The 144,179-nt window shown below is 32.3% G+C and overlaps 12 protein-coding genes across 17 annotated transcripts in view; 5 read left to right on the top strand and 7 right to left on the bottom strand.

Moving 5' to 3' along the window:
- The window catches only part of LOC140059784 (cleavage and polyadenylation specificity factor subunit 2-like), a 14,354-nt gene extending 10,559 nt beyond the window's left edge, over positions 1–3,795 (bottom strand). Inside the window, exons 1-3 of the mRNA XM_072105684.1 lie at positions 3,711–3,795; positions 2,888–3,072; positions 2,304–2,463 (exon numbers count right to left, since the gene is read on the bottom strand). Of these exons, the coding sequence (XP_071961785.1) occupies positions 2,304–2,463; positions 2,888–3,036 (309 nt within the window). The 5' untranslated portion in view covers positions 3,037–3,072; positions 3,711–3,795. The remainder of the gene's footprint in view (positions 1–2,303; positions 2,464–2,887; positions 3,073–3,710) is intronic.
- An 85-nt stretch (positions 3,796–3,880) lies between these two features.
- LOC140060493 (uncharacterized) lies at positions 3,881–24,227 on the top strand. Its single transcript, XM_072106732.1, has 10 exons — positions 3,881–4,160; positions 4,428–4,546; positions 4,711–5,186; positions 5,352–5,457; positions 5,632–5,813; positions 6,121–6,291; positions 9,347–9,433; positions 20,178–20,272; positions 20,614–20,844; positions 22,467–24,227. Exons 1-10 carry the CDS (start codon positions 4,015–4,017, stop codon positions 22,531–22,533), a joined length of 1,680 nt encoding a protein of 559 aa, XP_071962833.1. The 5' UTR covers positions 3,881–4,014; the 3' UTR covers positions 22,534–24,227.
- A 16,898-nt stretch (positions 24,228–41,125) lies between these two features.
- LOC140060779 (forkhead box protein A2-like) lies at positions 41,126–42,867 on the bottom strand. The gene has a single exon (XM_072107126.1). It carries the CDS (start codon positions 42,632–42,634, stop codon positions 41,429–41,431), a length of 1,206 nt encoding a protein of 401 aa, XP_071963227.1. The 5' UTR covers positions 42,635–42,867; the 3' UTR covers positions 41,126–41,428.
- A 13,479-nt stretch (positions 42,868–56,346) lies between these two features.
- LOC140060639 (organic solute transporter subunit alpha-like) lies at positions 56,347–61,325 on the top strand. Its single transcript, XM_072106935.1, has 7 exons — positions 56,347–56,864; positions 57,493–57,653; positions 57,979–58,052; positions 58,191–58,349; positions 58,588–58,696; positions 58,869–59,121; positions 59,406–61,325. Exons 1-7 carry the CDS (start codon positions 56,810–56,812, stop codon positions 59,729–59,731), a joined length of 1,137 nt encoding a protein of 378 aa, XP_071963036.1. The 5' UTR covers positions 56,347–56,809; the 3' UTR covers positions 59,732–61,325.
- A 142-nt stretch (positions 61,326–61,467) lies between these two features.
- On the bottom strand, positions 61,468–65,894 carry LOC140060640 (transmembrane protein 179B-like). Its single transcript, XM_072106936.1, has 5 exons — positions 65,482–65,894; positions 64,867–65,045; positions 63,759–63,896; positions 62,670–62,751; positions 61,468–62,337 (listed from the first exon to the last, which is right to left on the bottom strand). Exons 1-5 carry the CDS (start codon positions 65,587–65,589, stop codon positions 62,206–62,208), a joined length of 639 nt encoding a protein of 212 aa, XP_071963037.1. The 5' UTR covers positions 65,590–65,894; the 3' UTR covers positions 61,468–62,205.
- Positions 65,895–66,657: 763 nt separating this feature from the next.
- On the bottom strand, positions 66,658–70,608 carry LOC140060387 (uncharacterized). The gene is made up of 4 exons (XM_072106573.1): positions 70,525–70,608; positions 69,638–70,124; positions 67,383–67,472; positions 66,658–67,283 (listed from the first exon to the last, which is right to left on the bottom strand). Exons 2-4 carry the CDS (start codon positions 70,114–70,116, stop codon positions 67,169–67,171), a joined length of 684 nt encoding a protein of 227 aa, XP_071962674.1. The 5' UTR covers positions 70,117–70,124; positions 70,525–70,608; the 3' UTR covers positions 66,658–67,168.
- A 184-nt stretch (positions 70,609–70,792) lies between these two features.
- LOC140060130 (cysteine-rich PDZ-binding protein-like) lies at positions 70,793–73,041 on the top strand. Its single transcript, XM_072106207.1, has 5 exons — positions 70,793–70,881; positions 71,373–71,456; positions 71,577–71,631; positions 71,720–71,820; positions 72,200–73,041. The coding sequence occupies exons 1-5, from the start codon at positions 70,866–70,868 to the stop codon at positions 72,262–72,264; spliced, it is 321 nt and encodes a 106-aa protein (XP_071962308.1). The 5' UTR covers positions 70,793–70,865; the 3' UTR covers positions 72,265–73,041.
- Positions 73,042–73,744: 703 nt separating this feature from the next.
- Positions 73,745–86,449, bottom strand: LOC140060128 (transmembrane protein 179B-like). Of its 2 annotated transcripts, XM_072106206.1 has the most exons (6): positions 86,306–86,449; positions 80,040–80,227; positions 79,451–79,582; positions 79,192–79,303; positions 77,091–77,229; positions 75,150–75,264 (listed from the first exon to the last, which is right to left on the bottom strand). In XM_072106206.1, the coding sequence occupies exons 1-5, from the start codon at positions 86,396–86,398 to the stop codon at positions 77,098–77,100; spliced, it is 657 nt and encodes a 218-aa protein (XP_071962307.1). In that variant the 5' UTR covers positions 86,399–86,449; the 3' UTR covers positions 75,150–75,264; positions 77,091–77,097. The 2 variants fall into 2 exon arrangements, with proteins under 2 accessions (XP_071962306.1, XP_071962307.1); XM_072106205.1 differs by lacking the exon at positions 77,091–77,229 and having other exon boundaries at positions 73,745–75,264.
- Positions 86,450–88,575: 2,126 nt separating this feature from the next.
- LOC140060003 (retinol dehydrogenase 11-like) lies at positions 88,576–92,756 on the top strand. Its single transcript, XM_072106025.1, has 6 exons — positions 88,576–88,691; positions 89,221–89,358; positions 89,571–89,762; positions 90,079–90,363; positions 91,291–91,504; positions 91,947–92,756. The coding sequence occupies exons 1-6, from the start codon at positions 88,652–88,654 to the stop codon at positions 92,047–92,049; spliced, it is 972 nt and encodes a 323-aa protein (XP_071962126.1). The 5' UTR covers positions 88,576–88,651; the 3' UTR covers positions 92,050–92,756.
- A 139-nt stretch (positions 92,757–92,895) lies between these two features.
- Positions 92,896–132,515, bottom strand: LOC140061364 (HEAT repeat-containing protein 5B-like). Of its 4 annotated transcripts, none has more exons than XM_072107879.1 (34): positions 132,421–132,515; positions 130,616–130,672; positions 109,533–109,732; positions 108,921–109,132; positions 108,054–108,162; positions 107,298–107,447; positions 106,730–106,898; positions 106,189–106,343; positions 105,675–105,924; positions 105,235–105,387; positions 104,845–105,095; positions 104,414–104,678; positions 104,125–104,224; positions 103,666–103,775; positions 103,334–103,572; positions 103,014–103,220; positions 102,639–102,707; positions 102,420–102,541; positions 102,145–102,304; positions 101,683–101,872; positions 101,097–101,266; positions 100,794–100,956; positions 100,330–100,494; positions 99,472–99,591; positions 99,181–99,309; positions 98,846–99,027; positions 98,255–98,500; positions 97,692–98,154; positions 97,177–97,455; positions 96,716–96,982; positions 96,163–96,387; positions 95,802–95,944; positions 95,500–95,713; positions 92,896–94,438 (listed from the first exon to the last, which is right to left on the bottom strand). In XM_072107879.1, exons 3-34 carry the CDS (start codon positions 109,656–109,658, stop codon positions 94,110–94,112), a joined length of 6,132 nt encoding a protein of 2,043 aa, XP_071963980.1. In that variant the 5' UTR covers positions 109,659–109,732; positions 130,616–130,672; positions 132,421–132,515; the 3' UTR covers positions 92,896–94,109. The 4 variants fall into 4 exon arrangements, with proteins under 4 accessions (XP_071963980.1, XP_071963983.1, XP_071963981.1 ...); XM_072107882.1 differs by having other exon boundaries at positions 100,794–100,953; XM_072107880.1 differs by lacking the exon at positions 130,616–130,672.
- A 364-nt stretch (positions 132,516–132,879) lies between these two features.
- Positions 132,880–137,074, top strand: LOC140060289 (zinc finger protein-like 1 homolog). The gene is made up of 6 exons (XM_072106436.1): positions 132,880–133,116; positions 133,378–133,489; positions 134,872–135,065; positions 135,179–135,395; positions 135,591–135,714; positions 135,991–137,074. The coding sequence occupies exons 1-6, from the start codon at positions 133,015–133,017 to the stop codon at positions 136,202–136,204; spliced, it is 963 nt and encodes a 320-aa protein (XP_071962537.1). The 5' UTR covers positions 132,880–133,014; the 3' UTR covers positions 136,205–137,074.
- A 2,540-nt stretch (positions 137,075–139,614) lies between these two features.
- On the bottom strand, positions 139,615–142,478 carry LOC140060134 (uncharacterized). Of its 2 annotated transcripts, none has more exons than XM_072106212.1 (3): positions 142,349–142,478; positions 141,178–141,907; positions 139,615–140,757 (listed from the first exon to the last, which is right to left on the bottom strand). In XM_072106212.1, the coding sequence occupies exons 2-3, from the start codon at positions 141,718–141,720 to the stop codon at positions 140,608–140,610; spliced, it is 693 nt and encodes a 230-aa protein (XP_071962313.1). In that variant the 5' UTR covers positions 141,721–141,907; positions 142,349–142,478; the 3' UTR covers positions 139,615–140,607. The 2 variants fall into 2 exon arrangements, with proteins under 2 accessions (XP_071962313.1, XP_071962314.1); XM_072106213.1 differs by having other exon boundaries at positions 142,246–142,360.
- Positions 142,479–144,179: the final 1,701 nt, after the last annotated feature.

The following is a 144,179-nucleotide window of genomic DNA, read 5'->3' as shown; positions in this document are numbered from 1 at the left end:
TAGCAGAATTCAACAGATAAGTACAGAGGATAGCATAGACGCTAGAGTACAATCTATGGAATGCTATCGTTGTTCATGGAGAGTATTGATAATATTTGTGGTACTTGTACTACTGTCTATATTTATGATAAGCATGACAGAGTTTTATACTCTACACCAACACGATAGCATTAGTATCATTCTAATATTCAGTCTAATCATTTACAAATCTACAATGATCATTGCTATAATACTTGATAAAAAGTACCTAGATAAAAACCGACTGAAATGGTACAAGTCGCTAAACAGAAGCGAAATACTTCTTCTGATTTGCTTAATAGGTGTATTTGTGTTGAGCTGCTGTGACGGTATATCGGCAACCTGCAATTTAATCGCAGATTTCCATAACCTTACAGAGACAGTTGATGTCGATACACCGAAAATTAACTATAGCATAGTGATGCAGACCGGTCTAATTGTATTGACTGTTATAAACTTGGTACAATCAACTCTGCAAACAATGCTCATCCTAAAATCTCGGAGATCTAGGGGTGTAGATGATGGAGGTAACACGATCATTCGTCGTTGTTTGATTTATTTGACGATTGCCAACGCCACTCAATGGTTGATACTTTTACTCGTTTCTCCAGATAATGAAAAGTATTCTACTGCTACAAATGACTTAACGTTCGGAAACACTATTGTAATCATCAATATTATATTCCTCCCCCTTTCTGCATATTATCGATTCACTTCCATTGATTTGATGTACCAAGCCAGCAAACCGCTATGAGCATGTGTATGATTGTCGAGAAGTTATTTATGTCTTGTGCCGTTCCATGTATTCAAAATACAAATTTGGGCACTCTCTCTAAATATTTCCCAAGTCTTAAAGCTGCTTTTTGTTTAACCTAGTATTTAAAAATATTGTTTCTGTCATATAATGCCTGTAAATGTATGTATATAGGCTTATATTTAGTAAATTAGTAATCGACGTAAAATTAGCATAACTTTTTGTTTTGTAAATAATTATTCTGATTTTTTGGTTTATGGAGAATGCTTATTATTACGCTAAATGTTATGCGTAATTAAAAACAAAACTACTTTTATGAAATAAACGCTTGTAATCATTTGTTTTCAATAAACACACAATAATCTTATGCTAATGTAAGTGTAATTACTTGGATTTGACAAACATTTAATGAGACACTTATGTACAGTAATGTAATGTGAAATACACAACTTTAACATTGTTGTTGTACATTGTTTTTCTATGTTTTGTATACACAGTAGTATGTAGTAAATATATGAATAATTGTAAAGCATATTGTGTTGAGTGTTTTATTTACTTATATTACATAGCCTATGTAAATACGCGAACGTGATTGGTTAAAACTGCATCACATGACTACCGCTACGAGGATCGTAAATCGTATATATCCTCGAGAACGATGATATTGACTGAGTAATTTTCGCGTTATTCTTCTGTTATTATTTAAACGACCTAGGCTAGTGAATATGTTATTGTCAAGGAATCATTAATTAGTAATTATCTGTATATTATTCTTCGAAGGGTAAGGTGTCTGGGCAGCTTGTTTACATACAATACAAAAAGGAGGCCTACCTAGCCTAGCTACCCGACCCAGCAGATATTCTACTTGTTGTTGGCTATGTAATATAACAGATATCGCCTTTTATATCGGTAATATATAAGATTAGACATCCCCTCGGGAATGATATTAAGTTCTTGGGAATTACATATTTCCCTCAGCTGGCGCTTCGGGAAATATATATTCCCTCGAACATAATATCATTCCCTCGGGGATGTCTAATCTTATATTTAACCTCTAAGCAGTCAATATCTGTATAATTATACTGCATGATTTGGAATATAAAGTACGGAAATTTGATGAACTGTAACATTTGATGAACCCTGAAATCAAAGATTTAATAAATAAGGAAACATTTTATAAATAGATTATTACTCAAATAATTATTCAAATCGCGTATGTACTCGTTTCAAACAACAGGAAAAATTAACAAGCTGGTAATATAGACAAGGCCATATACATGGCTGCAGTCGTGTGCTCAAATTTGAGTTAGTGTTTACTGACCGAACAACCATCCGACCGACATAGTGAGCTGTAGAGTCGCGTTTGCATGCGACTAAAAAAGTGTTTGCCCAAATATGGTAGTGATATGACATCATCATGTCCATTATGGGCACATCACATTTTTTTTCTCACAGAAAGTTTGATATTTCATTTCATTTACTGTAGACATTGTAGATATTGTAGACAGAGCTATAAACTTCAAATAAATACCTGATAGAGATCATACATAAACATTTGTCCCATCTTGTATACTGGAATGGTTGCATAGATTGGACAGGAAAGGCCAGACTTACCAACCAAATAAGGTAATAGGCCTAGATGGGTATTGTCTGGATAGCTTAGTAATACTGCATCAATTTGCCCTATGTGCCTATGTAATGAAGAGAAAGAAAGAAAAAGCATTTCATGTGTCCAAAAAAATATCAGGTAATATTAATCAAAAGCGTTTTAATTTTTCTAAGTTTATGTTATTGTTTTAAAACATGAAAAATGAATATTAATTTAAAAGAGACTTTGAATAGTCTATTCCGCATATTTAATAATGTTAATAACTTTCGTAGAAAAGAAACTAAAAATAATGTTTTAACTTAAAAAAGTAAATCAATTTTTTTCAATCCAATTTTTGGTCAAAGTGAATAACTATTATGTGACATAAAAATGGCATATTCAACAAAAAAATATTTTTCCAGGGGGACAATATATATTTAATACTTATTAGTGCAGGTAGGCTTAATTGTATATAATTAAAAATTATATTAATTTATATAATTCAATAGTGATGCATAACAACATACTTGTTGACATTCTCCATATGCTGTAAACTGAAATGTTCATCCCAACCACAATCCAACAGAAACCTGAATTCATCAACCTGCAACATGTAGCAGAGAGGCGTCTCGTCCAACACGCCCGAGAAGGGCGTTAACCTGATAATTGATGTCATCCTTCTTATAGATGATTGGATCGTAACAAATTAAATCTAATAAATAAAGTCAATTTATTAATGTTCAAACTAGGATTTTTACAAAAATGTGCAAATTGTTCATAACCTAGTTATTAGAGACCTACCAGTAGTAGGTAATATAATATATTATATAATTACTGACGCAGGAGTGTCTGTGTCAAAAAACCTAGATGGTACGTCACATCAACGAACAAGGTGTATCAATGTCCGTCACTTTACCACCCACCATATTATCATAAACATGGTACGGTGTCACAGACACAGACAGTGCGTCAAAATGGATGGATTATAAATAATTTGTTATATTTATTGTTTTGATTTGTAACAAAGAAACAAAAGCTGAAAACAAAAATCATCATTATTTGCTTTGCCTGATTTGAATATGAAAATAACTAACTGGGGTTTTTGTTTTAATTTCTAGGCTGGGAAAAAACTTAGGCCTTGACTACTAGGCCTACTTAGTTGAGTACATCACCCTCATTACCGGCGCCAGCTACAATACTATATAAAAATAACGAGACAGACAGTATCATGAGAATATGCCTCCCTTTTGGCCTAGCTTTTTAACAGACTGGCTAGATAAATTAAGCTCAACGTTCTTAGCTGATATTTAGTCCAATATTTTAATAAAAATCAATATAACAATTTTATACCGTTATTCAGCTAAAAAGCATGATAATTTGATAGAACGGAGAGAAAATGAAAACTAGAAGACTTCCCGGCGGCGGTATTCCGATAACCGGTATTCTGTATTGTTAGTAGGAAGCATGGAAAATCAGCTCGAGCTGCATAATAGACCGCCCTCTAGAGAAGAGCGTCGTTTTGATGATTCACAAAACTGTAAACAACAAGTGTCAGAAAAAAATGAAACGATTCGCTACGTCGGCCTAGACTCTAGGGCCTAAACTATTTCAGCTTTGTAATGCAATTAGGAGTCGTAAACAAGTCGTAATTGTTATGGCCGAAGCTCAAGTTGGACCTAAACAATTACATTTTACACCGGGGTATTCTGAAATTGACGAATTGGTTGAAACACGTAAATTTGTAGTTGAAAAAGCACGTAGGAAAATGGCGAATTTGAAAAGGCAGCTAGAGGAAAGCAGGTTTGTTTTGAGCGGCTGCTGCGGGAATGGATGGGTTGATCCCCTAAGCCTATCCATATACATTAGCTAGGCCTAGGCCCAGAGACCACAATTCTATTCATATTCATACTGTCCTAATATACTGTTTTGATGTATGACCTTGACCTGCCAAGAATGGACAGTACTCAGTAGGCCTGCTGGAATCATCAACTTGATTAAACTGATAAATTGATTGTAGCCTAAATTAATTTAAATGTGATATGTTATAATGTTTTCTCTCTTTTACAGAATGAAGGATGGTAACTCTCAGAATGGCTCATTTACTGATATGTATGGAGGAACTGAACCGTCTGTTAATGAAGAACTAAAACAAAGGCTGTCTCCCCTCAAATCACGATATAAACAAGGTTGTAATTCGAGTATAATATAAGTAATACAGTACCCTCATGATATCTCCTCCACACTATAAAAAAAGAAAAACAACTCAATACATCCCATGATGAACCTAACACTCTCAATATATCCTCCAAAAAGTTCTAAAAACAGTAATAAAACAATTTTTTTACTACAGAACCAAGAGAAAGTCCAGCTGTAATAAACCATCAGCAAGCAAGTTCTCCGAACAGTTCGTGGGTTGGTAATGAAGACAACGGGCAACATCAACAAGGCTCCAGTAATGTACATTCTCAAATTTTCCATTCAAGGTATAGTCCTATTCAGCCAAATTATGGCCCCAGTCAGCCAAACTTTGGCCCTGTACATCCTGGGATCAGTACCCCTCAGTCAGGTTATGGTGCCCTCTTGGTACCTCTATTCTCAGAGCCAACACAGCTAAGATCACCTCTGCACAATAATGTCTCGGAACCGGCTCAAAACAAAAACACTGCAATGAATTCGTCTAAAGATGAAGGATGTCAGACATCAGAACCAAAAGAAATGAAAACAAGAATCGTCCAAGTTGAGAAAAGCTTCAATATACCAGACTTGGAAGAGAGTATGCCAAAGTTATTATTTGAACTCTCATCATCCAAAGATTTAAATAAAGAGGTTTGTTTTGATTTGAAGAATTACATTATCTTGTCTACTTGTACGGTTTGATATTGAGTGTAATAAAACTAGGTTAAAACATGTTACTTCATAAACTATTTAACATGTTTTTTCTGAAGTTATTAAAAAAATAAAGTTCTTCATGTTATTTTGTTTTACTTACAGTTAGCTGAGAAGTTAGAAGAGGCTGAATCTGAAATAGAATCGATGAAACTGATGCAAGACCTGGCTGAAGCACAAATTGCAGCTCAGATAGCTGCTAAAGGAGCGGGTACTGTCTTTCTCATCCTTTTCCACACATCATACCAATCATAATCTGTATTAAAAAAATCATGTTGATATAACAATTCAATGTAACTCAAGTCATTTTCTCTTCAACATCACCAGTAACAGCATTATCATTATATTCAAAATAATGGTTATTATTCATATTTTTTAACTACAGCGATTGTAGATGAAATATACACAGCTCAGAAGGAGAGAGATGAAGCAGTGATGGGTCGATTGAGGCTAGCCAATGAGGAACGAGACGAAGCATTGGCGAGGTCAAGGCTTGGTGAAGGTGACGGGTCAGATTCAGGGACTGATGTCAACTCCAATGATGAAGAGTTCTTTCCTGGAAACAATGTCAGTTTACTAGCTAATTATCTTTTTAATTCAATACACCAATTTAATGCCACCTGAAATGTTATACAGTTGAGCCTCTTAATACTGGACTTACTGAAAACTCTGAAACTGTCCAAAAGGTCCCAAATTATTTTTTTTCATTTAAAACAAATCCAGAAATTAGACAAATGTACTTTAACAATCGTTTCTTGTTTGCGTCACAAGTTAAAACTAATTGACACAGAACAGATGTGATTCAAGATTGCCACAGACACAATAGAAAATAAAACACTTTATTTTATCATTAATATATATTTATACTTTTCAGTCTGTTTCTGACCTACTTGGTAAAATCAAACATGCAGAATCTGGCCAAGAAGTTGACCGGTATGGCTCGTCCATTATAGACAAAATATCAAACACCAAAGACCGCAGGAAGCACATTACCTCAGAAGAAATGCGAGCCATTATACATGAAAGAGATGTAGCCATTGCTAAGGTAAAATATTACACAATAGTTCCAGGTTTGGGGAGGTCAGGGGTCAAAGGATGCAAATTTGTTGGTCATTCAGTTATTCGCCTTTCATGTACTCCCATGGCAGAATATGATTGTCTAAACATTAGGTTATTGGTAGTGGTCAAATACCAATCCATAATCGCAATAAGTTTCTGACTTTAGAGAGGAACCTTTGCAGTTTTTCATCAAAAAAGAACTGATATTAAAGGGTCCTCTTTGAATTTAAATAAAATGCATATGCATCACTTTATCTATGTTTAAAATGATAAATATAAAACAAAGCATAATATGTAGACCTAGACAAACCAATCAAAATTCAGATGATTAAAATCATTAATTTAAAATTCTCTTAATTTCCATTGTGGATGGAGCTTGTCTATAAAATCAATATATAAAATCAAATTATAAAAATCAATCAACATTGATGTATTTAGTAGAAAGTTCAGTCCTTAAATTAAATGATTGAAGTTTCATTAAAATGTCATTAATAAATTATTTGAGTGCTAATCAATCAGGCTGTTGTTTATTATTAAATAGCTGTCAACAGTGATTACATGTCTCATCTAAAAATTAGTTAAAACTTGTGTTTTCATCCAGAATTTATCTTTAGATGTATACTTGGTGAGTTTGGTTGAATTATATAGAGATGTAACCGTATTTTTCACTAAAATGCTGCACGTTATCTATATGCCTGTTATGACCTCCTTTATTATGAAGTAGTATTTCTATTGAATTGAATAATGTTTACAACATCAATGTCATCATCTTATGATTGTCTGTAATATGGTTGATTGACAGCTTCTCAAATTATAAGGTGTTGAAACTAATAAACTAAATTCATTGATTATATTTATTTTCTTACCACCAAATACAATGTATGTTAAACATACAAACTTCTGAAAGATGAAGTGAAACTAAAGACAAGAAAGTAAAACATCAAATTTGTTTAGCATTTCAATATCACATGAACAGAGTTCTCACCATCGTGTCAAGAGTGCTGGTTGGCAATCAGGGATTTGAACCATACACCTTGTTATTACAACTGCTGATAAAATTCTACATATTCACAGGTGTCCATGTTCACAGGTTTTTTGGCGTTTGATCTTTTACTGCCCTCTATAGTTTTTTTTAAACACATGTTTTAATATGCTGAACCATAAAGGAATTGCCTGAGCATTATATTATAATAACCATTAATTATATAATGAACAATGGAGAAATCTATAAGCCTTCTTCTCCATGCAGGAATGCTAAGCTAATAAAAAGCATATTTTACCCAAGGTACTTTTTGGCAACTAATGTAAAGTTTCTCTTCAAGACATTGTAGTAGAGTTGGACCAATCGGAGACCACAAGGCAACACCACATGCAACAAATTCAAATTGTCTAACACCGCCCTCTCTCTCTTTCCAAAATTGATCATGGTTAAACTATTTGCAAAGATAATGTTTGCTACTTTGTATTAAAGTGGATTTGAACCAGAAACTCTGAGATTGAAAGCCATGCAATCAACTCTACCACTTTGTGTAACACCACCCTCTACAGTTAAGCAAACACTCTTATCTAGGCTCTAGGTGAATGACTGGCAATTTGAGCTGTTTCGCCTGAAGCAAGCTTTGAAATTGACAAAAGGCAAATATTTGCACTTTGAAACCTTTTGTTCATATCATGAACCTTGCCTCACTACTCTTTCGAGTGAATTGCGTTTTCTAGGTTTTCATATTTAAATCTACCTTTCTAAAAAGCGACGGGAAAATACCGTACTGGTTAATATATATTGACAAATATAATATTGAAAAAAATGTGATCAATAAAACATGTTGCGTAGGAACACAATTAAACATTATGTTAAATCATAGTTTTGACGATATTAAACTAAAATGCTAATTTAAGGAACTGAAAGAGAAAGAAAATAACAAAAAGTAGGTAATTTATTATATAAAACACAGGTGTGTGAATATAATTGAATACACTTGTTGTTACCAAAGTCCTATGTAGTAAAGTCAACATAAAAATCAAGTTTTTAGAAGTGTAGGATGGGTGGGGTACTGGTTCATATATTAATGGTGACCTAGCAACAAGTTGGATCATGTTATTTCATTGTATGCATGCCGGTTTGGATGAGGTTTCGTCAATCTATTCCAATGACATGTCAATGTGCAAATCCTACATTGTCGGTCATCTCAAATCGAAAGCTCCACAAAAGTTACTGGTCATTAATAGCAGAGGAACAAGTATTTGAAAAGTGTAACAACTAGTCCACCTCATTCGAATTTGCTCCATAAAAACACTGGAAAATCTCTCTAAACTTGAATTTTCTGAAAGTCCAACATTCATAGGAAATTAGATATATAAATCAAATAAGTTAAAACTGCCTCAATATAAGTTTATTTTTACGACATGTTTCGGGCATAGCCCATCATCAGGTGAAGAGAATTGTAACAAATGTTATCCTGTGTTACAATTCTCTTCATCTGATGATGGGCTATGCCCGAAACATGTCGTAAAAATAAACTTATATTGAGGCAGTTTTAACTTACTTGATTTTGATTTTTTCTATATCCTGCCTATGCAGCTCTTTGATTTATATATATATAGCATTGTCATTTTTTTCAGTAATTTGCCTTTGGATTTATATATATATATATATATATATATGAAGGGCTAGTGTTGCGCGAAAGCTCTGCTAACTTTTCTGGCTGTTTACTTTATCGTTTTGATTTAGCTTTTCGCTTTTTATTTTTGTATCTCCATTGAGATCCAGCCATTGATACCCACAGCATTGTCATTTTTTTCAGTAATTTGCCTTTGGATTTATATATATATAAATAGAAATGAAATTTACAAAGTGTGCTACTAAAAACTTGATTATCAATATATTGTAAAAATAAAATCAATTTAGAAGTAGGAAGTTCATTGCAAAAATATTGACAAGGTAGCTGCAGATTAAGTTGACTAAAATAAAATGTACTTTTTTCTAGTTTTACTAATTTTTGTTCAAAATATTAATTTTCCTACTTAATGATATTTATCATTAGTGCAAGAAGCTGGAGAGGCAAGTAATTGAAAATTACCGTGCCACTGAGGGCACCTCAAGTAAGAACAAAGAACTTCAGGATTTACAGGTAAAGTTCATATCTATTATACTGCTTTTGGTTGGTTTACTCCAATGACACTCCTTTTTGTTCATGCATTTATCACAAATTTCTTCATTTTTCAATTCAAATTAATCAATTAATATAATATATCTGAAATAAAAAATAATTTAAATAAAGACAAATTTTAAAAACATAATTATAATTATAAGGTGTTTCTACTTTGATGACTTTTTGTAGTAAAAATCATTTTCTAATCTGACTATAATAAAAGTTCTAAAAATAAGAAACTACCATTTTCACATGAATCCTACTCTCAACACAAAGACGTATAACTTTATATGTTGGGTGCCAAACTTCAGAAGATATCCATTTACAAATGCGAGTGAGCATGTACTTTACTTGTAGAATACATTTGTAATTGTAGCATTTTGTTTGTTTCTGTACATATCAAACATGCACATAATGACCAGAAACTTAATTGTAGATTAGAAAGCATTTCAGAATGTAATTATTGTGCATCAGCAGTGAGTACAAATTGTTGATTTGGCCTGTATTGATAGTTAAACAGATAGTGTACATTGCTGGACTAACTGCCAACGGGTCTCATAAAACAAATACCGCATAAATGTCAATTTGTAAAAGAAATTTGTCAACAATTGTAGAACTAGGAGCAAAGATCATTCAATTTGTTTCTAAATATTGTCTCTGGACAATTATCTTTGTAAAGACAATATTTTATGTCTAACTTTACATATTGAAGTGTATGATAAATGTTGTACTGATTTTTCAAGTAAATATACATAGTAAGTATATATTGCTGCTCTTTGTCTACTTGTTCTGTCTGTATGTCATCGTAATACATGTAAATATTAAATTATTATTAACTAATATTTGAATACAAATTAGTGATAAGTTTGTAGGCATAGTTTGAAAACAATCAAGTCTTCGTTTAGTTATAACTACTCAAGATAGACAGACAGACAGACAGACTTTTACACATTTTTGCAGTTCTCACTTTCCCAAAGTCTTCTTCTTTTATAAAAAAGAGAATATTATAACAGATACAAATCAGTAAATGTTCATTTAGAATTCAGAAGAAAAAGAATATTTAAAATAGAATGAAACTTTAGCAAAGCAAAAGAACAGTTATTGATTTTTGGACTTGAAAGACAACGACATCACATTTAGTAATCTCCACTTTTAACCTACTGAACTCGCATGATGCAATATTTGCCTGATAAATACGGAAGTGTTATCAGAATATGACCTAGCAAAAGCGAATAAAGCTACATCCAACGAAGCTGCTGAGCGCGGCAATCCAACCAACGTAAACATGGCTGTTGGAACGGAAATTAGACTAAAGTACGGTTGTTGATTTCAGTTGATAATTACACATATCAGTTCGTATCTGTATTTGATGTTGTACTAGACTAACTGCCATTGGGGTCTCTAGAACAAATACAGCATAATGTATGTCAATTTGAGAAAGAAATAATTGTCAACAATTTAAAAAGCAAGAGTAAAGATCATTCAATTTGTTTATAAATATTGTCTCACGACAATTATCTTCATTATGACAATATTTTATGTCTAACTTTTGTGTTTGTATGTGTTTGATAAATGTTGTACTGATTTTTCAAGTAAATATACATGGTAAACAATATACATGGTAATATACATGGTAAACAATATTGCTTTTAGGTTTTATATGTCAACTTAATTAATATGTTTGTATGTCATCCTAATACTATATTACATGCAAATATGAATATTGCTACATGTTATAAATATTTACTTCTGATAAATTGTATATAAATCTGTTCTATCAACAATGTTTGTGTACATTACTTTAAAAAATTCATACATTAAATTGATTCTGGAATAAAATATCTATACATCATAAGCTGATAAGGAAGATGCTTAAATATATTATTAATATAATATAAATTAACGCTGCTGGGTAGTGAAGCATCTACAGCACCTCATCTGCCTAATGCCGTCTACAGCCCTATAAACATTACATCTTTGTAAGTGAGTAATCAAAATCTAATCTAAAGTATAGTAAATCCATTCTGCTGTAAGTAACTGGTGGTTTAAAGTATATAAGTAAGTGTCAAATGTTTTATTTTTAACTACATCTGCAACTAGCTTATCAACTATTTTGCCCATCTGTAACTTATGTCTCTATAGAGCAGCACCAGCTTGAAAAGACCAGTACATCATACTTGTAAAGAGCATTTAATTATATAAAAGGAGATTTAATACTTGTACAAAAGCACGCACAATTAACCAATTAGCCATAGTACTAATCACCAATAATCTTCTATTATAATTCATTGTATAGTCTTGACACTTTTATACAATTAACTTTCATTCATTTGATCAATTTCTTTTGGGCCGTTTAGATTTAAATAACAGTTTAAACTTTGTTGTATTTACTGTAAACATAAATGCATTTGTTTGTTGGCCTATAGAGTAAACATATTGATAGCCTGGTAAACCTGGTTAGCCCAGGGCCTAAGGAAAGTTTGTGAAAGTTACAAACTTAAATAAATGTTGTTTTATAGTTTAGTTTATCAGCACCATCAGGGAGTGATTTTGAAAAGCTTGAATATTATACAGACAAATAGAAAAGTCAAGAAAGATTTCTAATCAAATATCTTGTTTAAACTATTAGTCTTGGTCAATTTACACTGCAAATCTGGCTGAAAATGAACACAATAGGGTTTCTGACTTATGGACTAACTTTAAAGGGATCATGGAATAAAAGTAAATTTGAATTTCTGCCCGAATGAACTCTCTTGTTTGCTAATTTGTTGGTTCAAGTTTCTGCTTCATATGTCTGATTGTATTGGCTCAACAGCTTCTTGTTGTCATATTTAAAAAAAAAATGTTTTCCATTTCACTAAGCAAAGTACACATTCTTATTAGGATCATACTTAAAAGACTAAGACAAATTTACATACAATTGGAATGTTTACCAATGCTTAAGTTTCTGAACACACCTTAGAGATTAGCAGATCCCATTCAGGGTTTCCCAATCAAGAGGTACACATTTAAAATTACGGCCGTCGAGATTGGTCGTAAACAGATCTATTGTGTTCAAAGGTTATGTGAGATTTTTTTTGCGCGCTGTTTTTCAACCATCACATTGTGTAATCAGTGTGGACCAGTGTTTGCTGTATCCGTGACGACAGCAGATTTTGCCAGCACCTGTGTTTACCTACGTGATTTGATATGAAACCGTCATTAGCATAATAACAAGGGGCAGAATCCTTGCAGGGCTTTTAGCTAGCTGCTAGCAAAATGAGTAATGCTAACAGCGATCATCATGATGCCATTATATTTTCATGTTAATGCGGGTTGAAGTTTACAGAGTGTTGTTTTGTCACATTGAAAGCATGGGTAAATTTGTGTTCCATTTTCACGATGAGGTCAAGCATGTAAACTGGACAGAGGTCAAGGAATGTCCATGTATGTAGGTCAATAACCTTTGAATACATTTAAGAATAATTCACTTTATTTTATTTATTTTATTTCCAAACCCAAACAGCAAAATAAATTATACAGTAAAATACAAATTTGAAACACTTATGTTTAAAAAAAAATACATTGTTTGAATTTAATTTATCCTGTAATGTTATTCTTTTGACTGCTGGTCAAATAGAAATATTTTATATTTGTTTGTTCAAAAATGAAATGTATGCAAATTAAAGGAAAGCTGTTCTTTAATATCCAGGTCCGTAAATAAAAAAATTGAAAAATTGCTTATTGTGTAGAAACATACTGAACATACTATGTAAATATTTGTATATAGTTAAATTAGAATGTTAATTACCGTATATTAAACTCATAAAAATGTATATTTACTTTGAAAAGTTCAGACCTAAAATATATATAAAAAGTCAATTTGTATAAAAGATATAAACTTTAGTCATAAAATATGAATTGTAATTGTATATAAAAGTACAGATAATAATAAAAATATATGAAATGTAAATTTGTTTCAAGAATATAAAATCAACTTTACTTGAAAATATAAATATATTTGCTTGTTGAACAAAAATTAGAAAGCATAAATTTGTTTCACAGAATATGAAAATGATTTTCTAGAGTAAATTTGCTTATTTTAAGTATTTGTCTTGCAATGTTAAGTACACATGCTTTGTGTGTATATTAACTCAATTCGGACTGTATGTTAATAAAAATATGTTAATTTCATATTGATTATATCTAACAATTGTATTTGATATTAATTTTAGGCCTATACTATACTAGGACAAAATTTTAAAGTTATGTAGATACGAAAATGTAAAAACATTAATAAATGGATATCAGTGTTTTTCCGAATCTGGAATAAATTAGCTCCCAACCAGAAATACATATTTTTCTACTAGTATGGGTTGGCTAGGCCAAAAAATAGCAATTTAAGCTTATATTTTGTCTATTGGATTAATAAAGTATCTTTGTAGGCTAAAGTATTTAGATACATTTTAAATCACCTCGCATAACTGTTTGTACAATACCTGTAAAATAATTTCAATTAATAATTATTTAATTACTAATTTGTTGATTAATAATAGACTTAATTATGAACCAACAATTTTTGGAATGATTGTGGTTTTGAAAAGGTAAGCTACCTCTAATTGAACAACAGCGATTGTAAGTCTTACCCGCAGCAAATGATCAAATTACACGTAAAAACGCTAATACCCTTCTTTTTACTTGCTCAAACATTTGACAAGAATTGCTGAATTTATCTTATAATAGCAACTAAGGTCGTAATTGCTTGAAGGAAAATAGTATGTATGCAGTACCAAATTGTTTTTTAAAAGCAAATCGTTTAGACAATTACAACCATTGCTTAACTTTGCCTATAGCTCTAATTCTATTCAATTCTCTATTTCTGTAATTATGGTGTTATTTGGTGTAAAATAATTACAAGAAACTTGCTAGATTAAACAACTTTTTTTGATATTGCAATAGAGATAATTGTTAAAGTCCCACTCCCTACGTTTTTTTAGATCTAATCTAAGGTCACAAACTACATTAATGTAAAAATAAATTCTATAAGGTCCTATTGCGATAACTTTTTTCCTCTTTAAATGGTTAAAAATATGAAAAATAAGTTGATTCTAATAATTTAAGCGGCCACAATGCATTCTGCATGGATTGATATTTTTGTTTTTCGTCTGTAATTCACCAACTTTCGATCGATCATGAAGGCCAAAAACAAATGGAAGAATCGTAATTTTTCAGCAAAAATACCAGGTTTCCCCCAATTTAACGTATTCTGGCAAAAACAGAAAGACAATTAATGCAGCAACTAGACAATGTCAGACTAGGCCTATACCTAGCATATGATGTTCATATGTCACTGCAGTTTACCAGCTAGGCCTACAAAAACTACACTTAGTTAGGCTAGGCCTAAAGACCGTCCATGAGAGGACATTCACTGTGACCTACTTAGGTAGTGCATTGTTTCTCTCTTTTTATCATAATTTACCATAAAACATACATTTAAGACAAAAAATGACCTGGTTTAATGTTTTTAAAGTAATATTATATGCATTATTTTTACAAAACGTCAACAATTGTAGGGAATGGTCTAATATTGTATTATAGTACTGTAAATTGTACATTTCACAATCAGATTGCTAACCTCTTGATTCTGTCAGGATCTTTATTTATTTATTTATTTATTTATTTATTCTTTCCTTAGCACTATTTTGTCTGTGAATTATCTTGGCATCAGTTTCATCTAGCTAAGTCAATTTTTTAGAGTATATTCCTTATGGCCAGGAATCGATGTGGTTATGTTTTCACGGTCATATTTCATCATATGGCAATACAATTACGTGCGTAGCGCATATAACGCTTGCGTACGCGCGCTTAAAATGTTCAAAATTGTCAAAATTTATTTTCGATGAAATTGGAGTACGTTTCAGGCAATTTTAGGCGTTTAAAGAATTGCCATGAGTGCGCAGATTTTTGCACGCGCACTGCGCATTAAACGTTAATGCGCACTCTTTTTGCCCGATTTCTGTTTTACAGTCTTTCTTTAATAATATCATCATATTTGATTCACTTTTCAACTCGAAATTGCGTTATACGAGCACGTCAAAAGTGACAGGCTACGCACGTATAAGTTAACAAAATGGTGAAAATATGCTAAATTTTAAAATTAATATATATCGTCAGAATGCTGGGGAACACCTATTTTTTATTTCATTTTCTTGAAGTGTATGTATCATATGTTTGATTTATTATCAAATTAAGAGAACAAAAGTTTATTAAGTCTTTATTAATTGCATATTAAATTTAAAAAAAATAATTTCGACAATCAAACAAATTATGACATTTTCTTAGGCCGAAATAACCAACTTAACATTAACTTTCTTTCTTAAGAAGTTCATATATTAAAGTTAAAAGTATTTAGTTTGACAGTGCATAATTTTTTACATTTTTAAAGATGTCATCATAGTAAAAAATTATAATTCATTGCGGTATGTAATAATCTATTTGCACCAAAGTGGTTACTGCATAGTAAATACACAGAGGAATTTTTCTACAACTTTTAGTTAGTTGTGTATGGCTCGATGGTCTGTGCTCGTGTCTATGGCATTCAAGGTACCGAGATCGAGTCTCACCTTGGGAAACGAAATAAGATTTTTTTTTATTATCCGTATTGTTTGTTCAAATTTATTTATAATGAAATCTAGATAAAAAGTAACTTATGTCTTTATTATTATGTAACAACAAATGTGGTTTATGACATTATACGCATATGGATCTTTGACCGGATTGTGATACCGGCTAAGGTGTTCGCGTTAGCAAGGTCCTATCATATATTATAAATAATTAAAGATTCTGAGAAAATCAATCAATCAATATATCTTTTAAAAATCAATTATCTTTATTTAAATCAATGCATATAACCTATAATTCGTCATATAGTGACGAATTAAATCTAGTTTAGTATAGTTATTTTGATTAATTTTAATATATTTAATATACTAAATATATATCAATCCAAAGGCAAATTATTGAAAAAATGACAATGCTGTAGTTGAATCTCAATGGAGATACAAATAAAATAAGCAAAAACCTAAATTAAACTGATAAATTCAGAAAAATTAGCAGAACCTTAGCAGCACTGCAAGTAAGAGTACTTGGATAGAGAATATAAAGCTATACTTGATTGATATGCATCATCTCCTTTTGCTTTCTTAATACTTGTGATTTGTTGTTTTGATTAAAAAGAAATGTGGAAAAGTAATACAGGAAGTTGTTGGGAAGTATAATACTATTAATAGTCTATCAATATTATATTATATACTTAGTACTGACTGAAGTAATAAACAAATGAGATATACAGAATGTTGTAATGGGGACTGTTTTGTTATTTGCTTCTATTCGGCAGGTACACATTGCTTATGGCCTTGCCTACATTTGGTAACTTCCAGTTATTTACGCCAAAACTTCATTACATTCACTAGATTAGTTCATTTGTAGTTACTTTAATAATGAACGATAAATATAGTTCATTAGTGAAGAATTAGTGCAGTACCTGCAGTAAAATATGACCCACCTACTACAGACAGTTTTAGTTGAATAACCGTTAAATTATGATGAACTTATTGAGGTACATACTTTGTGGTAAAAGACATAGCTGTCCGATTGTTGGTTTAGCTTCACTTGTATTGTTTAAGGTGTTGATTGGCGTAGCATTACGATCGAAAGACTTACTTTCAATATCGCGATAAGAAGCTTTTGAAACCTTTACAGGTGGTTAGATTATTGCAGCTCGCTCCAACCCTGTGGCTCTCGACCCGCTGTACTACCATTGTCATCTCCCAACAACAGAACCAATCAAATTTTAATGGTTAGCAAATTGTTAACTTGATTGTTGTATTGAAAACTTTTCAATAGTCGAAGTAATTGTAAGCAGCACAATTATTTTCAATGCCTTGTATATTGCGCTTTATTCTTTTACGTAGGTTGGTTTCTTTTCTTTTCCAAAATTAGAGTTGGTTTGCGTAGTCTATTGTGCAACTTTATGATTGGTTATATTGAATTTTGTACCTCAATTGATGTTTCACAAAGCAAGATTTTATGTATGGTATTATCAAACCACAACACCTTTGGAATAAAATTCATAAACTAAACTATAAAACACTGTTAAGTACTATTTTTATTTTCAGGAATTTTGCAAACAAATTACAATATAACTTGTATAACTTTAGAGTGATAGTACAAAACAAACAAATTCTTGCATTGACAGACACCAAAACAAACCTGGTAATGATAAGGAGACAACCAACACCAATGGGGACCCTAACCATACCCCTACCCACACCCTTTCTGGTGCCACTGTTAAATTTTTTTTTTGTAATATTTTAAAATATTTTTTTTTTCAAATAGGAAACTACAACACTACTACAATGTAGTAGTATTCTAAAATGATTACTAATATAAATGTTATAAATTAAAAATAACCAAGTTGTTGCTGCACAGTAGAGGAGGTACAGGCCTGTACACCTTTCAATGAATAGTAGTAAAGACTAGAAGACACAGGCCTAGAAAATCTAAAGCTTTAATCATAATATAACCACTATATTATTTAACAGAATACTTTCATATAAATTGTTAACAAAATAAACTCACCCAAAGTTGGGTAATAAGCTGAATAATAGTGTGAAGAATACTGACAAAGCAGCAGACTACTGTTCTAACCTTCATAGTGGCCATGTTAGAATGAACACATGATAAATCAATGCCTGGATATTTAAATTAGCTAATTTGAATACTTATTTCCTAATTTAGCAAATTTGTACTAGATTAAATAAATTACATTAAAAAAATCTTTTCTATAATAAATGATATTTAATTATTTTAAATTTAAATACTTTTGTTTATAACCTAATTTAAATCATATAAATCATAAATAGAATTGGCAAAACATAATGTTACATATTGCTATTCATACACATGCTTATATAATAATGTTTTTTTTTATTATTCCTATTTATGTGGTATGCTTAATATTTATTACCAATAATTGCGTCTACCACCACATGTTATTTCTCACAATAAATATAATCTTGAAACTAAAAAATGAAATCACAATTGAAGGGAAAGAGTTCAGTGTATTTTTATTGCCAAAATCAATATTTTAGTGTGTTTTTGTTGAATATGAATTTATTAATTTTTTTGGGTAAAAAGACATTTTATCCAATTCTGATTGATTTGTCGAACGCTTTCATTACATATAAAATGTGTTATTTTTATTTAAAATTTTTTTTCAAAACACAAATTGGATTAATTTTATTCCAACAAAATGAATTTATACAATAATTATATACATAACACTAACAATGTCACTCTTTTTATATAAATTCAATCTTTTTAAATTTAATTTTTTTATGTCTTTAGGTCCCTAATAATCAACTTCGGCTGGATGGACCACTCTTATAAAATATTGTTGAAATTAATAATAAACAAATAAATAAAATAAATTGTCAGCATTTTGTATTCACTTTCCCACTGTAAATGCCGCAATCTTCAGGAATTGTACAAATTACTTATAATTACTTGTTTTAGATAAATTAATTTTTTAATTTGTTTTTAGATATCGTTGGTCTCTGGAACAGTTATTTTCCCGTCTTGTCTCCAACATTTGCGATACCAATTATCTACAAAATAAAGAAAAAAACAATTATTAGTTTAAATATCTACCTAAGAAGAAAACAATTATTAAATTAAAAAAACATTTTTTTTTTTTAATTTTTATTAATTTATTAATATTATTTATTATTATTATACATATTTATTTTTAAAAGTACACAAAAGATGATTGTACATTTTGCTTAAAAAAAAGAACAATTTAAGAAGAAAAATAAATTTAATCTATACTATTAAATTCAAAATAATTTTAGACAGATGATCAAAATTAATTATTGACAATTTTGCACCAGGAAACTAAAATCAATGAGAGAGAGAGCAGTTGAGACATACATTGACTTTTATATTGAAACGCAACAAGTAAATAAGGCGGCGGCAGCGGCGGCGGCGGCATGCCCAGGGTGCCACTTTACAGCTATATATTGACCAATAATCCAAACTTAATGAACGTTTTCTGGCGTTATAATCCTTGTAATGAAACACGATGAATTTCTCGCGTCGTGAGAATGTTTACACTAAAAGGCATATGTTGCCAATGATTAATATATTATTGAAGTTTTGAGAATTTAATAGTAATATAATCTGTCTGCCTGAAACTGCTGAATTTCTGTCTTATTAAGACATTTCAATTCATTCTGTTAACATTTACTTAGCGTTGTATTCTTAGTTAACGATGTCAAATAACACACAGTAACAAATTATCTACTTTTAAATAAATTCAGTCAACAATTCTTACAAATATTTTACTTTGCATGAATAGGCTACATTCAAAATGGCGTTTCATAGAACAAATTTGTGTTCTTTTTGGAAAATCAGTTGATCTATTTCGAAAACTTTGCACTGAAATACTAAGTATTTTCTTAATATTGAACAGTAAAGTACATAAATGTATTCATGTTTTCTCAGAATATACAAAACAAATACTGCCATATTTACTGCCATTCTTTGAACACACTTTTGCATTATTTCCATTATGTAATTTTAACATTATTTTATTGACTAAAAGTTATTAATCAATTTATAAATTATAAGCTTCAAAGTTCTTCATGCAATTGATAGTAACAGTTTCATTTTCTATTCTGTTTAGATTCAACTTCAATCCACGAGACAGGAACGAGACATGGCTATAACCAAATCCCGCAAACTTGAGGAAGAATTGCAAAACCTCAGGATGTATTATAGGTATTTTGCAAAATGTTATAAAAAAAGAGTTATTATAAAATTTATTTATAAAATTATAACTCTTTAAAGATATATTGTACCCCTAAACAAAAATTATAATTTTTTTTTATTGAATATACTATTTTAATGTCACATAGAAGTTTTTTATTTGGATCGAAAAAAAAATTATTCACCTGATAAAACTGTAATTTAAGGCAAAAACCAACAGGTTGTTGGTCGAATTTAACTGTTTGTTTATTCAAATTTTTACATTTTTGAAAATGACCTATTTAAAGTCTGATTTTTTAATCTTCATTTTTTCATGTTTTTTAACACATTTTATATCATTTTCTATTTACTAGTTTACACAAGTCACTATCGCAAGAAGCAAATCTCAGAGACCAATTCAACAATACTCTTGGCAGCATAGAGGAACAAGTCAAAGCCAGAGATGAAGTACTTATCAAAGCACAAACAGACAAGAATCACCTGACAACACAGTTGAAGATGTCATTGGACGAGAGAAACTACGTGGCCAGTGAGTTACAGCAAAGCGCTGTAGTGCAGAGGGAACTGAAGCTGAAATGTGACAAGTATGTTTTCAGTTTTAACATTGTATTGTTTGAATGTTCACATTACATCATGATGCTAAAAATAGAATTTGCCAATCATGTTTCCTGTTTTCTATGCTCCTTTTTTATTTTTTTGCATGATAACATCCCAAAGTCATCGTCCCAATTTTTTTGCCAATATAATATTATTAGACCAAGCTTATTGAAATGGATATATATATTTCTGACCTCACAAACACTTAATAAAATTATTTATGTATTGAATAAGGTCCGTAATAATAAATCGTACACCCTCTGTCAATTTCTACATTTTGCCAAGTAGTATTTATCTGTTATGTTTTTAATATTTAGCAATGCTGGTAATACCTACTATTTAAGACATTATTAATATTATAATATGAATGATATCATCATTCCTTATTATTCTGAATAATAGTTTTTAATTACTAATCTGTGTGAACTGTGTCATACCGTCATTATACCATCATTATACCAATATCAACTGGTTATAATTAATATGTTATATGATACTAACAGCTGCTCCCGATCATACTATTTTAATTTCTCCCAAATTATAATTGGGAACAAAATCATAATCTTTTTGGGAATAACCATACTGGCAACGAAACTTTGTAACTGTGAGAAGCGGTCATGTGCGTAAATAAGACCGTACCCATAAGCCCCCTTTGTGCAGGTCATCACGCTTGAATGAACATGTGTGAACGAAACATGCTATTTAGATTTTCGTGGTATTATTAAATTAAGAATATCAACGGTAAGTGATACTTAATAGTATGTACGGTTTGTTACACAAACTGAATTTAAATCAGTTTACTTAAGAAAGTCAAATCGTGTGTAGTGTGAGCTGATATTTATTAATAATACTAAATTATTTGAAATCATTAGTTTTCCCTCGGGTGTGTTCATTAAATAACTTTAATATATTTAATCTTGTTCGACCAATTTCAGATGTAACAATATTATGCATAAAATGGAAAAATAGAATACAAAGTAATATCAGTTCACTTGTATATTTGTAGGTGGATGGATAAAATTAGTGAAAGGAAATGCATTGCAGATATTGATAAATATTACCAATAATTAAAAAAAAAGGAAGATTTTATTTGGTTTTCTGCCATAAATTTGTAAATTTAATCAATCTCAAACATTTCAGGCAATAGTTTCCAAAAAGATTATCCATTAATATGAATATAGATCTTGTGTCTTGGCTTATATGAACAATACAAAGAAAGTTTAAAGGCATGTACAATGTTTTAAGTAAAGTAGCTTCATTTCGCTGGTTAGGGCTTCTTCGGTGAATAAAATGTGTATACAAAATTTACAAAAGATCATGGAAGATTTAAGTCTTCTATGTGAGTTTATTGACTAATATTATTTTATTTGATAATTTCAAATGAAGATTTATATTCAATTTGACTGGTTGGTCTGACCCTGCCCCATATTTGGAATCCATCTAGTGAACTGCATTCAATGATTGCCGGTATATATTTCTATTATTCTTCGGTTTATGGCATGTAGGTGGAAAAATGTTTTGTTATTTTTCAACAGGTCTTCAATAGCTAAAGATCATATTCTCGTAGCTTTTGTATATACTATTGTTTCTTTGTTTTTCTTTCTTACAGACTTGAGCGACTTGTTGTAGTGTTGAGAAAGAAGCTAGCTGAAGGCAATATAACAACCATCAATTGAATGAAAGAAGAAAGTTCAAAAACTTAATGTTTTCATTTTTCTAAGCAACAGCAAGTAATTTTAGATATTTCATTCCATAACATTTATTTACATAGTTTTAAGACATGAGAAATGATTGGTATTTATTGTCGATCAGAGAATGAAGTCAAGTGCTTAGAAGATTATTTTCTTGTGTTGGGTATGCCTAAAGCTCTGTCTACACTATCAACAAAATGTGATGTGCCCAAATATGGAAGTGATATGTCCATATATAGACACATCACATTTGTTAGTCATATAATGTTTTATAGTGTAGACAGAGCTTAAGATACAAAATGTTGTTAGAAAATAAATTAAAAGCATTTGAAAATATACCAAATAAAAAAAAATGATATTAAAAAAAGAATAAAATAAATTGTTTGTATTTGCCAAAAGAATGTATAATTTCTTATTGATTATTTATTAATATTGATTGGTATTGATTAATAATTATTGATATTGATTGATGCATATTGATAATGAAATACATTAGATTTACATTATTAGAATTAGATTTATTAGTATTTATATTTTATCTAAAATCTTTTATTGAATAACGATTTATTGATAATATAGATATTGAATTTAAATGATTTGTAATCAGCAAATCTACTGCTAATATTTCTAAATTTGAGGTCATGTGACAATTCTCAACGAATATTGCACAATTGCATATAATATTAATTTTTATTTACTGTATGCAAAAAAGGAAAATTGATTTTTGCATTTTTACACAAATTTGGCGTAATAAGATAACGTAGGTATAGTGTATATTATTTTCCTTGTTATTTGTAAACAATTTTACATTTTTTGAGGGTTTAAATTTTATATTTGTTAAAGGTTAGTACTTAATGTAGATAAAGAAGTCAAGCTAATTTTGAGATATAACATATTAAGATAATTAAAATACCGTCCAATATGCCTTGAAAAAATCATTCCAGTTATATTGTATATGGCGTTCTAAAGAAATTGCTTTATTATAAAATTGTATTCCATTCATATTTATTCACTGGTTTGTATTATTAACTCTGCCGTCCGTTTTTTACTTTGAAACTACGTAAGTATTAAAATTAATTATTATTTTTCGTTTAAACATTACTGTTGTTGTTAATGTCAAAAATGTAATAGTGGATTTACTGCTACTTAAATTATTCATTGTAAACTACATTTTCTACATTTTATAAGAGAATCATTGGTAAATATAAGATTTTTTGACGTTAGAAGAAGACAAACAACAAAACAGGATTCTTCACCTTGATTGATTCGTTCAACTTGTCATGATCATGTGCATTTATGTAAAGAAAGATAATATTTTTGTTTTGTTTACGTTAACAAAGAAGGTGATGCGTTTAAGTTTCAGTTGACGCGTTATGACAACATACCGTCAACTTAGCATGTACTGTATATTTTATTCGTAATACCATTACTTGTACATTTTGTTTACATTAGGAATTTTGTTCGAATTGAATATTACTTTAATATATTTACTTTAACTTGCTTACTTTCAATTTTATTATTTGAATATGTAAATTTAGTTCGAAATATGTAAATTTAGTGAAACAACAAAAAAACCTGTTATTTGCATTTTGTTTTAGAGAGTACTAAAGAAGGATATTAAAATTATATTTAGTTTCATTTTCTTTATTAACCATGAAACTTAGTAGCAGTGTTTACATAATGAGCTGCAGGTAGTAATAAATTATAGAAATTTACAACTGTGTGTTTGTGTGTGTTTTATGTCTCCAATCAATCATGGCTACATCAAATTATTTTGTCATACCGTACTTCATTTTATTCACTATAGGCCTAATTCTTATATAAGTTATCATTCTATATTCTAAAGTTTCATCAACAATTTTTGGATTATCTTCGAGTGTTTTATCAATGTGTTTCACCTAAAATTGTCCAAGCTTGGATTAATAATACAGTGCAATATTTATCATTTTAAATTTACCATTTTCATTCCGAAATTTTGTTTGAATAACTTCGTTTGTTTCCTAAATATAAACACATTTAACGTTAAAAGCGCCGTGAGCCTATATCATAGCCGTATTGCGGCAATTCAAAAACAATTAACGATGATGTAAGACACTTTTATTAATGTTACGTTACTTCCTGATATTACTAATTATATATCAGTAGTAAATATATATCTAACATTGTCACGTACAACAGGATGTATAAGAACCGGTAGTACAAATATCTGACATGGTCATTTTGTCACGTTTGACAGAATACTTCGAACCGGTGGTGAAAGTCTAATATCAATTGTCTTTGCAATATTTTGTCACGTCGACTATATAGAACGAGAATCCGGTTGTAGTTATATTCAATATTGCTGGGGTGTTTTCAGGATGTTCACTTCAAAATAAATATTTATACTTTGTCTCGTCTGTGAGTTGTTAATAATTGTGTTTAGTAACCACATATAAGTGGAAAATTCAAATAACTAACCAAACACATTAGAACAGAAAACTATAATTTTTTCGTCTTTATAGGCCTAGTTGTAAAAAAGAAAATGATGTAGGCGTATTAAAGTCTATTTTAAAATAAAGTATAATACTGTATCAATATAGAGAAAACGGCCGGATGTCGTACAATCATAACAAAATCCTGCAATCCAGCTTTAAAAAAAAACGTAAAGAAGTTTCTCCAACTTTAATTTGATTGGAACTAAAGTCTTTAATAACTACACGAAGAAAACAACACATTAAAAAAAAGTAAAGATTCAATAGTAGATAATATGTTTCGGAATCATAATATGTACTGTTGAACTAAGGGTAGGGCCAGCACTATTATTATTATTATTATATTATACATCGACTTTTGTTCATGTTAATGTTTATCAATGAGTTTCTCGATAATAAATCTTTCTGTGAACTTTGTGAATGTTTTACGGTTGAACTATTTAATGTTATTTTTTTCTTTAATTTCACCATCAAACTTTCTCCACATTAAAGTTTAATGCATGGGTTTCTAAAACCCAAGGTATACTACGGATCACATATACTGGTGGTAAAACTAGGCCTATTACAAATATCAATATGATTCGTTGACTGTGTTAATATTTATTTTATTTTACAGAGGTAGGATCACATATACTGGTGGAGAATGATTATCAAATTTATTAATACCATGACTGTGTTAATATTGATATTTATTTCGTCAAACAATATCCCCATATTGGAATAATTATGTTTAAAAGACATGGTACCGGTAACTTGGTACTCAACCAATACGTGTTTTCGATTTCGATTTTCATGATAGGGAGTAACGAATACAGAACGGTTCAGTTTAGATTATGAGACAGAAAAAATATTATAAAATTGATTTCGAATTTTTTATTTATCATTTTTATAAGGAAATAATTATAAAGTATTTATAATTTTGTTTTCATAATTACATACCTTTTGATAATTAATTCGTTACCACAGAAACAGGCCTAATTTACCAATTTTATATTGAAATACAAAGTTACTATTGATTTTTGATTTCATAATTAAAAATAAGCCTTTTGGTAATGATTCAATATCTATTTTGATTAATAGAATAATCTTCTCTTTCACGATTGGTCATTTTAATTATAAGTTTACGTGATGTTATTCGTCGAATACCATTATTGCATCTTGTACGTAAATGAGGTTCGAGGAGCCATCGTGTATACTGTGACCCGGTTATGCTGTATACAGTTCAAATTATATCCCCAAACTTAAAGAAATCCATTATACAGGATTTTCAAAGACATTGTTTCCCCGACTACTCTGTACCATAATATAATTTTCTAGCTACGGTGTTGACTTAGAAATCGAACCCCGAGCAAACACGGCCGATGCTTAGTGCACAGTCTTTCATATCGACTCATCAATAACAAGCCTTCGGGAACATTAATTGAAACTTTAATCACTGTGTAAATGCAAACCCAATAATAACAACCACAAAATATCTGGTCTCTAGTTTATGTTACATTTTAATATTTGAAGTAAAATTTAACATTGCGAAACTGAATAAATTAGGGCCATCTGACCCATTTCTCCCATAATCCAAAACATTCCCCCTCCCCCACCCCACCCCTTCAGATTATGGAACATATATAAATATTACAGCATCAAATTAACGGTATCTTAAAATGCGTTTAATCTGTCTGTTATTCGTTCATTCATTCTTTAATTTCAGATATTTTATTGTATTCCTTTTAGTGCAAAATATAAAAAATGGATCAGCAGGCAGACTCACAAAAGTATGCCAGAATGGATATAGATCGCTTTCTGATGAGGGCAGTTACGTCATTGACCAAAATTACAAGTACAGCTTCTTAAACTAAATTTGTTAAAATAAACAATGTTTAAAATTATTCGAATATATTTAAAAAATCATATTTCTGCTCCCACGTTATGTTCTAATCACTGCGAAATAATTGATTTAAAAAAAAGACATCGATTGAAACATGTGCACGATTCTACAAACGCGAATTGAATTTATTTATTATACGGATTTTAAGAGGATATAATGTTTTTTATTACGGTGTTTTCAATACAATTAAATAATTAAGTGTTCTTATTATGTAAATTCAAAGCTGAATAGCTGTCATGTTCTTATATTCCAAACTGAACGAACGTCTCTCCATACGAAATGGACTTAACAATTCTGCCAAAGTCTAAGCATTTCATTTAGCTTCTAAATCCCATCGATAAAACCAAAGTTTGAACAATTATTTCACAGCAAGAACGTATAAATTAGCTCTTCATTCTGTCGTCATTATGTGTATTAGTTTTTTTTATTAGTTTTTTTTCTTCAGAAAGTTGAATAATGTGTTCTGTTATAAGATGTTTCTCTAATGCTGTACTGTATGTTAGTGTTGCCTGAATGCTCTGCACATTTTTGTGGCTGTTACTTTATCGTTTTGATTTAGCTTTTTGCTTATTTTATTTTGTATCTCCATTGAGATCAGCCACTGATATCCACAGCATTATCATTTTTGAGTGATATGCTTTTGGATTTAACTTTAATGAAATATTAAATCAAGCATGCGCAAAAACCAAACGAGTGCCTTAAAACTTATAATATTGCTTACTATTATTTAACAACAATTTCGCTATCGGGAAAATCTTGATCTGTGCCACACACATGCTCGCCCATCCCTTAGTGTATTACTTTTTATTGAAACTAATATACAAACTAACAAAGAGTTTTCGATGTCTGTAATGTTGTTTATCTAAATATTAATTATTTAAATCTAAATATTCATTATTTAGTTAAAATGCTTTCTTTTGTTGATCTGCTTTGAACCTGGTGACTGACCTCCTAAAATAAAACAAAGCGGAACCAAAAGTGAATGTCGAGTTTTATCTCTGTGAAGTGAGTTTCATATTTGAAAATTAACAGAGAATATGAAAATTATAAGTCAATTAATAATACCATAAATTTTCCCAGATTTGTATCATTTTATGTCTCTATAAAAAAAATATATAAAACCAGGGAATAATGTTATTTTTATCTTTTATTAACAATATTTAGTTTTGTTTCAAAGAATATTTTGTAATGAGTTCGGCGTTCTTTTTCAGTTAATTATGCGGGCGTACTTTTGGTTTGTTTTCATCATTGTTTCCAACATCATCAAAAACATTATGTATGTATGTGCGCGTACACTTTATATTTATCGTCAGGTTGACGCTCTTTCTATTGTTTCGTCGAATGACCAAATCATGTCACACCATGAGAAATACCACGACTGTTTCATTTATTGTAATTATTAAAAATTGCCTACTTATTAATAGATTTTGAGACCTCAAATTCCGTATCACTTTTTAACAAAGGCAATATTCTTTTTTAAAATGCTATTTGAATTTCGACAACACTGAACTGAAAACTATATACTTGTCGCGCGTATTAACGATAATTGTACGCGCGCGTAAACTATGTGTCTTGTAATAACTCGAATGAGAATGTGTATTATGTCACATGATGACGCTCCATACATTTGCCTCTCGACATAGAGCAACAGATAGGCTGCATCGATAATGAAAGAATTGACAATCAATCAATCAGTCAAGTCAGCTTTGTAGTGACCTACAGTCACGGTTTACAGTCGTACATGTATTTGCAATAAGGACAAAGGTGAAAATACAAAATGTCAATTTGTTATTGATCATCATTATCAAATAATGAAAAAATTAATAATAATAATAATACAAATTTTGTAGTAGGCCTAGACATTATAAGTCTGTTATTTGACTTTCCACACTGTGATGAGTTTTCACATTAAGTTGGGTAGTCACTCCATACCACAAGACCAATGGGGAACTTTTCTGGCGCGAAGTAATTAGACTAAAATCATACATTCATGCCGTGACGTCATCATTATAAGTTGAACCATGAACAACCCTAGAAGTGAGTGCAAGTATTTATCCTAATCCACCAGACCACAACTATATATTCTGGTGGTTTTTTTCAAGTGCGGTTTTCTATCAATTCATTTTGTATTACCTCCTTTTTACTTATTATGTAAATATCCAATTAAAAATCAAATATGACGTTTTACCCTTAGCCCTTAATGACCCCGAATGACCCTACTCATAATTAGGTATTCATTTTACTCCACACCCTTGCATCTACGTATACCCTCGGGCTTCGCAAAAAAAGATGTACATCCGTTTTAACTTTAACAAGTCCTGTATTATTGTTTGTCTTTTGGTGGCTTTCGATACCGGTAAAAATTATGGTATTCAAGTTTAGCTATACTAATTTTTTTTTATAAATAGCTCATGTTTACCAATGCACATTTCAGACACGATGTTTAGAGTCTGTAATATTACGTGCAGTAGGCCTACAGCAGTGCACATAAAGACGGATAGCGTATTTCAATATCCAAATCAGCCTTAGTCATATTCTTGTATGTATCATATTTAAAACCATTATAGGATAGCACGCAATTGATGTAATACTAATCATAATTTTTGTCAATTTTTAGATGTATTTTCTATCTAAAATGTTTATTTCTTGTAACATAATCCATATTTTTACTTTCGATTTTAAATTGTATGTAGGCCTATGATTGTTTATTTCTACCGATTTTATTTCTTGTTATATTTCTTTTGTTTAAATGAGGAATTTCTTAAACGGAAGAAACTTAAAACTCCCATGTATTGAATAATTTTAACTTTGCTTAGAAAAAAAACTTAAAACTTGTTAATTAAGTGAAATATTTTTGCTGAAGTCAGAACAGCCGGTACGAACATACTGTATTTGTATTACTTAAATCTTAGATAAAGAAATAAGTTAATTCATAATAAACTTCTTTAAAATCACATTTTACATAAATTAATAAATATTTCTTAACTTTTGACTTAAGCCCTTTCCTAAATTGAAAACAAATCTGGAAATTACACAAAAATAACAACAATAAGCAGCAACAAAACAACAATCGCAATTATGTCAATTACGACGAATAATCACATCCAATTTAACGAATTATTATTTCTTTTCAATGTTTATTATCCCTAATATCGACAATTCTCCGTCATCATTTCGTCATTATTTTGTGTATAATGTTTATTTGTTGACCAATGTCTAAACGTTATCTCAAATTGAATAGGTCGTTCACCCTTTAATGTTCTATGTTGCTGTTCTAAATTAGTACTAATATATTTGCGTGAAATACTGTACTTTACTGTTATTGTAGGCCTAACGGAAATGTTGATATTGCATTTTATAATATTATAAGCCTAATTTAATTTTAAAATGACAATGTTGTACAGTTCCAGTTTTTTTAAATGTAAAAATAAATAACGTGTATTCTTTGGTAATGTTAACCATTTTTCTTGTTTAAATTAAATTTATTTGTTTTTTTTTTTAAATCTTTTTTATACAGTATTTATTAGCTTTTGTAAATTTTCTTATAGGCGGAAGCCCTTTGGTTTTTTTTTCATTTTTGTCAATTATTGTTTTCATCCTTTAGTAAATGTTGAACGAATACATTTTTCCTTTATAAGATTATTTGAAAATCGACATTTAATATGTTGTTTCTTAAATGTTCCCAGTTGTGTTGTTCATATTATTGTATTTGTTTTTTTATACACAAGTTTAACTTGATTTAAACAAAAGCTCTTTCCATTTTTAGCTCCGATTCTACGAAAATTGTATAAGATTATAAAATGAAATTAAATTAAATGGTTTAATTTGATTTGATCTATTTCGATTCGAGTAAAAATACAGATAAAAACGAACAATCATTTTGTATGGTACCAGGTATAGCCCTCTAAATCCCCAAAAAGGAAGGGGTCCCCTCCCTTGTTATAGCAGCAGTAAACCCTGTGTTGTACCGGTAATACGTTACATTACAGCAGAGCTTGTCTACTTGCCATTGTTGTATCTTTCGACACGAATTCCCAGTAGAGATAAGATGCAAAGCGAGCTAAGAAGCTCAAATTATGCGTTGAATACATAATGTACTCAGTCCATCCATCTCTCACCATCTACTTACGGTACAACCCGAATATAAATCGAACGAAAATACAGTTTTTAAAACTCTTATGAAAATAGTTTATAATTTAATAAACAAGTATATAATCTGTACATTTAGATTGGATTTAATAAGATTAATTAATATATCTAAATTCGAGATTTTTCGTCGATTTCGTAGCTTAACAAAATAATATAAGTCAGCAATTTACGTTGTTTCGCATCGAATCAAACAAAGGGAAGATGTCGCCGAGTATATATACGTCTTTTGATTCTCTGAACATATTCTTTAAAAAACGAAATAGTTTTCTTTGTCCGTAGGTTATGTCTCATATTGCATTTGAATAGCTACGTGAATATTTCATTATGTTTTTAATTATAATATGTTTTTCTTGTTAATTTAATTTTCTTTATATGGATATAATATCATAAATAAAAGAATGAATATTATGGTCTAGGCTTATAAGCTAAATTCATATTATTTAGAATTAAATACTTAATAATAGAAACATATCGTAGTGTACAAGAGGGCCTGGCTTCGTCATTTTTGTTAATTTTGTACGCCTAATCGTTTGATTATATTATAGAATTGTATAATGTTATGCAATTTTAAAATAATTTATAATTCGGCCATCTTATGGATGCTTGTTTATATTCCTTTTATCTATTTTAAAAAATCTTTTTTATTTTCCAAAAAACAATGCAAATATAGAACGGTACGTTTAAAAAGAATATTCTTTTTATACTTGAGCAATATAGATAACCATTACATTGTGTTGTCTTTTTGTTTCTTTTCAGACCGGACTTATTTTTTATTCGACATGGGTCAAAGTCTACCTGTGATTGTATAATGAAAAATGCTAATAACATATTTCTAAACATACGTAATTTGTTAAATGACTGAACCATCGCTTATTCATGCAACAGAACTGGACTTTGGAACAGGAGTCAGCAATTGCCCATTGGTACACTGAATCAATAGCCGCCATATTGTTTAGTAAGAAGCCGGTTGATATTCAGAATCGGCTGAATGGTGATAGATAGATGGTGAACGATATTGCATAACACGGATAGCTTATGAAATTATTTTGCAAGGTTAAACTAAACACCCTTAATATAAATAATATGAATTTAGGTTTATGGAGACTATAACCCTATGAAACAAACTAGATTTAAACTTTTCACGTTAACCATTTAGTTATCCGAACAACAAATGCAATGTGCACGTGTACTTTAGAAAAGGCGCACAGAAAAGATTACGCCATTATGACCTGAAGAACAAATTTGTTGTTTAGTGCTGTCTATGTTTGTACCGTACAGTAGAGTAGCAGCAAATAATATATTGCAGCCTATTATTTATTTATTTATGTCTGTCATACTTGGATATTGCTATGTATGAGGTATGAGCAATATGTGTAGGCATAGAGCACCGAATATTCCTTTCTTGGAAACTAGTATCTCTATTGATAATTAGTAGGCCTGTACTATATCAACGAAATACTAATATAAGCAATAAAAATGGAGTTGAACATAATGTTATATTTTATTATTATTAAATTGTCACATTGTTTTATTATTGCATTTCATTTTCATGTTGCCTTGGGTCACATATTGTAATTAAAAAACAATAACAAGATTTGAACTCAACACAAGAATGAATATGTGATCCGCGCAAACGCAACGTGCACGTAATGCTTACGTTAAAATATGTGCACGTTGGATGTATCTCTATAACCTAATGAATAATTATTAAGAACCAAACAGACTGTACAGTAACATTCGGTTACAAACTGTTTTTATCAGGGTGTCAATCTAATATCGATAACCTGACGGCCTGCTGGCTAATAACCTTCTTGATTTTTGATTGTTCTAATAAGGTCTTGAAATTGTGGTTCACAATACCGGAACAACAATACCCATAACAGAACCTGTTCCATGTTTTTGTGTTAAGGGTTACAGGGGTCATTACAGGTCAAACCACCACCCAAAACAATATGGAAAAATATGGAATGAGGTTTGAACAAATTTCTTTTGGTTTCTATTTAAAAATTCGTTGATTTTAAAAAGGTCTAGACATGGTGAAGCAATGAGATTCCCAAAATAAAACATCAAATCACATCTAATCTGATAAAATTTGTTAATTAAAAGAAACAAATAAATGGAAAATTGGGTAATTCAACTGGAAGCTCAACATTCTGTGTCTTTCATTTATCAGGACCAAGATTTGTTTTTCATTTATCAGGACCAAGATTTGTTTTTCATTTATCAGGACCAAGATTTGTTTTTCATTTATCAGGACCAAGATTTGTTTTTCATTTATCAGGACCAAGACTTGTTTTTCATTTATCAGGACCAAGACTTGTTTTTCATTTATCAGGACCAAGATTTGTTTTTCATTTATCAGGACCAAGACTTGTTTTTCATTTATCAGGACCAAGACTTGTTTTTCATTGATCAGGACCAATACTTGTCGATATCGTCGATATATTACTTTATTATAATATTTAATGACTTCTATTTTACAATAAATTTAGGAATAGGCCTATGTCAGTATTTGGTTTTTTTTCTGTTAAAGATGTATATATCCTCCACATTTGCAGTTTTAATAATAAAGTCAGAGCCACTTCTGTAGGAAAAAACGATCAAAAATAATCATTTCACTTATAAAGACACAGCAAAAAGAATTAACTAAAGATCATTGTCTGACAGACGACAGACTTTATATTTTTGCTTTAAATTACAGTATTTTAGGTAAAATTTATTTCCGATCCTTGGTCAAAGTGAATTTGTCATTTTGGTACATATTGAGAATCAGAAAGCCGAAGCTAAATAATGCTTACGACAAAAACATCCAACAACATTTAGGCGTAAGTATGATCTCACATACCTATATTATCCGATCGTTTCTGGGGCGCGTTTCACGCACATTTAGGATTATTATTATTAAACGTTAACGTTGTTAACGTTTTCCGTCTTCCGACATTACGCTTTCCACAATTTGTTTCCATTTTTTTCTGTTTATGGCAGGATGGTTTGTTATTGTGTTAGTTAGTTATTAGTGTCTAATAGTCCTTGTAAGTCTTTCTTTATTTGATTCATCCAGTTATTTCTTGGTCTTCCTACGGGTCGTTTTACTTTCCTGTTAGTTTCCTTCATTGTTATTATTAGACTCTAATTAATTTAAAGTCTAAAGAATATTCACACGTATTTTTCCTAAATATACCAAATAGATAATTAACACAGAGATATTATTAACATGTGTTCCTTTATGTTGAGTTTATTCGCTTGAGTATCGTTTAGGTTTAACTTCTTTGTCACACACGCGATAACAATCTTTTAGTCTGTAATTTAACGCCACTTATACTGCCAGAATATAACTAATGCAATAACTCGTGTAATAAATAAAATAAAACATTTCAATTGCTGGTGTTAGTAGTTCGAAATGTTTGCACAATAGGTTATGACTTCTCAAGTAGATTTTTATGTAACTTGTTATGAACATTTGCAGCTGGTTTCACCTTAAATGAACTGATACTGAGCATGCCTATTGAAGTTTTGGATATAGTTATTTAATATTTTATAGTATTACCCGCGCCGACACCGACTTCTCTAAAGTTCCGGTAGTAAATAGGCCTAATATCAAAACATTTTCATATTACGCAGTTTATTAAAGGCGGTTCACGAGTTGACGTAGCCGATCGCATTTGACGATTTGCTATGTTGGCATGATCAAGCTATACACGTAGGGCCTAATAGGCAATTTCTGCATTTATTTACAAAATGTGTTTGCATGGACCTACTACAGTGTTTCATAAAGAAACAACTTGTTTGTCTTATACTAATTGTTTGTTGTTTTTCTTTAAAGAGACTATAGCAATTACCTCCTATTGCCGCCATATTAATTTCTTTTTTAAGATAGTACCGTAAATATAACAGATATTATTAAATAATTCAATGAAATTATTAATTAATTGTTTTAGGTAAAATAAAAAAGTGTATATTTTTTTTATTACACCGTTTAGGCTTATATTTTACATACCATAACCAAGAAACATAGGACTGGCCATAGTTGATAGTTCATTGAAAGAGAAACAGCATTGTTTTCTGTAGGCATATTGAAGTTATCAAATAATAAATTGTCTAAAAGGGTGCTCTTAAAACCAGTACCTAATGTGTGTATTCTATGACATCATGACGAGGTTACGAATTTATAACGTGCTGTTTCATAACCAATACAGATACGATACAATATTATTTATTGTCATTTTAACAACAAGCACAAGTGAAATTTGGTTGGTTGAATAAAAAAAAGCGTCGTAACCAGTAATTTTAAATAGTTTTGAGCAACTTGCTATTAAATACGAATTGAATTATAAATAAATGATTGTCGGCAGCATTTATTGTTTTGTTTCAAATTGATATCAGTCTACCAGTTTGGCTAAGCTTTAAGAATTTTAGAGGCTAATTCCGATGATTTTACTGGCCCTCTTTACAATTTTAGCTAGTTTGTATTTTAACACATGACTAAACGCTCATACAGTTTAAAATAAAATACATAAATTATATTTCAATATAAAACATAATTCCTTTGTATTTAGTCAGTAATTTAGTGATTAATAACGACAAAATGGAAGCCGAATACGACATGCGTCGATTTGAAAACAAAACCAAACGTTAACGAAATGGTTACTTTGTGACGCGCGAGCGATAATAAAAGCAATGTACTTACCAAATACGTTAAATTAAGATGTTTTACATGTTTTTAAACATTGTGAATCTAATATGATGTTCCTTGTGTGTCTTTCAGCCACGTACTGACTAGAAATAGAACGCTAGAAAACGCACTATGTCTGTGTACAGAGCAGTTAAACACACAAAAATGTAATCACACAGAAAGTGTGTTTATTCAAGAAGGCACATTGCACTACACACAAACAAACTACAAATCTAACTAGAATATCTGCAATATTTTACCAATTTTAAACGCTTTCTAACATTAAAACTATTTAGCTATCTTTCGATCACATTATTATGTTATTTAGATATATAATTGTTGAGTTAAACGGTAGAATTATCCGCTACATATTGCGGTGTTCTAGTCTGAATTGAGGCCCTCGGGGAAGAGGCTAGTTTCATTTGTATTCGGCTGTGTTTTGCTTGTGGCGTCCGTATCTATTTAAACGCTAAGAATAGATGGCAAACAAAAGTACCAGGTGTTGCAATAATAACAATTATCCAGCCGTTTAATTATATTTTGGAAAATAGTATAACTTGTATAAAATAATAGAAAATCTACTGCTTAAAGGCAAACACTATATTTAGGTGTAAAGCAGCAAAGTGAATTATTAGTATAAGCTTATAGTTATTTATGATAATGTTCATTTAAATAGGCTTCTACAATATTGTTTCTTATAAAAATTGCACTATTAAAATATTTATCATTATCCTTTATTTTTAATATTTCAATGACAAATCATTAGCCTTATTTATTTATATTATTAATTATATATTATAATATATCGTATAAGGCGTCTTAATTTACCAACAATTCATAATATAAAATCCATAATTTATAAGGTATTTTTTTTTACAAAGAAAACAATTGAAAAATAAAACCCAACTTAAAGTCATTTTTATCTACGTATTTTGTAGGTGGTAACAGCAGTAATTAATTACCGTTATAAAAAATAGATATTATAAGATCATTTAATTATTTTCGTTACAACTTCTATAAATACATATTAATATGCCTTTGATTCGTATTTGTTATAATTTCTCTTTAAAAACATATTAATGTTTCTTGGTATTTGGACATAGTCGTGTGAACATGGCACATGGTATCAATATGTAGGTGAAATGCATGATACGGTATCAAACAAAACTTTATGGCGATGTATTCGGCCTATTATTTCAGGTCCTTCTATCAACATGCCTTCAACTTAATGTTCATTTTATCTTACAGGATAATAAATACTATTAACTATTATGTAGACTGAATTCGAATTGTATACAATATGAAAAATAATATTTTGAAACCTGGTCACTGGTATTTTTATTTCTATATTCCATTGATTGTTTATTATTACATTGCTTATTACAACTAGCTACACATGATGCACAAAATATTACTTAGGCCTATAGTTTAGACTATGAAGGTATGATTTATTTTAATTATTATTAATTTAATTAATTGATATATACCTCCATTCTTAGACCTAATGAAACATTGTATATTTATTCAGTATTTTATTATTCAACTTCTGTACTTCATTTTTTTTTCTAATTACTATTAAAAGTCAAGTGTTATTTTTCATTGTTAATCAGCTACACTTATAATCACTATTCTATATTATTTTATTAATATTACATTATAGTTTTTTGTGTGTATAAATCACTGTACTATACATTATTTGGTTATCGTTATTATGATTGATTGAAGTTTGCAAGAAACAACATAGGCCTATTCACCAACAGTACGGTATTTACAGTACTAACCGGTCAGACACAACGAATAATATATTATTTTAAAACAGGGTTTATAAATAATACTATTGATTTAATCAACAACATATAGTTAAATGTTATTCTCAAATTCACATTACTATTAATAATTGTTTGACTAAATTCAGCATTTGTATATAGGCCTACAAATGTTTTGATCTACGGTAGGCTACTCAAGTTTAAACTTAATTTGACACTGGGATATTTTCAGACATGCCTACACCATGCTCAAGCACTAATTCGGGTGATAGCAATTACTACAATAAAATATACATACCTTAAATAATATAATGTATAAATGGTATAAAAATAAGTCTACTAATCATCCAAATAAAATGGAAGTATAATCCGAGAGAGTTGGTTGTAAATTGCGTGTGTCCTTTGTGAATATTTACAGTTGGACTGTTTCACTTGTACTTTGTGCTAAGAACTGTATCCGTTGAGACCGAATTACAAACAAGTATATGAACTAATATTTAACATCTCCTCCAATGTAAATGAATGTTGCTTTTGATATATAAGATTTGATTTTCGTTATATTTGTTGACTCTCAGCAAAGAAGAGCCGAGCAATTTGAGATTGAGATACTTGTTTATCTGTAAATGTTTGTCAGTATACAAAAGTATCGCATGTTGTTGATTTTGGCGACGAATAAACGCAGATGTAATTCGTTTTAGGGTCGTCTATTTACATTTGGAATAAAATATTTACAAATATGTGACAATCATTTAAAGTATATTAATAGATCAATATATAATAGATTAACACATTTTCTAATCGGCCATTTTATAATGTAATGATAATCTATCTGTGTGACTTTACTCTTCCATTTTCTTTTCTTCTGTCTAGGCCTATACGCGTGTATTTCAGACTCATGGCGAGTTCCTATATCGTTAGTTATAAAATAGGCCTCTAATAGCGCTAATTAAAAAATAAAATAGGTCTAAAAAATAATTATTTTGTTGTTTCGAATTGGATTCAATTAATTTGTAATGAATTCTACATATCATGTTAACAAAATGAACTTAAAACAACGTTCGGTTTTCTCGGTTTCGTTACGCTGGTTATAACAAATCATAAATTAAAATATATTATAATTGTATTATTCTAAATTGACTGCAAAATAAAAAATATTATACATTTTATCATAGAATAATATTTTATATTATCATGATAACTAAATTTTTTAACATGTTTTAAATAGAGGCCTATACGTGTATTACACATATGGTATATATTATATGTATTAGATATTTGAAATACAATCTTTAAGGGACTTTTGAAATTTAAAAAAAATTTAAAAAACTGTTTGCAGCAACAAGAACAATTTAAAGAATTTTGTGTGAATGCATTCGTTGATATTTGTTATTCTGTGTCATGATGACCTGCGATCATTCAACACTGACTTGTTTCGGTAACCTTACCTTAATGATTATCGGTTGACGAATTTCGGAAAAATAACAGAAATATAGACCTAAGCCTACCATCAACACATTCCTAAACAATCTAAAACTACTATAAAATGTTATTTTAGATAAGTTAAATAATTAAATTATATTATTAGACATATAGTTGATTAGGCCTATGTTCTTTTATTATTTTATTTTTAAAGCGTTTCAAACAAGCCTCGCACGCCTACATATTTTGAAACTGTTTAGGCCTTAATAGCAAATATGCCTAACACTATCATGCGATTTCATTTTAAATGTTTAAATTATTGATAACCAATAATAAATACATTAATCATGTAAAATGTCTTTGATTCGACAAGGTCAACGATACAGGACCAACTTTGCAATCATCAAAATGCCAAAATAATTATTCATTTTGAGTTTTATCATAAACTGAGGTCGCATTTATCTAATGTTATCAACTTGATCGACCTTTATCGATAATCTCACGATGACCACGGTATATAATGTCCTCTTCCGGTATTTAATAGGTAACTTATAAAAGTTAGCACACCTACTTAAAATAAATCACTTGATAAAGCATTTTAATGTTTGCATAATAAAGTAATGAAAATAGTAAGAGAGTATACAAATTTGTATTATAATGTGGTACCGTAAAAAAATAAGAAAGAAAAGAAATGACAATTCAGGAAAGTACCGGTAACCATTTATTTTTTAGGGCTAGCTTACTTTTATTATCATACAGACAGGTAAATGATAAACAGTAATAGAACAACAATATACATAATATAATATTAGGTGTTTTTTTTCAATTAAAAATGAAGTGTAATAGTAATAATAACCAATAATTCACGAATATACAGTATTTTGTAATTAAATTTGTTTTTTTATGTTTCAAATTTGTAAACAGTTATTTGAAAAGAAATATTATTATTGTTTGTTCGTTCTTCGTGGTCGCTCACTGTCTCAATCGCGTAAATAAATATTTGCAATTATTCTATGAATAATTTGCCAAAGTCTGATGTACTTGTTGACCTGATATTTTTGCGCGCAATTCAATCGAGAACAGACAAGAATATTCAAACTACCATTTAATATCAATTTGGATAAGAGAAATTATGATACGGTTTGATATTTAAAAGATATAAAAAGTTCGTATAAAAAGGATTGGTCGATTGATTATCTTATTAAGTCATATATTTAAATATATATTAAATATTAGAATATTATATTTCTATATGAACACAAAAAATAACAAATACAGTTTGAAATATTTTCAATTATAATGCCTTGCCCCACTTTTTCATAGTTTGTTAAATATCATCGTCTGTTTTATATTGTCGTCTGTTTCGGCATTTAAGAAGTGAAGCAAGTCACATTATATTAATGAAGCAAAGGTTTGCCAATTTTGTTTTCGAAGTTTGTTTTTTAACAATAAAGTACAGTAATCAAATAGTTCGGAACATTAGACATGTCCACACTGCCGGTTACAAACAGGAAGTAATGAGTTTATCACTTTTTTATATACAAATTTCGAAGCGTCGATAAAACTGGTTGAGAAACAATCTTTGTGCTGTAATCAGATCAATCAATAAAAAAAAAAAAAAGACTTTTAAAGACACAAAATAAACATTTTTTTGAAAGATTTTTTGTCTTTTATTCATAAGAATGGCATGATCTATTTAAAATAATCAATAATTATTTATCTTAAACTAATTCAGCAAGAAATTCATTCAGAAATTGATTTAAATAAACAATGGTAATAATCAACAGATAACAATCATGAATAATGATGGGATGTCAAGGTTCGAGAGACACATTTAAATCAAGGTATATGACAACAAGTGATTTGTTTTGGCACTATTTTACATCAGTCTAAAAGACACACTTACGATTCAAAATTACTAAAAGTATTGACTGGAATGTTTCCCAAAAGTATACCATCTAAAATGAAATCTAAAAAATAAAGTTCAACAACTTCATTAATATTTATCTTCAATATTGCAAACAATTATGCGAGTTAAAATCTATAGGTAGCAGTGAACATTCTCTGCAGCACATATACAAATTGATTACTAAAAGTAAAAAAGTTCTACACGGATATTTTTACAATTTACTAAATTTAACATTCTTACTAAAACTAACTCGATAAAACCGAGTTCGGACGTGTTTACCTAAAGATTTAGTTTTGTGAGTTTCTGAAGTTTTAGCTAAGTTTTAGAAGTAAATAATATCTTTGGCACATATAAAGAAACCCCACAGCTAAATGCAAGTAAATTTAAAGTCTTTGGCATTAGCTTTAGCTCGCTTTCTTTGGGTTTTAGGGAACAACTTCGTTTTATAAAATTCACAAAACACGAGCTTTTTGCTTACCAACTGAAGTTGTATAGATAACCGCTCATACAAATAAACAAATGATTGTCAAGGTAACAATTTGGTAACCAACGGCGAATAAAATCACAATTAGCACCATTTTTACATAAAATGTTCAATAAAAATTCTACAGTTTATATTTGTTGATGATGGTTAGCCTGGGCTGTAGTGAGTTGGCTGTATGTAACATCATTTGGCGCGGAATAGTCCATAGTAGCTTTAGCCATCTGTACAGATCCTGTCATGCCAGCCATAGCATTATACGGATACCCCAAAACTTCGTATCCTTTCACGTCGTATTTTTGTTCAGGTGATATGATACTGTTAATAGAGAATGGATGGGTAAAAGACGGGTGCTGTCCCATGACAGAGTGCATCGGGTGGTGCATTGGTAAATGCATGGCTGGCATCTGACTTGGGCCTAGTGGACGGTTTGAAGGCATGTTCATATGATTAGGCGTCATCGATTGTACTGGTTCCTCTTTTGGTAATTGTTGGACCTGTTGCTGTTGGTGCTGCTGAGGTGAATGCATGTTAGGGTCGCTGTTTGAATCTAAGTGATGTGTTGGTGATGTCGTGGTACTTACGGAATCTGTAAGCCTGCTACCTTCAGAATTTGCGATATCTTCTCCGTTTGACGATGACTTTGGTTGTCTGTGTTCTTTTTTGATACATTTGAAACGCTTCTGACGGCGAAGGTAACACCCGTTTTCAAACATGTTTCCAGCGTCTGGATGCAGTGTCCAAAAACTTCCTTTTCCGGGACGGTCGGGTGTTCTAGGAACTTTTAAAAAACAGTCATTGAAAGAAAGACTATGGCGGATTGAATTTTGCCATCTTTGTTGATTCTGGCGGTAGAATGGAAAGAGATCCATAATAAATTGGTAAATGTCGCTCAATGTTACCATCTTTTGCGGCGATTGCTGGATAGCCATCGTGATGAGAGAGATGTACGAATAAGGTGGTTTAGCGTGCGTGTACGATCGTCTGTATGTTTTTTCGGCGCGTGCACGATTGAGATCTGCCGCCTGCGCTTGTGCAAGACGCATACTCATTGAATTGTTCATCGGATTCATCTGTGTCATGTTCATCGCCTGCATTGATGTCATCGTATTCATGGCATTCATTCCCATTCCATGTGGAGTCATTCCATTAATGTTTCCTTGCATCGTACCCATGGTATTCATGGGGGACATTGACATCGTCATAGATCCCATTCCTGTGGAATGAGGACCGGTACTGCTAGCATAAGTGTTCATGCCTCCCATCGCATTCATATGCCCCATACTGTTCATATTCACGGGCGACGCACTTGGATATCCTGGCTTTGGTGAAATCATACTTGTTTCTGTCGTCCTGGCCTGGTTGTTGACTATTTGCCTGGGGATGCCCAACACTCAATATTCAAGTGAATTTCTCGTCTTTGTACACAAGCAGCCACTTCTATGATTACACACCAAACAGTTTTTCAAACTCAGGTTTTATGTATAGTGAGCAAAGTACGTTTTGAATCCGTTGTGTACTCACAACTTGCAGTCAAATGATCGCTGTTAAGTGACCCCGTAAGTAAATAACCGGCAATTAATTAGTCCCTCCCCCGCCTATTGTAGCTACGTCAACCGACCGAGCCATCTCATTCGTCAATTACGTCTCCTTTATCATACAACACCCAATTACAATGCGTGTATTGTGTCCGCGTCACTTTTTTAAAGGTGTCCGTCACTGTGTTTTAAACTTACTTATCTTGTTGTAGTATAATAAGAATTAGCGGCACCGAAAACCCCCAAACGACACCGCAAAAAGCAACAGGAAAAATAGAAGAGATATGTCGGTGATATTTGCGGTGATTTTCAATTTGCTTAGCCAACCAAATGATCACATCAATTTGTGTATACAATACATGAATTAGGCTATATTAATTGGTGTATTAAAGTTGTTTATTAAATATTGGCTTTTGAACACGAGACTGAAAACCATATATTTTTACATTTCGTTACATTTATACGACCGTTCAAAATAAGGCTACCGGTATAAATGTATTATAAATTAAAAAACTAACTTACTGTGGCTACATTCAAATTGGAAAGATTTAAATTTTAACATTTTATATTACTTTACTTTTACTGTTGATATTATCATACCACCGTTCTAAATTAAAAAAATAAAATAAAAACTCTTTTTTTCGCAGTATAAATGGAAATAAATTCGCTATTACAGTAAAACTGTTGTTCATGACATGATTGCATTTGTGTTATGTAATAAACGAATTTTATATTTTCTTTCAAGAAAAATATTATTTAATTGTACCGTATTAATTTAATAGATCTCACTAAATTATAAAACGAGTTTCATGTTAAATAAATATGATTTTAAATTGTTTCACCACTCTATAGGCCTATTCAGACATTTAAAACTAAAAATGATTGAGAATCTGATGGGATATTTTTAGCTTTCTGTTGTAAACACCTGAATTGAATTCCTATGCCACGATGTTCATTATCTAACATAGAAGATTATCTCCACTCTTCCTTCCATATTATGCACAAACACGTATAAATATCGTCATATTAGCACTCTTAACTTTTCACACAATTAGTGGATTTAGACCACTCCGTTTTGTTCTTCTATTGTCACTCGATTAGAGGTGAATTTTACTCAAAATAACTTAATTAATTCCCATGTTTAAGTACTTTTCAAACATTGTTAACGAATTAACGGTGTACCGAACAGGTGTCGTAAATGCTGTGTTACATACAGCAAAAGGTGTCTTAAAACATGAAACTCTCTGCTTAAACCATGGAGCTATAACAAATGGAGCTGTTTATAGCTCCATGCTTAAACAACAGTTCATATCATTCCAAACCGAGAAGATCGCATTACGTAAACATATCGAGGGCGTGGGTATTAGAAGCATGGCCCATTGTGTCTTTATTGCAACAATCACTTAATGATTTATAAATGTTTATGAAAATAAAATAATAACTCATAAAATACAACGTATATTGGATTAGATTTTATACTGCTTTATATTAATCAATTCAATAAAGCAACCGAACAAATTTAGAATTGTTGTTGATTACGGTATATTATGTCACTTGATGTATTGTCCCCAGAAATGAAGATTTATAAAATCGACTTTGTATAGGTCATTAATGAAGTTATTCCATAAAAAACGAACAAAAAATATGATTTCACTTATAATAAGACAACATAAACAGTTAAATTTAACCCAAAAAATAATTGTCTTACAGAAAATTTGACTATTTTTGCTTTAAATTACAGTTTTCTAAGGTAAATACTTTATTTTGGACCCTAATTTTTTCAAGTAAATAGCTATTATGTGACATTAAAATGACATATTCAACAAAAAAATTAAAAATAATTATTTTTTCATTGGGAAAATATTATATCTTTAAGATATTTAAAAAATAAATCATTTTTTGTCGGAATTAATTATCAGTGCTATTTTATTGTTTCACTTTTCTTACAGTTATGATTCTGCAATTATTTTACATTTTATTCTGTAAAATTATGTTTCTTTGTATCATGGAGAAATAAGTTACTATACATGGAGTTTTTCCGTAGTTTAGGCCTATATAAAATAACATCAGCGTAATATCAGGGAAGAGTGACATTCACTATAATTCCCTGCATAGAACTTGAACATATGCAACATTAAATTACTGTTGTCATTATGAAATGACATGAAATAACGAACGTCAATCTGAACAATAACAACACAAATAAGCGGCACTTGAAAGGGTTAGCGTTGGCATCCGTTGGCCTGTGTGTCATAAACAATTAGTAAAGAGTAAATCACTGTATGTAATTGCAAACATTGGCATTATTGTAGCACATCAGTACAATATATTCATAAAACGTTATTTCATGAAAAAATCACTCTCATGAGATTTATGCTGTGTTTGAAAGTTGCTTGTTTTAGTTTCAGTTTTTATTTTCCATATTTTTGTATAGTTTTTAAGTAATTTTGATGTTCAAATTTTAATAATAATTGTAATTGTATGGACGCACCATACGCATATGGGCCACTTTAAAAAAAAGTTTCGATCTAAATATTTATTATTATTATTATCATTAAAAAGACAGCTACGTTTTACCATTAACTCATGGAATTCCTCCATGCAAGAGATATTATTTAACATTGGTACATTGTAAGTATTTACTGGAATGATTTCTATTCTCTTTTTGCTTGCTTGTGTTGCAAAAGTACTATACTGTATATATACACACAATAAATGATATGTAAATTATAATTCAATGTTTCGATCGAAATAGGAAGTGGTATAATTGTCAAAATATTTGGTTAAATAGAAACTTTAGTTAAGTGTGACCAGGGAATTAATGGCCTTTCTTAAAAGTTAAATTGTCAACAAAAAAAACGAAATATTAAAACAAAAGTTCTTTAAAAATAACACAGTAATTACGGTATGTAATAACAAATGAGATTCTATTATAATACAAGAGGTCATTCGAGAGGTCATTCCTGATGACGACATAACTGTTGAATACAATTGTTTATTTTGTTTTTAAATATATACTTTAATCTTAATATGTACATAAGTCAATGTTCGATGATAAAAAGTGATCGAGGAACAATTAAAACAATTAATAGGTAAGCCTAGTTCCTCATTTTCACTTTACCTTCTGGAATACCACGGAAACAATAATCATAAGAGGTCATTGAACTCATTATTATTATCAAGTTTATTACTACCTCGCATTCAATACCTCGCATTGAACAACACGACTGGAGGAAGCTCGTTTTCTTTAACATTTTGTTGAACCCGTGTATTTTAGGTTAAAAAACTATTTGTTGTATAAAGGGTATATTTTGATTATTTTAGAGAGAAAATATAAATTTAGATTCATTTAAAAACAGAATCATGTGGAGATATTAAAAACTCGATCAATTTGATTATCGCCTAACAAATTACTTGCATGACAGTGCGCATACGTCATTGCGTTGCGTTCAATGGGAACCAAGCTTTAGTATGAGAGATTCACGGAAGACAAAAGAAAACACTAATTTGTTAATGAATTATGATAATGTGTGAAAACGCGCGCATGTTGTAAAATAAATCCCAAGTATGTATGAGAATACTCTGTTTGTATCAAATAAATTGATTGCCATGAAATTGATGTATGCATCTAAACAACCACAAAATTCGATCCGAATGAACCAGATACTTTAGTCGAGTGTTCGAGAAATCACGCCGATTGAGTATTGCGGAATCCGATACATTCGTACGGCTGTCCATAGTGCGTATGACGTTCTGTACGCGTAATAATAATACTTACATCTCTCGCACGTGACACTTGAGATTTCTATTTTACATTACAATTATGTAGAAGCATAGACCCAGGTGCTGCCTTTCATTTAGGCCTACACGAGGTATTGTTTTGAACCCATTCAAGATAAATTGGCGTTTCGTGTATCTCACGTCGGCTTTTGTTCTCAAGGTGTTGAATCTAAAATGCCGTTGGTTAATAATTGTCACAACAAATGACACCTTAAGATGTTTAGGTGATGAATAGAGGTTTAAATGGATGTATTATATAGCAATTAAAGGTATTATTCAATGTAAGGCCACCGTCCACTTAGTATTAAGTTGTCCACACGTCGTTCAGGCCTCTGGGAGTTTGAAATGACTTTTAAAAGAAAAATGATTCGCTTTAAAAATAAAGACAGTTCGGGTGTTACAGCTATTTTAACATCTTAATAAAAATGATAATCACTGGCCATGCTCTGAATGTACCATGCGCCCATGTAAGCAAAAACCACGTAACTTGCAGTGTCTGTTCGGCATAACGTACGGTAGGCCTTCCCCCAAAATAAGATACAAAATTGACATACAAGCCTAGCAAATAGCAAATTACAATTTACGTAAAAACACAAATTAGGTCTCGTTCACACTAAATTAACGTAGTACGCGTACTCAATTGACATATACGGTAACACGCGCGCGCGCAAATAGTCTGAACAACAATTTTGGATATAAAATAACCACTTTACGGATTATGTATTTTCAAAAAGAACAAGGCCTGCAAAATCCCAAGAATAAACAAGCCGCAATCAAGAGTAGATTAAATCCAGTGTGTGGTCTCAAAAAGCTTTGCATGAATTATTGTTTTTATTATTGATCCAATTGTTCATAATATCAAGTTGTCTGATAAGGTTGTTGATGGCAGGGAGATCTCCCTGTTATTAGTCATTATTATATTGCTTACATCGTTCGAATGGTAGGCCTAACTTAATCACATGCAGACCAATTCAAGTTGAAATTCGTAAAGTTCTCAGTCATAACCAACATGCTATTTCTACAATTTTTTCCAATTACAAAAATATATCTAATTATGCAATGCAATAAAAATAGGCCTACATTCTTTAACGCAGGCCTATCGAAATATTTACGATAAAACGATTATAGTAGCTAATTTTTAGCTTTGTTTAAATTCGATATACGTTTAAACATTTACACATAGGATCAATCGTACGTTGACTTCCTGACTATCTGTTGCAAGAAGTCTACAATCTTCAGTTCCTAACTCACAGACTCTAAATAAAATAAATAAATAAATAAAATTAATCATACAAATTATTTCAGAAATATATTTAAAACTACTATTAGGCCTATAAAAGGGAAAAAATAAATTTAAAAGGAATGAATCAACCTATATATGCCGATAAAATTGTATGATAACACATGTCATTAGTGAAACGTTAGATAGTCTGACTTTGGTGTCGAATTACCGCCTATTAGTGACAATCGATATTGTTACTCACGCTCATTTTATTTCAAAGTGATAGCTTTATGTGCAAATTAGCCACAAACTGAAGCGACAATATTCAATTATTATTCACTCATTAGAATATATGCACTTATGACTATGTTCTTTAGTGCTATTTCAAAACCAGAAATTATTATTATGACGCCAGAATCAGGTAAAGACAGTGGTCTATCTGATTGTGTTTTTTTTCGCTCAACCAGCCGTTCACTCCGCGTTTGGTATATTCAATTCAATTCAAAAAAAGGCATATATTAGAATAATACTACAGTAAAATCACTACTATACTTTAACAGTATTTGTAAAACTTGAACCAACTGAATAATCATTAAATATTAAACGTGATAGTGCACAAATTCTATATAAATAATTACTGTTGTTTTTCCTTATTTTTCTTTTAATATTACACTTACTAGTTTTCTAGGCCGGTGAACATTATTGCATTAAATCACTTGCATACCGATAAGCGTACCATGCTGATGATAACAGGATTAGGCCTTCCAGAGCCTAAAATCAAACTACCAAAATCATATCGTCTGAAACTGACTTAATCCACCGTCTGTCATTTGCAGGTCTCCAAATAGAAGTCGTTTTAATTCATGCATTAATCCAGACAATAAATATTTGACACAAAAAATAAATTCCTGATTTAGAAATTCAATGCAAATTCAACAGATTTAGCATATTAGTTAAATTACATGTGTTTGTATATTAGTAAGTAAAGTACCTACATTTTGATCGTTCTTTGTGTACTCGAGACTAACAACAAACATTTACCATTTAGGGCTTTGCTGCTGCTTTGCATCGTGAGGGGTATTGAGTGTTAATATCTCCCCTGCTGACGAAATAAGTATTGATTGACGCGAAGGGGAGATATATACATTCTGTCTGTTTTATATTGGAGGAGACCGAGAGTTAGGAGGGGATGGGCACGGTGTTTGGGGTAATTCAAATGTGTGTACTTAATGCAAATTACTTTGTTATGTTATTATATTGTTAATGTTCTCTACTGAAACACTTTGGAAATAAATGCTTTAGCACTGAAAGTGTCATTCAAAATATATAATTACGGTCCTATAGTTCTTACAATAATATATTCTGTTGATACAAATAAATTGTACGTATAGTACCGCGAATGAATACAAGATACTCGATGTTTCTTCTTTTTTTTTCTCCTATTTCTCGTCACAAATTTGATCTTCTATTCAGGCCACCCTTTGCTCGAACTGTCTGTTTTCAATCTTCACTCTTTTCTAGATTCTGTAAACTTTGGAATGGTCTTCCCTCTGATTTAAGTGAGCTTGCTCTCCTTGGCAGGTTTCGAGAATTCGAGACTAGTCTTCGCCAACACTATTTCTTTTGATTTTACCTGGTCCCTGCTGTATTTTTTTACATCATGTCTTAGATTTTTATTAATAAATTTTTTCTCGTCATTTGTTTTATATTTATATTATATTTTATTTATGTTAAAGGAAAGTCTTTAAACAGTGATTGGGTTCGCTTGTGACAATCCTGGCTTTTTGTTTCATTATTTTTTTAATGTTTTCTGTTGTATTTGTATTGAGCCGATATTGAATAAATCAAATCAAATCAAATAAATTAATACACGAAATGTTATTTGTCTAATTCGTAAAAATAAAGAAATGTTGGTTATATGCCTACACTGTTGACTTTAAAATTTGTTTAAAGTGAGACTAACGAAATATACTTTTACCAGTAACCTATTGATTAAACTCACAGTTCAAAAGTAAAATAACATTCATTTTCAAGCATTAAGTTTGAGTAAAATTGGAACATTTGATAGGATTACCGGACAAAATCAGACACACAAATTAAAATTTTAACAGAAAAATTAGTAAATATAAATCATGTAGTAGCAGTTATGCTATCTTAAAAATATATATATATATATATATATTATATATAGGGGCCTATTTATCGAATTGTGTTTTTGTCTCAATTTCATTGGATTTAAATGTTACTGATTATAAAATACATAAACTTAACTCAAGACTTTGAATACTTATCTTGCCGCTTTGATGTTTTAATTGTTTATTGGTAATGTATTAATTTGCCCAATATATTAAGTACGTTATCTATCCTGCCTCCGGTCTGTGTGCGGTACTGGACGACGGCGGATTATCGCAAAGCGGTGTGAATATTACTCCCTCATTTCACAGATAACGAAATTCGGTAATGTACCAGAGAAAACATTAACAATAAATTACAGTAAATTATTTAAGATTTAGCTGCCAAAATAAAAGTTTGGACTGACTACCATAATGGATGATAACAGGAACGACACAATTAAGGTGCAGTTTGTTGTGTTTTTTTTTTTAGTTTTACTATTTTACGAGATTTAACTTTTAAAACAATATGATTTATAGGAGCAATAATTTAATTCGTTTCTCCAACAATATATTGAGGAGAAAACAAGACAAAAAAAATTTAGAAAAATAAATTGAATAACAAAATTGGACTATAGGTATAAATAATGTTTTATACATAATCACAAGTGCAATAAAAATATTTGCTTAGGTGAAATAATTTTGTTTCAGTAACAATGGACTCTGGAGAAGTGAGAGTAAACAATTCACATAAATCCAATATTGCGCAACGGAACAGCATGAGACAAAAAGCACACCATAAATATACGTGAGTTTTGCTAACACGTTTCATAATCATAACACTAAAAAACTGTTGTTAATGAATAAACAAATGATATGAGGAAATAAGATAATAATATTAATTTTAATTTCTAATCTTTTCAGTATGTATTTCCCCATGGTTGATGAACAAAATACCAACACACCGGGTATGGATAACCGTGATTGTAACAAACTGTATATACAATTACTGTATTTTATTTAAATTCAATTCAATTCAATTCTATTCTATATTATCACCATTGCAATTAGTTTATCATGTGCTAATTGTAGCTTCGGGACGTTGTTAAGCGCCTTTTACAGATTGTAGGCTGGGGAGTTTGAGTAGCGGTCCAAAACAGATAATCTGTGAAAATGGCGCACAAATCCGACCATATCTGATTTAAAATAAACAAAAGAGCCACATTAAGAACATTTAAAGAAAGTGTGAAAATAGGCAGCTTAACTGGTGCTTTGAATGAGCGGCGATCGTCTGTTGCATTCATCCTATTGTTTGCCTTGTTAAAACTATTGGGCCTAGTGAATGCGAAACCTTATTAAGCCATCGTATTTGATACATTTATCTCTTGATTCTTATATATTAGAAATTGGAAAATGCAAGTGTCCCCTTGGATTATTTCCGGTTTGTTAAAATGTTGCCGTTAGGGGATGTTTTAAAGCAGACAATGGCCAATCAACCTCAAGGACGGGATGTTTGTTGTTGATCAAAAAGTTGTTTTTAGTGTGAGCAGGGAACATTTCACTCTTCCCTGTAGTGTGAGATATGAGTAATGAAGTTATGTAACATTAGGCTTAATTGAGCAAGAATTATAGCCTACTATAACAACTCCTTGATGATGACATTAAACAAAATTTAAAGTTTGTATTTTTTTGTGTTAAAACGGTTTTCAGTCACTATGACTAAATATTATGTGCTTATACATATTTATATTTATATATAATATTATTGACCATTGTCTAAAGAATACATGTAAAAGTGATTGTATTGGGTAAACCATTTCACTTTCCCTTGATTTCATTTATGGTTCTTATCAATTAGTTTTATAACCCTGTTATATCGACATCCTAAAGTTTAGTGTACCGACTGTTGTCAGGGTATAGCCCTATACGTCGCGCCATTTTCGCTCTTTGGAAATAATATGAATACCTACCACTTATAAGCCTATAGAAATGAACTATTAGTTTCTCATTAATATCAGTTATTATTAACTAATAATTATGTTGTATCTGTTTGTTGTATTTATTTTGTATCTGTTTGTTGTCTATATATTTATTTTAAGAACGCACCGTGTATGAATGTGTGCCAGTTGTAAAGGTGTAGCTTCCTTCAATAAATATTATTATTAAATAAATCGGCCGTAATTTACTTAAACGAGTTTTAAAAAAACTTGACATTAATACGATTTTTGTATTAAAATATTGTATTAGAATATTTCAGATACATTAAATAATTTAGTAATATTACAAATTTAGACGAGGATGAGGAATTTATTATGTTAGGAAAATAAAACGTTACTATTGTGTGTTGAATAATAGAAATGATAACTTACGCCCTCTGCAGTTAAAAAAGTGGTTAACGGTTTGAGGGCGATATATAGTTTTTGTCATAATTCAGGCAAAGGATATCTTGTTACATTACAAAACGTAATAGGCTTAGTTAACGATGTAAAAAAACATGAAAAGTTAATATTATTAAAATAAGACTTTCTAGGCCATTTTGCAGTTTTAATAAAGTTAATAATTTTTTTTTGGATCACATTTTTGGTCAAAGTGAATATCAATTTAAATGGCTTTTAACAAAAACACCAATATTTTAGTAGTTATAGTATGGCCTAGTTATCTTTAAAAACAGTAGGCCTACCATATCTTAGACAACTCAGCTTCGAGTCTTAGACCTATAACTGAAATTTTACACTTTAAAAGTGACAAGTGAAAACAATAAATTCCTTTACTACTAACATTATTACGAAATGGCACGGTAATAAAATTTTTGTAATGACGTCATATAACTCATCAGCATACCAGCATGGCGCTTATAACCGGACCTGCAACAATAAGTCAAACAATGTGATTTTTATTAATTGTCTATGGTTACAGTAATCATGGAGGAAAAAATAATAATTATTATTTCCTCCATGCAGTAATTTATTCAATAAGCCCATCATATATATTAACTTAAAGTAACGTTCAAAAAGTACTGACGAAATTGAATAATTAATTATATATTTTGTTATCATCTAGGGCCTATTCATTTTAATACTGGGGTATTAGAGTGTTAAAACATTTTATTACTGATATCTAAGAATTATGATAATGATAAAAATAAATCAATGTTAAACTATAGAGTTCGGTAAGGGGGGGGGGGGGGGGGCTTTCTCCATTTTATCCAATCGAATCATGTTTCTTTTTTTTCTGTTTTATACTTGTGTCTCAGAGAGCAACTCCATTTTATATATTTATATGCATGATATAATAAATGGAAATGATGACCTTTCCACCAATGAATCATGAAGGCCTAATCTCTACGGTAAGTTTTTTGTTATGTTTATTCCTTTTCTGTTTGTTTGTTAACGCCATATTTATAATTCAGGGGACATTTTTTTGTGAAACGAATGAGGAACGGCAACCTCTCAGGAGGTACCACTATATTAAGGGAACACTTTGAGGGGTCCCAAATATGTCCTCTTCATAACTATTCTGTGACTGAATTTTGTTCGAGGCAATATTTGATTTTCAATACAGCTCGCCTGTACCATTCCACACTAAATTAGGGCTACTCTAAAACGAACAAAAGAAACGATTTACAATGTCATAAACATGAATAGTAACAATATAACGCAGATAAGATATAAGACATACCTTATTATCATGTTTCAGTATTTATATAATTGTTTGTAATTGCAATTGTAAAGCGATTAGCAAAATGAAGAAGTTGCCGCTGTACTCCGTTACCCGTCTGCCAACACCAGACACACCTTTCGATGTCGCCCGTCTATTCGACCGACGGCCTTTGAAGTGGTAATTGTGTTTGATTTAAACTCACGAAACATTTATAAGAAATTTTACAGGATGATATCAATCACAATTTATGATTGCAATATAAAGACTCCAAACAATGAATGACGATCGGTTTAATGTCACTGTTAGTAGGATTGCCGATCACAACGGTTGTTTTAAAGTAAGTAAACGTTTTAACAATTTCATTTTAATCATTTCTATTTTTTTTTTCGAATACCAAATAGGCCTAAGGCTATCCGGATAGAAAAAGTTGAAATTAAAAAGCTTAAAACAATAAAACCCAATATTATTAAACTCGCTAATTAGTAAATAAATTACTCATCTTAGGCCTATTCTTTCCATTCTTTCTTTTCATTACTCTCTCACTATAAAGTAAAACGTTTGCAGTCTAAGACTACTAATATTCTTGTTGTGACGTTTCATGAGGGGTCCCCGACTTAAGTTGGTAAAGAAATATCTCAGCCCGCTCGTCCGTCCGTCGTTAGTATAGGCCTACTCCTTCATTTATCGACTTGTTTAGCACTTCGTTCACCACAACTATATTGATACCTAAAGATCTAAAGATAACATATGACGAATATGTGTTACTGTATCATGGAACTTTCCTAAGCTGCTGAAAACTTTAAGTGATCACCGGGTATAAGGTTATCTCTATTCAATGACCTGAATACGATGTCTACTATCAAACCTGTAGTAGCGAAATGACTTATGCATCTGGGGGTAAAGTATTAGATAATGTGTTACTGTTTCTACCGCGCACTAATGCTATTTTACTCGATTTGTACAACCTGTTGAAAATAACAAAGCCCATTCTGAAATTTGAATAAATAAATAGACCATAAAAAGGCAACGAGTTTAGGCCTATGTGGCAAATGTTACGAGATGTAGGCATTTTGAAGTATGTCTACGTGATGATTATATTGCATTCAAGACATTAGAGAAGTCATAACGACACAGATAATAAATTACTTTATGGTTTTTTCAAATGTCTGAAACCGAATAGCATGGTGACGCAAAGATTGTGGAGGAGGGACGTGAAGGTTTTCATAGTTCAGTTCTGAATGGTTACAATCGTAATGAACTTGAAGAACGGTGAAGGATACCGTATTTCAATGCTGTGCCTTTCGGCATCAAAGTTACTTTCAATAATTGGGTTTTAACACTGCTACTCAAATTTTATTATATCGCAACACATCCCCTAATCGATCAAGAACGGTACCGAATAAAAAAAAACCGTATTACGAATCGGTGTTTCAATACACCCATCGATCAATCAATCAAGACAAGAAGTTTACAACGTTTAATTGGGTTTTAACAGCCGCCCAAAGTTTATGTTATCTCATAACAACTCTAACCAAATATTAACACACCGTCAAAAGGGAATAGTACCGTAGCTTACACATTTCAACGAGTTATTAAATCAGATACCGTAAAAAGTTGGATTACTCATTAGTTAAAACCATATCTCACGCGAGTGAGTTGAGTTGCTGGCCAATCAGTTTAGATGATCATATATCGTATTCTGATTGGTCAAATTACTCGCGGCGCGCTTACGTCCTTGCGTTGCGTCCAACATTCATTCATTCAAGTTCATGTTGCAATTGCGTCTTGTTTTATATTTTTGGGATCGGGTTTTTCGCAGACCCTCTCGAAATCAGTTTATGATTGATGAGTGTTATTAAAATGTGTTAAAATCAAACACAGATGCACAATAAATACCGTATATAATAGGTACTGTACCGTCTTTTCACAAGAGAACAATCTTAATATTATGAGGCGCCATCGAACCAGTCTCTGAATACAAATATGAAGTATATACATAACAGTTTGAAATAAAGGGCTATTGAATAAACGGCCACGATCTCCTTCAGATGGCATACAAGCTGAACAGTGAGATTTACTATGAGTAAACTTTGCAAAGACTTCCATCATTCATCAGTCTTTAAAACAAGTTGTTTATTTTTATATTTTAAAGTTTAGTCACTCAGCATTCTTGATAAGTTTACCATTATACATTGAAAAAGGCATAAAAGGTGCCAAGACGCAGTGTAGGTGCTCAACGTTATATCAGAAAGTGTTTTTGATACGGTGAGATTTTTATCTTATTATTATATATCAAAGCAATTTAACAAGGATTTTTTTATAGTAATGATTCGACAATAGAAATGTATAATAATTACCGGTACCTAGGTGATGCACTGAATATCGAAAACAACAAGAGATATCAAACATAATAAAACAACATCAATGTTAACTGTTGCTTTAATTATGTAAACATTAACTTGGTTATATATTAAATACAGTTTCTTTCGGTGGAAAGGACGCCAGTCGAACCGATATAGGCCTATTGCAAAAGTAAATAAGACGAAAGGCGTTTATTCCATATAACTTTTTATAATCAACAATAATTTGGAGTCCAACTTTTTCCCACATCGAGTGACATTGTGACGTTCAATAGGGTTGCCAACCCAAGAAGCAACATGTTTTCAATAAGTGGTCGTTGTCATAAACAACCACCGAGAAAAACGTCAAATCATTTGATATCAAAATAAACACTCGCTTCATTCGGAGCTGTTTCCGTTTATAATAATTTTTTAATTGTCAAATAGAAATCCTGGATTGGTCAAAAGTTAGAACGATGTACAATTCATCTCCTTACGTTGTAAATTTGAGTATCTGTTGACAGGATAACCTATAAACTACGCTCCATATTGGTGTCGTATGTCCTAGTCCCGTGGGGTATTTTGTGGCCTTCAACGATCGTATAAAATTGGTAGCATTGTTACCACGACTTTCACTTCAGTACTAACACGGGTTAAAGTGTTCCTCATCGACTGTGAACGTGTATCGTGACGTTATTCATCTTTAACGGCCTAACTGAGTGTGAATCTTGTTTCTATCTACTAACTTGTCCGTTTGTGCAATTTCAGGCTTGATAAAGTTCTTACAAAGTTAGTCGGTGGTTGTGGAAAGAAGACACGGTAATTCTAGTTATACTAAAGTATTGAAAAAGAAGGAAACAAAATGGCTGATGATAACTGTAGCGGAGGAGATCCAACTACCTCAGAGATGTTTAAAGGTACGTTCAATATCATAATGATTAGATATGCAGGGAGTTGTACAACTACCTGAGATAATATGTAAGCCTATGTTTAGATGAATATAATACGCCTAATTGGATATCATAAAAAATTCATTACAATAATGATGTCCTTATTGTCTGTTTTATGGCATATTGACACCACAACATGGAGGATAATTTAATGCCGATTAGATGATGAGAAGAGATGAAGAGAACCGTCTCACACAAAATATGCATTGTATTAAAATATGATAGAAATTCGGCAAAAATTATCGTACCATAGCAATGACCTTTGTTGTCGTGGCAACCCGACAAGATATTTGCCCAGAGGTGGATATCGTAAATTTGACCCTGCTGAAAAAAATGGAATCTATGTTATGAATTATTATAGAAAGAACTGGGATGATGCAAGATAAATAACTTATTTACTCAAATTATAAATACAGTAAATCTCGATCATTATAAAATAACCGTTGATGTATTAGCTCACTATGTCTCAAATTTGTGCACGCGATAGCAGCCATAATAGTTCTTGTTTTATTGCAAGTCACAAAGTTCAAAGTGACAATAATACTAAATAACGCTATTTAGTGTGTACATTAATATTTGTATGTTCTTTTTTTAGAATTTGCTAATGATACAGGGTCATTATTGACATTAATAACCTTAACATTAATGTCATTTACCACTATGTTTCTGTACTTGGAGTCCAGTATGTATATTAATCAAAAGATAGCAAGTAGTCGACGCAGAGTTCGTCTACTTTGTATTCTGGGAATTTATCCTGTAAGTTTTACAATAATAATAATACCAATTAGTAAATTAAAATTTGTTTTCAAAACGCAAACATTGAAATTAGTCTGCCAGTACACCGTTTAGTAAATATAATGTATTTTAAATTATACTGTACCTATATTATTGTATTGTTTAGGTATCACCAATAGGCATACTCACTCTCTAAATATATTTGATATAATTAGTGTTCGACTTTCGAATCCAGTCATTACTAAAATATCGGTGTACTTAAGTATGCATTGTGTGTGCATGACTAAATGTTAGACAAGAAATTTGAGACATAAATACTATAACATGGTCAATTAAATCTGTTTAGGTTTTATCCGGTACCTCACTAATTGCTCTGTACGTTCCAGCCGCTCATTTGCTGTGCAGTTTTACAGGCTCTATGTAAGTACGCACTTATTTTAACCGTCTCTTACCCTCACAAAAGTACGGGGCGCCGTTCGGGACTTTAAAACTGACAGACTTCTGACTTTAAAAAAACTATACTGATACTTTTGCTTACTGTTATTTTCCTTTGCATAGTTTCTTTTCAGTGGCGATGTTCCAATTTCTGATGCTGGTTTTCGACTTTTACGGCGGAAAGATGTACGTAATAGAGGTTTTAAAAGATCAAAAGCTACCGCTAGCAAGTCCCCCTCTCACGTGTTGCTGCCCATGCCTACCAAAGATGGATGTCAATGAGTAAGTATAGATTATAAATGTTTATAAATGAATCAGTTAACCAATATCGGGTTCAGATTGTCATTGATAAATCGATCAGTCACGTGTCTTTTAAGACAATAACTGGACAAATTTCACAATTTAAGTCGATGGCGTTAACTCGGAATTATGCACTCTTTACCCGAAGAAGGCAGTAACGGCGTTCCATATCACACTAGTACTCGAAACTCGAAATTATTCCTATTTGTTCATTTTCTAGAAAGAACTTACGATGGGTAAAGCGATTGGTGTTACAAGTCGCATTCGTACGACCTATCGCACTGTTTGTCGCGTCCGTCTTGTGGGCGAATGGGTCTTACAGACCAAAGGTACGTTGTTTTATCACTCAAAATAAAACCTTAATAATATAAAAAAAATATGTAAAGATAATTACATACATACTGTTCTCTCTAAAACTAAATAGCAAATGTACTTCTAACTTTATAAACTATAGGTTTGAGAATAGTTTTTATTGATAATTATTCTAACATTTAATTTTAGTTGGCGTTTGACGAGGCGTTTCTGTACATTCAACTCATCTCCTTCTCTTCTACGTTCATCGCTATATACGGCATCGTCATGATCTTCAGGGCGTCACGGGAACCTCTGCAGGATTTCAGAATCACTCCCAAGTTTCTAGCCATCCAGATTGCCTTGATCTTGACAAATGGGCAGACGATCTTCTTGGCGCTCTTGGTTCTCGTTGACGTCATTCCGTGTACACCACCGTTCAAGTCACAAACAAGAGCAAATTGTAAGTTTATCCGATTAATCAAGTAACAACTACAATGACGAGCTTTCGTTTCTAAATTTCGTTTCGAAATATACTGTAGTTTATAGGCCGTGACTGCTTCTATGTACCGTCATCTCAAAACTACCGTACTGTCCGAAAACCTTGCCAAAACGAAGAACGAAAGCTAGCCATTTAATCGATAAACCCGATTGCCAACGACGACTGTCGATAACGATGACTGTCGAGACAGGAGAACGACTACAAACCATACAATATCTAACTGTTTATGTTTTTTCTTTACACAGACGTAAATGACATGTTGATTATCACGGAGATGTTCTTTTTCTTCATCATGGCCCGAGTGTATTTCCGAACGCGAATCGGGAATGAAGAAAGCCTTCAACAAGTGAAAAACAAAATTATGTTGAACGCACAGAAACACTTTCCAGACTCTTGTCCAAACTGTGGCTTCCAGAATGATAAAACTGATGACGTCAACGGTATAACGATCAGTCATATTAACGGGCAGCAGACGGCGGACGAGGCAACCTCACCAGAAGATAAGGAGAACCTACTAAACAAGCAAGGGATGTTTATGATCCTTAACGGCGGGGAAACTGTAAATGTTTAAAAAATAAGCAGCTTCATATGGCTTGCTATAATACTACCAATGTACCGCGTCTTAAAGTAGCCCACCCCTAAGACGAAAATGTTTAAAATAAACAAATGCTGTAGGCTAATGTTTGTGTCGGGCGCAGCTGTATATAGTTAGCTTAAGCGACGTTAACTGACCTCCTAACTAAACCATTCAAGAGATGTTTATGATCCTTAACGGTGAAACTGTGAAATAGTTTACAAATATCTAAAGCAGCTAGGCTACTTCATAGCTTGCTATGAATTTAGTTTTTTTTTCGGGCGCAGCTACCACATTTTAGTTATAGTAATTGGCCTGAATTCGGCACCTGCTTTCATTCCGATATCTTTGTTTACCTCTAGCTTTTATTCATCAGAAATATGTCGGAGTAAGTTTTATATTTTTGAGAATGTAGTAAATACCCATTCTCTGATAAAACAAACTTGATCAGTGCATGCAGGAAATTTGATTTAAAATTAGTAATATATTGACAGGGTTACTCACCTAACGTTCTTCGCTTTGTATTCGTAAGTTAAGCGTTTTAGATACAGCCATGGATTAAGGAATAGAAATCCATGATATAGCATAGAGGTAAAATGGTGACGTAGTACCCATAATTCCTCAAATATTTTACAATTCTAAAACGAAGGATACTATCCTATGAAGACTAAGCTTGCGGCTAAATGAAAAGGACTAGCTTAGTAAGAACGCCTGAATATAGGCTACATGTCACAACGCACATGATAGAAATATCAACTATGCAAAAACTTTTTTCCACTTTATGATGTCATTACCCTCTATACCACTACAAATGGTGCTTTTTCTATTGAATAGCTGCTGAATTCCGTCCCAAACGCACAGCTGCTTTTACAACTTTTGAGTATGCAATTAAAATTACTTTAATAATGACGTAATCATGTAACGTATTTAATTAATTTAATTTGTTACGATATTTAAAACAAAACAACTTATAATACAGTTAATGTTATTTATGTAACTGCTAATATATTAATTTTGATAATGACGTCACATATACAGTAATACGTTTTGATAATTTCGATTTCATAAGAATGCAGATACTAGGGTTTTTGACTGCCAATTATATAGCCCTACTGATTATAATATGCTAATTAGATTATTACATGTTTTTCGCAGTTTGGTATTAACATACTTTAGAACAAATTTGAATAATATGTTATATGTTACCTGTAATTGAGAGCCTAATGCTACATGTATACAAGTTAATGTTAAGTTTTGTTTTGTTGCAGCAACATCTTTGTTTAGATTTTTTAATTAAAATTAGTTTTGAGTTTCTATATATTTTAATAAATTCCGTCCGTGAAGCATAATTCTATTTTGTAGTCAGTCGAATTAAAAATGATTATTACGCATTGGCTAACATACACTCAACAGTAAGTGCACCAAATGGAACTGAGGAACTTGGAGAAATCTACGCCACCAACGTACGATTTGTGAGATATAAAGTGTGTATGGCGCGCCGATAACCAATCAATTATGAAACGCACGAAATGCATAAATAAAACACTGTTACGAAAGTATAGGATGAACAAGATACAAATATATTATATTTTACTTGATGGCAGTAACATTAAGTATCAACATAGAATTCGAAATCCTAGAATCAATTATTACATCAACAAAAATATGCAAATTACAAACACTGAATTGAAGAAAAACACTAATATATTACAATTTTATAATATTTACATTATATTAATAATTTTAAAATACTGAAAGTTAAGCAGTAATTATGCAATTAGTTTAGACTAAGTTTCAACTAATTTCTCTATTTTTAATATTTAAGTAATTGGTAAAAAATCTAGCACTTGCCTAAAGTCACTAATTAGCACAAAGTATATATAAATTTCATATAAAATTAAGTAACTAGGATATTAGCAGTATTTAACGTCTTTGTTAAAGTACCATTTTTATAAGCATCATGATTCATTACGTAAATTAATAATTTAATCATTTTTAATTACTAATAAAAAGGTTAAAAATCTGTTAATAGCTCTCAATTTATGAACAGTAAATCTACTATTATTAGTAAAGGTCAACTTTCTAAAAATGTACTTAGTTGGCATGGAAAATTGCAACTTAAAAGCAAAATAATATGGCCTATTAAAAATGGTGGCGAAAATTAAATATTATGTATTTCATTCTTGATCTCCAGCTGTAGAAATTACTATACCGCCCTCTGGAGTCAACACTATTTGGAAGTATAAAAACTACACCTACTTCATGGTAAAGCACCAGTAAGAGACATTCACTTTGTTCATATCAATTGAGTACTGTATGATCTATTTGAACATACCAACATCAAACGGTAATCATTTGGCACTAGTCTGTGGTCCAATTTTACAGCTAAGTTTTTTATACAGTAATATGTATCTACAATGTATGTATCTTCTGTGAACACAGAATAATTGCTTACAGAGACCTGCTTCTGTTTATACATCGACTGGTTTTTTATATTCTCCTTTTCTTTTATTATCACTGTGCACATTTTTTCTGGCGTAACATCGAGTGGCACTCAACACGGCAACGGCAAACCAAATGCTAAATGCAACCCATGATGCAATCTAAATAGATAAACAAATATTAAAACAATTAATAGGTAATAATAATGCATCAACAAATTAACCAATTTAAACTGATGTCTAAAGACTTTCATCAAGCTTTTATAGTGCAATAATGACGTGGTTATAACGTCTAATTATTTGGAAAAATTTTAGATATATTTTAATGTTAAGTACGTACAAAACAATATTATTACTATATGGATTTCTTATATAGTATACTGATAAAATGCTCTGGCTGGTCACGATTTACTGGCATAGATAGTGAAGACATGTTTATGTTAAGTAGGTGCTTACATAATAAGCAGGCATGTCTGTTTATTGTTTTACTGTACCTGTGCATCGTTCAGAATATCGTAAAAGCGTTTCAGTCCTGGGTTTTTAAAAATATCCCCAAATGTCTGATAATCTCTACAACTGTAAGGCAAAATAAAATCAGAAAAAAATTCATACAATTTTGTTTATACTTCAAGACATTTATATACAAATATGCAGTTATAATACAATGAACAGTTTAACTATAATATAGTCAATGGAAATTGCCTTGCTATAGTTTTTGCTACAATGTGGGGCTGTTTTGCTGTATAAAGTGAATAAATTAACTCCATTTTCTTAGGAGCAGAAACAGGACAAATTTGTGGTAACCGGTTAAAAGGCAGCGCAAAATAACCGGTTAAAAAGACCAATTTAATTCGGTGTTAGAACCCCATTTAACCGGTTATTGCTGCAACACAAAATAATGGTTCAACTACATGGCAGTAACCGCCAGGACCAATTGCATTTTGGGTAATTTTAACAATTTTTGTCAACGACCACCCATTGATTTAACCAGTTATTTCAAAGCACAAATTGAGCAGAAATGCAGTCTTGTTATTTTTAATCCATTTTATAATAAACAGTTAATTTGCGTTATGCATCAGAAACAGACCCAGTGTAATTGTATGGCAATGAGTATAAAGGTCATTAAATATAATTACTTGGCACTGTGTAGTTATAATGGTATTATCAAATTACAAGACATATCTGTTTGTCTAACAATTAGTCATGTAAATATGAATCATAGAATTGTTTGTTTAATTTATGTTTTTAGAGTTACATGAGATATAGTAAAGAAAAAATGATTGTTAATCTAACAGTATATTATTAAATTTTATTTAAAATTCAACAACACAGATTGTCACTTGCCAATTCTCTCTATGTCACATTGGTATCACATGTGACACTAGTATTATATATGTGAAGCTGTTACATATTTACATTACGTATGAAATCAATTTGATTTGAATAATCTAGATATGAGCTGGACTAGGTCTAGGTATGAGCTGGGCTAGATTTCAAAGGCTAAATTTTAATGGTTAGCTTAGTAAACTAAGTACTGTACTAAAAAATGAAATGAGGATGTAGAAATGCTGGTGATCACTTACTGAGGAAGACTAATTGGCGCCACTCCATGTATTTCATCGCACAAACTCTTCAATCCCATTGTTATCAATATAGAAACAATGAACAGTAAAACACTTAAAATGCCATAGGCAAAAATACTTGCTATTTTAAGAAATTGCCTGTAAAATGAATAAAGATAACATTACAATTGAACGAAAGAATAATTGTCAACTGATTCACAAAAACATAAGCAGTAAATCAATTGAAAATAATCAGCATAGCTATCAAACAATCAATCTAAAGCTCTGTCTAGGCCTACATTATTAAACTAGTTTGACAAAAAAATGTGATGTGCCCGCCGAACATGGTAGTGATATGCCCAAATATGGTAGTGATATGACATTATCATGTCCATATATTGGCACATTGCATTTTTTTGTCACATAACGTTTGATAGTGTATAACTTTGTTGTCTGACAGCAATATAGGATTTAAATGACATTTCATTTCCTGATACTTAAAAACACAAGCCATGTACAATGCAATACAAGGTTAGGCATAGAAACAAAAACAAATTTAATTATCATTTTTAAAATTTGATATACAAAATATATAATTTAGTCACAGTTTTATTTGTCTGATAATAAACATTTTTTTTTCCAAGTATATACTGAACCACAATTTTTTACTGTGGTACGTATGATTTATAGCTTGTTCCAATGTTAATAAATGTATTATGAAGTCACCTGACCAAATTAATGTGCAAGATTTCCAGAAAAAGAAAACTTATTATTGCACAGGTTTAAAGAGCAAACACAATGTAATTAGTGAAGTTAGTGAAGTGAAAGGAATAATTGAATAATATTCAGCAATGTATTAGAAATAAGGTTTTATAGAAAACTCCACACAATATGGTTTTGTTAAGGATGCTACTATTACTCATTTCCTATAGGACATCAAAACCAAGACCTGGCAATAAAAAGAGAAACAGCTCAAAAATAAAAGTTGGCAACCAAACAATAAGAGGAAAGTTGCTAAACAATTATAGCGTAGTGATGACACATAATGAACCCAATGCCGGAGAGGATGAGATTATTCACAAGAAGATTAAACAGACATTTATTATTAAACAAAAATAATGATACATACGAGCCTTCACGTCCACGTATTAATTTGTACAGCCAGTAGGCTATACAAAAAGCAGCGTAGAAAAATGCGGCGATATGAACACTGACTGGAAAGCGACATTTACTGGAGTGAAAGATGGCGGCATTCTTTGACATGACCTGGATATCAGCAAACAATAGACACGATCCGTCATAGTCATGCTTTAAAGAAAAGATTATTAAAATATTATTTATCTCCTTGGCTTATATGATATGCACAGCAGGAAGTATCACAATTATGTCACATACAGGTACTTTATTAATATTATAATTTAGTTTTAGTCATGCCGCTCTAGACAAGTGTTTATTTTGGAAAAAATTGTTTCAGAGCTAATCTAATTTGATTTGATTTTGCTGACTAGATAGGTAGGACTGTTTTAATTATTAACATCATAATCATATTAAAGATAGATATAGTTTGTTAGGCCTAGACTACGTCAGTCATACTCTACTACTGTACTGTAGTACTACTTATACTAGCTAGTGCTACTAACGAAACGGTCTCATGTCACTCATCTCTTCTTACATCGAAAGACCCAAAACCACACCACCTCGATCCGATCCTGTCTGTAAAAATGTACTCTGCCAAATAACTTACCCTTGACATCGCAAGAAACGTCAAAGTAGCGACATTTCCTCCACAGGCCAGGATAAGGAGGATAATTTCCACAATTGAGTACCGGGATTCCACAGCATTCGCCGCCATTCTGTTGTTATTGACCTTCTGATTAAAAATAAGGTGATGATGGAATTTACTTATTCAGCGTCAAATCATGCGTGAAAGATGAATCACCAGATCCCACCACACACACCAACGACACAAAGCACAAGTCTGTTTGTTGTTTATAGTGAAGTAGTAGGCCTAGTCCTACCAGTACTGTATGATGAATGTTGTAAAACGACTTTTTGATCACCTCATACATATACATAGGAAATAAACCATTTCCAGTTTGGACTTTGCTCATAGAAAATGATAACATCTCTACTTGTCTAAACAAAGGGAAGCGGAAGTGTTTCTCTGTGATCACTCAAGCGCAACGAGTCAGTGGTTTTGGTGGTACCTTTACCTTTGTCCTATTTAACATTCGGGATCCAAAGAAAGGGGTTGTTAAAATAATGTTTTTTTAGTATGCCACTTTATATAATAGTTACTCACATCATGGAGGTACCTCCATGCTCACATGGACAAAAACTGGATTGGAAAACAAATTATTTACCTGAAAAAATTAAAGGTTTCTTTTGTCTTTTTATATGTGAAATATTTTTTTTTTTACAGAAGTGAATAACTTTTTTTAAAAAAGTGGGATTTTATTAATCTTCATTTTTCATGTTTTTGGGAATACATCTTTTAAAAAATCATTTCAATAACAGAATACTGTATATTTTTATTATCATTCTTCGATTTTGTTTGGACATTCTCTCAAGACATAATCACTTGCCCGTCCTCCGTACACTACACAGAATAAATTGTCGTATTCGATTTAGACTTTCACCATTGAGTACAGTTTTTCCGTTGAGTACTTCTTTAACGGAGTATTTTGTGCGTTGAGATTGTCAACGTTTTCTATTCGAATGACTTTCTGTTGAGCACAAATTTACAATTCGAATACAAAAAGTACTCAACGAATCTTTACGTTGACAACGAAAGTTTCCAATCGAATACGACAATCGAGAAAAAAAATGCGATAGCAAACCAATAGAGAGCACTTGTTTGCACTGTTCAAGTAATTCAATTCATACTACAGGTACTAATAAACCAAACAAACTACTTTTTTTTTTATAACAAATTCACAAAAAGTTATTTATTCCATACTGTCAGCATGATGTACAGCACAATGATTATGTAGCTTACAGATAATTACAAGTTATAAAAGTCTAAAGAACAGAAAAGCACAAATTCGGAATATCCCATCCCTAGCATAACATAGTAAATTATTGGAGAGAACACCTTTGTATTCCATTTTTACATACACCATAGAAAATGTTGGTGTTGACATCATGTGTGTCTAAACTCATAAGGTCTGCTAGGCGATATAAAAGTGGTATACTGGAAGGATAAAAGTAGCCAATAGAAGCTTAGGAATACTCAATCTTTTTTTATCAACTCCTCCCTCTCAAATTAAAAAAAAACATAATTCTGTAAGTACATTAAAAACACCAGAAAATTTAAAACAATTGAACTTGGCGACTTTCTATATTTACAGCAGTGCCATTTGTATGGTTCTTAATGGATACCATGACTAGCATTAATAATCGTTGTACGTCAATGGTATTCAACGACTGGTTCAACGCCGCACTGGCGGTCTATCGTAAGCCGGTCTTTCATAAGCAGTTCGTTCATAGCTGCGATCATAGCCTCGTTCGTATGTGGACGGTGCTGCTCTATCGTAACGTGAAGAACTAAAACGAAAAAATAAATTATGTATTAAAAATAAAGTTTTTTTGAAAAAACATTAAACGTCTCGAGAGCAAACTACACATCTGCATATTTATACTTACGATACTTGTGGTGCGGCGTAGTCACGAGTGTATTCTCGTTGGTATTCTCTGGGATAATAGTCTCTACCTCTTGGTGGAGGTGGTGGCGATCTATAAAAAATTGCATTCAAAAATGACATTTTTTGGTTTAATATCATTGTGATCATTGTGATGATAGCAATACAGGAAGTGTTTTTTAACCACCAATCAAATGCATCAGGTTATCAGATTTTGAAGGGCTTATTAAAGATGAATTTTCAACTGGGCCACCATAGGAAAGCAATGTTAAACCGAGGGATAGCCTTTTAATAAGGAAACAATAATGATAATCTAAGGAGAAACGTACACTCTGTTTTGAAATTCAATATGTTGTAAAAAAATGACCAATAAGAAATGAAAGCATTAGTTAGTGTCATAAATGAAGCTTATTATGTTTGGTGCCATTAAAATCAACTTAATGTGTAATGGTCTCAAGTAATAGTACTGTAAATTCAAATTGATGTTTTAATCAATTTACTAGTGATGAAGTCTTTAACTACCTGAAATGAAAAGTAATGGGTTAACTTGTCCTACAAGAAAATAAACATTTACCCATTGTTGCCACACGTTAACAGACTGCCTGTTTAAGCTGTTCGCTACTCAATTTGAGTGAAGTCTAACCTAGCGATACGATCTTATGACTTAGACTTAACTTCCAATGTGACATGTACTTAAGTGCGTGTAGAATTCTGATCTCATGCGATTAAAGACTACATACCACGCATTGACATTTTTGCTTCCAAATTGAGGTAGCATGATAATTTGTGATGCGAGAAAATATGAATTGCATAAATGATGTGCTTTACTACAGGTGTCATTTAAACTCTGAATTAATTAAGTTGCTTCTGCATAATGATTCTGCTCATTTATATGCATGCCACATGCGAGGTTGAAAAAATGTGTCAACATCATGGAATTTGGAAAATTTTGGGTTTTTACAGTAGGAATTTGTAGCGTTACACTAGCTATTACGGTACTGCGTTTTGTTAACTGTAGAGTATGGTTTTTGCGATAGAGTGTATTGCGTAATGTATTAACGGTAGAGTGTATTTCATAATGTATTAACGGTAGAGTGTATTGCGTAATGTATTGACGCTAGAGAATATTGCGTAATGTATTGACGCTAGAGAATATTGCGTAATGTATTAGCGGTAGAGATATTGCGTAATGCATTAACAGTAAGAATATTGCGTAGTGTATTAGCAGTAGAGAATATTGCGTAATGTAGTAGAATACAGTGCATTATGATTCCAATATTATTACAGGATATTTTTACAATTTGCTTACTATGAACATTCAACATCGAAGATTAAAATATTTAATTTGTAATGCACTAGATCGCTACTGTTTGAAGAAAATGTGCTTTTTGCTGCTGGTGGTATTAGCGGCTCTGATAACCTTTTAATAAGTCCAGATCTGAATAATGCTACAATTGCTGGGCCGAGCGTAATTAGATCTAATTGCGTTGCGCATGTGTACACTTGCGTTTTACATTTTGACTACTGTTTTTGTCCAATATTAAATTGACTGAAAGTTTAATAACCTTCTTGCAAACCACTCTGACTTACAATTACACACAATTTAATTAATTGAATTTAATTTTCAGCTCTCAAATATTAAAATATGTTGTTGCAACAATGTGTGCTATAAAATCATGATATTGAACTACGTTACACGAGCTACATACTTCACTTCTTCTTTCGCTGAAATAGAAGGGCGATGTTAAATCAACAAAAACAAATTAGACTTCGCTGCGTTTTCCAATATGCAACACAGGTACTTACTAGCGAATTATTACGCTACTACACCAAATTCCTCACAATCTACATTGGCAGCAAGCGAATTTAATCAATATACAACCCACACATTTTTATTAGGCCAAAAAAAATAGTTTACACAAAAAAAATGTGCACTAAGACAAACGATGAGTTTCTGTAGTTTTAACGAATACGATGAATTGACGTGCTGTAAACATAAAGGTATTTATTTTGTCTGCGATGCGATTGCTGTACCTGCTTTGATGTTGAACTGAAATAAAAATCTTAGATTAGAGAATTTGGGGAGGGGCTATGAAAGTGGGTTACAATATTACTCGCTATACCAATGCACTTTACGTTAACGCTCTTGTTAACACTTTCATTGAATAGCAATTTATCATTATTGACACTTCGCTACAACTGACCCGCTTTCTTCAAACAGGCCATAGAGACCAACAGCTTATATCTAGCTTATAATACCTTCGTCTCGGCGGCGATCGACTGCGATAACTTGGTGGTCCTCGCGAATCAAAGTTCGAATATGAATCTCCATAGCGAGATCTGCCTCCACCTTCATCGTAATTGCGGCGATAATTTCCTCCACCATAGTCACCACCATAGGATGGCCTTCCTCTTCCTCCGCCACGACCATCCCGGTCTCTTCCACGTCCTCCAAACCCACCGCGTCCTCCCCTTCCTCCGCCGCCTCGTCCACCTCGACTGCGTCCTCTTGACCGCTCTACTTTAATACGCGTTCCGAGAACTAAATTGCCGTCTAAATTTCGCAACGCTTCATCAGCATCTCTCGAGTCCTCAAACTCTATGAATGCAAAACCTGGAGGATTGCGTGCAAGCCAAATGTCTCGCAAGTGTCCATATTTGCCAAATTCACGCTCTACGTCAGATTTTGTGGCGCTAGGGTTTAGGTCCCCGATGTACAGTCTGGCTTCTGAAGGCATCGTTTTATCTAAAAAAGAGAATAATTAATCATGAAAATATCAATGACAATGATATCTAATTAAAGAATCACTGGAATGGATACGAAGTAGAGTAATACTGTATTGTGTTTCATTATATGGACGGGACCACTCTCACCTTGCTGTCTAATCTCCTACACTAGTACGAGCTAGCCTATATCTACTGTAACTCTGTGTCCTCCTGGGTGGGGCTAGACCGAGCCTACAACAATTGAATAAGTCCGCGAGTCGAGTAGTTAGAATAACACATGAAAATTCATCCCAGTGTTATTTATTTTAAAATAATATATCGTATTTGTTATCTTAAAAGGATCATATTTAAGATGTACTATAATCTACATGTATCCAGACTATTACAAAAGCGAAATTTAGAATCAAAATAGCACCTACTGTTACAACCCTGGGCGTGCTTTTTCACAGAATAAAGAAAGAACGCGAATTATTCATCACGTGACAAAATTGGGCATCATTACTTGTGTACATTTTTTCCAAGATTAAGATTACTTACAATTTAAATAAAATCTTATTATTGAAAATAAATATCAAAATAATAATATTTAAAATTTGTTATTTATGTAATTGTATAAATGTTCGATTTTTTTATATTTTATTCTATTTTCTTATAGAATAAAACAATAGTATTTTCATGTCAATATGTGTTCACTGAACTGTAATACAAAACGTAAACATCGTTTCTGGAAAAATAATTTAAAAATTGTCAACACTTTATCATGGTTTGTGAAAAATGTAAGTTTAAAAATCTTTAAAAAATACCGATGGGCGGGGACAAAATGTATCTATTTAATGTAGTAGTGAACCATCTGCCTAGCTATGCCTAGATTAACAGCCACCTTAAGTTAAACGTAAATGTAGCTTCTAGCTAGCCTACCCAGAAGAGGTTTACTACCGTGTAGCAGATCTAGAGGGCGAGCCTTATCAACGATGCTGTTGCCTCTTTGCACAAGCAAAGCTAGGCCTAGCTAGCTCATACATCTACTAAGCAAGACAAGCTTAAGTAGAGTAGACTAGAGCTTAAAGAGACTACCTACTACACTGTACTAACTTAATAATAAGTACTGCCTGTAGTTGTAGTAGTCAGTAGTAGTTACTAGAGTGGTAATATTTGTTAACATTTTTCATACAATTCCATGCATAATTAATATGATTATTATTAAATATTATTGAATAATGTTTATTGATGTTTATTAATTACTCTTGATATTATAATACTATTATAGGTCAGAAGAAACTTGGCAGAATAGCTACTCCAGATCCGTGGAAGGCAAAGGGTGCTAGTAGTAGTAGTGGTGGCGGAAAGATGAGTAAGAAATACAGTCTTTTAATAATAAGTAAAAATTATTATTAATTAAATTATACATATTAAAAGCTAATAATATACTGTAGTTGATTTTAAAATTGGTATTTTGGTTCTAATATTTCAGCTAGTTGTGGCAGGAAGCTTGGAGAGAATAAACTTTTAACAGCTTCAAAATCAAAGTAAGATATTATTTTTATATTAACAAACGATAGATACATATTTGTAGTAAAAAAACTGTGTTTATGCATTTTAACTGTTCTTTTTCAGATATTCTCCATACAATAAATCATTCGTTAAATGCCGCATATGCAAACAGTCGGTCCATCAAGTGGGTTCTCACTACTGCCAAGGATGTGCTTATAAAAAAGGTAAAAACTATACAAATCAGTCGTGGCCAATCACAATCTACTTCTGTTTCTGCTAATTTAACAAATGGCTGAGTGGTTAAGACAGTGGAACTGTAATAAATAGCCATAATACTGTACCAGCAAGTGTTTGAGCCTCTATGGTTGGTGGAACAAATCTTCTCGAATAAGGACAATAAACCATAGGTCCAGTGTACACAATACAATTGATAAAATCTCCCAAACTGGACTTTTCTCAAGTTCCAAAAGGTCCCAAATTAATTTTTACCATTAAAAACACTTTCCACATACCAGACTTTCCGGTATTGAGCGAGTTGACTGTTTCTTCTATAGGATTCTCTCTGATGGATTCTTTTTAACAATTTTGTTTCCTTCTTTTCAGGTATTTGTGCAATGTGTGGTAAAAAGATTTTGGATACCAAGAACTATAAACAGACATCGGTGTGAAAGGTTTAACGCAAACAATGTAAGGTTTACGTTTTGATAGACAGAACCAACAAGTTACTCTCATTGCAACACCCAATGTGTGTGATAACATGGTTAATTTGAATGCTCATTGGAGGATACAGTATTTCATTGTTTCACCTATTCAGATATTGAAATGATAAGAAAAAGATGAAATTAAAGGATTCTGGCAATCAATCATAGTTGGTACAGCTGGTAACCAAGATTATGAGCCTCATATAAATGGGTTCCAGCCTGCATCTGTACTTGCAAAATGTATAAAATATCATTTTTATTTTATGTGTATATATTAATTTTGATAAATAAATTTAAATCGTTGATTACGAGTGTGTTGTTTAAAGTATCACTGTAAAATTATATCTTTGTTTTTGATTATGAAATCCTCTTCTGCTCAACAGACAATCTGCTAAGTACTGTTTTCATTCGAATAGTAGATGTTAATTACATTTGTTATCTTGTTTGTTGAGTACTATTAACTCATTGCTTAAAATACTCTAAATACGATACAGAACAAAAACTATTAGTTAAAATCTCAATTGAATATGAATCACCAACCATTGTAACATTGTAATACAGTGAGTTACAATTATCAAGGCTTCTGCAAACCTTTAAAAGGTTCTCCCAACAAATAGCAAATAATAATTCCACAGAATTTGTACACAAAAATTGTATTTAATCCTCAAGTCTCATTTTTGATTATTTAATAAAAAAAAAAGAGCCTATATTTGCACAATAAATGCAAAACATATATATACTGTATTCCCTCATACATTTTCTTGATAAGAATCATTATAATTTGCCATATCAGCAGCTGTTTAAAAAATCTCCATGAGCTCAGCTCAAACTGGGTACACAATAAAAACGATATTTTTAAAATACGCATTCCACGTTTTCTTTGATTTGTGGAAAAAAAATCTTTGTATAAAAAAATTTGAAAAAAGATATAAAATGAACATAATTTTATAAAGAAAATGTTTTCCTACTAAAAAAGATTGAATTAACATTAGAATACATTTCTTTCTGCTGCCAGAAAATTGAGATAATCTTGAAGGAGTTTTGAGCTTAGCATTGTTAAAATGTAAAAGTAAATTATTCAGATTTTTTGATTCATGTTTCAAGGTAGTATATAATAAGACAGTAGGTAACTGAAATGTAAGTAGTATATTCTTTAAGTAGAGTAGAACCCTCTTTAGGGACACTTATATCACCTATTATTAGGGCCAATTTACACTGACAAGCGGTAATGGTAAAAGGAAAATATAGAATCTATGACCATTTACACAAAATGCGGAGTGGACAGGTGGTTAAACAGAAACCAGCTCAGGATAGATACAGATTCTATGTGGGACAAGCATGCGGTTTTCCGCTTATTGTTACCATTCTGTCTATGTAAATTGGCCTCTTTTAAGTAGACACTTCCCATGAAACAAACACTACTAGTACAACTAACCTATAAAATGGGTTCTAAATAATACAAACATATTTTTAAAAATATACATAATTACAAAAAAAAAATTAAAATCATTTTACAAATATAGAAAAGCATAAAACATTTTTGGCATTTACAAAAAACTAGAACTTTTCACAATAAACTGTTATCCTATTCATTAGCACAAGTGACTATGAAACACATAGTTCATTAGGCACTCGCTCCTCTTAGGAATCCATTATTGTGTGCACTATTATCAACATTATAAGCTGGTCTAATCAGCAGGCCTAAACATCTCTCAAGTCAACTCGGGCATAAACTAATCAATTAACTTTGTTCAAATAAAGTATGGAATACAACAAAGTTGACTTGAGTTTTACAAATTTTGGATCAAATTTGTCTACATTCTACGTCCCAGATTTAATTGCAAAATGAAAGGTCTATAATGTTATCCATGTGTAATGAAATGTATATTTAAAATAATTCTTTAAACTAAGCCATCGAAAAATTTACAGAGCTTTAAAATGCATCAGAGATAATTTTGCCAGTGTAGCATAGCTATACAAAACAAACGCTACACATTTACAGAATTGTAGCAAAAAATCTTTAAAATCTTCAAAACTTTAAAATGAAACTATTCCCTGCATATACATGTACAATGCAACAAATGATTTGGAAGGTAATTGGCATGACAAATAACAACTATCACCTACAGTATACTTCTATGAACTACTCTACAAATACATAATGATCGTTCTAATCTCAAAAGCTAAATCTGCAAATTATAATATTATTGCATAATTATGACATAATATTTACAAGAATATTGTGTTTAATATTTCCTGCTGTCAGTGATTGTTTTAAAAATAAATTTACAATCAACATCATTAGCACTTTTTATACTTTTTAAGTAAATATAACTAAAATTTATTAATATTATAACTTTTAATATAAAATTGTAAAATATATAATTGTGATAATCTTCAATTGTTAATTAGACTGGGTATATTTACACAAGAATTGATGATGTCATTGTCTTTATAGGAAAATAGTATGTTTTACACACAAATTGATGACATCACAAATGATAAGAGAAAGATATTTTACAAGAGACAACTTCAGCCATTGGTTATGCATTCATAAGACAACGTCAGCCATTGGTTTAAAATGTACTATTCTAAATCAATAACAAAAGTGCTTTAAAAAATATACTTGAAAGAGGAACATTTTTGCACATTGATTTTGGAAATATAATAAAAAAACTAAAGATAAGCTTAGTTGGCTAACAGAGGCATATTAAAATGTTTGCTTAGAAAACCTGTGTTGAGAGTTGACTCTCTAGTTTTATATAAATAGCTCTGACATAACCTTAGCTTTAGTTTTTGATTGGTATGTAATAACTGTAGAATCACTTGTGTCTAGATGACAACATCCGTAATTGGCGCTTTATCAGAGTTCGGATCCAACGTTGTAGAAGATGTATCTCTAATACGTCGAACAATTGTTAAGATTGCTATTGCTAACCAAAATAAAAAGGACGCCCACGATGCACCCTGCAAATAAAACATAATTTTTAAAATGCTACACACAATCGGTCAGAAAATTGTGTAAGGGGTTGGTTTGGTAATGTTTTTTCAATTACAGGCTAAGCAGAACCCCCCAGGACCCCAACAAATTTCCTATTAATAGGGTTGTCCCCGGAATAGTGATGTCCACTTAATATTCGATGTCCCCTTAATAGGGGTGTCCCCTGAAAAGTGATGTCCCCTTAATAGAGGTGTCCCCTGAATAGTGATGTCCCATTAATAGGGTGTCCTCTGAATAGTGATGTCCTCTTAATAGGGGTGTCCCCTGAATATTAGTGATGTCCCTTTAATAGGTGTCCCCTGAATACTAGTGATGTTCCATTAATAGGCGTGTCCTCTAAATAGTGATGTCCCTTTAATAGGGTGTCCTCTGGATAGTGATGTCCCCTTAATAGGGGTGTCCCCTAAATAGTCATGTCCTCTTAATAGGCGTGTCCCCTGAATACTAGTGATGTTCCATTAATAGGCGTGTCCCCTAAATAGTGATGTCCTCTTAATAGGGGTGTCCCCTGAATACTAGTGATGTCCCTTTAATAGGGGTGTCCCCTAAATAGTCATGTCCTCTTAACAGGGGTTTCCCCTGAATACTAGTGATGTTTTATTAATAGGTGTCCACTATAGTTATGTCCCAATTGGGGGTTTTCACTGTATATACATTGGATAACACAAAATGATAGGTCTCATACTCTGTCTGTAAGTAACCATAACAGTGTGTGATGAAGCAAAAATACCTTAAAGTTAATATTATCATCATAATAAATCATAAAATAATCATCAATAATAATAAATACATAAGAAGATAATGTAAAAGTGTATGAAGAAACATAATTTATTACAGTTAAAAGTAGATTAAATCCAATGACCTGAACTTTACATGTCATTCTATTTTCAATTTACTTTTCAATTTACTTTTCAATTTAATTTTCAGTTTCCTCATTGCAGTTCTTACTGAGAATCTACTGTAGTAGATAATTGAGTTGAGTTGCAATACAGCCTTATCTATTAGCATACTGGCATGCTTTTAGAGTGCTCTTATACAAGATGCTGAAGTATTATCATGCTATTTGGACATGCATTCAATTATCGGCACATGACACAGTGTATTATGCTTTCTGCAATATTCTATTAGAATTTTTTTTTAAATATTAGTAATCCTACTCAATGTTTGGATGGATGTGAATTTAATTAGTAGTTCTCTTTCACACAAAAAAATACCCATCTAAAATCCAGTACATTACTGATATTGTAGATTGGATGAAAGAAAATCGAGATGAACATGACAAGATTTTGTACGCAGATTGCTATTGCACATTCAGACAGAATGCATGTTAGTGCATGCATTGAGCCCTGTCTACACTATCAAACATTTTGTGACAAAAAAAAGTGATGTGCCCATATATGGACATGTTATATCACTACAATATTTGGGCATATCACCACCATATTTGAGTACATCACACTTTTTTTGTCAAACTAGTTTAATAGTGTAGACAGAGTTTTGCCTTCAGCAGGGTCCCATTATTGCTTATTTCCCATGATTCATGATAAAAAAACAGAGAAGAATGTAAATTGCAATCTTTCCTGTTAAAAACTTATTTCATTTTAAAAGTAGATCAACAAAAATGACATGAATAACTATATTCAATCAATGATACAATAACCAACATATAGTATTGTATTATTAGTGTCTTAGGTTTCTATTCTATGCAATCTATTTGTGTTGGATAATAAACAAAATGGGACCATGCAACCAAAAATTAGGAATTAGAACTAAAACTAAGTGTATGAACCACCTTCTATTTAAATAGGCTGTAAAATTGGTTTTTCCTCTTCTGACCTCGGCCCTCCATCTATTTTATTATCATGACAACGGCGTATGATTGAGCTACACAGAATAGCTACCCAAAACAGGACCGATAACCAGGAAGTGTTCTACATTTAATCAAGTAAGCTTTTGATGATTGTTATGGTATCATAGTCAACATTCAATAATTCAAGCAAATGAATGATAATGGTTTTTTTAAATTGTATTGTGAATCAATGGCTATCAGTAATCTATGAAAAGATCAATGAATAGAGAAAACATCAAGGAAAGCAACAAGGATAATAAAATGTTTAGAAAGGAAGGACACATCTTATTTTCATAGATTGAAAGTGCTTAAATTATTATCTATTGATGACTTGTTTAAATTACATAGACTTTCATTAGGATTTAAGGTGTTGAAAGGTTACTGTTCCCATTCTTTCAATGAGTATATTAAAACTAGTGAAAGATGTCCGGGTAGGCTTTTACGTTGGAATTCGAAAGGCAATACTTTTCATAATTCTGTAGTTGTTTCCTGTCCTAGACTATGGGAACAAATACCAAAAACAAATGACATTAAAAGATTCACAACAACAATTTTAATTAAAACCCTTTCACTGCGGAGCATTATTCCCACCTCTGTGCGTAATATATATTTAGGAAAAACATATGATATTTTAATTAATTGGAAAAAAATACTAATTGAGATAATTGTGTAATTATTTTTGTGGTGTGTGATGGGCAAAGGGTTAGTCTACAGTTAGGTATAAAAAAAGAAAGTAATTTGCATATTGATGACGTCGTGTGACGTCATTACAGGTATTTTGGATTTCGTGTTTTTTATCGAATCAATGATAAAAACTATATTTTCTATAAGAAATTCTTATGGAATACGTTTTTCCAACTGGATATTGATGAAGATACGTATAACAAATAAAAATATTTAAAAAAATTGAATTATTTTTATTGTTTTATAAAAATTATGCACAAATCAAAGTTTTAGGGCAAAATCATGAAAATAATGACATTTAAAAAAAATTCACTATAGTACAAAAACTAACTTGTTTCAGAATTTTTTTTTTGCATGTTGTGATAAACACTATGTTCCCCTATTGGGGCTGGTAAATTTTTGTTACTTTCAAAATGGCCGCCATTACGCTACTCAAAACAACTTTCCAAGATAGAAATACTATATACTATACTATATATAATATAACTATAGAGGGCGCATTATTTTCAAGACGATAATACAACTATAGAGGGCGGTTTTTTTTCCTGGAAAAACATTTCAATGACTTGCAAAAATATTCAAGTTCATCGAAAAAATACAGAGGGTGCTATATATTATAGACAAATACGATTAAATCATTGTTTTGCCTATACCCGGTATTACCGGGTATACGTATTTCAACGACGTCTGTTTATACCCGGTAGTACCGGGTATACGCAGTGAAAGAGTTAAGGCTGCTCTAACAAAACACTATATTTCATGTTATGTATAGTTTATTTGTATTTTTCTTGTATATGGTTTTATCTTAACTGTTTGTATTGTATGGAGTAAGTGCAGAATCTGTTTGGGCGTATTCTCATTCCTGGCTATTTTTACATTGATGACCAAATAAATATTATTATTATTATAGTCAATGAAAGTGGTGAGGTTGTCAGGAAAGCCAACACTCCCTTGGAAAATGTTTATCTTAGCAGTCTTCAAGCTCATAGAAATTATTACTATAAATTTGAAAAGTAATTTTGGTCAAAATGTGGTTAGCGTGAAAGCAAAAAAACCATAGCTCCTGAAAATAACAACTTTAAGAGCGATATTTCAGGTCCATAAATGTCTAAAGCCCTGTGATACAGTAAGGCAATAATAATAATTATATTATAGAAACAATTTATTTATATAAAGAATGAGTGGAAAATTTAGTTTTTGCTTCTTTTCTCAGTCTCTTTCTCAACTTTGATTAGAATTTGGTTTTCATAATGTGATTCTGTATTGTTTATTATTGTTGGACTGATATAAAGAAATGAAATGAAAAAAAATGATATAATGTCATTGTCAAGTACAGTATGCTAAGCCTACTTATTCTTACCTGTCCAGAGGTGAGAAACTGGTAGTATTTGCCAACATCAAAAGGATCGTGTTGTACATAACCATCAGGCTTAGCCTTTGTGTTCCAATCTATGTCACTACCTTGTGAACAACTAAAAAGGACAAACAAAATAATAATAATCTTCTTAGTTGTATTTTGAAATGCATTTATTTTGATCTTGGAATGAAAATGTTGATGAATAAATGAAACAACAATATTAAAATAAAAAAATTGTCTTAAATTCTTTGATTAAACTTACTCTAAGTCGTTGTCGCCACTGCTCACTGATTTACAGAATTGCCTGAAACCTACACTAACAACGCAGGCTTGAATAAATATACAACAGGCTAAGCAACAGTTGACAATGATGGCTGGTAGTACAAGAAATCGGCTGTAAGATAAAAAACAACATGAGTATTCACTATAAGTAAAGTTGTTTATAACCTTACTCCAGTAATTCCGGTCATTGATACAGCATGTGTATGGGAATTTGCACAAACTCCTTTTATCTCTCTCTTTTGTTTTTCTATTTATTCCTTATACTGGGTAGCCTCTTCAGTCGAAGACTGTTCTCCCAGCGGACCCAGTGTTATTTATATATGTTGAGTTTGTGACAGTGGCTGTGTGTGAACTAGTACACCCGGGGTAAGTCCCTACTCGTCTCGAAAGATTTTCCAGGTTCTATAAAGGGCACATGAGCCAGTTTACACAGAAACTAATTTGACAAAAAAAGTGTGATGTGCCCAAATATGGTAGTGATACGAAATCATTATGTCCATATGGGCTCACTTTTTATCCATAAAGTTTGACAGTGTAGACAGAGCTTTAGATAATGGTTTAATACTCACAATTCTGAATTCTTTAACAATATGTAACCAGTGTATGCACAATATATAAGTGCATAAAAAGAAGCAATAACTTGTAAAGTGACACAGAAATGGCAAGCTGAATTATTGCCCAGGTCTTTGAAATATAATGTGGTTTTATTAAACCAGGCTGTCTCAGCATACAAGATACAGTTGCCACCAAAGCTATTCTGCAAAGACAAGTATTATAACAGTTAGACTTTTGATTAGTGCTCGGAAGGAATTTTCAATAAATGTTTAAACATTTTTGCAAAACTTTTATTTCCCTCCGACTACTTACCTTTTAACAGTTTTTATTCTGTTTTTCAGAATTGTGTTTTTTTTTATGGTAAACAAGAAAATGGGACCTTGTGGCACGGTTTAGTTGGGAGAGTTTCTGTTTTTCCCCCCTTGCTCCAATAACGATTTGGAAAAGGGATATAATAGTGATTCGAATTCTGATTAGTAGGTCTGTACTGAACACGGAGAAGGCCTGTAGAATACTAAACTATGTTTAATCCCTAACCATCGTATCTTAAAAAAAAGGCTGTAGTAGGCAGATCAAAGCAGCCACATCCTTCCTTTATCATGAATTTTTACACAATGCTCATTTTAATATAATAGAAAGGTGTACACATTGTTTAAAATCTCATCTAAAAACCTTTTTATTCAAAGAAGCTTTTTTTTTCATTAAAATGAATATTGTCGTCTTTGTGAGAATGATTATTTATCGCCGCTATATAAAAAAATGAGTTGGTGAAAAATAATACTTTCTGTATTATATAGGTTTTGCTTGACTAAGCAACAACTTTTTATACATTTCCTTGTTATTTAGTGGTGTTTGTGATTAACAATCAACACAATTCTAATCTAACATGTTGAGAAATTTCTTTTAAAAGAAATCTCAACTTTTTAAAAATTAATAGGTAAAATAATATTAAATAATGCAGTGAAACGGTCACAGCAGTGCATATCGACCTCAATTCGTTTTGGCCGGCATACATTTATTATATATTTTTTATTATTTTGTTTAGAATTCCAAATAATCAATAGAAGATAGATATGTTTGTTCAATAATGTATGTACAGTAAATAGATGGTCACTAGCCTAGCTAGGCCTATAGCCTAAACGACATACACTCATTGGTTCGATCAAATGATTTTATTTTTGATAATCTCCAAAATAAAAATAATGAAAATTTACAAGTTAAAACATCTAAAAGCTAAATTACTAATACAACCAACCACTAATAGTTTGGGCACTGTATTGTTCTGTCCTACTAGTAGAGCAGTTAATGACATGAGCTGTGCATTTTATTACCAAAGCATCAAACTTGGCACAAAGTTTCTATAATGTATATAGATTCAAAATATCGGGGGGTGCCAAGTGTCCAACGTCCGGTATGGCGGCCATCTTGATTTCAAAATGGCCACCATAAAAACAAAAAATGTTCATATCTTGGCAACTATACACATTAGAGACTTAATGCTGGTCTCAAATTGTTCACAAACTATATATTTCTATTTACTCTAATGAAAATTTTCGTCCAAAAATGACCGGAAATGACGTTTCTTTCAGTTTGACCTTTGACCTCGTATTTGTATATCTCTGTAACTACTGGTCATTTTCAATCGATTTTGGTGTCATTTTGTTCAGAATAAATACATTTATATTTGTAGTAATGAAACATTTTCACATAAAATGACCGGAAATACAATTTATGACCTTTGACATTTAATTATTGATTTTTAATTATGTGAATATACTGTATGTGGTTTTTGGTGGTCTTAAATGCACCTAATTTTGAACTTTGACCTGATAGGCGTAATTATATTAAATGATTAATGTACTTAAATTGTATATTGTACATAAAATTGGTAAATATTGTGCTTGGTGGTACCATTAATAGTTCAACGATGTTGGCACCTTCTGATTCGCTAAAAGTTTTAATAGTTTGACAGAGGAAATAACATACATGTTATGGAATACCGTCAAACCTCGAAAAGGTGATAGTATGAGCTTCTTTTCGAGATAGACTGTATTTGAATGTCAAATGAATAGTATGATGATCGTGTTTATATCAATATATTATTAATGACCTTACAAAGAACCCTTTATATTTCAACAATCAAGCCTCAGTTATTCTACAATTTATTGTTTTCCAAGTGGCTGGTAGGCCTATTTTGATTGCATCTTCTTTTTGTAGGCCTATGCTTCCTCGGTAATATGGTCCTACCCCTCCTTCTTTGTCTGTAGATGGTCTTATACCACATTCTTTGTCTGTGGATGGTCTTATACCCCCCTTCCTTGTCTGTGGATAGTCTTATACCCGCTTCTTTGTCTGTGGATGGTCTTATACCCGCTTCTTTGTCCGTGGATGGTCTTAAACCCCCCTTCTTTGTCTGTGGATGGTCTTATACCCGCTTCTTTGTCTGTGGATGATCTTACACCCCTTTCTTTGTATGTAGATGGTCTTACACCCCTTCTTTGTCTGTGGATGGTCCTACACTCCCTTCTTTGTATGTGGATGGTCCTACACCCCCTTCTTTGTCTGTGGATAGTCCTACACCCCATTCGTTGTCTATGGATGGTCTTATACCCCCTTCTTTGTCTGTGGATGGTCGTGAACCCCTTTCTTTGTCTGTGGACGGTCTTATACCCCCTTTTTTGTCTGTTGATGGTATTACACCCCTTTCTTTGTTTGTGGATGGTCTTACACCTCCTTCTTTCTCTATGGATGGTCTTATACCCCTTCTTTGTCTGTGGGTGGTATTACACCCCTTTCTTTGTGTGTGGATGGTCTTACACCCCTTCTTTGTCTGTGGATGGTCTTACACCTCCTTCTTTCTCTGTGGATGGTCTTATACCCCCTTCTTTGTCTGTGGATGGTCTTATACCCCCTTCTTTGTCTGTAGATGGTCTTATAATCCCTTTTTTGTGTGTGGATGGTCTTACACCCCCTTCTTTGTCTGTGGATGGTCTTACACCTCCTTCTTTGTCTGTGGATGGCCTTACACCCCTTCTTTGTCTGTGGATGGTCTTACACCTCCTTCTTTCTCTGTGGATGGTCTTATACCCCCTTCTTTGTCTGTGGGTGGTCTTACACCTCCTTCTTTGTGTGTGGATGGTCTTACACCCCTTCTTTGTCTGTGGATGGTCTTACACCTCCTTCTTTCTCTGTGGATGGTCTTATACCCCCTTCTTTGTCTGTGGATGGTCTTATACCCCCTTCTTTGTCTGTAGATGGTCTTATAATCCCTTTTTTGTGTGTGGATGGTCTTACACCCCCTTCTTTGTCTGTGGGTGGTCTTATACCCCCTTCTTTGTCTGTAAGTGGTCCTATACCCTTTCTTTGTCAGTGGGTGGTCTTACACCCCCTTCTTTGTCTGTGGACGGTCCTACACCCCCTTCTTTGTCTGTGGACGGTCTTACACCGCTTTCTTTGTCTGTGGACGGTCTTACACCCCTTCTGTGCCTGTGGACGGTCTTATATCCCCTTCCTTGTCTGTTGATGGTATTACACCCCTTTGCTTTGTCTGTTGATGGTATTACACCCTTTTCTTTGTCTGTTGATGGTATTACACCCCTTTTTTTGTGTGTGGATGGTCTTACACCCCTTTCTTTCTGTGTGGATGGTCTTACACCCCTTTCTTTGTCTGTGGACGGTCCTACACCCCTTTCTTCTTTGTCTGTGGATGGTCTTACACCCCTTCTTTCTCTGTGGATGGTCCTACACCCCCTTCTTTGTCTGTAGATGGCCTTACACCCCTTTCTTTGTGTATGGATGGTCTTATACCCCTTTCTTTCTGTGTGGATGGTCTTACACCCCTTTCTTTCTGTGTGGATGGTATTACACCCCTTTCTTTGTCTGTGGACGGTCCTACACCCCTTTCTTCTTTGTCTGTGGATGGTCTTACACCCCTTCTTTCTCTGTGGATGGTCCTACACCCCCTTCTTTGTCTGTAGATGGCCTTACACCCCTTTCTTTGTGTATGGATGGTCTTATACCCCTTTCTTTGTGTATGGATGGTCTTATACCCCCTTCTTTGTCTGTGGATGGTCTTACACCCCCTTCTTTGTCTGTGGATGGTCTTACACCCCCTTCTTTGTCTGTGGATAGTCTTATACCCCCTTCTTTGTCTGTGGATGGTCTTATACCCCCTTCTTTGTCTGTGATGGTCTTATACCCCCTTCTTTGTCTGTGGATGGTCTTACATCCCCTTCTTTCTCTGTGGATGGTCCTACACCCCCTTCTTTGTCTGTAGATGGCCTTACACCCCTTTCTTTGTGTATGGATGGCCTTACACCCCTTTCTTTGTGTATGGATGGTCTTATACCCCCTTCTTTGTCTGTGGATGGTCTTACACCCCCTTCTTTGTCTGTGGATGGTCTTACACCCCCTTCTTTGTCTGTGGATAGTCTTATACCCCCTTCTTTGTCTGTGGATGGTCTTATACCCCCTTCTTTGTCTGTGATGGTCTTATACCCCCTTCTTTGTCTGTGGATGGTCTTATACCCCCTTCTTTGTCTGTGGATGGTCTTATACCCTCTTCTTTGTCTGTGGATGGTCTTACACCCCTTCTTTCTCTGTGGATGGTCCTACACCCCCTTCTTTGTCTGTAGATGGCCTTACACCCCTTTCTTTGTGTATGGATGGCCTTACACCCCTTTCTTTGTGTATGGATGGTCTTATACCCCCTTCTTTGTCTGTGGATGGTCTTATACCCCCTTCTTTGTCTGTGATGGTCTTATACCCCTTTCTTTGTCTGTGGATGGTCTTACATCCCCTTCTTTGTCTGGACCCACTACTTTGATTGATTAAATCAGACATTGTTTCTTGTATGATTAGGAGACCAAGACCTTCAAAGTGAAAGTCCACAAGTGGATGCCTAAAAAGGTCTTGTACAGAACAGTATATTGTAGGTCCATGTCACTAATTTGAGAATTACTTGAATAATTATATTGAGATGTCTTTTACGAATTGATTTGGTTCGGATTTTGCTAAAAAATCAATGAGTAGAGAAAATCGAGGAAAATCAAAGGCCCATTACCATAAAAATGGAGTACATTTTTTTAGATGCAACGAAAATGAACAAGAATTATCTGAGTTTCTGACTAATGAAAGTAGGTCTACTGCACAAATGCAGGATAAGTTTGTAGTAAGTTTGAAAGACGGTATTCTCTTAACTCATGAAAATGAAAACTTTCCGAACTTGTCTCATATGCAACATCAAAGAGGCCAACGAAAGAATGCTACTTTACATCAAAAATATTTCCAAATGGCATCTAACAATTCAATTCAACTTTTATTTCAGACAATTGTCCATATGGTATAATACATTGCAAAAAAAAAAGATGATGGAGAGAGGACCAAAACTTTTATCTAACGATTGACACATCACAGTTTAGCAAACAAGTCGGCATAGATGAGCTCAGTGATTGCTGTTTCTCAGTGATCTGTCATACTTTACGCCTATCCTATCACATCAAAAGTCAAAAATTCAGAATAATAATTCCTGCTCATTTTTTAAGTGTCATTTATTTCGTTAAAAAAAATTAGGTGCATTTATACCAATGTAAACCACATACAGTATGTTCACATATTATATATGTCAAAGGTTATAAATTGTATTTCCAGTCATTTTATGTGAAAATGTTTCATTACTACAAATATAAATGTCTCTATTCTGAACAAAATGACACCAAAATCGATTGAAAATGATCAGTAGTTACTGAGATATACAGATAAGAGGTCAAAGGTCAAACTGGGAGAAACGTCATTTCCGGTCATTTTTTGACGAAACTTTTCATTAGAGCAAATAGAAATATGTGGTTTGTGAACAATTTAACACCAGAATCAAGTCTCTACTGTTTATAGTTGCCAAGATATGAAGACTTTTTGTTTTTATGGTGGCCATTTTGAAATCAAGATGGCCGCCATACCGGACGTTGGACACTTGGCACCCCCCGATATTTTGAATCTATATACATCAAAGAAACTTTGTGGCAAGTTTCATGCTTTGGTAATAAAGTGCACAACTTGGCTATTTTTATGGCACTAACTGCTCTACTATACAGCACGCTAGCCTGTTTGGCTGTCTTGCACAGTGTAGCAGCAGAAGAGAGGCCACTCCCCCAAATAACATGTGATCGTTCTGCCTGCCAAACAACCTGTCTTACCGCGATCGCGATTTACTTGAAAAACTTGGGCCTAGCCCTAGCTAGCCTATAAGATTATAAACTTCAATAAAGTACCAAATATCACTTACCCTTGAAATACCTATTGTTATAGCAGCCGCAAATCCAGCAAACCCAGCTGCAGCTAAAAGAACAGCTTGAACAAATAATAAAACTGTATCCATTTTCGTTCTTGTCAAAAATGTTAATTGCGAACGCGAGAAGTAAAGAAAAATTTCAACTTTTCGAAAATAAAAGAAGGAAATTGTAAGAGGGCGAACTACCACCAGTGCGAATGCTCCATCCCGTTTTTTTTCCGCAATTAATTTTGTTTAAATTGTACATATTTTGTTAAAAAAAATTCCAAACCTCTTTATTTTGAGCAATTTTGCATTTACTGTTTAAATATTATGAATTCCGTGTACGGTAAGTTTGATGTTTGTATGTATAGTATGAGTATGAGTACTGTTATAGATAGATAGATTGTACCTCAAAAAACACGAAAAAAAGATGAAGATTAATAGTAAAAGAAAAAGACTTATAGAATAGAATAGGCCATTTCTAATAGGCCGTGAAAAAAACTTTTAAAAATAATGTTTAATGTCACTTTCTTTCTTTCTTTTTCTTTCATTTATTTGGCATCTCAATAACATTAAAAATACATCAATAATATATATAATCACCTTAAATATTAAAATACATCAAAAAAGCAAATAAAAATGGCGGGATTAATGAAGTCTGACGATGCACGGGAAAACACATAAATTCGTTTAAAGTAAAACAACTTAATTCCAATGTGGTCCCTAAAAAGATAGTAATTATAATTTTAACAAAACAAACATTATAAGACGGGGTTCATAAATATATAAGCATATAAGCAAAACATCTGATATAATGGCACAATAATAATTTATAATGTTTAATTTTGTAATATTGTTTCAATTCAGTTTTAAATTTAGATGTGTTGGAAATTTGTTTAATATAGTCAGGAAGGTTATTCCATTCTCTGATTGCATTAAAATAGAATGTATTGCATTCTATGCCTTGTACTTCAGGTACAACGAAATTGAGTTTACTACCACGAGTGAAGTGACCATGTAAGTTATTAACTCTACGAAAGTTTTCGTTTAGGTATGAAGCACTTCTGCCCATAAATATTTTATGAACTTGGCTAATTTGCAAGAACTTTACTCGATATTTTACATTTAACAATCCATAATCGTCTAATTGATCAGCACCTATATGTCTTCTGGGTTCAACTCCTTTTATGAGTCTAACCATTTTGTTTTGAGCAATTTGTAGTTTTCTTTGAATAGCTTTACTGGTTCCACAGAACCAAGAAGATGCAGCATAGTCAAAAACACATTGGATGAGAGCAGAGCATAATAGTTTACGATTCTTACAACTTAGTATCTTACGTTGGCGGTACATAAACTTAAGCCTATATTATTACTTACAAAAAAGAAAAATGGTTAAATTCAACCAAATTGACTTAATAAATTAAATAATTTAAAAAGGTACAAAAGAGAGCATTGCGTATCATGCTAGGTAACAACTATTTGTGCTATGATCATGCATTGTCTGTTACTGGTTTACCTACTCTTGTAGAGAGAAGAAACAAACTTGTGTTGTCTTTCGGGGAAGGCTTATTAAAATCCGAGCTGTTTAGAGAAATACTTCCCCCTCTTCATAAGCCAGCTCGGTCTCTCAGAGTCAACCGCTTTCTAGAAGTACCTCATTGTAAAACCAGCAGACTTAGGTCGTCTCCAGTTCCCACCATGGTGGATATAATTAATAGGCACCACTAGCTCTTTTTTAGATATGTAATAAGTGAATGTTTTAAGGTTTTTTATTCATGTATGTTTTTAATTGTATGGTACGATATCTAATTTTATTAAGATGTTTCTATTTTTATAGCAATTTTAACTAATTTTTAGTCATTTGTAATACATTTCATTTCAGTCCTTGACTGTCGTTTTGTAATATATTTTTATATACCGAATAAATAAATAAATAAAATAAATAATAATCAAACTAATTTGTGTTTAATTATTACAGAGCATAGAGATTACAGTTTTTTCAGGAAAATATATTTAGGTCAAAGTGAATACCTATTATATTTGTGACATAAAATGGCATATTCAACAAATACATTTAAAACATTTTTTTTTCAGGGGGACAATATACCTTTTTGATAGAAAAGGAACTTGCATAATACTCCCCTGGATCTGGTTATCGCTCACGTGTGCGCAACCGGAGAGTCGAGAGTGCGTGTGTGCGGATGTGTCCCCAAAAGTGCGAGCAATGGGTCATGGGGGGTCATCGACCCATCGGCGATCACACATTATTATTTGACACGGTGTCTACTAAGTGCAAGTTTGCAAATAGAGCTGAATGAATATTGCTAGAAAAGGAGTTCAAAACTACGCATTATTTATATGATCATGCTTCTTATCATATTAACTATCCCTTTGATTGGTAAGTTAACATAACGTGTTAGATTTTAACCCTGATTTAGAAGAAAACTAGTATATATATATCTATGATATAAATATGCAAATCATCATGCTCAGGAATGGTAAACAAAAAAGGTTAACGCACTATCATATATTATACTGTAGTTGGTGGTGGGTCGGTTAAGAAGAAGAAAAAAGGGGAAGGGAGGGAGAGGGGGATAGGGATAGGGATAGGTGGAGGTGGGGGGAAGAGCGGTCAACCACCGTGCATGTGTACTGTAATTAAAAGCGTTTTATAGTCACGATCGACCGTTCTTTTTATGGTCATAAATTGAAACAAATTCAATCCAAAACTGATTTGAATGTAACTGACGTACTAGTCTCATCCATAACATTTGGACCACCCTTTAGGTCTTTCAGCATTGCATCTAAACAACATTCTTTAGATCCTACATACATCATTATTATTAATTCATTCATTTATTATTGGAATCATTTCCATTAACAATTATTATTCACTAATTTTCTGTAAAAATTATTTTTTATGACAGTTGTGTTGCTTTACTATATTCGGCAGTCGTTTATTGGCAAGTGTCATAGCGATGCTAAACTTGTCGGCAAAACCATCATTATTACAGGGGCAAACACTGGTATTGGAAGAGAGACTGCAAAAGATTTGGCAGCCAGAGGTAAATGTACAAAATGACGTTTTGTCATGACACCGCTTACTATACTAAGCAGTTATTGAGTGAAAAAGAAACATTTGAGCATGCACAACAGAATGATGTTTAGACTCAATAGTTGCTTAGCCTAGTCATGAAAACAAAAAGGTCACTATATTGTCATATAGAAATCCTGAATGATCTTGCAGGACAATCATGCCATACTTTTCCTATTATAGGTGCTAAGGTGATTCTAGCCTGCAGGAATACAGAGAAAGGTTATAGTGCCAAGCAGTACATAGAGCAAACTACTGGACACAAAGAGGTTTTTGTGCATAAACTGGATCTAGCGTCGTTGGCATCCGTACGAGAATTTGTCAAAGAATACAAAGACAACCATGACTCCCTTGATATACTTATTAATAATGCAGGTATACTCTCTACCCTTTAACCAGACATTCTATTACTTTATTACCTAACTGATAATAATACAGTGACTTAAAATACAGGTCAAAGGCCCCTGGTTTAGTACTCTGAATGGACCCTCCAACACTGGGTGGTTCCATTGAGGATGCTCATTCCCAGGGGCCGCAAGCTCTGGGCCCCTGGCAGTAGCCAGTGACTCATAGCCTTTATGCCACTGTAATAATAATACTACTACTACTAGTAATAAAATATATCTGTATGGTTGTAATACCTGAGCATGATTGGTGCACAATATTATATAATCAGGAAATATTTTACTAGGTGTAATGTGCTGCCCTCAATGGGAGACGGAAGATGGATTTGATATGCAATTTGGAACGAACCACCTTGGCCACTTTCTACTCACCAATCTGCTACTGGATATGTTAAAGGAATCTCCAGCAGCTAGAATCATAAACCTTTCGTCTTTGGCTCATATTGCACCCAAACAACTTCCTCTGGATGATCTGAATTTTAAGAAACGTTCCTTCAACACCATTACTGCTTACTCTGAAAGTAAACTTGCCAACGTTTTGTTCACCAAAGAATTAGCCAAGAGGCTTAAAGGTACATAGAGTGATGATTATTTAGGTTAAAGACCCCTTCCCTGCAATTTTGGACGTTTTTTGGAAAATAATACATATATATCACTTTAAAAACATTAAACCATGTCATTCCTTGTCTTAAATGTACGTTTTATGGTAAATTATGATAAAAAGTGAGAAACAATGCACTACCTAAGTAGCTCGCGGCGATCGACCTCTCGTGGACGCTCTTAGGCCTAGCCTAGCTAGGCTTAGTTTTGAAGGCCTAGCTGGTAAACATCGGTAACGTACGAACATCATACGCTAGCTATATACCTAGCCTGACGTTGTATAGTTGCTGCATTAATTGTCTTTCTATTTTTGCCAGACTCCGTTGATACAAATTGGGGAAAACCCGGTATTTTCGCTGAAAAGTTAGGAGTCTTCCATTTGTTTTGGCCTCACGATCGATCGAAAAGTGGGCGAATTACAGGTGAAAAACAAAAATATCAATCCGCGCGCAATGCATTTTGGGATTTATAGCGGGCCGCTATAATTATTAGAATCGACTTATTTTTCACATTTTTAACCGTTTAAAGACGGAAAAAGTTATCGCAATAGGACCATATAGTATTATTTTTACATTAAATATAGTTTGTGATCTTAAATTAGATCTAAAAAACGTAGGGAAGGGGGCTTTAAGAGAGTGTTGAGATGCAAAGAGAAATTAAAACTATATTTTTTGGTAATTTAAACCTTCCAATTTTTTCGCTTAATGGCGTGAATCCATTATCTTTGATTTTAATGCAAAAAATAGACAAATATTCGATTAGGTTATTTTTAAAACTTTAAGAAAAAAAGTAAAGATAATTTGTTTAAGCAGATTTGATAAATCACAACTTCACGAGCCATAACTATTAAAAAAATATTGTATTCACTCCGAACAAATTAATATTATTTTATTGAACAGGTACAACTGTAACGTCTTACGCAGTTCATCCAGGCGCTGTGGATACAGAACTGTTGAGGTACATCACAGATACGTGGCCAATTGTTAGGTTCATTGTACCACTGCAGCAACTTGTTTTAAGGACTCTGTGTAAAACATCAGAGCAAGGAGCACAGACAACCATATACTGTGCAGTAATGCCAGGCATTGAGAAGGAGTCTGGTAGCTACTACAGGTAATCAGAAATGTAATACTTTGTTTGTGGGAAAGAAGCTAGCTATAAGCTCTACCTTGAAAATTGGGTACTAAATTTAAAATGTAGATTTTTGTCATGTACAGTACTACTTATCCAAGAGAAATATAATAAATAATTTCTAATTTTAACCATTGAACAATAAATAAATCTATTATGTTTAAACACCCAATTCTCAGTGCTATATCTCCAAATACTATCTATTTCCGAAGTATCATACGAATATTTGGTAATACAGCATCTCATTTATATCACATGTGGTGCCTGTATGATGTAAGGTTACTACTAGACACATGTGTTGTATTACCAAATATTCCTATGATACTTCGGAAAAGGATACAGTACTGAGAATCGGCAGGTTTAAATTAAGTCATAGATAACAGAAAAAGTATTTAAATTAAATTAAAATGTTATTTATTTATAGTGACTGTGCATTGAAGAAAAGCAGCCCTCTATCTTATGATGAGGATTTAGCAACAAAACTTTGGGATGTCAGTTGTGAAATGGTTGGAGCATCTAGAAATTAAAAGGGCAAACAATGTAGTATATCTCGTAGTTTAAATCAGTGATTTGAAAGATTAATTTGATAAACAATCATAAACTGAGCATGTGCATTACAGTCATATTGCTTGAGTATGCGAGAAAGCATTGTTTTGATTTTCCTGACTGTTCAAATGTACGATTGTTACAATGTATGTATGAATTCAATAAGAATGACGAACCAGAATAAGATGGATGATCATCACTTAGAGCTGTAGTGATTGGTCCTACCTAAGGTAGTAAGACAGCTTGATAGATTGTCCATGCGTGGAGTAGTCAACTGAATGAAAGAAAGCATTGAGCTGAAAAACTCTAAACTTTCTGTGCTGCAGTAGAAATTTATTTCAGCATCCTTACTATGATAAATAGAACATATTTAGGGGTTGTTCGTAGTGTTTCCACTTTACTAGAGGTGTTGGTGTCCCAATGGAGGGGCAGTTTAAACCAGGGTAATCTATAGTATTACTGTGTTATTTAAATCATGGACCTATACATTATGTCCATGTTTAAACTCACACAAAATGGCCTAACTTTAAAACAAGTTAGATTAAAAAAAATGTTCAGGTATGCAGTATAGTATTATATTCCAATAGTCTTATTAATTATAAATAATAAAGTTTTAAATGAAAATTATGCATTTTTTAGTGATCAATGTAAGTTAGAATATTTTAAAACCTTATACACAATGCTTAAATATGTAAAAAAAGCTTCTGAATTATATAAGTAATAAAACTTCCATAGTAAGTGTACAGTATATTGTTTTTTTGTTCTAGCTGCCTGTTAAGAAAAACATGAATAAACGTTTAAGAAACATTCAAGAACACATCCTCATGTAATACTAATTTTGTTTTTATTTTCAAGCAAAAAATGTGATCACTCCCTAAATTAGATGTTTATTGAAACAGTACAATAATTACAATTTGTAACGTAATAAAATAATTAAAATTCCCCTTAATAGGGTCAAGTGAGCACCAGTTGTTACCTTGGATACAATTTGAGTAACATTTTTCATTATAGCATTAAGTTTTACTTTTTGTTCATCGTCTACACTGGTTTTACTCATAATTTTTACTCCTTGAAAAATATAGTTAGTTAACAGATAATATAAATGATAATACTTGGGTAATAATTTGTTTAATCAAAATACAATTATTAATCAGGCTAGCATAATTATAGACAGGATTCATTAGATGCAGGGGCTCACCACTCCATAAAACATGTCTATAGACTTACAGTAACATCTCCTAGACTACAATAATTTAAATATAAGCACAAAACGGTGCAAATAAATGAATTACTGGGATATATGTGTTAACTGGGACTTGACTTGGATTTATATACATACATAATTCTGTAAATTATGGAGATGTTACTGTATCTCTGATAATGACACAGAATCTTGAATCATTTTAATGTTTTTCATAATCATCAGATTCCTCTCATTCATACACTAAATATTACAGGTAAATACATTTTTGTTACATATTGTTATATATACATTTGTTTTAATTGTTTATATATTTCTTTTAATGACTATTGCACATTCTAATTTTAACTGTTATTTGAACTACATTTATGAAAATACCTTTATCAAATATGTGTACCACGTCTACAACAATATTCTTACACAACACATTTTTATGAAAATTGGTTGCCAGAATATTCATATCAATTCTACCAATCACAAGATTGTTGGTAATTAGCTAACAAAAATCATGCATGCCACTAGTACTCTTTATTGGTATAAGTACAAAATAAATGTAAACTTTATTACAATTAAGCACAAATAAATCTTTTATAAAATACTACTCCTTACCCGGTTTCCCCGTCCCCTTCCTACTAAGTATTCCCCACCAATCCAAATCTCAACCATATTTTCATTAAAAAATTAACAATTTACACATACATACAGTACATTGTTACAAAAGTATGACTATTTGGGAATATGTGTGTTTTCATTGAATTTTGTTTGATTGTGTTTTACACAGTGCAACATAATACATGTGTCACACTACAGAATCCCATATTATGTCTATTAATCAAAAGTTTATCCATTAAAATTGCTAAAGTCTTTCTTCAGCTTAATACTTGGAGCTGCCTGCATTGCAACTCTCATTTGCTGCTTTGCATTGCGCACTGGTTTCTTAGCCAGCATTGCTTGATTAGCACGGATGGCACCTTCAAGTTTTGTCTTCAGTTGCGGAGCAGCGCCCATCACGGTCTTGAAAGGAGCGGGATAAAGCGGCGCAATCTTCATCAGACGTTGTAGTGAATGATCATGAAGTGATTTTGCTGGTTTAGTTGCTGTTGTTAATGATGTACTGTCTATTAGAAATCCTATTAATATAGGCAGATACACAGCCATCAACTGCACTCCTGTAAATAAGAACAGAATATAAATTAGGTGTTAAATTATTGAACCAAACAAGTATTACAAATGTCCTACACTTTACACTGAATAACTTAAGTTCAAATCATTTGCACTTAAATCCATAACTCTGACAAGCACAATATTATTCACTAACTACAATAGATTTATATCCTATCGTGCCATACTTATTTTCTGGTCACATGCTTAGTGAGTTCTTTGTACTTGAACCATTGTTCTACACAGTAGCACTAATCTATTAAAGACCCCTTCCCTGCAAATTTGGACGTTTTTTGGAAAATAATACATATATATCACTTTAAAAACATTAAACCATGTCATTCCTTGTCTTAAATGTACGTTTTATGGTAAATTATGATAAAAAGTGAGAAACAATGCACTACCTAAGTAGCTCGCGGCGATCGACCTCTCGTGGACGGTCTTAGGCCTAGCCTAGCTAGGCTTAGTTTTGTAGGCCTAGCTGGTAAACATCGGTAACGTACAAACATCGTACGCGAGCTATATACCTAGCCTGACGTTGTATAGTTGCTGCATTAATTGTCTTTCTATTTTTGCCAGACTCCGTTGATACAAATTGGGGAAAACCCGGTATTTTTGTTGAAAAGTTAGCAGTCTTCCATTTGTTTTGGCCTCACGATCGATCGAAAAGTGGGCGAATTACAGGTGAAAAACAAAAATATCAATCCGCGCGCAATGCATTTTGGGATTTATAGCGGGCCGCTATAATTATTAGAATCGGCTTATTTTTCACATTTTTAACCGTTTAAAGACGAAAAAAGTTATCGCAATAGGACCATATAGTATTATTTTTACATTAAATATAGTTTGTGATCTTAAATTAGATCTAAAAAACGTAGGGAATGGGGCTTTAACACTGATCCTGTTTTTTTTATACTTATTTCTTTCTGTTATAGAACACAAAGAATTAAGTACAAACTTACTACAAGTTATACAGTAACCTAATACTGTACCAGGCCATTTTTACTAACAAAATATTAAGCACAAATTTTTTTCTGGTCAAAAAACAAAACATTGAGTACAAACTTACTATGGGCTTCTTCCGTTAGACTGACAAGAAGCTCTAATGTTTTACACGCTTCAATCGCTACAAGCGCTTCATCGTCGGTATCACGCTGATTACCGCTCATGTTATGCAAATATTCCACAATCTTTGGACCCATCGCATGAATGTATGGTGCGCTGACATCTTGTTTGGGACATTGGAAAATGGAACTTAGAGTTTGCAGACATTTCAGACGCAACTGAAAAAAAAAGAATCAATATGATAAGCACTTGCTAGATATGGACAGTTTTAAATATTTAAATACAAGAATTTTACATGTTACTTACTGTTACTTTATCAGATAGAAATGCTTGCTTAAAGACTTCTATTGTTTGCTTTTGAAGTGAAGTTGTCATGGAAACCTTTGCTGGTGCTGATGTGGTGAAAACAGCAAGCGCTAACAACATACTACACACATCGACATCACTTCCTGCAAAATGAAGGTTTATGGTATCCTATGTTGAGAATGTTTTCATGTTCTGGTTATTATGCTATGTTTGTAAGATACCATGTTGAGAATGTCTTGAAATTTCTTTTTTTTTTTTTCTACAGTACAACCATCTTCTGGAGTAATGGTCATGATATCCTTGATTAAACCACCAGTATAATATCTTAACCAAAGGACTAGATAAACATCACAATACTAACCTGGTTTAGCTGAGTCTAAGATAGTTGCAAAAGAGCTTTGTAGCAAGCTCACCCACTCATCACTACAATCTGGATTATTTACCAATGGAGACGAAGCAAGTAGTTTTAATGACTGAAGACTTGCTGTGACGGTAGAAGGGATGATGCCGTCGGTAGAGGAGCATGCCGTCTCACGTAGCACACCAGTAGTTAGGAACAGGATTGTTGGTAGGACTGACACACTTCCTAAAATTGGAAAAATGAGAATGGTAAATATTTCTTTTGTTCTTTGACTGACCGGTTGAAGAAGTGAATGTTTCTACAACAAATATGCTTTAAAAATAATTTGTATTAATACAGTAGAACAGGTCTTCTCAGTACCTCTATTCAAAGTACACCCCTATTGAAAGGATACTATTCAGGGGATACCATTTCCTGTGAAATGAACAAGAGGAAATACAAGTTTAACACCACAACCAACCCTTATTCACTATAAGCGACATTTGGTAGGGTCTTGTTGGTGTCCCCATAATAGGGTTCAACTGCAGGTAAAATATCAAATTTAATATCGAACCTTTTGGTGAACACAGCTTCGGTAATGTTGTCATCACGCTCAACGTCTCTGAAATGAGCTGATTTGCTTCTTCTGAGAGACCAGCTCGTTGTTTTGTCAACATGGAATTTGTTGGCATGGCTGGATTAAGCGCTGGAATCTGCCTGATCAGAGTACAAAGACACACTTCCAACGTTGCAAACACTATGGATTTACCTGGGGTAATTACACCATCTTCTCCCCCCTCCCCTAAAGGTTTCTTGTGATTAGGGTGAATTGTATCATTACCTGAAAATAACCAAAATTGATGAAAATATAAATACAGGATTAAAGAGGCATTGAATACGATGTAAAAACAGTTTTTTTTAAAACCATTATTCAAACATACAATTTTCTAATGAATTATTTTAATAAATACAATTATAGGAGTCATTGAATACGATGTAAAAACAGTTTTTTTTAAAACCATTATTCAAACATACCATTTTCTAATGAATTACTTTGTTCAGCCATTTTCTCCGTAAAAGCTTGCAAAACTTGGCGAACAACTTTGAGAATAAGTAAATGTGTATTAACAGAGTCTCTTGTCAGCAGCAGTCTGTGCATGACATTTAAAAGTTCAACTGCTAATGTACGGTCTGACATCAAACGACTACGTGGCCATGTTGAGTCCAAGATAGTATAAAGTGCTTTCACACAGTATGTGACATTCTCTACAGGTTGGCTGGATCTTGGAGATGATATCGACTCTACACAAATTCCTGATAAATATTGGGAAAATAAAAGTGAGTTATAATAAATTTTACTACACAAATACCTTCTAGTTATTTTAATATTATAAAAATAATATAATAAACATCTAACAGAAAGTAATTTGCCAAATACAAGATGGATAATAAACTCTTATTCAAGGCTTAGAGAGTGGATTAGAAACAGCTGTGAGTTACAACCCTTAAATTTTATAAATACACAAATAATAAAATATATGTTATCTTACCTAATATGAGATGAAAATTATCATTCTTTATTTTATTAGATGCAAGTTCATTTGGAACTCCTAAAACATTTGTACTAAGATCAGTTGAGGGCGCTACCGGTCCTCCAGCCAGTGCACGGAAGCTATCACTTCGTTCTTTTTGAATTACGTCAAATCCGCCCGTATTCAACCACAAAGCCGCTGCATACATGATAGGAGCCCACGATTTCTGATAATGACCTCTAACACTTTCTATTGTTTCAGCATTATAAAAAGCGCCCCCAGTTGTTGGAAGCTGGCTTGAGAATTCGGAGGGGAGCGATAGTAGGGCATGGTCACGTAAAGCAGCAATCCAACATTTGCTAAGTGCGTTTAATTCTGGTTTGACCAGGTCAAGTAGGTCATCCGATGACCTAGTTGTGTAGTTATCTTCATCTACGTTTGTTGTCGTTGAATTATGCTGCTGCATTGCAACAATGTACACCTGAAATAAAAGTGAATTATGAAGATTAATTAAACGTTAAAATCTACTAATGTATATAATAGGTGACATTCAAAGAAAAATTACTGAGAATTTTATTTACCTCTGCCCAAGCTTTGATAACTGCTAGTTTCTCCATAGTGGATGCACTCTCACTATATACAAGAGATGACCCTTTACCTGCTTGCAGTTTACTTAACGATGACACTAAGAGCTGATGAACACGACGGAGGTCATTGAGGTCATGGGCGACGCCGCTACCGATCCACGTACTGGATACTTGACATGCCATTGCTGTGACGTCTGATGGAGTGTCTTGAGAGAATGCTGGTCTTAATGCAGCTCCGACCTAACGAAACAAAATTCATTTTTTGTACTTAGTTGTCAAAATATATATAATATATAAAGCTCTGCCTACACTATCAAACAATATGTGATAACAAAAATGTAATGTGCCCATATAAGGACATGATGGTGTCATATTACTACCATATTTGGGCGCATCCTTACCATAATTTGGGCATATCACTACCATATTTGGGCACATCATACTTTTTTTGTCAAGCTAGTTTGATTGTATAGACAGAGCTTAAACGAAAAAGTCTTAATCTTTAATTTGTCTCGGGAATAGAATTTTTATTGCACCCTATGTCATCATTATCATAAGTAACTCTAGCAATTACATATTAATTACCTGGGCTTGATACTGTTCCATAATAAAGTGACCTGGAAACTCTGGTTCAGGAACTTTCGCAAACTTGTTGATGACATCAGCTAGCAGCAGTAGACCTGATTTACGAAGTTGATCGCTGTTTGCTGTGGCCGACATGAACGCCATTCGTACAAGGTCGGACAGATGCAGTACAAGATAATCACCTGAAAATAGGAATCAATTAACATACATTATAATTTAGCCTAAATATTAATTGTGATGTAATTCTATTTTTTTTTCCAGAGCTCTTAGTAACAGGGTTAGCCTGTATCATTAAAATGGTTCCTTCAATTACTATATTTCTAAAAAATTCTCACTTTTGTTTGTTTGTGTTCGTTTCTCTCTTGCCAAGGCTAAGTCAAAGTGCACCGTTATGCCATTGCACACTTGGAATACACGCCGTACACTCTCTACAGCAAACATTTTAGTTGGCCAGCGTGGTGGTACTAAAAAAAAACAATTTAAATATTATAATGTTTATATTTTTCAAATTATAATCGATATTTGGAAATTCTGTGTAAGGATTCTATATTTTGATCCCTATCCCTATACCCTTATGAATGTTCTTAGTGTAAAGTTTGATAATGTAACCCATTCAAAATGACTACCTGTTGGATGTGTGATAACCTTCTCTCCAGTATGGAATGTTGTATCATCATCACCTCCTTCATCGTTATCATTCCCATCAATATTATTGTCATTCTGGCCAGGTGTACCTGCAGCTGAATCTGAAACACATAAAAAATAAATGTCTCAGAATAAAAGAATGAAAGAATAAATTTATATGTACTTTTATATATTTATTAAATAATGTAATATCTAACTTATTTGATGCACTGTTTGTTTGTTTGCTTGTAATTGTTATGTATTTTATTATTATGTAAAGCTCCTTTGAGCATGATTATTTATGAAAAGGGCGCTATAGAAATTTGTTATTATTATTATGTAACCATATGTAAATATATAAATCAAAGAGCTGCATAGGCAGGATATAGAAAAAAATCAAGATCAAATAAGTTAAAACTGCCTCAATATAGATTTATTTTAACGACATGTTTCGGGCATAGCCCATCATCAGGTGAAGAGAATTGTAACAAAGGATAACATATATAAGTCACAAAATTACATAATCAGACAAATCAGCCATATGTAAATATATCTATGTATATCCTCTGATATTATCCCACCCTGCTAGAACACAAAATTGGGTCGAATTTGGGGGTGGGACTATACCCGGGTAAACCGTGGTTCAGGAAAAAAATGATCATGGTAAGCAAGAGGCCTGGCTAGAGAAAGGCCTACATCCAGACCAAAAGTCAATACTGGGACTATATGTGCCTGTTTGTGAAATCAGACATAAAGTAAGGGGTGGGATTAGACCCGAAGTGGGATTAGACCAGAGGATATATGGACATTTTTAAATATACTGCATAATTCAACAGTAATGTATACCAAAAATACTGTACCTTTGGAGTCTGAGAGGACACTTTTACACAAAGCCAGCCATCGAGTTAAGTTGTCGCCCGCCATCTCCAGTAACATACTGATTAACGTGTCATGGATGTCTGATCGTAGTTTATTATCGGTTTCTTTATCAAGCATTCCAAATAGGACGCCTTCTAAACCAGTTTCTGTAGATTTAAATTGTTTAGTATTGAACTGATGTAATATTAATAATTAAACAAATAACTAATGCAAAGATATTTTTATGTTTTTGTTCCAAAATCTGTTAAGACTTGGCTAAAGCTAGTGTTTGTGATTAGCCTCTGTAACAAATAATTGAATAAAATAAAGACTTTGTGTAATAAGTGTCTTAAATTTATAAGATGAAGTTTTTTACTTTTATTTTGTACATATAAGCAGACAGGGGTGAAATGTCAAAGGTCATGAAACACTGGGTTATAAAAAAATTAGGTTTTGTGACACTTACCAGTTATCACTAAAGTGTCAGTAGGCCCAGTATTATCATTGCTATCTTTTGCAAGGGACATTGCGTAATCACTGACTTCACGTGCCTCGCGCTGTGATAGCTGCCGTAAACAGGCAACAGCTGCTCGTCGCAACAGTAGGTGAGGACTGCAGAGGGCGTTCTGCTAGTGAAAAAGAAACACAATTGAGACATACTGTACTGATACAATGTCTTCCAACACCTCTATCTCTACAAGTATACTTGCAAAATATTAAAAAAAACATAATTTAAAAAGAAAATATAATTTAAAGTCTTGGTACTTACACATAAGTGAGGAACCAATGTGGATAGATTTACGTGACGTGGAGCAAACATGTGAAGCTGCTGTAGACATGAGATTGCTTCGGAGGCGACCAGTGAATCAGGATGGTTCTGCATGATTGCACAACCAACTAAACAAGAGAACCTGGCTGTTGCAATGTTACCACGGTTACCTAAAACAAATAATACAATATTTATGTTAAACTGTATGTTTTCTTGCTTTTAAAGTTTTATACCAACTCCCATTTCTAGAGTATTGCTTATAATCTTATTCTTGTACTGATATTGAAATTGATTATGATCTACAGTAATAGATGAATCAATAAATGAAAGCAAAATATTAAATAGTAATAATAATAATGTTCAATTTATATAGTGCAAAATGCAGGGCGCCTCTAAACGCTTAACAATCAACAGACAATTCTAAAAGCACAAAATTGATTATGCAAATTAAAAAGGTGGGATTTGAGGAGTTGTGGCAAAAGATTCAGCTTTCCTGATTGAGTGGATTGAGGGCATTCTAAAGAACAGCAGCTGACCAGAAAAAGACACGTTGTCCATAATATTAAAGTGCAAATAAAATCTTTACCTTGAAGTTCAGGTCCAAGAGTGGTGATGAGAGCTGCCAGGCATCTTCCTAAGCACTGATGAACTTCAATGTGAAATGGTGGCACAGTTAACAGCAGGTTAAGTACAAGTGAAAGAGTTGGTTCAACGTAAGATCGGAACATTGGGCCACCAGAATCAGCAATTAGGGCTAGTGCATGAAGAGCCCACATCTACAAAACAAAACTGGTGCATGTTAAACACAGCTACTGTGCAATTGGGACCGTTTTCACTAATGTACATACATCTTAGTGAGAAGTTGAATAAATACACTACAATAGTCAAAATTGTTTTAGATTGAAGACTATTACGGTGTCTATTACAATCACACAAATTTACTTTCTTTATAAACAATTTAACAGTTTTAGAACTGTGGTATAAATGATGTCAAAATAACAAAATATGACTTTATTTTCTTGAAAGAAACTGAAGAAAAACAAGTTACCTGAACAGTTGGTGAAGTGATATCTTGTGCCAGAGCAAGTAAGATGCTCACACTGGTGTTGAGGTGTTGTCCAGCTCCCATTCCCCCAACATATCGATGTAAACAGCCTAAAGCTAGGGAATTACCTGTCCTTGACACTACATCTCTGGCTGACTTTAATCTGAAGCAGGAAACATGGTTACATTTCAATATTGAGAACAAACTACTTGTATGACTAGAACATTTTGTAAGTTATCTTATCTAAAAATCAAATCTGTTGCTGTTTATCTTCTTACCTATCAAAACACATCTGTGCTGTTTGCGCAATAAAATTGTTGTCGCCCCCAACTTGTTCCATTCGTCCCAAAGCCTCTCCTGCAGCACACCTCAAAATTGGATTTTGGTTTGTCAAAGCACTCTATTACAAACAAAAATAATTCAATATTAGAAGTTCAAATTTGGAATAATAATCGTTTCTGATTCTAACTATAAGATAAAATCTGAGATATTCTCACCATAATAAGATTGTTAGCAGCTACTCTGACTTTTGCGTCTTTTAAACGTCTTTTATTTTCTGCCAAACCCTACCAAAAAAAGTACTCATTAAGTTTATCATATGACACAATATAAGATTATTATGCAGTCAACTCTCTCTGAAAACTGGAAACTCTCCCAATACCAGACTTCCCTTGAAGTCCAAACAGTCTCAAATTCATTTTTACACTGAAAAACACATTCTAAATTCTGAATACCAGACATATTCCAGAGAGTTCAGGAATAATAATTGTTCTGTATGTCAGTTGTTCTGTTATTATTATAGTTATTCTAAAGATAAATAGTTCAATATTGAATCTACTATTTATCTAAACCAATTAATGTAAGTCAACTACCTTTAGAGCACTAAGAACTGCAGTGAATATGTTAATCTGAACAGCTTGTTGTCGCGTAGATTTCGCCTGTCGAATACATTCTGCAAAATGCTCCAGCATCTTCATACGGTGTTTATCAGCAACATATGGAAATATAACACCATAGAGGGCGACTGAAGCATCGATGACGGCTACGCCTAAAGGCAGGGGACCTGGTACGGCTTCACCCTGTGTATAGACATTTTTTGATATATTATTTGTTTTCTTCGATTTTAAAAGAAAATGGAGATTGCAATACCATACTTGTTCACTGTTTTGTAACATTCAAAACAAATGCTTACCTCTGAAACTGTCCAGTACATACACGAGGGGTCATGCTCCAGTGCTCCGGAACCTGAAGCACTGTTTGGCTGCAGCTGAATTTCAATAACTTTGTGATCCGTGTCTTGAATCCATGATTGTAAAATGATGCTGTCTTCCACGTGGCAGTGGTGACGTAGTAAAGATGTTGTTGTGTTTGCTGGGTTGTCTGTGAGAGTGAATTCTGCTACAAGTTCACGCAAGAGGACGTTAAAGCTGCCTGTAATCAGAAAATATGGAATGTACACTTCATTTGTGGTTATGACTTCTTTACTGTATAAAATGTGGTGATTATGTGAAGGCAGTCTCTTACTTTCATATGAGGTTGGAGGAATTAGACGTAGAACTTTGTAGAGCCTAAGACGAACCATGGCAGCACATGCCTTGAGGTGAGCGCCGTAGGACTTTATCACACCATGAATACTGCAAAGAAAATTAAACAATTATAAATCATATATTGTCCCCATGAAAAAATTATTCTTAAACATGTTTTTATTGAATATACCATTTTAAAGTGACACAATAGTTATCAACTTTGACCAAAAATGTACCTAAAAAATGCAATTGTTTTTGTACAAAAAAAAACTACAAATAACCTATTCAAAGTCTGATTTAAATAATAATCTTCATTCTTCATGTTTTTTTTGGGGAAAATACATCTTTAAAATGGACCTTCCTATCAAGGCTTTAATCCTGACCTAGTGCCAAAGCTTGTTCTACTCCCTAAGCCTGAAATGAGACTTAAGCATGATAAAGTTAGTTGAATACTTACTCTGCCAGCATTGACATTGCACATTCCAATGGAGTCATTAACCTCCTTATCACATCTTCTGTCACAATTTCTTTGCAGTGTTCTATAAAACTTTCCATTGCTGTATGAACAAAACAAAGAGTGCAATAATATAAAAGATTTCTACCTTTGAGGAGGAAAGTGAATGAGCTCATTTATGGCTATTCTGGGCAATATGCCAAAATGGAGACTAATTATTAGTTGCAGACAATACAATATATATACAGTATATAAATAACAATTCTTAACATACAAAGAATGTATAACCTACCACACAAGGCACCTGCACGACCTTCCAGCGTGACCTGCCATGTGAAAGCATCCCCACGTGCCTTCTCCGACTCAAGCTCTTTCGATGAACGTGGAAAGGCATTCCGCCACAGAAGCAGTAATTTAGGCAAGTGGTTCTTAACTACAGGGCTACCTAAGGTCATGACACCAGCTAAGATAAGCCAGCCAGCCTGGGTCCGATGCAATGACATTCTGCTGTTCTGGGCTGCTGTTCTTAAGAGGTCCTCTGCAACATTAAATATTGCCTAAAAAGTAGAAAAATTTTGATAGTAAAGATATTGAAAATATGAGAAAACTAGGTCACTCTTGAAGAAAGTGTATATTTATACTAGAAATATGATCAATTTTGTTTACAATATACACAAATTTAATTTATTAGATTCTTAACTAACAATTTTAATGAAATATTACCTTTCCCTTAGAATGGGGCAAGCCCAATGGGCATTCTCTTACACCTCCTAAGAGAGCAGTAATAGCACCACTATACCCAGACACAGCCTCTGGTGACCCCCTAAGATGCTGTAAATTATCAATGCATCGATCAAGGAGTGGAGATAGTTGCGATGGTAGTGCTGTTGCTATGCAACGTAAACACCATGCTGCAGCTAATCTGGCTGAATGGCTTGGATGTAAGAGTACAGATGAAACCGTGTCACAAATATCTAAAAGAAAAATCATTTTTTATCAGTTTAAATGAATGTAAACAATTATACAAAGAAGACCTTAAGACCAAATATGTTAAGCCTAAAGTATAATGCTAATGTAGAATAGCACAGTATTCTCTGTATGAAAGCAACTTACTGTTTGCAGTATCCGTAAGAAGAGGTGCAGCACATGTGGACAGACCCTTAACAAGACTTCCTAATTCTTGCAGAGCACTGATCAAGACATGTTGTGTGTTGGAGGCATCTATAGTAGGTCTGTTGTCTGCTGCGCCTTCTATCGGGTTATCACCTATAAACAAATATAGTTAATTACCAGTATACAATATACAGATAGAAAAGTAACTCTAGTATCATTCTCTTTTTCTACATTCTTATTAAATAAACGTATTATCAATTTTTCACATGGGCAAACTTTGTACAATGGAATACGGTTTATAGTCCTTATACAAGAAAACTAGGAACTAGAAGCGAGTTAGCTGGCCGACATTGTTAGCTCATTTTACGTACGGTAAACGGTTTCCCTGCTTTAAGCGCTTTTAACTCACACATAACTGATGATAACATATTGCTTTTTACCTAACAGATTCATCTGCTTTGCAATGAATGCACATAGTTCCTTGGCAGCAGACACCTGTGCTTTCTCTCCCAACATTTCACCAATCAGAGATCTAATGATAAACGTTACACACTTCCTTGAATACACAGCATCGACGTGAGTCTGTGTTGCTTTAGGGTTTGCTAACAATTCCAGTACGTGAGTCAAAAATACAGAGATGTTTCTATCTAACCACAGACCACCAAGTGTGCGTACAAACACAACGTATGCCTAGAATTACAACAACAATATAAAGAATATGATTATTATGTTTACTTATACAGTAAAACCCACCCAGGGGGGTGTAGTTCCGCATACACAACATTTGCAACCCCCACCCCTCACCAAGAAATCAGCCACCGTATGCCTCTGCAGACCCTATTCTAGGGAATACTTTCTTGTCAAGGGCCAAAGATCAATATGTTTAAACACTACTACCAACCCATTTTCAGTGACACGTTAATAGCAACATTTGCACATTACTTCTATACTTACATGTGTCACACCAACCCGAACCTCTCTGTTGACTGTACCGCTCTTTAGGTATTCCCCCGTGCCACCACCTTTAAACAGTCCTGTTGGTCCTTTAACGAAGCCTGCAGCAAGTAGATTGAGGGCTTCAATCATGCTTGTCTTTTTTAACTTTGGATCTAAATAAAGAAAGAAATGAGTTGAGTGCTTTAATTTGATACAATTTACAGAGAGCAATCACAGACCAAAATAATAATTATGGGTTTTTCTCTTCATTTTTTAACATTTAAAAAAACGTTTATATGCATCAAGCAAGCGAGTAACTCGCCAATTACTGGATGGATAAACTATTTTTATAATTTATATGCTTATAAACTCAAGTCTCATTTTAGGCTTAGGGAGTAGAGTTGAAAGAGTTGTGAGTTACAACCCTGGCACTAGGTCAGGATTGAACCCTGGACATTGGGATTTGAAGGCAAGCACATTTACCACCAAGCTACAGCTCCACTACATAAAATTGACAGGAGATTAAATGTTGATGACAATCAAAATTCAGAAATATTACCTCTTAACGTGCATGTTTGAGTTGTTGCAAGCAGGACACCTAATAACTTGGCGACCGCACTTCTAACATCGTAGTTTGATCCATCCAAAGCACGATAACAAAATGATACTACAGTTTCTAGCTCAGTTGTGTACATAAATACAGCCTCTTTGTGTAATTCCAGTAAGCACTATAAAAACACAAACATCATCAGTTCAAACCAATTGAGTACTCTACCATCTTAATAATTAACTTGTTTTATATCTATTTTATTTCATATGTTTTAATATTTGTAATATTTAGATTTTTTTTTTCTTCAATCTTAACTCGGAACCTTCTCACAAGGCACATCCTTAGTCTTGAGAAGCCTTTGTAACATAAACATATTACAATATGAGCTTAACAACAGAAGGTGAAAATATACAACAATAACAAATTTGATTATTTTAGATTATAAAAAACCCAAATGGAAAATACGATTGTTTGACCAGCTGGAAAGTCTTACAGTGTCAGTAGGCCAATAATGTTATAGCTTTGCATGCATTTTGACAGATTTTCCAAATAAAATCAAGGTAGTCTGCAATCTCACCTGTGCAGCTGCACACCTGACAGCCATTGTTCTGTCTTGCAGTGCTGCTCTGGCTGCCTTGTAGATGTCTTTATGGCAGGAATGACCTGCTGATCCTAGACCTTGTAAGATCTTCTCTAAACATAGCATGATCTCACAGCGACCAGTTGACTTTATAAAAAAATATAGTACATGATAAATGTTAAATTTAAAGGTATCATTTATATTAAGGTTTATAATGTTAAACATGGTTTTTGTTAAGGTAGAGACTTCTACACACATTTAAGTTTTTTTCTTAAGCATTCAGTGAATATTGAATTACACAATAGATAAAAAGATATACAATATTTTAGAAACACAACAAGTACATTGTTTTCTATTATAGATAATTTCATTTCTGGACAATAAAGTATTCAGGAAAAGAGACGGTTTTTCTAATAATAGATAATGTCCATGCTGCAAAATACAATAACTATATTCATGGAAAGAGATGTATTGTATTGCATTTGAGTAATAGATATTTTATTAGCGCACAGAATAGTAAATCTCAAGGGAAAAAAATTAATTATGTTAAACTGTTTATGGATGATTCTCATCAAAATATTCAAACATGTGACCTAAGGCTACCTTATGTGTTAGACTGTTAAATTACAAAAACTATCAATGAATTAATTAGAAGGTAGACTGTGCGCAACGGAAATTCATGCATTTGAGAAGGTAGCGACAACATTTATACTGCAGTTGCTGCAGTAATTTGTTAGTAAATATGTGAAATACCTCTGCATTCTTTAAGGCTTTTATCAAGTTTTGTATTGTCTCCATAAAACTACTACCAACCATTCGACCTAACCTCTCGTACATTGCACCAATTATAGCCACTGCAGCCCTATAAATAGTGAATAATTTAAGAGACACATAATAATATTATCAATCAAACTGTAACTATGACACAATAACAAAATATAGCACAGTTTTGGAAATAGAAATAATACTTTGTTTATGTATATCAATTGTGATTCAAGATTTATTCATTAAAGTAAGTAAATAAGTAACTGTGTGCTATGTAAATTATGTAAAACACCTATTAGAAATATTTTACAATAATTATGTAAAGTTATACAATACAGTATAAGCATGAAGTTTCAATGAAATGTGAAAGAAATTAAAGTAGGAAATTCAGACAGAATACAATAAATAACATTAAAAGGATAAATAAATCAATGAGATTTTTGAGTGGGTGGAATTATAAATGTTTGAAAATAACAACTTGAATAAATTAATGTGACAAAATTCCAGAAAAACAAACTGTAAGTCACATTGATTAGATAAGACAAGTGGCATTGTGGGAAGACTGAAAATGAATGATGAAATGAATCATAGATGCCACATTTAAGGAAATGATAAGCGATCATGCCAAAATCATTATACTGCAGTTACTGCAGTAACTATATTTTAAAAATCTTTTAACATTATTTGGAATTATTAAGCTAGGTTTCTGGGGTAATCACTGTTTATTGTATCGAATGCTTGATACACTGAAACAAACTAAAAGCATTGTGTTATGAAAGTAACAAAAAGAAATGTAGTTACTGCAGTGTAATAATGTTGACATAACTTAAAAAATTAAACAGAAAATAAACTTACAGTCTTGTTGGAAGATAACTAGGTGAATCATCTTTGCTCTTAATGATGTCATTACAGAAATTGACTGTCTCAAACATTGAGAATGTGTCGCCAATGTGATAGATGTTGGCAAAGCACTTGCCCAGTAGTAGACGGGATGGTGGTCCATGTGATTCTAATACTTGACATCGTAACTGTTTTACTAATGTCTTCTGCTGCTCTTTGATATCCGACTACAGATCAAAAACGAATATATTTTATTATCTTACTGGTCTTGGTATGGAATTGGGCAAACATTATGGGTGGGATTACACTCAGATTTCATTAACAAAGGAATTGACCAATGGCTGTTCCAATTTAGCCTAAATTAGAGGGTATGCTCAATCACATGGGATAATACATGGCATATACAATATATAAATTTATTCATATAATTATAGAGTAATATGTTTAAAAAAACAGAAATGCCAGAAACTGAAAACATGTTTAATGGCTAAAGCAAGATTGACAATAGTGTATATATTTGGCAATACTTGCCAAACTACATCATTGTTACTATTTAAAACTATACAAAGACAATTTTTAATACATTTATTTAATGTTTCTTAAATAAACTAACAATAAATACTGTACCTTGTGTGCAGCAGATAGAACTTTGTCCAAGAATCGCAACCATTCGTAGACAAATATAGACTTCTTTGAGTCGGCTATTTGCGATAGCGCCTCCTCGTTCAGGAGTAGACTATGTGAAAGCTCCATGGCGGTTTGTTGCTCGTCCTCAATATCATCAGAACGATTATTTTGGACGCCGTGTTTATTACCCGTGATGGAACCTATTATAAATATTTAAAAAAATCAATAGTCTTTGTTTCAATTGTACAATAAAAAAAAAACTATAAAATGCACAACACAAATAATTTTGAATACATAGATAATAGAAAAGACATTGTTCATGTAATAATCATCCTAACTAACAACCAATATTCCATAATGAAAAGCACCATCACCATGGAAACAATGAATCATTTGTAAAAAATTTATTTTTTAGCAATGCATTGCAATCCAACATAATCATTGTATCCTTCGTACAGTGTATATTCATTAAAGTCATCAGAGGTGAGATAAAAGAACTTGAAACTGACATGATACTAGAATCATTGAAAAGCTCAAGGAACAACAGACAAAATAGCTCTAAGCTGTACTTTTCACATTTTATTAAAGTTTAATCTACATAAATGTATTTCCCTAAACAAGCTTAATTTGTTTTTCTCTTTAATCTGATCTAATACAATTAATTTACAGACTCAATTTGAATGTTATTAGTTTGAAATAAATTAGCTGCGAGACAACTTTATCCTACGTTATGTTTATTGACTCTCATTGTACGTAAAAAAAATTAAGACAAAATTGAAATGAATAGGCTCAAATAACCAAAATTATAGTCCAAACTCCATTTGTAGAATAAAATCTCTTAATACTGGACACCATTGGAATGGCCTTTCTCCATGCGATAGTAAAAGTCCGGTTTTGCAGAAGTCTAGTATTCTAAATTTATTTTTATTATGGTAAAAAAAAAAAAAAATTTGAGACCATTTTTTTAACATTAAGAAAATTTTGGTTTTGGGAGACCTTCTGATTTTCAGATTGAGGTAAATTGGGAGATATTTTGATAGATATTTTTAATTTAAACTAGATCCATAGTAAGTGAGTGGAGACGCATGGGAATCATCCTTCAACGAGTTTTGTATGTTTTTACTTTCTAGGAATTTATAGTTGATTTTTTTCCTATAACTTATCCTAGACCTCTAATTAGAAATTAGGAACTGAAGAGAGGAATTTTTAATTTGGGTTGGGTTTGGGACTATGAGGGTAATCTTAAACCAAAAATATATATTTTGCATATTTTCATAATGATGACATAAAGTAGTCAATGAAAAAAATATTAATTATTATCGATATCATTTTATTAAACAGTATATCTAATTTAGATATGTTGTTAAATGTATGAAATATAATTTAAATGAAATGTCTAGTTTAATATCACAGAAAATCTCAGAAAGTTTCTAAATTATCCATCGATCTGGTGGTGTATCTCTAATACACAGTACAGACATATTAAATATTACTAAGACTAGTTCAAATTGGATCAATTAAAGAAATCAATACTTGATGCTGCAGGACTTGAACCAAAGACATTCGACCTACTTCTTCAGATTTGTTCCTTTTAGGCATCATTATTATATAAGTACTAATCTAAAACTAGACATGAAACTCGTCACTTTGACGAGTTAGTTATCCGCACGACAAACGCCACGTCCACGCCATACGTTGGAATATTGCACACGGAAAAAGATTATGGAATTATGACCTGAACTGAAGACTATGATATGTTGTTATTGCTGAATTCTATTATTTTGATTCATATAGTAAAACAGTGTAATCTGTATACATATCACATACAGTGTAGAATAGGGGAAATTACGGGACCCGCTATTTATTGCAATTTTTAACATGTTGATGGTTTTAAAATGAAACGCGAAGGTAGCAATTTTAGAAGGAAATTATCTCAGCAACAGCATATTAACGTGTAGAAGAAATTTGAATACGTGAAATATTAATGCGCGCTCTTTTAAATGTAATGAACTATGACGCAAAATATGAAAATACGACTTTTTTTATTTAACTGGCCATATGATGACGTCACCACATCCGATTGGCAAAATTTTCACATGATTTTGTATCTACAATTCAATAGCTTCAAGAAAACGTTTTAATCGTGATTATCACATTTTATTCTTACGAGCTATAACAGATTGAAATTTACTGTAAAGATGAAATTAATGCCACACGTAATTTAAATTTTTAGGCATGATGACGTCATAAAAATTAAAATATTTTAACTCATGCTAAATATAGTTGATTGACCTAGACAATATCAAAATCGGGGTGAAAATGGAAAACGGATAAGTGGAGATGCGCTCTATTAAATGTGAGGAGTTATGACGAAAGATACAAAAATCCTAAATTTCATATTCGCGTGGCCATACGATGACGTCACAATGTCCGGTTAGCCATATTAATGCATGATCTGATATCTACAACTCATCAACTTCCAGAATATGTAAAAAAAATAATTTTTACCGTTTAGTTTAGAAACTACGATTGTTTAAAAAAAGGCTTAATTTTGACAAATTTTTGAAGTTTTTCATCAAAAAAGCGCGCAAATTATCATATTCTACGTGCTCGTATGACGTAATTTGAAGTCGAAATTGTTTAAAAGTTGGTAAAATTAATAGAAAAGGCTGGGAAAACATAAATCACTCAAAAAAATTACGTTTTTAACGCTACGTGTGCACCACGCGTGTAAAAATTTGCGCACGTGTGGGAATTTTTGACATGCTCAAAATGACATGAAACACGTAGAAAGTTGATTAGAAATTGATTTTTCGCATTGTAAAATTTTAAACGCGCGTGCGCGCGTAACTTCGTGTAAAACATGCCATTTTTAGTGCACAAAAAGTTAGCGCACAATATAAATTAGACTTTTGCTAAGTTTCAATTTAAATCGTTATATGGTTTTCGATCTATGTTAAATACGCGAAATTCATAAAAACGCGCGTAAGTCATGTTGCGCAACTCTGACGTCATTCAATTATAGGAAAGCACAACTTCACGTGATTGCCCATATGTTGACAAAGTTATAAAATGTTAACTTTACACGTTTTAGAGATACGCTCTGCACAAAAATGACAGAAAGAAAGAAGAACTAGACATGAAACTCGTCACTTTGACGAGTTAGTTATCCGCACAACGACAAACGCCACGTGCACGTCATACGTTGGAATATTTCACACACAGATAAAGATTATGGCATTATGACAAGAACTGAAGAATATGATATGCTGTTAGTGCTGAATTCTGTCAATTTTGTGTCATATAGTATACATGCAAACAGCATAATCTGTATACATATTACATACAGTGTAGAATAGGTGAAATTACGGGACCCGCCATTTATTCAAATTTTTAACATGGCGACGGTATCAAAATGAAACACTTCGATAGCAATTTCAGAAGGAAATTATCTTAGGAACAACATATTAACGTGTAGAAGAAATTTGAAAACGTAAAATATAGATGCGCACCCTTTTAAATGTGATGAACTATGACGCAAAATATTAAAATACGACTTTTTTTATTTAACTGGCCATATGATGACGTCACAACATCCGATTGGAAAATTTTTTACATGATTTCGTATCTACAATCCAATCGCTTCCAGAAAACGTTTTAATCGTGATTATCACATTTTATTCTTACGAGCTATAACAGATTAAAATTTACTGTAAAGATGAAATTAATGCCACATGTAATTTAAATTTTTAGGCACGATGACGTCATAACAATTAAAATATTTTTAACTCATGCGAAAGATAGTTGATTGACCTAGACAATATCAAAATCGGGGTGAAAATGGAAAATGTATAAGTGGAGATGCGCTCTATTAAATGTGATGAGCTATGACGAAAGATACAAAAATCCTCAATTTTATATTCGTGTGGCCATACGATGACGTTAAAATGTCCGGTTAGCCATATTAATACATGATCCGATATCTACAACTCATCAACTTCCAGAATATGTCATCCACAAAAAGTTGACCGTGTAGTTTAGAAATTACGATTGTTTAAAAAAAGGCATAATTTTGACAAATTGTTGTACTTTTTCATCAAAAACGTGCGCAAATTGTCCAATTCGACGTGCTCGTATGACGTAACTTTAAGTCGAAATTGTTTAAAAGTTGGTAAAATTACTAGAAAAGGCTGGAAAAACATAAATCACGCGAAAAATATATGTTTTTAATGCTACGTGCGCACCGCACACGTACAAATTTGCGCATGCGTGGGAATTTTTTACATGCTTAAAATGACATGAAACGCGTAGAAAGTTGATTAGAAATTAATTTTTCGCATTTTAAAATTTCAAACGCGCGTGCGCGCGTAACTTCTTGTAAAACATGCCATTTTTTGTGCACAAACAGTCTGCCCTTGATATGACTTAAAATTTCATAAAATGTAAAAACAAAATTACGCTTGGTTTTAAATCTATGATCAATTTAAAAAAATCATAAAATCACGCGTAAGTCACGTTGCGTAACTATGACGTCATTCAAAAATAGGAGGTGCACAACTTCACGTAAATGCCCATATGTTGACAAAGTTATGAAATGTTATGTTTACCCATTTTAGAGATACGCTCTGCACAAAAAGTGAGGGAGAAAGACTGAAGAATAATGAAAAAAAAAAAAAAGACACAGGACAGTTCCAAGGAGTTATCCGCTAAATGCGGATAACTAACTAGACATGAAACTCGTCACTTTGACGAGTTAGTTATCCGCACGACAAACGCCACGTGCACGTCATACGTTGGAATATTGCACACGAAAAAAGATTATGGCATTATGACCTGAACTGAAGAATATGATATGTTGTTATTGCTGAATTCTATTAATTTGATTCATATATAGTATACACAGTATAATCTGTATCCATATCACATACAGTGTAGAATAGGTGAAATTACGAGACCCGCTATTTATTGCAATTTTTGACATGTTCACGGTTTTAAAATGAAATGCGAAGATAGAAATTTTGGAAGGAAATTATCTCAGCAACAACATATTAACGTGTAGAAGAAATTTAAATACGTGAAATATTAATGCGCGCTCTTTTAAATGTAATGAATTATGACGCAAAAGATGAAAATACGACTTTTTTTATTTAACTGGCCATATGATGACGTCACAACATCCGATTGGCAAAATGTTCACATGGTTTTGTATCTACAATCCAATAGCTTCCAGGAAATGTTTTAATCGTGATTATCACATTTTATTCTTACGAGCTATAACAGATTAAAATTTACTGTAAAGATGAAATTAATGCCACACGTAATTTAAATTTTTAGGCATGATGACGTCAAAAAAATTAAAATATTTTTAACTCATGCGAAAGATAGTCGATTGACCTAGACAATATCAAAATCAGGGTGAAAATGGAAAATGGATAAGTAGAGATGCGCTCTATTAAATGTTATGACCTATTACGAAAGACACAAAAATCCTAAATTTTATATTCGCGTGGCCATACGACAACGTCACAATGTCCGGTTAGCAATATTAATACATTATTCGATATCTACAATTCATCAACTTCCAGAATATGTAATAAAAATAACTTTCACCGTTTAGTTTAGAAACTACGACTATTTAAAAAAAGGCATAATTTTGCTGAATTTTTGAACTTTTTCATCAAAAACGCGCGCAAATTATTTAATTCGACGTGCTTATATGACGTGATTTTAAGTCAAAATTGTTTAAAAGTTAGTAAAATTACTAAAAAAAGGCCAGAAAAACATAAATCACGCAAAGAAAATATGTTTTTAACGCTACATGCGCACCGCGCTTGTAAAAATTTGTGGGCGCGTGGGAATTTTTGACATCCTTAAAATGACATGAAATGCGTAGAAAGTTGATTAGAAATTGTTTTTTCGCATTTTAAAATTTTAAATGCACGTGCGCGCGTAACTTCGTGTATAACATACCATTTTTAGTGTACAAAAAATTAGCGCACAATATAAATTAAACTTTTGCTAAGTTTCAAGTTAAATTGTTATATGGTTTTCGAGTTATGTTAAATACGCGAAATTCATAAAAACGCGCATAAGTCATGTTGCGCAACTCTGACGTCATCCAAATATAGGAAAGCACAACTTCACGTGATTGCCCATATGTTGACAAAGTTATAAAATGTTAACTTTACAAGTTTTAGAGATACGCTCTGCACAAAAATGACAGAAAGAAAGAAGAATAATACAGAAAAAAAAAAAAAAGATGATGAAACAGGACAGTTACAAGGAGTTATCCGCTGAATGCGGATAACTAATTAAGCTGAACTACTATTGCATACCTTGCATACAAATGATCTCCTGTAAATGTACTGCAGTAGAAGAATTACCATACTGTACATTTACTATACAGGTAGTAATTTACGGTCACGGTTAAATTTTAAGAAAATTAGCAATCTAAAATTGAGCAAACCTACTAATTGCATACCTATCACACTTGGGTACTGTTGTACAGCAATCTATGGTACAATTTACTGCAGAAATCATTACAAATGCCTGTACAGTAAGATTATCATAGAAATATCTGTACTGCAGTAGAAGAATTATTACTCTAGTAACAGTCACAGTTAAATTTTAAGAAATTTAGAAGCAAACAGTAGCAGAATTACAACTGCAGTTAAACTGTACAATTACTGCAGTTAAACTGTACAATTACTGCAGTAACTACTAAAACTACTATCAGCAAATGCAGTTTTAAATAATTCACATATCATAAATACTACAATAGTTGTAGAATGACCTGCAGATATGAGTACAACTAATTGATGGTAAGGTAACTTGATACGAAGAAGACTAAAGTGAGTCACTATTCTTTAATTTATCTGTGAATAATTGAAGCAATCATGAAATACAACACATCATACAAGTGTTCATACTAACTTGACTAAGAAGTTGACGGAATATGCATACATTAGTTATTACCGGTATATATTCTATTTGATTAATAATAATGTTCCAATAACATTTTTAAAAGTATAACAACATTATCTTCCATCTCATGTAAATGTAAATATAATCAAATTGTTATTCAATCAATTAAATGTTGACAACATATTGTTTTAGGTCAATTCATTCCACCCAGGAGTAAAAAAGTGACGTGTACACATGACACAAAATTAACAATTTTATAACAATACCAACATTATATCCTGACAATATTCTTTTAAGCACATTATTTAAATTAATGATTAAAATTAAACAGTACAGTATTCATCTGTAGGTTAAATTTTAAAAATTATGTATGGACGTGACGGACATACCATATGATTTACGTGACAAGATATATTTGAGTTGGTCCCTTTTGGTTTGAGTCGATCCCTTTCGTAGAAATCAAATTCTATCTATGAGCTGTCCTATTGATTTTGTTTCACTGTGCAAAAATATTCGAAGTGTTTCAAGCAACAAGATAAAACAAATCTCAGCAATTTACTTTACTGCACAATCACGGTATAAAATAAAAAAAAGATTTTCTCATGTAACAAGTTCAATCATACTCCTTGTAGATGTGATGAGGGCGGTGTTCGTGAGTCCGGTAGGTTATTAAAAATCGTCTTGATTACAATTCTTAAAATCTCCAAAAATCTCACAAATCCTGAACTAAATGATTAAGTTTACAGTACTATAGATAAGAGAGAATTAAGAGAAGAGGACAGTTTGATGGATATCTGTGGATATTTCCAGCTTTTTATATTATTTTTCTGGACTATACCTAGGCCTAGGCTAGGCATAGCCTCTGTGGCAACGGTGTCGACCCATGATATACACCAGGGAATAGAAGCCTCATACCCATTCTTCTCCTTGCCCTTCTCTGGGCCTAGCCAGTTGACGTGCATGAATACTACGATGGATGTAGGATGTCGTTATTGTTACAAACATATTGAGAACACCCCGCTTATTTTATGTTCCAGCTGTCTCAATGAATATCATCAGCGTTGCCAGGGAGTGACAGATATTGACTTTAATGATATTATTTCATCAAGAAAAGAATGGATTTGTCTGAAATGTGTCCTTCCACATAATGCTTCGTTTTTTGATGGATCAGCTGGTACCTGCAGCAGTGAGTCTTCAAACAGTGTGGTTTCTCCCAGTACACAACAACTTACTGGACTGCTGTATAACGCCAGAAGTGTCTGCAATAAATTAACAGAGTTGCAGCTTGTTGTGGATACAGAAAAACCTCACATCCTTGCGATTACAGAAACGTGGCTCGGCAATGAAATCAATGATGCAGAAATAATTATAGAGAGTGGTTACCAGATATTCAGGAACGATCGAAATAGGCATGGTGGTGGAGTGATGCTGGTCATCAGTGATGCGTGTAAACCAACAACAACTGCGTTTAAACACAACAACCTGGAAATTGTATGGGCTGAGATTACATGTAAGCTTGGTAAGATCTTGATCGGATGCTTCTATCGCCCACCAAATGCACCTATGCTGTACACACAACACTTTTTAAATGCCATGGAAGAAGTACTAGATAATAGTCATCACTACAAAGCCATCATTCTTTTAGGGGATTTTAATATTCGTCACCAAAGACAATACCTTGTAAATAACTTCGAACATCTTATTTTTGACTCCATGGACTCGCTTGATTTTGTACAAATGGTTAATTTTCATACAAGAATAGCTAACAATACTGTTGAAGGCAACACCTTGGACTTAATTTTTAGCAATAGGCCTGAGTTGTTCAATATTGAACAAATTGAAGGCCTGGGTAAAAGTGACCATGTGGGTGTGAAATTTAATATGAATGTAAAGTTAACTGGTTTTCGAAAACTACCAAATAGATCAAAATTTCTGTACTCAAAACTTAACCCTAACCTATTACACGAAGAATTAGAATCTGCAGATTGGAATTCGTGTCTAGTTGTAAATGATGTTGATACATCCTGGAAAAATTTTAGGGATATGCTCTTGAAAGTGTTTAATAAGATCGTACCTAAAGGCAAAGGTAGTGTTAAAAAAAGACCTCCGTGGATATCACAAGAGGTTGTCAGGTTAAGTCGAAAAAAGAAAAGAGCCTATAAAAAGGCTAAATCTAAGCCAGAAAATGTTAATCTATGGGACAGGTATAAGGTAATTAGAAATAATGTAAAATATATGTGTAAAAAGAGTTACTATGAATATGTAAAACAATTAGCAACAAACTCAAAAGACCAAAAACCTTTTTGGGCGTTCGTTAATGCTAAAAGACATAAATGTTTTCCAACAAGTTTTAAGTTTGATAACATCACAACAGATGATCCTAGTTTAATTGCTAATAAATTTAATACATTTTTTCATAGTAACTTTTCTAAACCTGTACCCAATAATAACCAGATGATATCTTCATTGGTTGATCCTCCTCTTTCTGATCTGCTGATCAATGAAGCAGATGTTAAATGTCTGATTTCTTCATTAGATGGGAATAAATCCCCAGGGCCTGACGGTATCTCCCCTAAAATGCTTAAACTGTCATCTTTCACAATCATTGGTGTCTTGACTGAGATATTTAATATCTCAATTAAAACCGGTAAAGTCCCAGCTGACTGGAAAGTAGCCCATGTTGTACCAATACATAAATCAGGCCCTGGTGACAATGTTGTAAACTATCGCCCCATCTCCCTGACGTCAGTGGTCGGGAAAATGCTTGAGCGCTTTATTGGAAAGCACATGGTTTCTCATGCTGATAAACTTGGCCTTTTGCCTTCCACACAACATGGTTTTTGTAACAAAAGATCGTGTGTAACACAGCTTGCCACAATTTACCACCAATGGGCTAAATGTTTAGATGTAAACAAACCGCCAAGAGTTGATGCTGTGTTTTTAGATTGGTCCAAGGCTTTTGACAAGGTTTGTCATTCACTTCTCATTAATAAGCTACAAAAATATGGCTTTGCCGGTAAGCTCATGAGTTGGTTACAATCTTTTCTGATTAACCGTAGCCAAGCAGTGTTATTCAAAGGTTCACTTTCAGATTGGAAAGATGTATTATCGGGGGTACCTCAAGGTTCCGTGTTGGGACCTATTCTTTTTAATTTGTATACATGTGAGCTCCCATCAGTAGTTAACTCAAATATTGCATTATATGCAGATGATACTGTGTTGTTCAGAGTAATAAATAATCAAGATGATTGTTTGAAGCTTCAAGACGATCTAACTGCCATATCCCTATGGGGCAATGATAATTATATGTCTCTAAATAACAGTAAATGTAAGGTTATGTCGATCTCTAGATCGAAAGTAAAACAGTATTTTCATTATGAAATTGATAATAAAGTACTAGAAAGTGTAACAGAATACAAGTATCTTGGTGTTACCTTGTCTTCAGATTTGAAGTGGAATAAACACATCTCTCTGACTACTGGTAAATGCAATAAACTTGTAGGATTTATTAAGAGGTGTGTTAGAACCAATGATCAGACCGTTTTTCCTAAATTATTTAAGTCTATCATTAGGCCTGTAATTGAATACGCTTCACCTGTCTGGTTTCCATTTCTGCAAAGCACCATCAATCAGATTGAATCTGTTCAGAGACGCTTTACACGATCATGCTTCCCACGTTTTTTTCACATGGATTATGACATGCGGCCGTCATACGAACAAAGGTTACGGACTCTAAAATTACCCACGATTTATAATAGACTTAAATTCATCCGTGTTAAATTTGTTGTGAAGTGCCTCTGTACAGATTTCCTAATTGATGGTGCTTTGCTACCTAAACCTGTTGAACGTAGAAGTGAGAAACTTGTTTTCAGACATGAGAAGTCTCGTACTAATGCTTTTTTTTATTCTGTTTTTATTTCATTTCCACGGATGTGGGATGAGATTCCGGTATATATAACAGACATGTTTATTTATAATGATTGCAATTTTTATTCTGTTTTATATAAATTCTATGTTACCGGGTTGTTAAATGTTTATCCTTGTTAATGTTATTTTGCCACCAGCACTATCAGGAGAGTCTTTTATAGCGATATTTTTTGCTTTTTGACAATCCGCCAGGATAGTGTTCTGCGCTTTTTCTCTGCTTGTTGTTGTTCTATGTTATATATGCTTTTTGTATTGTTTTTGTATTATTTTTTCTGGATAATAAATGAATATGAATATGAAAATGAATATGTTGCTTTACTTTTTAGTCAATCATGGGAAAAACAAGTTTATTAGAACTTGCTTAGCATTTACCAATCATACTTAAGTTAGATATATTCCATTAAATATTAAGTATTTCACAAATATTTAAGGATATATCTTTAAGTGGTATTCCCATAGATAGTAGAATTGTTTAATTCTAAGGACGTTTCACTTAGCATAAGAAGTACACTGCATCTACTTCAGTGGTTACCGTGAAAACAATAATCATATGAAATGATCGTTTAGGAGAAGCTGCTTAGCTAAGTTAGTAAAATCTCCTAATAATCTAATACCTAGCAAATAATAACCTTAATAACACCTCAAAAACTATAACAAATGAGAGGAAGATGGTACGACAGCCTAATGGACAGCCTTGACAGATCAAAAATCATTTTTATTACTTAATAATGAATGCCAGAGTCTTGGGAATATGCCAAGAAGGCTATTAACAAGATTTAGTCCTCAATTAGCAATGCATATGATTTTAAAGTAGGTACTACATTTTTTTTTCCAAATGATGACTGATGTAGGCTACAGTACAGTAATAATTAGCTGGTACAGTGAAGTGTTATATTACACAAATTAGTATAAAACATTTTATACCATAATAAATAAATATATTTATAAATATAGTACAACAGTTTTTGTGTGTACAGAAGATTAGGCCATCCCAGTTCTATAAGAAAATAAATATTATATACAGTAGGTAGATTATTTAATCAAACTGGAAAAACTCTGTCAAACAGGCAAAAAAATAAATTTTAAAAAAAATTAACAAAAATTGCAGAAACTGACTATTACTAAAAAAATTAAAAAAAACTTACTATACTTTTATTTAGGAAAGATTTTAGAGTTTTTAGAAGATTTTAGAGTTTTTAGAAGATTTTAGAGTTTTTATATTTCAGATCCATAACCACCAACAATCTTAAAAATAAATGATCATAAAGAAAAAAAACCGTAGCAAATACTAAATTTGGTTTCCAGATGTATTTATTTTAAACTAGATAAACCTGCATTCAAATCCACAGCATTATTTATACATCCTTTTTTCTACATAATTTGTTAGATGAAGATAAACGATACTAATGTAGTATCAATCATTTGTAAATCTTTGATATCAAGTTAAACGTGTTCTGGATAAAAATATAGCGCGAGTATCTCCTAATAACTACTTGTATTTTTATCTAACAGATTTTCTTTCTGACGCAATTGAAGAACAAAATAATTACATCATAATCACTGTTTATCTATTAAATTATATAGCTCTTCAATATTCAAATTCTATACATATTATTGTATGCCCAATATGCGGACACTATCACTTAAAAATATAGTAAAATCTGTCTTTTCCCAGAAATCTGTTGATTTACCTTAGATTAACAAAGTATAATTCCTATAACAGTAAGACTCCATCACTTGAAACCCATCGTTTATTTTTTACTTCTTAATCAATCTCATCTCTGCTAGCTACAGTAAGTATGAACTATCACAGAATATAATAAACCAAGTGCTGCAGTATTCTTCTGTATTTTGTACAATATTCGATAGTCATCGATGATATAATAGCGTTTGTTACACGCCTCAAGGATCAACAAGCGTCTCTGATTATTGTAGTGTAACAGTTGCGATGTAATTTGCATAATTGATAACGTTAAGTCCGGGTTAACGCCAAACAAATCAAATATATGATAAAGAATTCGTTGTTTAATTCAACAAGGGAGATTTTCAATTGATATTGAGGAAATTAAGCGTTTTATTAAAGAAATCTGAGCGATAACACCTTGTAACAGCTTGGGTATAAAGGGTTACCGTTGTAAAATTAGTAGTATAAAGTCGTCTAAATTTTAACGGATTTCAATAGTGTAAGAAACATGGCTGAAACAAGACATATAGATTTGTAATTCTTACTCAAATAGTATTTTAGTGTTACCCAGTGACGTAATGCATGGGAAAAAGGCTCCTGGTTCAGTACTCCCAAGGGCCCCTCCAACACTCGGTAGTTGCATTGAACTACTCATGTTTTGGACTCCGCTCCGGGGCCCCTTGGTTGAGCCAGAGAGTGCTCATAGCCGTTACGCCACCGGTGTTAATACCAAGCTTAAGAAGTGTTTTACTTTAGTCTATGTTAAACATAAGAAGTAGAGAACATGGAAGTTCTTCAATTGCTTTTTATGAGAAGACAATAAAAGTGACAAGCATAATTTGCGAGACAATCAGAGATGGGTCAAACACAAGCGAACATAAACTAACAATATAATGCTGACGAGAGACAGCAATCTCCAAACCCTATTCATTTATGTCTAATTAGTTATACTTATGGAGGTTAATTCATTTATTATTGATGTCATAAATACATTATTGTAAATACTAAGTATCTGTAATAAGCTAAGCATTGACATACTCAATAGTAATTATAGATTAAATCTTTTATAATAATACATTATTAAATATTCAGCAAGATTTAATTGCACAATTTTAATACCAAATACTCTACAAAATGTATAATTTATAACAAATTTCAAGTTCAATTTGCGTGCCAAATTTCAGCCACTATTTTCTACAGTATACTATTATTGCCATACAGTACCACTGACCAATAGAACACGTTCCAGATGTTGTCTAAATATTGTTGAAAGGTATGTATAAAAATGAATATCATACATTTAACTTGTGCAAAGCATAACAAAATTACAAAAGGAAAAAAAATATGATTAATTTGCTGAAATTTTCTGAAAATATAACAATAGAACTGAATGCAACGGTTTAACGAAAACTATACTGTAATTTTTATTTTTTTAAAACTTCAATCCTATAGTTAGCTAACTATTACATTCAGTAAATTAGCAATTGGCAATAAAATCTTTTAATACAACTTAATATTCTTTAGAAAGTGATATAAAAGCGGAGGAAATGTGAAGTGACGCATTAAAATTTATAGAGAACCCATCATTACATTAATTGGTTATTGACGGTACATTAATGTATCAGCCTAATGATGTTCAACTTCAATGTTTCTAGAAACTGAAATGGATTGCGAATATTTGCCAAATAATATTTTTACTGTAATTACCATCATCATCATTTTTACTAATTACAAGTTCAAGGTTGATTGCCAACTGAGAAGAAAACTAATTCAATATTTCTAGAAGTCAATAAAAAGAGGCTTTTAAGAAAATTATTTTATTTTACAAAAACTGGGATAAGACATTCATTTGAGAAACGAACTTACAATTGAAACCTCAGATTATGAAAGTCAAGGCCAACCAACCTAAACTTAAATCACCTCATTACAATCCTATTCCAGCAAAGCATTAGAAACAACCATGTAAATTCATTAACTTCAGAACGTAGTTACAAAAATCACATTTTTTTTTAGAAATTTGCGAATGTAATTGTGTATTAATTTTATTTTTAAAATATTTAAATTTCCTAACATATCGACCATAGAATGTAAACCAAAAAAGCTACAGGTTGACAATTACAATAAAATACTACATGATTTTATTGCAAAATAAAAATAATTTTACAATGCACCAAAAATATAAATAAACTTACCTTCACGAAATAGAACATTATCAATCAAGGAATACACCGCATTTTTAACTCTCTTTCGGTTGTGATGTAGCATATTTTAATTTATATTTCTAAATTAAAAATAATATCCTCCTTTTTTGTAGAACAAGATTTCTTAATTTCTCTTTGAAATATAATCAATTCGCCAAGTCAAATTTTACTTCTCCTCCTATCCTAGCCATATACAACTGTTTCGACTAGGCTGATAAAAATCGTCTGATAAAATTCCTACTAAATAACTGCTCTTGCCAAACATACGGTCATTTTCATGGCTAACTGAAAATCCTTATCACCCGACAATTAGCCTTAATACCTGTAGACTAGTCTGGGTTAAAATCAACAGTACATAAACGTAAGCAAATGGCGTTAAGACATCATCAGTGTATGCATCGATTCCTTGAATATTACCTTGTGATGCAATACAACCTCTCTGACTCATCTGGCATTTATCAAAACAACAGTTTTTTCTCAACTCATTATGAAGATCGCAGAACATGCATTAAACGAGTTAGGTATATACTCTGCTGGTATTTTAAGTCATAATTTGGTGGACAGCTTGAATACTAAAAACTTTACTTGAATTTTAATTTGTTTCAAAAATCATAAAATGTACATTAAACATACTAATATATTTACAGAAACTGGGATATTTGAAAAATCATAATGAAATATTCAATAATATTTATAAAATAACTACGTTTAATTTTAAAATAAAAAATTAATTACATTTTCAGTCATGTCCAATATGGTGAATAATATTAGTACAACAATATTCTACATAAAATAATTATTAATGAAACTAACAAATGTATCATCTTTATATTCATCACTGAACATAAATTAATTAAAATTAGCAATCTGACTAAATTTTAATAGGATGCTAAACAGAAAAGAAAATACATCGTAAAAAAAATAATATTAGAAAACAGCTGTTAAAATTACTTTAAATGTTAAAGTCACAGAAGTAATTTCTTTCTTAACCATCTAACATAAAACAGCTTACGTTTGTAAATCACATACAAAACATAATGCTGACATTTAAGTTTACAATTACGTTAGCATTGATTTATTACACAACAAAAAATGTTTTATTTTATGTAACGAAATTCAAAGCCTCCAAACAAACGTAATCCTTTTTTTTTCTATTGTTGCAGAGTGGTGATAAAAATGTAATAGATTTTAGAATTAAGTTTGTAATGCAACTTTTTAAGGTTGTGTAGGAAGATCATAAATCTATAAAAAGTTATACTTTATGTTTTTTTTATTATAAAATTAGTTTATTTTCATACTATGTATATATCTAGTAGTGGTGTATTAAAAAACAAAATAAAATCAAATTAAAAATGATTAATTAATTGCAATTACAGAAACATGGATACGACCTGATAATCCGATTACTTTTATAGTATTTCAAGACAAGAAAAGTATGGAGGGGGTGTAGCTCTTTTTATAAGAGAAAGTCTTAAACATTAATGTTGTTGATAATATGTCATCCGTGATACCCGACAACTGTGAATATATTTCTGCTATTGTCTATATTAATAATTCTAATTCAATTTACATATCATGTATATATCGTGCACTTGGTACAGATATAAAAATATTTACCGACACATTTTCAGATTTGGTCAAGTCCATGAATGATAAGCGGTTATTTATATGTGGTGACTGGAATATCTACTTAAACAAAAGAGTAATTGGGACACTAAATGTTTTATTGATAATAGTTTTAGTTTAGGACTTTTTCCTCTAATTACCAAACCAACAAGAATAACAGAAACAACAGCAACCTTAATAGATAATTAGTTTCACTTCTGATGTTCATTCTGTTATAAAAAGTGGTATCTTGATTAACGATATCAGTGATCACAGATCATTTACCAATTTTTACAACGATTAATTATAATGTTACGCCAAGTACTGCACATGAATATATTACTAAAAGATATTTTACTGAGGTTAAGGTGAATGCTTTAAAAAATGACTTGCGTTGCACTGATTGGAACAGTGTATTTAATGAAGAAGATCCAAATAATGCTTACAATGTTTTTAATGGTAATTTTATATACCTATTCAATAAATATTTCCCTCCCCAAAAGATTAAATTGACACAAAAAAGTAATTCAAAACCCTGGCTCACATCTGGCCTAATTAATGCATGTAAAAAGAAGAATAATCTATATAAACATTTTTTAAAAGATCGAACACAACCGTCTTCAAAAAAGTATAAGCGATACAAAAATAAGCTAACAAATATTCTAAGAAATGCTGAGAAACAATATTATAATAACTTATTATTGTTAAAACAAAATGATATTAGGGGTACTTGGAATATCATAAATGGTCTGATTAAAACAAGAAATTATGGAAATCTGCCAAAAGATTTTATCGATAATCCTGTTTATACTATAAATGGTTTCAATAATTTTTGCTACCGTTGGACCTAACCTAGCCAAAAAATTAACAAGTCAATTTCCAAATTGTGATAGTCCCAATGATTATATTAAAAAACGTATTTCAAATTCTATTTTTTTTAGAGGCCACTTCAAAAGAAGAATTAATTACAGAAGTGAACTTATTTAAGTCTAAAAATTCCAGCGGACATGATGACGTACCTATGTCAATAGTTAAACACATTATATACGAAATCAGTGAGCCATTGACACATATTTTTAATCGTTCGCTTGAGACTGGTATTTTCCCAGATACCCTTAAGATTGCAAAAATTGTTCCCATCTTCAAAGCTGGGGATAAAAGTAGTTTTTCAAATTATCGACCGATCTCCTTGCTGCCCCAATTTTCAAAAATTTTTGAAAAATTATTTAACCGTCTGTTGAAATTTATTGACAAATTTGATATTCTATACTCAGGACAATTTGGTTTTAGGAAAAATATGTCCACTAGCCATGCATTGCTTCACTTTTCCGAGTATATACTTAAAGAGATGGACAGGTCTAACTATACAATCGGAATTTTTATTGACTTAAAAAAGGCGTTTGATACCATCGACCACAATATCCTTATAAAAAAACTTAAAGCTTATGGTATTCGTGGAATTGCCAATAAATGGATCCAAAATTATCTTTCTAATAGTAACAGAAAACAATTTGTGACAATACGTGGTGATACCACCTCAGAATTAACAGACATTTTATGTGGCATCCCACAGGGATCTGTTTTGGGGCCCACTTTATTCCTTTTATATATTAATGACATTTGTAATGCTTCTTCCCTATTGAAATACACGCTTTATGCTGATGATACAAATATACTTTTTTCTGGTAAGAACCTGCAATGTATCTGTAATATTATTAATGATGAGCTAAAAAAAATTGATACTTAGTTTAAGGTAAATAAATTGACGTTGAACCATAGTAAGACAAAGTATATTATTTTTAGTCGCAAAAACAATTATGAACCAACAAATTTAGTTATTAGTGGTGTTGCAATTGAACGGGTAAATAAAATAAAGTTTTTAGGAGTTATTATTGATGAAAAACTAAATTGGAAGTATCATATTGAATATATTCATTCCAAAATTTCTAAAAAGTATTGGAATTATTTATAAAGTAAAACATTTACTAAATACATCAGCTTTATTTAAATTATATAATTCATTAGTTTTGCCTTATTTTACATATTGTTGTGAAGTCTGGGGTAATACCTTTAAAACTAATTTAAATTGTTTATACATATTACAAAAAAAGGCACTCAGACTTGTTATGAAAGTCCCATACACCAGTCCAAGTAAACCAATTTTTAATTTTTTTAAAACTCTTGATCTTTATAATTTAATAAAACTATATACCGTTTCTCTAATGCATAAAGCTTTTCATAACTTACTCCCAGTGATTGTTCAAAATAATTTCATTTTATGCTCAGCTGTCCACGATAAATACACGCGACAAAAACACCATTTCTACCCACAATTTAAAAGAACCACTAAAAAATCATTAAGTTTAGTTAGTAAAGGGGTTGAACTTTGGCGTGATATAACTGAGACTCTTAAGTTGACTTAAGAATCCTATAACTTTTAAAATAAAATACAAAAATAAATTACTTTTGCAATACTCTGATTAGAACTGGTATTTTTCTTTTTACAATTACATCTTACTCTCTGAGAAATCTTTTTTTTTTTTTTTTTGTTAAAATAAAAAAAAAAAGGATTGTTTGCTTTTTTTCTTTTTCTTAAAAGTTACATTTTGTTTGCCTATGCCGGTGTGCCCTTTTTTTCATATTACTATTTATATACTGTTTTGTAACAGGGGGTTTCTACTTATAAGCTGTGCTTCAGAGATTCCCCCTTTCCATTCTTTCATTTTTGTAATGAATATTTATGTATGTTAATGTTTTTTTTTTTTGTGAATGAAAATAAAGAAACAAACATACTATATCTCGTGGCCCTCAAAACTAAATTGCATACAATTTTACAAAGTAAAAGAAAACAAAAAAATCCCAAAAAACAGGAACAGGAGGGTGGAGCATTGTCACATGACAGACTGAGACAGGGGTGTGGGTATGAAATTTGGCAAGGATCTGTGTCTGAAAATCCTAAATTAACTTAAGGGGTGGAATTTTACTCAATAATACAGTACAGTAATTTTGTTTTCTATTTTTTGGTGTAGCAGACAATGAGAAAAGAAAACATGTGGTGAATATTATACAGTTTCTTTTTTTTCATTAAAACCTCCAAACAAAACTGCTGTAATCAACAAAGAAGGAATGACATGACTACTTTACTAAAACTCAATATTCTACTTAAACACCTGCCCTAAATTCAATGTAAAATACAACAACAATAGTACTTCAAGCATTTTCATTGATTTTTCTTTTAAACATAACCGGATATTCTGACACATTTATTACTTTTGTTAAACAATGAGAGTTTTGCTGCTGGTGAGAAATATTGAATAAAAGGCGTGAATACTAAACACATGATCATTATTGCGAATAAAGGAATAATCATGACACACACTGTAGAGGGAGCCATTAAAAAAAGTAGCACAAATAAAAAACTACTGATCTTCTACAAGGCCTAAACAAAAACATATTGTTACGCTGTTGTAACCCTATCCACTGTAAAATAATAGCTGATTTTATGTATTTTCATTTATTTAAAAAAAATATTTAAAAAAAGAAATGAGAAAAGTATAAATTGTGATACTGTATATACCTTTATAGTAGAGTCAGTTCTTTTAGGGTAAATTAAAAAAAATTATCAATCAATTTGATTTTTTTAAAGAATCAGAATCCCTGTAATGTTATTGTGCAATGTATAAATAACTCAAACTTAACTAATCTATTTTTTGAGTCCGTTAGGAAAAAACATAACCCATTTTTAAATGACTAAATCTATAACATTGTATGGATGAAAGGGACAACAAAACAATAAAAAAATTACCAAAGAATTGGTAAATTGATAAAAAGACAAACACATCATTAAGAACCTTGTCTAGGAAGTAAGTCTTCACTTAATGTCATTTATGAGTTGTAGTTAGACAATAAATCAAACCGAGTAGCTGATACCTGCCTCTAGAGGGTGCTATAGCAGGTTAAGGGTCATTCTTTTGTATTTTGTATTGCACACTAGGGTACATATTTACACAATGATACACTATTAGTATTCATAGAGCATTCTTAGTGATGTCCATTTATTTTCAACATAAATTTAACAATAGAATCTGGAGACATTGTGAAAATTAGAAGGAAATTAAATTAAATTAAAAAATGTTTAACTATCTTGCAGGTTTTATTGGTACAGGATTATCATACTAGTAAATTATCAATAAACCATACTGCAGTAATTAAAACAAATTTTGAAGAAATTTAAAAAATCTAAGATCTTAACAAAAATTCCAAGAAAATTGATCTGTAAACTGTAGTGGCCAGACAGAGTGGTCAGGCAGTAGGGCCAGGCAGCGTGGCCAGGCAGCGTGGTCAGGCAGCAGGGCCAGGCAGCGTGGTCAGGCAGCATGGTCAGGCAGCGTGGCCAGGCAGCATGGCCAGGCAGAAGGGTCAGGCAGCATTTCCAAGCAGCGTTGCTAGGCAGCAGGGCCAGTTAAAATTAAATAATGGTGTCAATTCAAAAAAACATTTTATTCTTTCAATTAATAAAAAAAAGTTAATAATGAAAAAATTATAAAAACATGACAGAAAAAATTATAAAAACATGACAGTAAAAATAAACAACAAATGTGTTAAGAAATATGTTTTCACTTAAAAAGATCACATTTCATTTTACTTTTAAATTTTAAGGCGTGTCAAGAGACTACTACTTAGGGTTGAAATAAAAAAATTATACTATTAGTGAATTTAAAGAAAAAAGAATACAACTATACCTCATTTCTGTGTACAGGTTTTGCACATGCTCAGTAGAATTTTGTAAGATGCAGGTTCTTCATGCAAAACAGCAATCGTGCAAGCAACGATTAAAAAAAGGAACACAAAACAAACAAAAAAGTTAACATAAACATGATGCATTTCAACTTTTCATGCTAAATTATAACAATTTAATAAACGAAAACTACGTAACAAATATTATTACAATAAATTAAATGCAGTAGTAGTTAAAGTTTGCAGCACACAGTGTGAAAGGAAGTTAGGATAAAAATGTTTCTAAGGTTTCATTATCTCAAATATTTCTTCCGTTTTTGAGGATTCACAATGTTATACCTTACTTTACATTAAAGGACAGAATATTTATTTATTTTTTTGCCAATGCCCACCATACTTGTTTTTCATAAAGGAATACAATTAACATTTTAAATAAGGATTTCACTTGATAATTATTATTTATTAATATTATTAGACACATATCTGAACTGTAATACATGCACTAAAATAAAAATATATGTTTTGACAGTTGGACCATGGATGGAAGTCGATGGTCTGGGTGGGCCGATAGAAACTCAACTACACGAATGCTTGACAATGCCGGCCTATATAGGCCTAGGCCTATATAGGCCTAGGCCTATATAGGCCTAGGCCTATATAGACAATTTTTAATTACATGCATACTGTAGTTAACCATGCTGATAGCCTTATCTAAAATGCAACTAAACTAGCTACATTATTGATATAATAAATTTATTACCAATTCAGCATAATAAAACAAAACAAGTAGGGGCCTAGGTTATTTTTGATAATTAAATTATTTAAATTAAATGATTAATTGTAATAAAAAGACAATCTTTTTTTAGACAGACAGGTTATTATTTCGGAGATCCCGCCTCTTGAATAAAAATACTGAAAGATGAGGGCGTATCAATTTGATCTCTGTTGCGCGTGCGTACAACTGAGGACTAGTGCTGTTCCACCGTACCTCGCCGAGAATGTTAAAGAGTCGCTATCCAATCGAGTTCGAACAATACCATGAAAGCCCCAGTGGTCTAATGGTTAGGACATCTGCATATCAAGCAGGCGGTCCGAGTTCGAGTCTTGGTTGGGGCGACTTTTTCTCATTCTCACAGATTTCCTCATCTTTATCGTATAAAATTAATTAATTATATATGTATATATATAAATCCAAAGGCAAATTACTGAAAAAAATGACAATGCTGTGGGTATATATATAGATGAGGGCGTATCATTTTGATCTCTGTTGCGCGTGCGTACAATTGAGGACTAGCCTAGTGCTGTTCCGCCGTACCACGCCGACAATGTTAAAGAGTCGCTATCCAATCGAGTTTGAACAATACCATGAAAGCCCCAGTGGTCTAATGGTTAGGACAACTGCATATCAAGCAGACGGTCCGATTTCGAGTCTCGATTGGGGCGACTTTTTCTCATTCTCACAGATTTCCTCATCTTTATCGTTTCAAATTAATTAATTAAATTTCAGTATATCACCGGGTGGTTTAGAATTACTGTTCTTTGCCTGATTTGTGTATATATATATATATATAGTCCTATTAATAATAAAAATAGTTTAAAAACAAGTTTTCCAGTAAAAAATCTGGCTAGGCCAAATGTCTTGTTGTGACGTAACATTTCCACGGAATAAACAAGGCACACAGGCATTAATATTCTCGCGAAAAAGAATGTCATCTGGCCTAGCAACCACAAGTTATGATTAGGAACTGTTGCTTCCCGTTTCAAATATCAAATTTACATAGAGCATAATTTCATTAACAAAAATACATACCTTGGTATAACAACAATATGTAGAAAAAAGGAACGTTTTTTAATAGGGGTTTAGAGACAATTTAAAAATTGTTTTACTTCAGACAACACACAAGTGATGATGGCAGAGACAAGAAATAGTTTACCAAAGAACAACCCGGAAGTAAACTCCTGGTAATTGTTCATCGTTTGTGATTGTTCAAAATCCGACTTAATAGCGTATTACAGTGGTTATCAAAATGAGTCGGTTTAGGTTTGTTAAGTATAACTAAGGTTTTTGCGACTAATTTGTCCTTAATTTTCAAATATAAAATACTTTTTAAAATAATTATATTGAAATGTATATAATAGAGGTATATTATTGTGTTTTATTTCTATAAAATGCATTAAATTTAGGTGACTCACTCTATCTCACATACAACTCTTCTTACCAATTACAAACTCATTGACCCTGCGTACTCAATCCAAATTACGTGGCAGACTTTTTTAAGAAACGAAAATGATGACAACAAATTAAATATGTTTTATAGTGGTTATGATATTTGACCATATTACGAGTTTAGGACGTCGGTAAAATCATTGTTTAAAATTTATAAAGCTAACAAAATATTTTAAAATGGGGCTTTGTAAGTGTCCGAAACGGAAGGTAACAAACTTGTTCTGTTTTGAGCACCGCGTCAACGTATGCGAACACTGCTTGGTGGCGAATCATCCCAGGGTAAGTATGGTGAAGTGAGATGGAGATAGGCCTAGGTACTAGGCCTAGCGTTAGAAACACATTTATATGATTGTTGCGGTTAATCTACTATTTTTTACTTTTTGGTCACTCACATATTACAGAAATACATTTTTAAATATTGTTTAATTATTTTTTATTATTCAGCAAAAAAATATATTTTATTTTTATTATAATGAATAGAATACAGTAATTAAAAATTAAAGATGCCATATATTATATATCTATCTATCTTGTTTTTAGTGCATTGTTAAATCCTATCTTCATTGGCTTCAAGATAGTGACTATGACACAAACTGTACTTTATGTGGGCTGACACTTGCTAGTGGAGATGTTGTAAGGCTAACATGTCATGGTAAGTTGGTGGTCGAAAGCAGTACTTTTCTTAGTAATCTAAACCAGAAATATTGCACTTTCTTTTTAGTTTAATACAATCACCTTCTACGAGTAGTGTATATTATACAGATATTGACTGCTTAGAGGTTAAATATAAGATTTGACATCCCCGAGGGAATGATATTAAGTTCGAGGGAATATATATTTCCCGAAGCGCCAGCTGAGGGAAATATATTCCCCGAGAACTTAATATCATTCCCGAGGGGATGTCAAATCTTATATTTAACCGATATAAAAGGCAATATCTGTTATATTATATAGCCAAGAACAAGTCTGCTGGGTTGGGTGAAGCTAGGCTAGGCCTCCTATATAGTATTTGTATTGTATTTAAACAAGCCTGCCTAGACACCTTACCTTGCGAAGAATAATATACAGATAATTACTAATTAATGATTCCTTGGCAATAAAATATTCACTTAGGCCTAGGTCGTTTAAATTAACAGAAGAATTTCCATCAATAAGCCTATTAAAAATAATAATAATATAATCAGGTAGGCCGAATAAACAATTCGTCTTCTTCTCGATCTTCGAGGAGCCGAATCACCGGATGTTCAGCGCGTACTAGTTACTAGGTTACTACCGTGAGTATTGACCAATCACAAACGGTGTTTCATCACATTTAGGGTGGACTTATAACAAATGAGGGCGCTATGTATGCATAGTTTAAATAGTTTAGATGATTAATTTCTTCAAGCAACTTCCGTGGCGCAGCGGTTGAAGCGTTGTCTTGCGATGGAGTGACAATTCCACCCAAGTTCAAGATCGAGTAGATGACTTTTGTTTATTTATCGGCAACGCGAGTGTTGGCACACGAAAATTACACAGTCAATATCATCGTACTCGAGGATATATACGATTTACGATCCTCGCAGCGGTAGTCATGTGATGCAGTTTCAACCAATCACGTTAGCGTATTTACATAGGCTATGTAATATTATACAAATAATGAATGTTTATGAGTGCAATGGTACAAATAATGGCACGAGGTGAATGATGAAAGGTTATATCAACAAGGCAAAGCCGAGTTGATATAACCTTTCATCATTCACCAAGTGCCATTATTTGTACCATTACACGAATACAAAACATTCATTATTTGTTTTATATAACATCTAGACGTTTTTTTTTCGTACACAAAAATGTTTCAAAAAGTACTATTTAACGATCGTTGAATAGTGCGTACTATTGCACGCCATGTGACCCACATTCGTCCAATCAAATGACAGGAATTTATATAGGTGTTATATAAAATCAAATATTTAAGCAGGTTCTAATCTACTAATGACACAAATATCAAATTTGCAGTTCTGACTTTTACTATACAATTTCTTCTTGCTTCAGATGTATTCCACTGGTCTTGCTTGGATGATTTTGCCAAAGAGCTTCCAACGAATACAGCACCAGCAGGGTATACTTGCCCGACATGTAATGAATGTATCTTCCCTAGAAGCAATATGGTATCACCCGTAATAGAGGCTTTAAAAGGATTCTTAACAAAATCAAATTGGGCAAGAGCTGGTCTAGGCCTACCTGCTGTAAGTTATTGTTGTAGTGTATATCAGACATATTAATAGAGTGTTGTTTGCTTACATTTTAGTACACTATATGTATATATAAATTCTGCATATATATCTTACTCTTTTTTTAGTTTGAAGACAGCAGCAGGTCATTTGATAAAGCACATGACAGTACTGACCAATCATTTAGCCAACAAAGTGGACAAGCACTAGAACCAAGGAACACATTCCCTATAGAGGGTGCACCATCACAGTCGTCGTACAGTAGTCCGCAAACACACACGGTAATAAATGTTGACACCGGTACACCACATACAAGAACGGATAAACTTGCTAATATAGTAAACCGTAAGTATACTCTATCTCATCTTCAGATTTAACCAGCATTGTAGCGTTACATACACATTACCAGATATAATTGTGTAATTGTAGATGCTAACTAGTTATTCCACCCAACCTGAAGAAGCTTCTGTCCAGACCTTCCAGCCAGCTAAATTTTAACTAAGAATTTCCCAATTTTCTGAATTATTATTTTTCTTACAGCTCAAGCTGGTCGTAAAATGTACGATGCCACAAAAGGAGATGATGTTGTGGACATTGTTCATGATCATGATGTTGATAAATACAAGAGGAGAAGCGCCCTTCATTGGTTTGCAAGATGGTTCAAGTAAGTTAAATAACTGGTTAACGGTTTTGAATTTATAAAATGTAAAAAACAATATGTGCCATGAAAAACAATGATGTTGATGGAAAAAAGAGAAAGCGGAAGTCCATGCCATCACCTAAACCTCCTTATTCCAATCAGGGTTCATCCTTGTTCCAACCAGGGTTCATCCTTGTTCCAACCAGGGTTCAAAATAATGAACTGCAGGTTGCATGCATATGTACTGTATGCTTTGAAATCTGCACTAAATTGATTTTATACTATTTTGTATCTTTACAGAAGTCGAACTAGTGAAAAATCTGCGACCGATCCTGGTGGTTCTATGAAGCGCTACGCCGTAATCCTCATCATTGGTCTCATCGCATTCTTTACTTTAGTCGTTATCTTCACACAAGTAGGCAGGGCGTCCGCCGACAAAGATCCGTTCTTAGATCCCATGGCAAACCCGAACATTCGAGTTGGCCGTAAAGTTTTAGAAGCTGTAAGCTTTTGATGATCAAAAATATACTTTAGTGTAAAAAATATTACAATTAATAAAAAAATTGTATAATCCAGTTTTTGTTAAATGTGCAAAAGGAATTGTTAACAATGAATAAAACAAACAAAACATGGATTATCGATGGGCATTCATTGTAATGGTTCTCAAACCAGATCCCTGGCGGTGAACATAATTGAAAGATTCCCTTGCATATAAGCAATGTAATGGAAGATAGTTACAACATTAATGTTTGTGATACAGTCATACTAATAACTGTAATGTATTGCAACAACAGAAATATCAATTTTTATTATATAATTTTATGGGTTAAGAAATTAAGTTGCATTAAAGAAATTCCAAATACCAGTTAGTTTAGTTGAATGTTTTCATTCAATAATGTTGAGAAAAAACCTACACCAACGTCTGGATCTAGAATCCGAAAAAATTGATCATTAATGACGTCTATGCATGTGGACAATAAATTAACATAATGCAACTAGTTTGTCGCAAATTGAAAGCTACTCACACGAGGATTTAGTTGGTACAGGGGTGGGGGGGGGGAGGGGGAGGAGAGAGTGTTCCGTTATATAACATAATGTAATTCGAGCTATTTTATACTACGTTGTTACTTTATTGTTTCTTTTGCAATATGTAGGAGATTTATACTATACTGTATATTCAAATTGTGTATAGGTTATTATTGTCTAAAAAGGGTATTATATTTAATCATGGGGGAAAGTGTAGATAGTCGATATAAAGGTTGTACAATTTTAGAAACTGTTTTAGTTTCATTCTTTAGTCAGAATAATCGATGTATTTTTATTAAAATATTACGATTTTTTCTCGGCACTTGTTATTTGTTTCGGAATAAAATATTGTACATAAGAGTTTGTTTTATGTTACATTGTTATTATTCACTAGGAAAAATACCCGTCCCCATGGCGATTTTTCAACTGTAGTTTGTAACTTTTCCAGTGTACCATATTTGTATAAGAAAACAATGTGTGTATTGTATTAATAAGCATATTTTCAACTGAGGACGCAACGCAAATGCGTAGACGCAACGCAAGCGAGTTCACCAATGATAAGCGTATTTTCGAATAATCCATCGCTTGTGATTGGTCAAATAATGCATCGCTTGTGATTGGTCAATTCAATGCGTTACGTCGTGTGTTGCGTCTCTAGTGGGAACCAATCATAACAACGTACAAACGCTCTCACCCAAATGTTATTTTTTGTATGGTTACTGACTGTTATTATGTCCGGAAGATAAATAGCAATTAAATACAGATTTGTTAAAATGACAATGGCCTACACACCTGGGGCGGATTGCTATAAGCGGTCTATAACCGGTCTTAGCGCTTAGCCGGCTATAATTCGTGACATAGCAAGTAGTCTTATATTATAGACCATTGCTATAACGCGGTCTAACCTGTAAACGGTCTTTAAAATTAAAGCCTACTCGAAGGAGTCTTAAAACAGTCTTAAACCTCTCTTTTTGTTGCTTTTACGTATTATTTATCGTCAAAGATAACCAATTGAACGAGTTTTAAGTGTTAAATCAAATAATAACGGTGATTTTAATCTTATATAGGCCTAGAATAGATTTTCTCGTGTATAAATGTACGTACTGTTATGATTTGTGAATTGAACAAGCGTGACGAACATTACCTTATTTGGTATTCTACGTGCAAAGTACGCCCTCAACTTGTTACTTTACGTGGTCTTATTTAAGACTGTTTTATAGCAATGGTCTATCAGGAGTGGCTTTAATAAGACCGTCTATCTGATAAAGCCGGCTTTAATCGGGGAGTTAAGACCATCAGTTAAGACTGTTTTATAGCAATCCACCCCTGTAGTCAGTGTTCTGTAAAATTATCTCCAACATTACCCCATTGCGTGTTTAATTGATGATAAGACAAAAGATTAAGTTAGTGTTATGACTTTGTCTGATCCAAATGTGAAGATGTGGTATAGCGAATATTCCCCTATATAGTAATTCATCCATGGACCTTTTTGCTGGTATCGTAAGCATGATATGCACATTAATTTAACATTTAATGTACAGTATTTTTATTATGAAATACTAAGATGTATTTGAAATGTGTTGTTAGTATACACTCTTGTTGTATCCGCATAAAACACCATGTAGGCCTACCGGTATCAAATAAAGTCAATAACAGTACACAATAGTATATTAGCACTGATAGGCTATGCACAGCGACAATTAAACAAATTAACCGAGAGAAATTAGGAAAGGTTTCATCTTTGACGACCAACATAAATATCGTTAGCACGAAAACAAAGGTTTGATACTTATACCGCAGAGTGCGCAACCTGCAGGTATATGCAAATTTATATATATATATATATTTATCCATATTATGTAAAACAATGACCAAGAGATAGTTTAAGTCACAAATGCTAAAAAAAATACAATATTCAAATATACATAGCGATTGAACCGAACGATAATCAACACAACAACCCACCTGTTCTCTATATTTGGTCATGGAGCGTTGCTAAGTGTCCCCTCGACACAACCTTACGTTAGAAGTTAATTTCAATACATTTGAGTACGCCACCTGGGATTGTCTACGCTTTATAAATCATCAGACCTCATCTCAGATATAATGTATAATTATACCTTTTATACTATATCCCTATGGTGAGATTCAAACATGCATAGTAGATTCAATCTCCATTTATTGTATTTTTAACCATGGATGTTTAATTTATACATCATGTTTCAACTTAGTTGTTGGGTTTACTGATAGATCAATAAATTGATTTATTTCATATACACCGTTGTACTGGGTTGCCTAACATTTCACTGAAGTACAAGCTATTAGCATATTATATTTATCGGCTTCGTGGCTTAAGTTCGATTGATCTTAATTGTCGAATTTCTTTCGTTATCGACAGGTGTACAGTAGGCCTACCCGATTGCCATCAAAGGTTATAATTCTGTGATAATAAGGTAGACTTCGTACTTAAAGTAAATATAACGATATGTCGTTGACACGGGTGGACATATGCCTATACAATTAGAACCTAAACACCTTAAAATTGATATGAAAGTGTTCCTAGCAATATCATTTTATTGGCTCAGCGTGTATATCGATCAGAAATTTTTTTTAAATTTTAAAATCCTTTCATATCCATTTTAAACGGACAACTTAGTGTCCGCTTATGTGTCTCTTGAATGAGTTAGCCCTGAATAGGGTTGTGCCGATGGGTTTAACTGACACAGGCACGTAGATACTTATTTACACCATACGAAACGGCTTGTTAATTTTTTCACAAAAACCTCTTAACTTATGTATAGTGTCACATGTATCACAGGTGGCTCTAAATCATGATAAGTTTAAAGGCTTATAGCATGTGATGCATGTGGCAGTGTTACTAGAATTTACATTATGATATTGGACATACTTTTTTCTTTATTATAAACACACGCATTATATTGATCAACAATACGGTATATACATAATATTATTGACTTCAGTTAACGTTATATAATTCATTCAAAGTTTGATGTGGTACACGTATCATATTGATTGTCTCATAAATGGAATATTCTTGTAAATAAACTCGGCAACAATCACGAATGCAACACGATGTTGGCTTAGTTCGAGTGTAGCATGTTAATCCAAAATTATACATGTCCTCCCGTGTTGAACAAATACATTTTATTGTTGAGGTTGTTATGCATTATAAAGAGAGGGTTCAAATGTAAACAATAGTTCAATCCATATAAAATAGTTTACACAAAAAAATATGCTTGTATTCTTGAAATGATTAAATTCGGCTATTAACACACACGTCATTGAATTAGAGTGTATTAAAAAATGTCCATTCGTTGTCAAAAATAACCAAAAATTATACTATTATTATGAATGGAGATTAAAATTAAGCGATAAAATTCGTTTTGTTCACAGACATGCGTCACAACAGTAAAAAAAAGATAAATTGTTTGATTGAACTTGCACACTGGTCGTAACGCATCGTAACGCATCATAGCTTAATCTGAGTATTCGATATATATAATAGATTTCAAAATTCATCGAATTTTGCGATTTTGTACAATCATGCATTCTTTAATATAAAACTTTGCCCCAATATCCACGTAGGCCCTACTCAGATCAGATAAAGACCTTCATTGTCGAAATCGTCATGCACAAAGGCTACTGGTTCACGAGAAGTAAGTGAAAGTTTAAAATACAATATTCAAGTACACACCCAGTTAGTGTTCTGTTATTTACGGTGTGAAACCATAAACGCTGCGTATATTAATAAATGTACGTTATTATAACGGTTGGTTTGATTGCGCATAAGTTCCATTGACGTCAGTAATAAATGACATGTTTCATTGAAACGCCATGTTATTACACGTCATTTTAGACGCGTCACAATGTCTATAAGTAACTTGTGTTTTGTCCATTATAGTTTGATTCATAATAGTTGGGACTCATGTCGGACATTGCTGCAATAGGTGACATGTACCTGAATGCTGTACCTAGATGTATAAACCCGTTACCGAGTGCCTTTGCAGCGCGACGACCAGCCTGTAAATGAAAGGGGAAAAAAAGTAAAAAAGTAAGAAAAGTAAAATCCGAAGCAAGTTGCACTTGGCCACAAGCCATGGAACGGTATATCTACACACACACACTGCTACAGGCTACAGTTGTACATGTACAAGTTCGTATACTGGCACAAGGTGTGAAATACAGTTATTTATTAAAGATTCTTTTTGATATATATTACATTAAATTCGTCAATTACTGTTTTATTCTTAAGCTTCCCCCCACCCACCCACCCTTGATTCCAGATGAAACTTTTCACAAGATATTTTAATAGTTTAATTCATGTATTTTGCATATATATATACCCCGATATATACACTGAATTCATCTAATTACGATAAATTTTATTGCACATGTTGAGCATTTTATAGAAATTTCATAAAAACAATCAACATATCTTACCTTTTTTATCCTCTTTGATTTTTTCTTTTTCTTTTTTCGTTTCTCTTCTTTTGTTAAGGAACAGTTTTTCTCATACTTGTTCTTTTTCTTCTTGTTTTCTTTGTTTTCCATATTTGTATTCATATGTTTATTATTTTCAATTACTAAACTTGAATCGTGCGTTCGTTTCTTTTTATTCTTCAATATATTAAATTTCATCTTGTGCTTCTTCTTGTCTGGTTTACCGTCTTCTAAATTGATGTCATTATTATCTTCAACAACCAAATATTCGGCATCGGCATCTTTTTTACCTTTTAATAAACTAAACTTTCGTTTATGCTTTCTGATTTTCTGTTCTTCCGGTTCCATAACTTTCTGCGTGTCTTTCGTCATCACCAATTCTACACCCGGACTTTTTTCAGACTTATCATCATCGGCGGAACTTACAGTATCCGAGCGAAGCCTAGATGCATCATCCAAAACAGAATACGATGAATTCTTTTGCAAGCCTTTTAGTGACAATCGTCTAAATGACGAACGTGCCTTCTCAGGCTGTGCTACCATTGTCACTTTGAATATGTTATCCCTTGTAAAGTCTAAAAGCTTATTCAGACAAACAAGAATTAGAAACAATTTTAAAACTTCCTGTCGTAATACCTGGAGACCGTGAAGTTATTATGAATATAATAATAGTCCATATGCGTGCACGGTTGAAGGTCAATTGTAATCGAGGGCTCTTATCGCAGCTTACCTAAGAATAGTAACAAAAGTGAAAAGAAATTTTTGAATGTAGAACTTTATTACATAAAGATAATACCAGTATATATATAATATAAGTAACAGTTACGGATCGATCGACTAGTTATACTCTGGTTAGTAGAATCACATGTGATTAAATATATAAAACTACAACTCAGTGGCGAAAATGGTGCGCTTCATTTTCACATGTGATTATTCCTTCAAAAGTGAATGTAACCAGTGTCACGCTGGAGACCTGTCATCAAATCCGAGTTAGTATTTAGGTTAGGCCTACTAATTAGTACGACCCTCTTCTGGATCCTCAACCAAAACATCTACGCCATTACTTACCCGTTATATGCCTACTTTTGACATAATCTCAATAATGTATAATGCTTTGATATAGTGACACAAATAAGACAATATACTATAATAAGGTTAACCCTGTACTTACACGGAGTCCAATTTGGAGATCAATAAAAATCACGTGAGTATATTGATTGAATTGTGCAAACAGTAGGCCCTGTAACGTTGTTTCCAAAGATGACAGCTATGGTATCTGCTTGTTGAAAATGTTATCGATCACTTTGCTTTCTAAACCCCGTTTATATTATTTGTCCTTGTTCACGTGAGGTAAAACTGGTTTCACATTGTGATGGTCTTATTGTTAGATTGATCAATAGTAAATCTGAATTCCATTTTATGCCTGGTTACACCTTTTCGGAAAATTGAAAAGCCCCGACCATTCTATGAAAGGGTGCTTAAATAACACTTGTTGTGTATGTATTTCATGAGGGGGATAATTAACGCTATACTACTGAAGTAAGCCTACAATTACGCAGGCAATGTCTAAAACATTTGGCAAACCAACAACAATTAAATTCTGGTCAAAAGAAAATCTTTATTCTGGTTTAATCTGCATTTTTCGGTGGGAACAGAAGGAAATATCAGTATCATTTTATAGCAAAGGATAAAGTTAAATATTATTTTCTCCATCATTAAGACTGATAGTTCATCGTCATTTGTCATTTTGTTTCCTCCTCTTCTCTCAAACAGTATCATTGTCTCTTAGGCTTGCGTTTCCACTAGCGACGCAACGTAACGTAACTTACGCAACGTAAGCAAATGCCCTTCCAATAACTGTTTTCCCCCGCCTGCGTGAAATCAAACCGGTGATGGTTGCAGCACTGTGCGTCGTCGGTTCCCACTTGCAATACAGCACTTTACGTCAATACGTCGCTGCGTTGCGTTCTAGTGGAAACTAGATTTTCGGTCTCGTCACCATGGCTACCGCCAATAGGCCTACGATACATTCACGGTGATCATCACTTTTATCATCAACTTAATTATCCGGTACTTGACTTCTGTCAAACTCCTCTCCTCTCTCAAACCTTTTCGTATTAACGTCGTGTCACCATGGCCACCGCCAATACAATACGACGATCTAATTTCACGCGATGCATTTATCGGCTGAGGCACCGGTAATTATATAATTCAATTTATAATGAATGGTTCCTACAATTGTGATGTAATTTAATAACTCAATAGTATTTGTTTTACCCAGTAACTCATTTTTGATCAATAAACTCAATAACTGAGACACACCTCCTCCTCACCGATCAAGATGAAATCGAAATTCGGCGATAATTGACTCATTTTGTTTTTCTCAAGACACTTAACAACCACAGATCAAAATGGAAGTAATACCAAAGGTTAGTAATACGTATACTATGTTAAATCTATATTTTTTAGGTATAGGCCTAGTTTACCGTCGTATTGTTTCGCCTCTGACTCTTCAAAGTAATTAAGATCTTTTGATGTTAGCCTTTTTGTTGAACATGTTGGCGAACTGATGTTTACACGCAAGTATCGCTAACTTTGGGTATATGAATTCCATCTTGCCCGGGTAACTAAACCCTAAACGACATTATCGATTCATTATTTCCTAAATTATTATTTCTATTCGAACTGTAACTCATAGTCATAGTCATATATACTTTATTGTCCATTTAAAAAACAGAAATGTGATTTGAAAACTGGCAAAATACAAAAATATAAAATACAATTTACAAAAAAACACACAAAAAGTTAAGAGGCTAAAAATTGTTAAAATTAGATAAAAATTATCGGTTACATTTTACCTTTGTACTCTGGAGTTATATAAGTGTATAGCATTAGGTACAAACGAGCACCTAAACCGTTTTGTTTTGGTATTAAGTGCACGTAGTCTTATGCCAGAATTCATGAGAGCAAATTGTTTGTGAAGAGGATGTGTTTCATCATCA

The sequence above is a fragment of the Antedon mediterranea genome, chromosome 10 (genome assembly GCF_964355755.1).
Source record: "Antedon mediterranea chromosome 10, ecAntMedi1.1, whole genome shotgun sequence".
Lineage (NCBI taxonomy): Eukaryota > Metazoa > Echinodermata > Crinoidea > Comatulida > Antedonidae > Antedon > Antedon mediterranea.
This window is presented reverse-complemented; position numbering and strand designations above follow the sequence as displayed.

What these genes read in the sequence shown, in the direction of transcription:
- LOC140060493 (XM_072106732.1), top strand. Translation starts at nt 4,015, where the DNA reads ATGGCCGAAGCTCAAGTTGGACCTAAACAATTACATTTTACACCGGGG. An exon ending in AGTTCTTTCCTGGAAACAAT is followed by an intron (nt 5,814 to 6,120) that starts GTCAGTTTACTA and finishes TATACTTTTCAG; the next exon opens with TCTGTTTCTGACCTACTTGG. An exon ending in AAGAACTTCAGGATTTACAG is followed by an intron (nt 9,434 to 20,177) that starts GTAAAGTTCATA and finishes TATTCTGTTTAG; the next exon opens with ATTCAACTTCAATCCACGAG.
- LOC140060779 (XM_072107126.1), bottom strand. Translation starts at nt 42,634, where the DNA reads ATGATTTCACCAAAGCCAGGATATCCAAGTGCGTCGCCCGTGAATATG.
- LOC140060639 (XM_072106935.1), top strand. Translation starts at nt 56,810, where the DNA reads ATGGCTGATGATAACTGTAGCGGAGGAGATCCAACTACCTCAGAGATG. An exon ending in TGCAGTTTTACAGGCTCTAT is followed by an intron (nt 58,053 to 58,190) that starts GTAAGTACGCAC and finishes TCCTTTGCATAG; the next exon opens with TTTCTTTTCAGTGGCGATGT. An exon ending in ATGGGTCTTACAGACCAAAG is followed by an intron (nt 58,697 to 58,868) that starts GTACGTTGTTTT and finishes ATTTAATTTTAG; the next exon opens with TTGGCGTTTGACGAGGCGTT.
- LOC140060640 (XM_072106936.1), bottom strand. Translation starts at nt 65,589, where the DNA reads ATGGCGGCGAATGCTGTGGAATCCCGGTACTCAATTGTGGAAATTATC. An exon ending in CGTTTCTTGCGATGTCAAGG is followed by an intron (nt 65,046 to 65,481) that starts GTAAGTTATTTG and finishes TTTTCTTTAAAG; the next exon opens with CATGACTATGACGGATCGTG. An exon ending in GCGCCAATTAGTCTTCCTCA is followed by an intron (nt 62,752 to 63,758) that starts GTAAGTGATCAC and finishes TTTGCCTTACAG; the next exon opens with TTGTAGAGATTATCAGACAT.
- LOC140060387 (XM_072106573.1), bottom strand. Translation starts at nt 70,116, where the DNA reads ATGCCTTCAGAAGCCAGACTGTACATCGGGGACCTAAACCCTAGCGCC. An exon ending in CGATCGCCGCCGAGACGAAG is followed by an intron (nt 67,473 to 69,637) that starts GTATTATAAGCT and finishes AATTTTTTATAG; the next exon opens with ATCGCCACCACCTCCACCAA. An exon ending in TACGCCGCACCACAAGTATC is followed by an intron (nt 67,284 to 67,382) that starts GTAAGTATAAAT and finishes TTTTCGTTTTAG; the next exon opens with TTCTTCACGTTACGATAGAG.
- LOC140060130 (XM_072106207.1), top strand. An exon ending in TAGTGGTGGCGGAAAGATGA is followed by an intron (nt 71,457 to 71,576) that starts GTAAGAAATACA and finishes CTAATATTTCAG; the next exon opens with CTAGTTGTGGCAGGAAGCTT. An exon ending in AGGATGTGCTTATAAAAAAG is followed by an intron (nt 71,821 to 72,199) that starts GTAAAAACTATA and finishes CCTTCTTTTCAG; the next exon opens with GTATTTGTGCAATGTGTGGT.
- LOC140060128 (XM_072106205.1), bottom strand. Translation starts at nt 86,398, where the DNA reads ATGGATACAGTTTTATTATTTGTTCAAGCTGTTCTTTTAGCTGCAGCT. An exon ending in AGTGGCGACAACGACTTAGA is followed by an intron (nt 79,304 to 79,450) that starts GTAAGTTTAATC and finishes TGTCCTTTTTAG; the next exon opens with TTGTTCACAAGGTAGTGACA. An exon ending in AGTTTCTCACCTCTGGACAG is followed by an intron (nt 75,265 to 79,191) that starts GTAAGAATAAGT and finishes TTTTATTTGCAG; the next exon opens with GGTGCATCGTGGGCGTCCTT.
- LOC140060003 (XM_072106025.1), top strand. Translation starts at nt 88,652, where the DNA reads ATGATCATGCTTCTTATCATATTAACTATCCCTTTGATTG. An exon ending in ATTAACTATCCCTTTGATTG is followed by an intron (nt 88,692 to 89,220) that starts GTAAGTTAACAT and finishes TTTTTATGACAG; the next exon opens with TTGTGTTGCTTTACTATATT. An exon ending in ATTAGCCAAGAGGCTTAAAG is followed by an intron (nt 90,364 to 91,290) that starts GTACATAGAGTG and finishes TTTATTGAACAG; the next exon opens with GTACAACTGTAACGTCTTAC.
- LOC140061364 (XM_072107879.1), bottom strand. Translation starts at nt 109,658, where the DNA reads ATGGAGCTTTCACATAGTCTACTCCTGAACGAGGAGGCGCTATCGCAA. An exon ending in CTGCTAACAATCTTATTATG is followed by an intron (nt 102,542 to 102,638) that starts GTGAGAATATCT and finishes TGTTTGTAATAG; the next exon opens with AGTGCTTTGACAAACCAAAA. An exon ending in CTTAGACTCAGCTAAACCAG is followed by an intron (nt 95,945 to 96,162) that starts GTTAGTATTGTG and finishes TTCATTTTGCAG; the next exon opens with GAAGTGATGTCGATGTGTGT.
- LOC140060289 (XM_072106436.1), top strand. Translation starts at nt 133,015, where the DNA reads ATGGGGCTTTGTAAGTGTCCGAAACGGAAGGTAACAAACTTGTTCTGT. An exon ending in CTGGTCTAGGCCTACCTGCT is followed by an intron (nt 135,066 to 135,178) that starts GTAAGTTATTGT and finishes CTCTTTTTTTAG; the next exon opens with TTTGAAGACAGCAGCAGGTC. An exon ending in ACTTGCTAATATAGTAAACC is followed by an intron (nt 135,396 to 135,590) that starts GTAAGTATACTC and finishes TTTTTCTTACAG; the next exon opens with CTCAAGCTGGTCGTAAAATG.
- LOC140060134 (XM_072106212.1), bottom strand. Translation starts at nt 141,720, where the DNA reads ATGGTAGCACAGCCTGAGAAGGCACGTTCGTCATTTAGACGATTGTCA. An exon ending in AATCAAAGAGGATAAAAAAG is followed by an intron (nt 140,758 to 141,177) that starts GTAAGATATGTT and finishes TTTCATTTACAG; the next exon opens with GCTGGTCGTCGCGCTGCAAA.